At 38.4% G+C, this 121,896-nt stretch overlaps 1 protein-coding gene across 1 annotated transcript; it reads right to left on the bottom strand.

Annotated features, from left to right (window-relative positions):
- Window positions 1-2,534: 2,534 nt before the first annotated feature.
- TMEM131 (transmembrane protein 131) lies at window positions 2,535-95,823 on the bottom strand. Its single transcript, XM_059493781.1, has 41 exons — window positions 95,625-95,823; window positions 76,227-76,288; window positions 65,026-65,066; window positions 58,426-58,494; window positions 48,942-49,065; window positions 47,927-48,043; window positions 46,923-47,045; window positions 46,356-46,436; window positions 43,599-43,749; window positions 43,407-43,463; window positions 42,432-42,493; window positions 37,395-37,503; window positions 35,479-35,587; window positions 34,588-34,741; window positions 34,316-34,486; window positions 33,933-34,043; window positions 33,712-33,846; window positions 33,189-33,293; window positions 31,804-31,890; window positions 28,556-28,708; window positions 28,327-28,402; window positions 28,108-28,225; window positions 26,473-26,611; window positions 26,273-26,382; window positions 25,817-25,883; window positions 24,734-24,885; window positions 23,319-23,461; window positions 22,044-22,230; window positions 20,789-20,974; window positions 18,702-18,860; window positions 17,514-18,109; window positions 14,216-14,391; window positions 12,908-13,035; window positions 11,556-11,680; window positions 11,252-11,410; window positions 10,411-10,585; window positions 9,638-9,759; window positions 9,435-9,531; window positions 8,254-8,351; window positions 6,899-7,062; window positions 2,535-3,547 (listed from the first exon to the last, which is right to left on the bottom strand). Exons 1-41 carry the CDS (start codon window positions 95,788-95,790, stop codon window positions 3,251-3,253), a joined length of 5,661 nt encoding a protein of 1,886 aa, XP_059349764.1. The 5' UTR covers window positions 95,791-95,823; the 3' UTR covers window positions 2,535-3,250.
- Between the last annotated feature and the right edge of the window lie 26,073 nt (window positions 95,824-121,896).

The following is a 121,896-nucleotide window of genomic DNA, read 5'->3' as shown; positions in this document are numbered from 1 at the left end:
TCCCTCCTTGCCTGGAGGTAGGAACCCCCCAGTTCTGTGTTTCCCTCCCAGGCCAGGGCTGGCCCAGTGTCTGCACCTGTGAAATAACCACTCTGTGTCCCTGGAACAGCACATCCTGTCCTGGTACAGCCTTACACTTTAATAAAGTATCTAATGCCTTTCAAGGGCTTTTGGAAATAGAGCTCATGATAATTAAACTGATTTCACATGTTAGGGCCATACTTCCTACCTCGGACTTTCTGATTTCAGTAACAGATCAGGAACCTTTTAGACTTTTAGTCTATTTCTTAGCACTGGCAGAACAGACCTGCCCTTTAGGAGCACCAAACTAATTGCCAAAATTAACAGTAATTGTTCCTCTTGTTTCTTTTCCTTGCTGGGAACTTTGCAGTCCTGGTAGTTTCCAGTTTCCATGTTCAGAAGCTTGGCCCTGATTCTACTCCAAAGAAATGTTTCAAATTATCCAAAGGGCTGTGAGCTCCATGGTTTCCAGGACAGCCTGTCTTCTGAGCACTTTAAGATGTTTTTTCCTCTGGTCTTTTTCCTCCAGACAGAACTTCCCATGTGTCTGAGCTTCAGTCTTTTCCATGCTGCCTTTGCAAACACCCTTGCTGCCCAGCTTTTGCCCTTACATTTCCCCACACTCAGTTTGTCCTCCCAGCATGTTGCAATGTTTTCAATCCCATCCAGACTTTTATGCAAGACTGCACGTGCTTTGTCAAAATCTCATTCCTTTTTATTTTTACCTCATCATAAGATCATAAGAGGTCTGTCCTCTCCACAATTCTGTGATGGTGGATGCTTCTGTCTCATTCCCACTTCACCCTCTGCTTAAGAGATTTTTCAGTGCGTGCCAAGAGTGGCTGCACCACAGAAGCTGCAGAGCAGGTACCTCAGGAAGAGGCAGCAAAACCCATCTTGTGCGTGTACTTACCATACACAGAGGTTTCTTTAGTTATACCAAACTTTTGCCTAGATTTTATTTCACCCAAATTCCTGTCAATTGCAATTATGGCTTCTCTTTAAGGCAGCTCTTTTGCTTTAAGTAGGCAAAACAAAGTGAAGGTGCTCTCCAAAATACCCTGGAGCAGCAAGATAAGACACTCAGGGAGTGTTTAGGCTTTGGCTATTTCCCTTGGGAGAAAGACATGATTTTTCCCCTCTTAGCAAACTTAAAACTGTGTCAAAGATCTTCATAGTTCAGGTGGTTTCACTGGAACTGGTGCTCAAGGGGAAGCTCTTCCAAAACAAGAACTAAGAATATGTTAATAGTGGCCAAGGTTATTTGCATTATCACAAGGGAATGGCTCACACATTTGGGGGGAAGCAGGGGTGGGTCAGAGAACGGCATCTAAATTACTTGTGTTTTGCCTTGTCTTGTTCAAAAGGAAATGTTCTTAAACCAGAAGTTTTTTATTCCTACCCTCACTGATTAAACCACTGCAGACTATTATCATCTCAGAATTAATTTCTCCTTCTTTCTTCCATGGAATCAATTCCAATGTAAACAGCTGCTGGGTAAAAGAGGTGGCATATGACCTTAAGCAGCTCCCTTCACCTTGAAGTTACTGCTGGTTATCTTCCCAAGCTCCATTTGCAGAGAAGCATGCCCTGGCATGTCAGGAGCTTAACTGCTTATTCTTTATTTTCATGCAGTAAGAGACTTGTTTGCTCAGTTACTCAGAGGGAAATTGCACACAAATCCAAGTTGAACATTTCATGACCTGGCGTGGCTCTAGAAGTACTCAAAATTTTAAGAACAAAGGAGTTACAGCAGGTTCCAATTCAGGAGATCTGTATCTCTGGCACCAGGAAGGCAGCAGCCTGACACCTGGAGGGTTTGTTCACTTAAAGCAAGCTGGGAAAGGGCTCCCTTGGTTAAATAAATGGGAGATATATTATGTTGCATACATAACCTTTATGCTAGAAGGAATATTAACTAAAATATACAGTTCTTACTCTTTTACTGGATGGATTCTGATAAACACCTGCTGCTGTAAATTGGTAGCAGTGCCGCTGAGATTTACAGTGCTAATGTCTGTTAATGGTTTCTGGCAATGGAAGGGTTCATTTTTACTTGGCTTCAGCTCAGATGAATATATGTAGTCACTGGGGCTTGCCTTACTGCTAATGAATGGAAATAGGCACCTTACAGGGACAGATAAATCATATCTAAGAATAGTAACATTCTTGTTCAGACCCATGCAAGAACACTGTTACAAAGGGATGGGTGCAGCATAAACAGCAGCTGCTCTTACACCTGATACCTGGTAACTCAAGAATGTAGACACTTTTCCAACTTTTTGCTATCCAGTGAATTTTCAAGTGGGTTGCACTGCATAACCCTGAAAACAGTTTCTATTCCCTGCTCCAATACAAACCCACGCTGCTGAGAAGCCAGGTTTCACCTGCAGTGAAGTTTCTGGTAACACAGGCTCTGCGTGCAGTAGATTTTGGCACAAAGACTGTGCCAAGTGGAGTCATGAACACACAAGTGCAGAAAATACAAGGGGAACAGAACTACAGCAGACAAATCTTGAAAAAAGCGTATTTATTTTAAAGTACAACCCAAAGTTGTATCTGTAAGAAATGCACATGGTATCTTGTTTCTTGCACAAGTCTTGGCTGTGTGCATTTCACTTCAACTTAAAAATGCATTCAGGTTTACAAATGTACAAACAGCATAAAGTGTATTACAGTCTCAACAGAATGCTCTTACATTCAGCCACTTTGCTCTTAAGGTTTTGTGTTGGTTTTGTTGGTATTTTTTGTTGATTTTTTTCCTTTTTTACATTCTCACAACCTGTGTTAACAAAGACAGCCTTATTTTAAAAAAATACTCTGCATTTTAGCACAAAGTGCCTTTTGATTTTAAATTAGAACTTGGAGGATAACAGTGGAAAAAATTTAAAAACCCAAACTTTTCATGAAAGTATTGCATGCCAGGATCATTTTAGAGTTCAAATTGTTTCCTAAATAAAGATCGCAGATGGTAAAATATGAAACCAGTGAAACTGTTCATATTTACAGGCTATAGCTGTAGTTGGGATTTGTGACCACACCCAGACATTTCCAAGCTTATCTGCAAACTCACACTACCATACTGCAGGACAGACTTTGAAAAGGAGCAAGTGATGAAAGCATGACTGATGGGGAGTGGGGCTGGGGAAGCAATGGCCTGAAAACGACGTTTCAAAAATTTGCATTCAGAATTGAGTCATGACCTGGGTAAGAGTTCTTTCTTTTTGCTTTAGTTTTCATGAGGATAGTGTGAATTTGACCAGGGATCTGAACTTCTTCTTCCAATCGTTGGGCTCCAAATTCTCCAAGGATTGTAGGTCTGTCCCATGTCTTCAGCAGGATTGGCAGCGGCGGCGGCAGCGGGCGGCGGCGGAGCAGCGGCGGAGTTCTCACTGCCCATGAGATCAATGCCTGACAAGGCGTTTGTTGGAGTGGTGAAGGGAAGGCCACTGTTGAGATTACTTGACCAAATGGAACTGCTGAATGGAGTGGTGGACCACAGGCCACTGGGGTTGCCCAGGATTGACTGCAGTAAAGACAGAGCAAGGAAAGTGGCGGTTTGGTAAGCCTCAATTTCCACCTTCCAGCCCCCCAAAAGAAAAGTATCTGAGCAGCACCATCAAGAAGCCTGCTCTGGAACCCCTTCCATCCTCACTGCAACACAGAGCTCTGAGCTGCCTTTACTACAGCTTGCCCAGAGAAGCCACACTGCTGCTGCAGCTGAGTGCTCTGGGAGCTGCACAGGCTTCAGGGCGCAGTCACATTGCAGCTGTCGAGCTGTTTTCATTCAGTGAGACATCCCCATACCAGAGCTAATTTAAGCACTAGGAGTGTTCAACACACAAGGGCCAGAACACTTATGCTTAAACAAACTAGTTAGAATGAGGTAGATAAACATGGTTCAAGATCCAAAAAAATTAAAAAAAAAATCAAGTTGCAATGAAAGATAACAGCAAAGTCCTTTTTTCATCTTTTCGGCTGTTTGCAGATTTATCAGCCTGTAGTCAGACCTTGTCTGTTTTGGATGAATCTACTCGTGTTCAGTCCCACTGTACCTACTCCATATTCTCAGTATGTGCTTTTTCCCCACCCAGAATTTCTCCAGATGAAGGGAGAGGGGACAGGAGAACTGGCCAATTATCACTCAATTCCATAAAGTCTGTCCTGGCTCCAAGACACTTGGAAGTCTCTGACAAATGGTCATGGTGCAGATGCAAAGTTCCAGCACATCACAAATGCATCTGAGATATACAGGACAGGTACAGCAAGCCTAGAGAATATATGCAGGAACACAGGCCCAGGTTCTCTCAACTGTATTTTACTAAAGCCCAAACAGTAGCACACAGCAAGCAGAGGAACATGACCTGTGGTGGTGTGGTGGAAAGTGATACCAGGAAGCAGACAAAGATGGAGATGAGAAAGGTTAGCATAACTTACTGCTAATATTAGCACAGAACCTGCTACATGTAGGCTTCTGGCACTACATAACCCAGTGTCAACAGATTTAATGTACATAAGCTGTAAATTCAATTTGCAAATACACTGGAAACTTGATACACCCAAAAGGCAGCAGACTTGTTGAGTAAGTGCTGTTAGGTACAAGCATCCTTATGTTTGGATTTAGTGGCTGGAGATAGGGCACCCCTTCCCAAGATCTCTGCCCTTGGATAACACACACTAAAGGTTAATCAGTATCAGTGTACCCTGAATCTGAAGATTTAAACAAAAATCCCTTTAGGAAGGAAAACAAGTTAGAATCTGAAAATTTCTCACTTTTATATTTTTATTCTCTGCTCTGGAATGAAGAAGACAGGCTCAGTCTAATCATACCTGAAGCTGGCTGGATGCTAACATACCACAAAATTTGCTATACCAAGAGCTGGACAGGAGTTCTGAGCATTTCTTGGGGGCTAACCAGGCCAATGGAACCAGAACTCTACGATGCCACTGAGAAACTGGGCCAGACCAGGTCACAGTGTATTACTGTCACATAAATAAAGGGTTATATTTAAGCTATGCCAGCATTTAGACTACTAAGCCTACAGCATGAAACACTCGCTCTGCTGCTCAGAACCTCCCCTAACACACTAAAAGTCCACCCTATTTCCTGCTGCAGGCAAGAGGCAGGAACTATTTGCTCCTACTTGTCCCAAAAGTGTTTGGGAGATCATGATAGAAAGGTTTTCTCATAAATCAGAAGCAACCAGGAAAGGAGCAGCAGAGAAAAGCACCTACTAATGCCTTTCAAGGCTGGTGGAAGGAGGTACAAAATGGCTGGCAGGCAGAACTACACACAGAGAAACACAGGAATGGGGAGTAGGAGAATGTGGTTGGAAAGAAACCTGGGGAGGAGTACCAGCAAGGCAGCCAGGCTGAGGGGAAAAGCACAGAAGCAGAGTTGTTGTGCACACAAGGAGAAAGCAAGAGGAATAAGGAAGGAGAACAACCAAAATCAACTCTCCAGAAACCTTCCTAGAAAAAGGGTAACACAGGAGCCACTGCCTAAGTGCTGTTTGCAACAATGGCTTTGGCTCTTGTCCCAGAACAGAGGAAGGGGCAGGGCCCTGGCCTGGTACCTGCTCTCTTATCAGGCACCTAGAGCAAGGAGGCTCAGTAACAGGAAAAGCCAAGCTTTCCTGTTCTGGCTTGCCATACCTACTTGAAAATACTCCTGTAATTTATAACAGCCTTGAGTATTTCAGCCAGTTTGCTGCTTGCTTCTTGTTTATTATGTGATCTTCTCCTTGAGTAAACTCCTAAAATTTCTCCTCCCAAATCAAAGTACTTAAATGGAGTACCCGACACTTCTTCTATATCATTTGTCAGGCTTCCTTCTTGATGCTTCTTGAAGCACACTTCTAAATATTTTTCAGAAGCAGCTGGGAAATATGAGTTGAGAGCTAGAGAGCTTGTTCTGGTTGTCCTCAAGCTCTCCCTCTACCAAATGCTGAGAAACCTGCCCTCCATGTGGCCAAAATCCAAACATCTTTCCTTACATAGTTTCAGTGAGGTTCCAGCTCTGCCTGTAGCCACATGACAAGGATAGGATCTGCAAGCCTGTGTCCATAAGAAGCTGTGTGACCTTCTTTGGCTTCCCCTGTCCCTGCCTTCCCCCACTCCATCTGAGCTGCTCCCAGGTGAAGTAAACATTGCCTCTTACTCACTACAAAAACATTTTCAGAAGTCAACATGAAGAAGAATTTCAGCTGGCAGTGAAGACAGCTGTTGCAGCATAAGTTCTAGTCTGACACAAGGATGACAGTGCAGCACTACAATCAGTAAAGTTGGGGTTTTTCTCCTTTTGCTATACTCAAAATCTTCATCAAAATAAGTAGTCAGTTTAAAGACTTCACTTTGTCTTCAGTCCTTTAGTGTTTTTTCCTAAACTGAAAAGAATATATTTACGGTCTTTTAGATAGTTTTTTCTGGGACCTTTGGTTAATTTACAAACAGGTGCAATACTGCATTCAGAAAGCAGAATCAAAGTGTGGAAGTTGTCATATTTCCTATTTTCCAACTGTCCATCAAACATATGAAGTAACATATGCAGTGTCCAGCCATGGCACAGGAGCAAACCTGAAGGATGTGGGAGCAGAATACACTTTTGTAAGTGCTGCAAGGTGCTCTTGTGACAGATATTTTTATGGGAAGCAGTGTCCATGGATTCATCATTTGCAAGTGAGGAGACTAATAACTCTTTGTACAACAGCCATATCAACTTAAATACACCAAGATGAATATATGTAAATTCCTTCTTCTTTTATTCTTCAGTTAATTTCTTTTAATCCCCAATTCCTCTGGATTAAATTATATGTCACATACAGAACAGGCTGGTAACAGTAATAAACTATTGTATTTGGATGGACTGAGTACTTACTGCAGTTGTATGAGTTGGGGAACTTGAGCTTGTTGGCCAGGAGGGTACAGAATCTGTAGCTGAAGGATCCCAGATGGATGATGGAACATTATTGAATTCATTCCAGTTTCTCTGAACATCCTGCCCATAAGCAGATCGAGCTAAACCAAGCTTGCTAAAAACCTCTAAAAATAAAATGAAGTTAAAATAAGTACATTACTCTCCCTCTTTTTCAAAGAACAATACTTTTCACCATTATTTCCCATATTTTTCTAGCAGGTCCTGCTGCAGTGATATTAGAATGCAATACAAATATCATCTCATGTGACCAGCATCAGACAGGGACACAAAATTTGTCATTGCTATAGTGGGAAAAGAGCTGAACCCTTGCTGTGAGTAATTCAGTGCAGCCTAAGCACAGCAGCAGCACTTAGAGTCCTGGCAGTTCTCAGTGCCCCAGCCCTGACTCCATCTCTGCTATGAGAAGGAAAAGGGAGCACCAGCAGTCATGGCTTGCCTGCTTCTCACACACAGAACTGATCCCAGGCCTTTTACTGGTGCCCTCAGAGCCACAGGTGCCAAGTGTTACTGATGAAGAAAGAACCCCACAGCAGCAGCAGCTGCCATTGTTTGCATTTCCAGCAGACAACAAGCTGTGGCAGTAAATAGCATTTTATCAGTAGACACTGATGCCACATCCAAAGTTTACTTTGCTTATCATCTTTTCGGCCACCTCAAAACACAGCACACGTGCCCAAGTACACAGAGCAACCACACCCTGCAATCTCAATGCCTGGCCACCTCCATTACACTTATGGAAATGTACCCAAATACTTAAGTACATTAATTAATTAATTGCTGGGTTTAGTATGCACCAGTTCATTGTGCAGCTAGATAAAAATACTGCAGGAAAATGCAAGAGAAAAGCAATATGAGGGCTGGGCCACTGCCTCAATTAAGAGAGCCATGGTTTTAAGTATATGTTTATTAAACATTAACATTTTTAAGTATATGTTTATGCTCAGGAAACCATAGGCCTATTGGCACATTTGTGGGACCTACAGTAAAGTTTTGGCGGAGGGATGGAGAGGAAGAAGACTGAGGAAATAACCCCCAAAACCCAGAAATTTTACTGCAGCAGAGAAACTCCAAACAAACCCAAGCATTCTCAGTCCATCAAACACTCTGTGAGATTTCATGAACTTTCTCTGAAGTGAAACTCAGAATATAACACCAAATTTTTAAGAAATGTTCCTACATAGTCTTCCCTTTTAGGAGTGAGGATGGAAACACTGTATTTAGACCAGTGGAATGAAGGCACAACATTTCTCTACCTGTATTTGAATATAGAAAAATATTTGAACAGGAGAACTCACCTCCAGTTAAGTTAAAAGAGTGCCCAAATGCAGAGAAGGAGTTAAGAGGTGTGAAATCAGGACTGCTGGGATTGCTGATAGGACTCCACAAACCCGAACTACATTTTATGGAGGAACAGGAAGGTAATACACAGCTTATTAACACAGTACTATTGACAATATGAACTTACTGATCTATATACAAAAGTATGTGTGTAAATATATTTAGCTATTATATTTATATATATCTATATAAAATATATAGTTAAACATAATAAATATTTAATGGTGATCAAGAGTTAGGAAATCGGTTTGGTTTTGTTTTAACAATAGATTTTGGTGATATACATTTTCCTGTGTATACACCCATCTTGGAGTAACACAATAATACAGACAGTGCTCTTTAATCTGTAGAATGAGTATCAAACAAACATGAGAGTAGCTCTTTTGATCAGTTGTTCAGAAAACTCAGGGAGCCCAAGGTTTTTTTCTCAAGCAGATAAAATTTACAGTGACTTGGAAGGGATACAAATACACCCATGAACAAGCTTCTTAAAAGCAACAGCTGAGTTAACTGAAACCAGTGCTAAACATCCACCAAAACAAACAAAACTCCAATGCACAAACCACACTCAAAGTAATTCCTTTACATATGGAAACTTGAATTCAAATCTCTTTCCTACTCCAGAAAGGTTAAAGGTTACTGCTTTTCACAACTAACTGCCAAAATGTCAGAAGAGACATGTGCCTCAGAGAATGTGACTGAGTGCAGCTCTGCCCTGCTCCTCCTGAAAGCACAAAGCTCACTGACAGTTCTGGTCTCTATGTTAAAGCAGAAGTGAAAGGCTTTGCTGCACAGCAAGGTACTCTGCCTGTCACACTTCAAATGACCTTGGTACACACTCCTCAGCACTGAGAGAGCCAAGCTGATTTCTCATTGTGTGGATGCCCAAGAACAGAATGTTGAGTTACTTGGAATGAGGAGGAAAAAGCTCCCATCACATCCAGAACATCTTTCTACTTTTAAGTCACTTGCAACTCCTAAACTTTTCTGCAAGGTGAGAGATGATGTGCCTAGACTTTAAAAATAGTTTAAAAAAAGCCTAACCAGAATGAATTATGTCAGTCCCTTCAAAATACCATTAATACTCAATCTTCTTTTCTAGTGGTCCAGGTATTTGCCTAGAGAATACAAAAATTACCTGTCAGAGCCATCACTGTCAGCAACTGTGTGGGAAATGCTGATATTGCTGGAAACATCTGTCTTGCTTGGAGAAACCTTTGGTAAACCACTGCCACCTGTGAGAATATATATGTAAAAAATGAGTAAAATAAACCTCAGCAAAATAACAGATTATTCATGAAATATTTGGAATTATTAAGAACTTCAAACTGGTTCTAGTACCTGGACTTTTGTCGTAACCTGCAGCTACAGCAGCAAAAGTGGGGTTTCCATTCCTGCCTGGAAGAGAAGCTGCCTTTGCCAGCTTATGTTTGGTACCATTAGGCTGCTTGTTTTTTGTTTCACTAAAATGAGAAAGAAACAAACAAAAAAGAGGGTATAAAAGAGTAAGGTTTTGGACTTCAGCAGTTTGATTTAAAAAGTAGCAATTAAGCTAGCTTTTTAAGCAATTAAGCAATTAACATTCAAGAAAATGTTTATAACAGCTGAAAAGTTTCATGTAATTCAGGGGAATTGCAGTGGAATCATATTGTTAATCCTGAGGTGGTTAGGAGAGCAGCAGCTGCTCCTAGTATGGGTCAGGGGCTAGGGTCTACTATGTGGTAAGAATGTGCTTGGTGTGCCATTGAGAGTTAGATGTTTTCTTGTAGGTAGAGGCTCAGCAGGAGCACAAAGACATAGGCTTGGAGTATCGCTACTGCTACCTCTAGGATGGTTAGTAAGAAGAGAACTAGTAGGGTTAGCAGTGAAACTGCTGGTATTGTGGAAAATAGGGCTGTTGTGGCTGTAGAGATGACTTGGATCATAAACTAGAGAACAAATTTTTCCAATTTACAATGTTTCACAGCAAGGCAAGATATGCACAGTGGTGTATCTGCAGAAAAGCAGTTTCCATGGGAAGAGGAAATGGGGAATAGGAAGATGCCCTCTGTGAAGCACAGCTCCACAAGTGCTCAGTGCCTGGGAAATCAGTAGGAGGCAGGATGTGGACTCACTTGCTGCAGCTGCTGTTGACAATGCTGCTGTAAGTGCCTCCCCGTGGCCCGAAAGCAAAGGGTGTGGCAGGAGGAGGGGGGGATGGAGAGGCGGGCGTTGGAGAGGGCTGCCGCTGCTTCAGGAAGGCGTCTGCGTTCAGGGTTTGCAGAGACAGCTTGTACAGGTTGTCTGTGGCTATAAAGAGAAACACAAAACATCTTCCTGTAGGATTTACACTACAGCAAAGGCTTCTCAAACTTCTGCTATCCCTTCTGGTCAAATGGAGGAATCATGAGAAAGGCTGTTTGCTCCCAGTGATGGAAGCAGCAGCTCCTTCTCTGTGTTCACCTATGGTTATTTAAGTCCGCTGTTTATTTTCAGAGAGACTGATTTGCAACACAAACAGCCAGGAGGAGGTGAGTTGGTTCCCACACAAGGGATTTACAATGCAACCACAAAAATTGTAACAATGTCCCAATAACCATTGCATTAAGGTGTTTTTAGTGTTCCCTCTCAAGGAAAAATAATCTAATTAGTTCCAAATTTGGCTGGAGCAGATCTGACCAAGCAAAACTTCATCTACTGTAGAAAATACTTTTTTTGAGCAGTAATTATAATTTTCTCAATTTCTCCAGCAGCTTCTGAATCCTGTTCATCACTGGAGAGCTGTAGAATGACCTGTGTTCTGCCCACGCCATTGTCAAACCTCCCAAATCATAACAGATGATACCAATATGGGGCCTATAGCAGAAAAATGGAGCTGCAGTGAAAAGGAGACAGGAAGATCTATAAACAGATCAAGCCTATCTACAGATATTAATTGCAGAACACTCATTCTGCCATTGTCTGGTGATTACTTACAGCTGCCAGCTTTGTGGAGAGGCACAGAGTCCCACTCTGGTGGTGGAGAATCCTTTTCCCCTTCTGAGCTGCTGGTGTTTCCTAGCTCCTGTGCAGAACCACTGGGGAGAAATTTTGCTAATACTGATGGCCTGTTCTCCATTAACTTACTGCTTGGACCTATTAAAACAAAAGAAAACAAGTGTGTGGATAATAAACTGGGTAGCTTTCTTCTCACACCAGACTTAGAATTAAGCACTCAAGAGGGGTTACAGACAATGATATAAAACTCTTGAGGTATTTACAAAAATCAGCTTCACATTACCTCTTGTTTTGGGAAGGTTTCTTGATTTAGAGCTACTTGACAAAAGGTGTGGTGTGGAGATCTTGGATGGAAAGGTTTTGCGCTGCTTGTTTTCCAGTGGGGGAGTATAAGACAATTCCAAGGGACTAAAAGAAAACAGAAATTATTTTATTTCAAAGCTCTGAAGTACTGAAAAGCACTTTTATATACACACACACACATATATGACCCACACTGCTCCACATGCTGTATTAGGCTCACTCACGCTCCAGAAGCAGCTTTCACCCTGGAGCTCCAGGATCACAAAACCCATTTGATTGTACAGAGGCAAGAAGAAATGGCAGCTGCCCAGTTTCTACTCTATCCCTACACACCCCTGTCAGATCCCATGCTCCTAATACACTATTAACCTAAACACACAGGATTGGTTTTTTAATCAATAATATAAATCTACTTAAATGTACCACCAAATTCAGTTGGCTGTATATTGCTCCTTTTCTCCAGGTATTTGATTCTGTCTCTCAAACCTTCTAGGGAGGAACTGTTTTCCCTGTTTCTTGCAGAAGAATTCCAAGCCAGCTGTCATTGTGGCCTTTGAAAACTGTCACACATAATGAACTTGTGAGTTATAAGATAAAGCGAAGTACATAATAGTAAGAATAAATAAGGAGTAGACTTTGCCAGGCAATGTTTTCAGAAATATTTTGAAGAACATTAATTTCTTCTAACTGTAAACTCAGTCTACTGTTAATTACAGTAGGAAAAACACAGTTGATATACCATACCCTCATTTGGTAAAGTTTACTCTTGTGGCACTTGGATACCAATCTGATTTCACAACACTATTTTGGAATGAACTAGCTATAGTAAGACTAAGATTCTTCATGTTTCCCCCTATCTGTGCTCTGCAATCAACCACATGCCAGTAAGGGACTGGCAGTGGCAGCAGCCTCCTTTAAGAAAGCATCCAAGACTGACCTTACTCTACGACATGAAAAAGGAAACTGAGGCTGCAGTGTCCCAAGGGCAGCTAAAGGCACTCACGTTAATGCTGGCTCAGTGTGCTGCCCCTAGAATCATTAACCTCACTTTTTGTATGCAATACCTGTTATAAAAACCTTAACATTGCTTTGCCTGCCTTTCATTGCTGGATTTAGCTCTCACTTATGTGCTGTGTTTCCATTAAGTAATTTATTATGTACAAGCTTCAGATGCTCCCTGACATCAAGAAGGAAAAGGAAGCTGTTTAAAGGTACCTGTTGTTGGCATTTGCCAAACTGGCAGCTACAACAGTCAAATACAGATATTTTTATCAACCCATCTTCCCTTTATACACGATACCTTCCCTACTAGACAGCCTTCATTATGCTTACCTGGTTTTCACATCTACAGGGATTTCTTTCTTGATACTTGTAAGCACTTTTTTGGTTTTCTGTTTTACTGGGACTATTTCATTTTCAGGTTTTTCTGCTGTAACTTTTCCCTTTTGTTTCTCAGGTTCCTACAAAAGATAAAATGACACATTAATAGTCATGAAAAGCAAAGTCCCTCTTGCATCATAACAAAGAGGGCAGAGGAAAGAATGCTGTTGGAAAACATAAGAATTTTTGGAGTATTAAAAGTATTTTTTCATAACTTAATGAGTTTGCCTATAAAATATAGTTTCTATTTTTTCTATTTAGAGAAGCAGAAATAGAAATAACAAATTAATGAGCTTCAAGGAGATCTGATGTTTGCAAATACACAGCTCCCCTGGCCACGGCCTACAGGTCTATTTAATATGATGCTATCTCTGTACTGAGACCTTTACTGCATCTCCTGCCTGCAGTCCAGGCCACCTAAAACACACTCTTCAACAAAGCAAATAATATGAGAAACTTCACCATTACATTTATTATTTTCTTTAATCACACTTCTAAGACTGCCTAAATACAAGTATAGTCTCAAATAGCCATCCTGAAAATATCAACAGTAACTTTCAAGTGACAACTTACTCAACTGTAACCTTTAAAATATATCCCATGGATTTCTTTTTTCCCCACAGCTATAATCCTTGTCTTTTACAAAGTTCAAATTTAAGATATTAAAATTTAGGATTGGTTTTCTTCCCTTTGGCATTGCCTCTTCTTTGTCAGAGTTTCCTTTAGGACAAAATATCTATGACAATCCAACCACTACACAAACTTTAGACATTAGTTTATTACCTTGGAGCATGTGAGCTGAATAAGTTAAGCAAAGCTAGGGGTATTGTATAAGGTAATTAAGTTAACTATGTGCTGACAAGTTACCACCATTGATCTGAGCCTTTCTAACTGGCAAAAGGCATGATTTAGCATGCACCTTAATTGCTGAATGAAATTAGCATCCACACTTTGGCATTTTATTCTGCAAATAGAAGAGGCCAGGAGATAATCACCACAATGACAGCTGCTGGCTAATTTATGCCACAGTCACCTGGGCATTTTTAGTCCTGAGACTACAGGACTCAAGCATGTTCTCTGAACTCAGAGGTGCAGATTTGATACAGTGAAGGCAAGAATAGGGAAATGTTCTTTTTAATTACCATTCTTCCTTTATTAGGTATTATATGAGGATGGTGTGGGGGAGAGAGACTGTGTTCCTACTCCAATGGGTGACACACAGGGCCATACAAGGGCCTCCTTTTCTCAGCAGTGCCATACCTCTTTGAGAAGTGGCTCTGTATCTGGGTTGGAGGTTTCTGTTGTGGTTGAAGAACTGTCATCATCTGCCAAGGAATCCTTCAACTCATCCTCCTGTTGCTTTCCTTTCCCTCTTCTGTCCTTTTCTTCCCGCTTCTTCTGTGGCTTAGCCTTGCGCTGAATCGTTTTCCCTTTTCCTAGAAAGATAAGGATGCTTCAGATGCTCAGCAGCAGTGCTCGGAGACAGGAGAGTTCCCTTCATCTCAGAGGCTGCCCCACATGATTAAGCCTCTGAATTTTGTTGCCTGTTATGACACACCAACCACTTTTGCTCCTGTGCACCAAATGTGAGCAAGAGAAGAACCCTAATGACCACCACATTTATGCTCCTGAGCTGTGTCCCTATTGCCTCTCCGTGGATGTGGGCACGTGGTTGCCTATAATTTCTTTCTGCTCTGCTCCTGGCATTCCTTTTAAACACCATAGAATCCAATTTGACAGTTTAACCACATAACATTAGATTTAAGCATAAATTTCTGAGGATGGCAAAAGCTCTATCATCCAAACAAATGAAGAACAGAAATGATCAGCATGCTTGTCAGTTGGAAAAAAACAAACAAAACACAAAGCAACTTGAAATAAGACTAGTGTGGATGAGAAAAATCACTAACAGTATTTGTCTAGCAAAGAGGTAAAAAACCCAAATGACCAAAACCTGAAAATCTCACACCCAAGTATACTTTCTCCTCCTAACATATTTTATTCCTTCAGAGTGGACTATTTTCAATACAAAGCAACTGTGCATGTGTGTGCAGTCTTCATGAGCTTACCACTGCCTGCTGCTGTACTCTCACAGGATTTGAGCTTTCACAACAGTCTTATGTCTTACCAGCTGTAGTATGTGCCTTTACTCATAGGATCCTTCTTGAGATACTGCTCTTCAAAACAAGCACTCTCATTTATGAGCCACACAGTGCCTGCATACAGCCTCCTGGATGGATTTAACTGTTCACTCAGATAAAGACTCAAGGAACCTGCGATCAATAGCTGGATTCTGCCTCTTTTGGAATTTATAGTAGCTCAAGCTAGAATTGAAACTGGAAGCACCCTGACAGCTGTTATATATCATTTGGCAAAATGGTTAAATTTGTACCAAACCAGAAATTTGCCTTCAGTATTTTGGCAAATACCAGATACATATCCTTCAAACTTTGTTTTTTAAGACATAAGTATCAGTGTTTCCAGTATCTAGGACAACAAAAATATTAGAGATAAAAATATTCTTTTTAGCTTGAATGCAAATAGATATGTAAATACAAGTAGATCTTCCTAGGAACATTTTTTCAAGGTTGGCTTCCAGCATATTGGGGGCATTTTGGCTGGGCCTCAGAAGGTCTCATTCCAAAATTTGCTTGAAATGTAGCCTACATTTAGCAGTGCTAAACAGTTTAATGTTCATAATTAGAAAATCTATGTAAAATGCTATCATGACATTAAAATGTAACATAAAGCAGCTGTATCACAAAAATATAACACAGCCTCCACTGCAGTCTGCTAGGATCCAAGTTTTAGGAAGCTGAAACAGAAGACTGTATAAGACAGCAATTCTGCACAGGGTCTTATGAGAGACAGTTTTAGTCCAGAAGCTGCTGCTTCTGCAAAAGTTTGTGATTAGCTCTAAATACTTATCTAAAGACAAATACCCATGTCTGTATGTAGGTGCAGATACATTACAGAACTCCCCCTATGGTTTTATGTTTTTACATTTTAAAGAGGACAAATGGGAATAGACACACTACATTATCTGGAGTGGGAAAAAGCTTATGAATTCAAACTTGGTGATCTCCACATACTGCATGCAGCTGCATCACAAAAAGCTCTCAAGACCAAGAGCTGCTTCCTTCTTAAGGGGAGCTAGAAATGGAAGATGCACTCCAAAGTGCTTTCAGGCATTCAGTACATGGATTGGACCAGTCCACTGCACACCCATGTTGTATGTTCATATTGTAATCCTTGAGAATGTTGCATCCTCACTACCAGACACTTTGCTTTCCAGAGCTCCTACATTCCACTGTTTGCCATTATGGACACCATCCATGAAACCTCCCTAACATCACATCACCTCCTGGAGTCCTATTTAGCCTTTATGGAATGAATATCTGACAAACTGATGGCAGTTCTCTTAATTCTCCCAACCATCTATCACTGAAAACTAAAAACATAACAGCCCAGAAACAGAGTAGTATAGTTCAGTGTGACACCAAAACCTCTCACCATTTCAGTCTCCACTTTGAAAGTCCAAATACATCCTAACATCCACTCTGAACTAATTAAGAACTTTCTACTCATTACCAGCCAACAGAGTGAAGCCTTTGTCTTTGGTGAGGCACAATCTTACAGATGTTGCAGTATTTATATGCCTTCTCATGACTAATTTTCTTAACTTTATCTCTAATAAGCAACACAGTGCCATTTCTGTACAAGTGTTGGTAGCAAAAAATGAAAAATTGTTTAGAAATAAACACATTAACACTAAATGATGACAACTCTGGGATGCAATTGAAATTGCTAATGCAAAAATCATAATTAGAAATCCTATTTCAAGAAGTGTTCATAAAAAGGCAATAACTGACATAATTTCAAAAGTCTAAACATATCTAATGTATGAAATTCAATTCATTATTTTAAGTACTACACAACTGGAAACACGGATAAACAAGTCCAACTCAACTCTAGCCTCATCCAAAAATGAATGTAATGTATAGACACAGGTGCCTTATATTAATTTGCTGACCACCTGACATCAAGGATTTTCTACAACTACAAGTCTGGACATGAAGAATTCCATTCCCAAACAATACCACAGGGGCTATTTACCCATCTCTCCCTCTCTTCCCCTCCTCCCTTTCTCCCTGCCTCACTTTTCATAATACACTAGGACAACTTCCTTTTCCCTTCCTCAACCCTGAGCTCCAAGCCCACATGATGGAGGTAGGAGGGACAGATGCCAACCCAAAGGTAAAAGAGTAGCACCAAAAAACATTTTTCTTTTTCAGAGAATCAGGTGTCTAGATATTCACACCTGCTTTCATCAAAACATGCCACCATTTTTACAGGAAGAATGACAAGCCAGCACTGCACAGTGAACTTCACTGCCATAAGGTAACAGAAGTGTTCAAGACACAGGCACACAGCACAGGCAGGGAACCACAGAGAAGCACTCCCTTCCCACACCAGGAAAACAAGACCTTTACAATTGTTTAAATCTTGTCCTGTAGTTTACACAGGGAGTCATCCCATTAAAACAGAATTGCATTACCTTTGCTTTTTGCTAGTGGAGATGGGGGCTGTTCTGTAAACACATCAGGGGAAGGGGATTCTGGGTGGTCAAAGTCTTTTTCCATAGTTTCTATGAGCCCAGTGAGATCTGAATCCTCCGAGCTGTGCCTCCTGCTGCTGGCACACTCGCCCTGAGGCGCGCTGAGGAGCGGGAGCTGCGGCAAAGCACTTTCAGTCTGCTGCTCTTGCTGCTGGGGCCCGGCTGCTGGGGGCTGCTGGAGGGGCTGCTCTGCCAAGGCTGGTGCCTGCTGCTGCATCAGCTGCTGGTTCTGCCTCGTCCCCTTGGCTCTTTTGCCCGCGGCATGAGTCTGAGCTGTGGCACCTGAATCCAAGGTAAAGGGGCCCGTTCTGTTTACTGACTGCATGGAAGCTGCTTGTGCTGAAGTCCTGTTAGGTATACTTGAATTGGTTTTGGATTTGATGTTTTCAACATCAGGTGCACTTCTATTGCTGTGAAGGTGTGCTGTTGCATTGCATTGCTTATGATTCCCTGCACCGGATCGCGAAGACGAACTGCCTGCTCCATAAATTCCTCTGGACGAACTGTGATTAGAATCCGATCCAAGTGTATTCAAGCTGGAAGAGTAACACATGTTTAAACATACTTTGCACTGTTTCCATTCTTCACCAAGAAAAGTGAATCACTATATCCAAAAGAAGCCTTGAACTAATACTATTCTTGGCATATAACCAGCAAAAATGCCTAAAACTGGTTTGGCTAGTCAGTTAGCTTTACCATTTCCCATCCACTCGCCTGCTGTACACAGGAACAAAACCACAGCAAAATGAATGTTGATATATATGATGGAGGCAACACTGAAAGGAGATGATCTTGACTTAAGACACCTAAGGTAGGAACTTCTTGCCTGCAATTTCTTTGCAGTCTATACAGGTCATTTTTGAGAATATTAACAGGAAACTTGGAAGGGTTTGGTTTTTGATGGATTTATTTTTTTCCTTCCCTTTTTTTCCCCCAAAAGAAGAATATTCCTCACAATCACAAAGTTCATCTTTTCATCCAAGCCATCTTTTTACAAGCAACTGTGGGGATATCTTTTATTCATTCACCTGTTCTACAGAGCAGTATTACTTTCTAACTGACCTGGTAACGAAAGAAGCAAAAAAATAAATGGCAAAAGCACCATAAGAAGCCCAAACATTTACTTACTTTCCATCAGATGAAATTCCAACTATTCTCCTGAGATCAAGTGGCCTTCCCATATCAAAGGGAGGATTTGAGGCCTCAAAGGACAAGCGTCTTCTAAATGGCTCCCAAATTCCTTGAGCTTCTAGATAGGCTGTTCCAATTACCAAGAGAAAGAGTACACTGCAGAGAAGAAAGGTATTTAAGGATTTATTTCTTAGTTTTGAGCACTTCAAAACTAATGACTAATCACACAGGACAAAAAGTTTGTATCCTGTACTGAAAATACTGCAAAATTTATCCAAACCACAATTTTTTTTCTGATAGAAACATAACATACACAAGACTGGCATGATAAGCAAATCACCAGCACTGAGAATGGGAGCTAGATGCAAGCCTGACATCCAGTTGCCAAGTGCATTAATCCAAAAGAAAAAAAGCTGGACTTCAAAACCTGGAGCCACAAGCATGTAACTATTCAAAGTAACAGTGATTTAGGGAAAGCAAAAATAAACATCACCTTATCAAATTAAAAAACATGGACTATATAAACTCCTAGTGTTCACTGCTAGAAATTAAGGACAGCTTTGCAGTGACATGGAAGAGTTATTTTAGTGGCAACTAGCAAACACATACACGATGGCATCCTAAAAGTTAAAGGCAGTTTATGCACAGGAATTTTAGAATATTATAAAATATATTAGGACTCTTGTCTAGTTTGCTGCTAAGAAGGATTTTTGTATTTTTAGGAAAAAGACATAGTAAGGAAGAGATTAGTATTCTCTCTTCTTTGTAAAGTCTAATTAACAAATACAGCACATATAAAATTATCCAAGCAAACTACACTTATGAGCTGACAAACATTACTCTGTCAAAGTATTAAAACCAAACTAAAATTCAATTAAAACCAAATTCAGCCTATACAATTCTAGCACATATACAGAAGAAAACCACATAAGTACTCACTCAGCACTTTTAAGTAATGCAGTGTTAGTGATGACACAAAATTTCCTAAGTAACAGAAAATTTCCTCTTACTTTGGAAAATGCAATTTCCTCACTAAACACTGCATTACTTAGCAAAGTGCTGAAGAGTCAAAAAAGAAAATGAAGTGGGTTGTAACTTTATCTTCTCTATTTTTTTGTCAATCCCTACAATGAAAGACAGCCTAAGTGAACATTCACAAAATGGAAGGGCCAGTAACTTACTGTGGGGAAAAAAAAGGAATATGACATGTATGTGATAATGCTTTGGATTTGCAGCATACAGAAAGACCACTTTTTCTGCACAGGCATCTACAGCACCAATACATTTCACACTAAGATATAAAAACTCCTACTGATAAGTTTCCATGCTAGGGTTTTCTCTGCACAAAAGCAGTGGGGTAAAGTGTTTCACATCCAAGAGCTGAGCAGGGACACAAGGTTTATAACTCTTGATTTCAAATAAAGATAGGTACAGGTTAGACTGTGAAAATGATGGCATTTTCAACTCATATTTCAACAAAGTATAATTAGCACATGTCTGTTTGCTGAGGAAAAACGTGCATTAATATCCTACTATGTAACCTGTGAGTGTGCAGTGTTGCAAACAATGTCCTTCAGGTTCTCAGAAATCCCATTATTAGTATCACCAGTTGTCTGTCACATTACAAATGGCAGCAAAGTTAAATTCATCCAAGGCATCTGCTAAGCTTATTACAGTCACTGCCTTATATCTCTCTAAAGCACAATACTCCAGAGAAGGATGCTTACATTTCTACAGGAATTCACTGCTATCAGTGCTTTAATACCTAAATATGTCTCAAGTTTGGCTTACTTATCAAAACTCCTACAGATTATCAGGGCTAAGAGGAGTACATATTTCACCCAAGGAAATAGGTTCAAACAAGAAGTGTATTATTTTATCCTTGGTTTGAAAGTCAGTACTCCTTTGCCTTAAACAGTTCACACTAAATCTATAGGAGTGTTTATGAATTTGATCTCCTTTTACCTTATTTTAGTGTACCACAATTAGAGCATGTGCTGAATACCCATGTGTTTCTGTGTAACCCATATTGGAGCAGTGGCAGCTTGTGCCCATACATCAGTAAGAACAAACACACACACAACCTCATTATTCCTGAGATGATTATGTACAGTGCCAGTTCCCAGTTGGGCCTGGGCAGTGCTTCAGCACATGTTGCCAACATGTGATATGGAAGCGATGCATTCAAGATAAATACAAATTCAGAGCCTCCCGCAGTGATGAATTTTAATTCACGTATAACTCTGGAAGCAGTGAAATCTGGTGTAAACCTGGAAACAACATAAAGCACATCAGAACTTTTCATAGGAACGGCACAAAAGTTTGAGGCAATTTTTACAACTCATAAATTATAAACTAAAAAACCTGTAATTCAGCTCCATTGATTAGCCTAAAAATACTTGTGTACCTTTCAAATACCTCAAGATGTGTTTGACTATGTTCATTAACACCTATGCTTAACACATCTGATTCTAGATTACTCCTGAGGTGCCATATGAAGTTATAATACCTGACAATAAGGTTTTACCACACCTGTTAATAAAAGCTATGAATGCAGTCAAAATGTAACAGCAGGTCTTAGTAAGTAATGGAGCCAACTACTGTGTGAGCTATAAATTCTTTAAACACTTCACCTCTGAGTCACAAATCTGACTTTTCAAAAACACTCTATCACCACTATATCACAGTCTCATCACAACCTAAGATTGTGCAGAAATACTAGTGAAATACTATTCCACTGCAGCAATATTTCATATATCCACTTGCAGACCAGAAGAAACTTCTGAACTTTTTAGATACCATTTTATGAATAATTAACTTTACAACAAAACACTGTTAAAAGATCAATGTTTGGTGCAGAGACTTTTTACAATTGAAAATGACAGAACTACACAATCATTGTCATTAAGGCAAGAGAAGAAATATTCAAGACTAAAATGCTGTGCATTACAATTAAAATCCTTGGACTGAAGGCTCCCTTCAACATACTGCAATGCACCAAATCCATATGTAGGTCTAGGTCCCATGTGGATTCACAAGTTAAATGAGGGAAATTTATATAACCTCAAATAATAACATCATTCCAACACAGCAAGTTATACTTAATGGACAGTAATAGAAGTAATACTAGTCAGTCACAAAAACATGGTGAAATGAAAAATCAAATAGTGTTTACAAGAAGAGAAAAAAAAGTCATAGTTGTATAACACTGCATAAAACCCATATACACTCAAAACTTCAGAAAAATGCCCTCAGAATTTAACCAAGAGAGTTTTCCTCTGAAACAAAATTAAAATTCCAAATGTAACGCTCCATTTAGATGTAAGAAAAACCACTTACAATATGACAATGTCTTTAGAGGCATTGGCACTTAGTGCAAATTCCTGACAGTTAACTACTTTAAATCCATATCCTTCACATGTGTAGCCACTGATTTCCATCGTTTTCACATTAATCTGCAGCTGCCCTGTATTTTCCACTTTAAATGTTCTTCTGAGTGTGAAATTCGGTTCTTTATATTTCATTTCTAGAAACAAACAGCAGTGGTTAGTGTTATGCTAAGCAGATATCCTTCACTATATTCATATTTTACAGCAGAAGAGAGACTAGCAAGGTCCATGGAAATTAACTTGTAGGAACATATCTCTGCAGCCAGATTCCCATCACTGTCAAGGTAGGGCACTTGTACAATTCCAGAGCCCTCTAACTCATCACAGAAAAAAACACAAACCCCCTAACCTCTGACAGCACTGCTGTCCCACAAAGAAATCACCCCAGCTGCAAAGCTCTTTGATGTTCTGCCTAATGTTGTGGTATTCTGTGAACAGTCCCAGCAAGAGAAGAATTAAAATGGGTTTTTTTGTTTCTTTTTGGTGTGTCTTAAAAAAAAAATACACGGCTTAACTACATGTATCTTATTAGCAAAAAAAATCCCTAACCACAGCAGGCAAAGGGCAATGACTAAGCTTTACTTCAGGTTCTCTTACTCATGCCTCACAAAAAGCAGAATAATCTCAGATAATAATTAACATGGCACTTAGAAATGTCTGGAAAACTGCAAAGTAGCAAAGCAGATTTTAATACCAGATATAACTAAAACTCTTTTACCAGTTTCTTAGGTAATATAGGTACTCTTAGCTCTCCTCTCAGAAGCAAGCCTGAGGCTACAGAGCAGAAACCTCTCTCTGATCTCAGAGTAGAATCTGACTGGGATTTAATTTTCATCAAGGAACATGCCCAACCATTTTTTCCCAATGGTTATGTGCTTAAAGATTATGAAGGTATGAAGAAAAGAAGTACACAGGAAGTTACTCTCATGATCCAATTTGTATTGAATTTAGAGATTTTGCTAGTAAATACGCAAAGGTCTTTACCTCCTCTGTCTTGAATTTAAGAGGACAAACAGCTTCTGTTTTATTTCCTAGTTCTCATGTTAAAACCAAAACCATAATATATTTTGTATTCTGCCTAAATGAAGTAGCAATTTTAATGAATTTAAATGAGTTAAATTTCTAGGTCACTAGAAGAGGGAAAAAATATTTCTACACATGTCAAGTTTTACAAATAAAATACGACTTCTTTTCTGTTCAGCATATTAGCTCAAGAAGTACTCACTTTCTGAACAGTCTTTTAATAATGCTTCTGTGATTTTAAAGCGTAAAGAACTTCCTGGACCAGGAGGTTTGCCTGCAACCTTCAAGCTCTCAGTTGTTCCTTGTCCTTGTACCATTATGGCATCTACTACAGTCAAATTATTTCTGTGGAAAAAGAAAATGGGTGAGGGGAAACATTCATAAAAGCTTCTCCATAGACTATGAGTCTATATCCCAAATCTGGAGAACAAATATCCTATTCAAATAGCTGCTCCACAGCTAATTCCCCACATTATGGAAGTAACAGCAGGGGTCTCAGATGTAGTGTTTGCAAGACAAAACCCTACGAAATTACAGCATAACATACAAATACAAACCCCAGTGAAATACTAGTTAAAATCTGTATCTCTTAGTAAGGCATCATATCTGACACAAAAGTGAACTCAATGCTCTTTATTAGAAAGACTGAACTTGCACTGTAGCTTTATCTTGCAATGGGCATCTCTAACCAGAGACCCTTCTTTGAAGACAGTGTAGAATGTATTTCAGAAATGAAGTATCCATGTGTTGGTGGGTGAGAGGCTGAACATGACCCAGCAATGAGCACTCACAGCCCAGAAAGCCAATCACACCCTGGGCTGCATCCAAAGCAGCGTGGGCAGCAGGGTGAGAAAGGGGGTTCTGCCCCCCTATTCTCTGGTGAGACCCCACCAAGGGTGCTGTGTCCAGCTCTGGGGTCCCAGCACAGGAAGGACATGGACCTGTTGGAACAAGTATAGACAAGAGGCACCAGGATGATCAGAGGGATGGAGCACTTCTGCTATGAGGAGAGGCTGAGAGAACTGGCATTATTCAGCCTGGAGAAGAGAAAGTTTCCTGGTGACCACACAGGAACTCCTGTACTTAAAGGGAGCCTGTGAGAAAGATGGGGACAACCTTTTTATAATAGGCCCTGTAGTGACAAGAAAAGGAGTGATGGTTTTAAAACTAAAACGGTAGATTCAGATTAGATATAGGGGGAAAAACTTTTTACAGTGAGGGTACTGAAACACTGGAACAGATTGCCCAGAGAGGTTGTAGATGCCCCATCTCTGGAAACATTCAAGATCAGACAGACCTTTGAGAGACCTGAAGATGTCCCTGGTATTGCAGGCGGGATTGGGTTAATGTCTTTCAAAGGTCCCTTCCAAACCAAGCCCTTATGTGATTCTGTGGTAAGTATAACAGTGGCTTATATATTTACATCACTGAATATATATGAATACAGTTAAAATACTCTAAGACATGTCACAACTACATTAAACCTCTCTGCAGATACATAGGATTCTACAATTATTCTTGTAAAAGCAATAGTTTCTTGTCAGCTGATTGCAAGTATGATACATATAAACAGAAAAACAGAGAAAAACTCACACTTATTTCTGAAATATCTCTTACCTGATTACAATCAATGATGAAACAGTTTTATTAAGAGCTGGAGTGAACTTTACTTTGACAGACTTTCTCTCACCAGGTTTTAATATTAGACTTAAAATGGAATGACGAGCCAAGCCCTTTGCAAGTCCCACAGTGGTCTGTAGTGGTTGGACCTTAAGGAAGGGGGGGGAGCAAACAAAGCAAGGCTTTAAAAAATAGGACATTTTTACATGTATTTGATAGAAATGGTATTATTTTAGCTAGAAAATTGGTCTTGTTCTAAAAAAGGATACTACTCTATGACATAGTCTGTTTTTTTAATCCAGAAACTCTGATAGCACAAGAATTTCCCTACTTATTAGTAAACTGCTTGCGTTAATGGAGAAGCAGAACAATACAAAAAAACAGAACTGAGCTAAACTTCACCCATGTAGATTCATAAAGTTCTAGTGGAAGAAAAAGATCAGAAGTTCTTACAATATATATTTTGAACACTAAATTAGTATCAAACCATTATGGAATATTTTTTCTCCTGGGAATTTTCAATTGTTAAGCAAACAAAATAGAAGAACTATTCAATGAAGTCTATTTTGGAGAAGTTTGCCATTTGTCTTGAGACACTGAATAAGCATCAAATGGTAATCTAAAACAAACTGCAAATGGAGGGGAAAAGTCAGATAAAAAAGGTAGTGCTTAGGATGTGGGTGGCATGTTCTATATGAAAATGCACACACTTAAAAGTAGACCACAATACTCAAATCACTTAAAAGAATCAACAAAGCAATGGAATAATCAATTCTTTGCTCATTGCTCATTCTAGAACTAGTAATCACTATGCTGAAGAAAATAATCCTGCCAGAAAGAGAAAATGCAGTTTTCCTGTAACTTCCACAGTTGTATTATAATGTAAGCATATAGAAAAAGTGACACTTTATTAGTTACATTTGAAGGAATATTTCTTTTCCAGATTTCCTGATATCCAACAGATATTATATTTACATTAGATTTTCCACACTAATACCTGAAGACATGTCTGACTGAACTCTTATTAAAACAATAACAAACCTGAATTTAAAATTACCAAGAATATATTGAAATACTTACACAATTTCTGAAGACCTGGAACTCTAGAGTCCTCTGATTGAAATTAGCTGGCTTACTCAAATTAAACCTGAAATGAAATTGCAATTTTTTCTTTCTCACCGATCAGGGAAGGTAATGACATACTTGCATTTATGGATTTTAGCACAAATCAAGTATCTATGGTAGCCCAACATGCATCTGAAAGAATCATTTGATTTTATTTTTTCTTATTTCCCCCCTGTTGTACGTCAAGTTAAGGAAGAAATGTAAACACCTTTCAGCTCAGTAAAAAATACAGATGTGTGTTCAATGGCAATAGATTCAGCTCTCAACTGGTCTAATGATTCAAATTCTAGAGCCAATATTCTAGGCCAATATGAATTACCAACACAACTGCCATATCATGCATTCATTCCTTGTAAAATGCATTTTCTCTGCCCAGTGAGTACACCCCAAGGGTTGCACAACAACACTTACCGTTCCAACAGCTTATCAACAAAAGTGGATGGGTTAGAATACAGAGCTACTGGAAGAAACTGAACATACACAGGAGCATCAGCTGGATTTTCTAGAAAAATTTCTTCTTCCTGTTCAGAAAGAATTTTAAATAAGTTTACATTACCATTAATGCAATTAGTAATAGCTGTTTAAATGATACTATCACTAAAATAACTTACTGATGAGCTGTTTGTGTTGGTAAGAGGGAAGTTTAGATGGCGTGGTGAACTAAGGATGGAGGGCCAGGACATTTCTGCTGTAATTTTCAACCTAACATTCTTCTGAAGATCTGTGTCCACTTCAAATACAGCATTCAGTCTGGAGAAACAGTTATAAAACTCACTTTTATGTTTTGCAGAAACAAATATCACTAAGATTCAGATCAGTAAGAAAAATAGCCTAAAAAATCTATTTGATGATTTGCAAAGGTACAAACAGTAGAAAGGAAAAGCTCCAATATAGCATCTACAATCCAGAAAATTAATTTTGCCTGCATAGGTACAGCAAATCAGTACATCTACTCTAAATGCAATGGATGCACAGACTGTATGCCTGCACCTCTGTCTAATAAACCTAAAGCAAATCTGAACAAGTCATACTTGGTGCTAGCTGTTACTTCCATCAGTGAATGAAGTTCTTTGCTATTAAACAACCTCCACAACAGACTTGGGTTCCCTTCTCCCACAAGTTCTCCAGCATGATTTGAAACTAAATTAAAAGTACTGAGCTCTCCAGTCAGCAAAAGAAACAAAATACTAGGCTTCAAACCCAGAGAAATATTTTGGAGAAATTCCAAATGTCCAAGTCACAATACCTCTCTTTTCAGTTCCCTTTCCTTTCCCTGAATGTTCCTTTGGACAGCTGGGTAACTTTAAATCTCTTTAAAAGTAATAAATACTTTAAAATATAATAAATAATAAAAAAATAAATAATATTAAATCATTGTATATTCAAGTTAGAACTACTCCTTATTCAGAACTAATCTTTATCATTCTCCTTTACTGCTCTCTTCCTGAAGGGAATAGAACATTCTTGGAAGTTACTGGTGCAGCTAAATAGAGGATTCTGTTTAGATCAGATTTTCTCAGGATATCACCACTATAACACAGAAGTGATAAGGGAGGAATGCTTTTGTTATTCTATTTAGTTGCATACAGACATTTTGTTTCTTCACATGCCTTTTTTGAAAGGGTAATCTGGATGCTATCAACACAAAAGACACACACACTCTTGCTGTTTATGTTAACTCGTGTCCCTTTCACATTAAATCAACTTTACGTATGAGAAGGCAGATATTTAAAAGGTATGTAGCAGTCTACAGAGTTAAACTTTTCTAAATATTAATTAGCAACCATTAATCTTTCTCAAGGTAAAATAGCAGAAAATTTTGTAATTCACTGAAATGCAAAAATCCTGGTATGGTAATGACAGAAAACCTTATGAAATCTTAAAAGGGATACTGAGGATATTATTTTAAAACTGTTTAAGCAGGGATACTGAACAACCAGTATAATCTGGTTTTGGAAATTTTTGCAGAATAGAAACTGCCTTGATGTTACAATCTTGTAAAGAACCCCAGCAATTCAGTGAACAGTAACTGTCAATGCTTTCTTTAATTTGGGGAAAATTATTACTGTTTTCTAACTTTTTAAATGCTCTCTTTAAAGATTTTGCAGAGAAGGCCAAGCAATTCCTTTTTGGCACCTTCTCAAAGAGCACAGCAATATTAAGAAGCCTTTTATTCTATAAGAGCACACATATCACAGAATTAGTACTGACAAGGCCTGAGCAAATAACAGGAATATAACACTTACCTATGGCTTGAGTTCTCTTTTATTTCTGTCCATTCTTTGAATAAATTCTCATGCAAATCCCAGTCAGAATCCCATGCATCTTCTTGCATTGCTATGCTGTGCTGAACTTTAGATTCCGCTGCAGGAAATAATGTGGTTTTATAAATCTTCAAGTAAAATCATTACTTGAGGAGAAACTTATTTGAAATTATTTTCATTATAAAGTTGAACTTTACTTACATTTAGATAGAAAAGGCAATCCTACATAACAGTAATCTCCACACTGTAAACCAGGATCAAAATAAATATTTGCAATCTGCAAAACATGTAAGAGCTGATCAATTAAACAGCACAGTAAATCTAACGACCAAAGAAAAAAGAGGGAAGATTTCTGTTGAACACAGAAACTTAACATATGCTATATAGAAAAGAGAACTTATAAATGTTTAGAAATAAGACATAAACAAACCTTTGATTTTTTTCCTGGCTCTAAATCTTCTTTATTACTTCTTAGCCTCTTATAATAAAACCTTACATCTTCTGAGAGGGACCGTATGTGCTGTATTTTCACTTTCTGAGAAAAGGAGTTCATAATGTTCAGACTCTGGTGAACTACTTTCCCCTAAGGAAAATAAAAGGAAAGAAGTCTGTAGGATATGCATTTTTGCCTAGCATATGTATCTATTTATGCAGGCTGGCAAAGACCACAGCACTGCTGAAATGTTAAACTGCAATTTTAACTACACTACCTTAAAGAAATGCCATTTGCAACACTTCAAGATAGTAAGTTTCTATGAAGTTGTATTTTTTACTCCATCTGCTTCCAAGCACAGTTCACCCTTCTTGGAAAATTAAGAACACCTGAAGTATCTTGGAAGGGCACAGATAACAGCTCTCTTTAATCAAATCACAATAAAAAATATCAGAAGAGGAAAGGCAAGAGAAAACTTCAGTTTGCTGAGCCTCCTATTACTAAAGGGAAACAGGCTTTTTGTAAAAGATCACTGCTGGCAATTAGAAATAGTAATTAGTCATTAAGAATTAAAAATAATCTGAAAGGAAGAGTAAAGGGAAGATACAATCACAAAATCTACAGGTGACAGAGAGCTTTTAAAACCCTCTTCCTGCTCCCAAATGCAATTAAGACACAACACACCAAAACTACATTTAAGAAAAAAACCAGGAAGTTTTTTCCCCACACCTCTACAGCCTGCCTGCTTTTCTGAGTCAAACATTATTTCACCTTTTAAGCACAGAAAATTTAGTTTAATTGTCATTATCAAAATCCTTAGAATGCTCAAGCTCTACCCTGCCTCAGTTGTAAATCAATGATTCCATGGTCATATTTTACACCTTAACTCAACACTCAACCCTGGTATGTAGAGAGGAAACAATAACAGAAACAAAAGCAGATAGAAGTGCAACTCAGGACTACTGGGGAGACTCCAGATTTATGTTAAAAAAAAAAAATCAGTTTGAGCAAATATAAATACCCAAGGCTATCTTTTAATGAACATGTTTTTCTTGTTCCCCTTAAATCAATACTTCAAACTTTAAAAAAAAATAAATCTAAGTTTAAGTAGAGACATGGGAGAGGTCTTTGTCAGGTTCAAAATTTGCCTGTGGCCTCAGAAACAGTCACATATTGCAACAGTCTCAACAGAAGTAATTGCAGAGGTAAAGAAAGTACAAGAATAAATCCTTAACAGTACAGTCCTGCTAAACTGAATTAGGAGGTATATCTGAGCTTCATCTGTGAATTCCTATGAGTAACAAACTGTCATCAATGGGACAAGATACAGGTTTGTTAAAGTGTCTAGAACAAATAAATAGTATTTTACTAAGACTTTTACACAGCATTTAGACATGAAACAACAGACAAGGGAAAACAATTGTTCAGCAGTAATAAGAAAAACAGAACAACGCCATTTAGCATAGAGGTCCTCAAAGATGAGCTTTGATCAGGGGAGAGTTGAGAGGTGGCACTGTGAGGCAAAGATGACTCTATGAAGCAGAAGTCAACAGAGCTAAGATTGGTTTAAATCAAGACACTGACCTTTACAAGACCTGTACACACTGCCAGTGTATTGCTGACAAACTTCAACAGAATACCAGAAATCACACCTAGGTACAAATACACTAAAACTATAAACAGACAGACAGCTCTGGGAACCAGGCAGCTGCAGGGGAATTACATCCTAAGTATGAACTGAAAAGCATGTGTTACTAAAATAGTAGCACCTAGTTATTCCTGGCTGGTGTAGCTGTCAAGTTTCTCCACCAAACACTGAAACAAAAAGATGCTATTTTAGGCTTATTTTCATAAGTAATAGAGGCATTACAGACGAACTAAATGTTAGAGTAGCATGAAGTAAGTGAGCATAAGTTTAGTTTGAAATTATTCCAAGAAAAGTAAAAGTAAAACTAAGTATTTTATGTTCTCAAATATAAAGAGCTAAGTGATCAACTAATGGAAGTAGAATGTGAAGCTGACTGCTCTGAAAAGCTTGGGGCTTGAATACAGTAAACAGTATATAATCTTGTCAAAAGTGATAATTATATCCGAATCTATACTCCCAAACAAAATGCAGGAGGCCAAAGATCCCCTGAAAGAATAATTGTCTGAAAACGTTACTAGAAAAGAAGTATGAAGACAATAAAAATCACAGTAATCTAGGGAAGAGAAAGAATAATGACAGCAACAAAGCTATGTCTGAGAAACACAGGTGCTATAAGAAGTATTATCTGCCAAAAGAAAATAAAGCAAAAGGAAATAAACAAAACAAACAAAACTCCCCCAAATAAAAACAAAGAACCCTCTCCCCCAAAAAATTGCACAGCCAAAGCAAAAAAGCTCACAAACAATAATCAAACAAAAAAACCAGAGGCCCTCCCCCAAAAATCAAACTGACAAGACTGTGAGCATATTAGTATAAAATACTGAGAAGCTCTTCAGCCATTTCAGCTAGAACAAACTCAAAGGAGACTAAAAAAATATTACTTCTTTATGGTCCAACATAGGACAAAATATTTTTATGTGGCACTCAAAAGGGATATTCTTCACATGAATTCTTCTTCATAATCATAACAATCATTTCAAGTAATTCTAGTAGATTCAGATAGAGAATATAGAAACTGCTTTATGTCCAGTGAATGAAAGGGAACTGAATCTTTAAGCAATTTTAACTTATCAAAAGCTTATGAAGTAGGTAAAAATGAAGTTTTAGATGTGGCACTCAGTGTAATAAGTACCCATATAATTGTGAGTCTATATAGTAAAAAACCAAAATAGATCTTAAAGATAAGAAACAACTAGTGATCTTTGCAACTGTAGGCATGACTGTTTGACCTCAAGAGTAGCAAAAGACTTCAGAAGAATTTGTGACACAGGAGATCAGAAGGAAGATGGGATATGTGGCAATTGCAGCAAACATTCAGTCCTGAAGTCCTGCTGACTGACCTATCTTCCTCTGATGAGATCTATCCCATTACATGTGTATTCCAAGATCCCATTCAAGTGGGCTGTTGAGGAGAACTCATGCTTGGAACACGTAGCAGAAAAATCCCAAACAACCCCCAAAATAATGACAAACTGATCCTAACAGTTCAGTAGCACAATCTCCCCAGCAATTTGTAGAATTCAGGACAGTGGTCTCCCTTGAAAAGGGCATACAAAGACAAACACAGAAGGTAAAAATTTAATCCTAACTCTCTTACCGGAAAAGAAGGTGGAAGAAAAACATGTTTTGGGGAGCAGGTCAATGAGCCTACAGCAATCACAGCCTTCACTGGTATAGTTAAAATCTGGACCAAAAAAAAAACCAAGAAAAAATTAGAAAAAAACTCCTTACATTTCCAGCTTTTAAATCCTCTTCCACTTTTAAATTGCATAGAATAACAAAACCCTGAAATTCTACAATTAATATAGTCTAGGATTATACAGACATTTAAAACATGAAGACATGAATTAAGATTTCAACCCATCATCATATTCTGAACAGTCACTGCATAGTGTCAGGAAGCACTCCTCACTTCCTTTCTACATGGAACAGAAAAGCATACTGAAAACATAAGCTGCCCAATAGGATATTATATAGGCCTCATTTGAATGGGGCTTACTTTGCTGGAAAACAGGAGAGCAACATCTTTAAAGCAACTGAGGGAAGAAAATACACCCAGCTTCTCAAAACATGGTGTTATTGTAATACCTTGAGACCACATTGAAAAAGTAGCTGGAAGGGATGGCAATGAGATTCAAGTACCAATACAAGTAGACTAACTTGTAACAAGCAAGAAAATAAAATGCTTCAGAATCTGTAGCTGAAAGGTCACATACATGCGTGGATATAATACAAGAAAGCTTAAAATCTCCAATAACTGGCAGAATTTGGGAATTTCTCATTTTCTGTAGCACCATCAGAACTACACAATCAGTGATATAATTTCCTGACCTCATAAGCACAGAGTCACATTTGGGGGTTTTTTCCATATGTCACAAAAAGATATTAAATACAGATTGCATTATTCATTAGACTCTGTCTCCTGCAAAAACAAGGCACATGAAGTTGAGGCAACCAGTTGTTCTCTTCCATAATAATCAGTGCAAGGATTCTGTTTTATCAACTGCCAGCAAACTGTGGCAAGCTGCAGTATGGTCTAGTGGGCATGGGGGTATCCAGTCTTTTTAAACCTTAATGATTCTATGACTCTCCAAAACAGTTTTCACATTGCATTTTGACAAAAAATGGTTGATATTACAGCTTTGTTTCAGTAACTGATAATGTGGAGAAGCACATTGTCAGTGCATGACATGCCCCAAGATCCATGCATTGATGCTTTGAGGATGTGTCATGTCACTGAAGAACCCAAATGCAAAGCATTAGGTCAGATTTAAATGTATATTTCTGAAAGCCAGACAAAAATCATAATAAAAGCATAAGTAACCCTTCTGTTGTATGATGCAGGGTTAACTTGCAAAGATAACCTGACCTCTGGAGTTCCCTTCCAACCTCAACTCATGCAACAGTCTGTCCACTAAAACAACACTTAAAGAACTAAACAGATCTTCTGGGCAATACCCATTTATTATACAGTAAATATACCTCATAATCTGTTGAGATTTGTACAGCTCCATCATGAATTCCTTCCAGTTCCTTCGCTATTAGATTTACTCTGAACACTGCATAATAGCCTGATGCAAGTATCACCTGTAAATGGTAGAAAAAGTCACCAATGTATTCCATTAAACAAAAAGAAAGTTCACTAAAACCAGACTCAAAATCCATTTAAAACTACTGTCAGTGATAAACAACGAGTTCATATACATAAATGACTAACACAAAAATTATATATTCCCTTGTGGTGATAAATTTCCACTTATCCCAGATTAACAACAAGCATCATAAGGGTATTGAGATTGATTAGGTTTGGAAAGGGTAAATATAATGCTGCTCCTTAAAATAAATTTAGGAAGCCTACATGCTTTATCATACTCAAGTTCAGACAAAAATTAAGAATTCTTATCTCTCCTCTGCTAAAATGAAACTGAAAGAACTTGCAGAGGTTTGTCTCTTTTCTCCCCTCCTATATCTAGCTTTAAAGCAATGGATTCAAAGGTTTACTTACTGAAGACTGATCAGATGCAGTAGCATTTTGTAGTTCGTGGTGGTTTGCAATTATTGTTGTTCTGTTTCCCTTTTCAGTTGTTAGAAGTTCTACGGCCAAACCATCCCCTATAATATGCCAACTTTTTACAGCCAGCTTAAAAAGAACAAAAGGTATTGTTTTCAGTAACAACACTGATGTAAATTTTTTAAAAGATAAACTAAAAATAAATGCATCCTCACCTCTATTGGATTGCTGTTGATGACTGCAAATAAGATGCTGGTAGCTTCTGTTGCACTCAATATGCCAAAATCTATAAATCGCTCCTCATTTTTTGGTGACAGTACAAAGTACTAGAAAGATTGATAAAAGTATTTTAGCATAAGTGAAATATAAAGTGTGCTCAAACTGTAAGCTCATTAAAAATCACATTAATAATTTTAATACAACACTATCATGACAATCTCAAAATTCTAAATGAATAAACTCCCTATGTAAAACTAAAGACTTTAAGGGAACAAAAACAAATTTTTCAGCAGACACCGACGTAGAATAAAGAATTAAAGAGTCTATGAAGTCTGCCTCTAATTACACAGAAGTTGCCAAAAAAAGGGAAAATACTTACATCAAGAAATCCCGTGTATGCTCGGACAGGTAGGTGAAATTTAGAAGCATTGGTGATAAGTAGGATATTATTGTCAACGTGAACAGATGATGTGGAAGGCATAAAATTAAGTGTAAAAATATATCTGGATTCATTGGGTGGAATTAAGACTGGTTTACTGAAGTTCTGGACCTAGATCAGTGAACAATGAAGACCAAGGTTACAACTGAACAAAGTGTACCACATTTAAGCATTTACTAACAGGTAAAAGCATTCACTTAAATGGGACTTACTTTAAACATTGGCTTTGCTTCTTCTGGTAACACAACATCATGTATAAGGATTGCAAAACTGAATGTGTTTGTTAAATAGATCAGTCTTTCCACAGAATCAGCAGCACTGTCACGGATGTGAAAGAGTGTGGCAGCATGATCAAATCCTAAATAACTACCCAAAGAAAACAGAGTAAAGAAAATAAAGATTTTCCTCAAAGTGTTTTCCTTACACAAAGAAAAGAATTCATTATTTCAAACAGCTAAAAAGGTACATACCCCACTGCATGGTGAAACTATATTATCACTAGCACTATATTAGCACTATGGGGACATCAATAACTAAGTAATTCAAATAAGATAAGAAAACATGTAACTGAGAATAATAGAGGGACTAAAAGGAAGTGTTGAAGTATTAAGAAAATTTGCAGATCATGTGTACTTTTTATTAGCTAAATCATGTGTCTGCAGCACAAAGTTGTGACAAGGTAAGGTTTAGTTTGTTGGCCATTAAAATAGTCTGCCAGTTCTGTTGATAAAATAGCACCTCATTCAAAATGTTTTTAAAGTCAACTTAGTCATACTTAGTAAATAAGTAACAAAACCCACGGAAACACAGCATTCTTCCAAAATTTTGCTTAAAATGAAAAGCACCTTCTCTACCCTTACTTCATATGGCAATAGAACAGTGAATGCAAAAGCAGAAGTTTTCAATGCTGCATTTTTAAAATGTCTCATCTGCAGTCTTCAGCTGCTCTGAAAAACAACTCACTAAGATCAATTCTAACTCAAGCCTTGAAACCAACTTACTAATGGCTAAGACTACTTCATCCACTTGTTTACAAACAGGAATAATCCCCTCTAATTTAGAGCATTTAGTTTTTGAACTATGTTCAGTTACTGGAAGCTTACCCATCCAACACTTCTGCTTGATACGGTATTTCAAGTTTGGAATAGCTCTTCTCTTTTGCTTTAACAGTTATTTTCCCAGAAGACTGTGATGCTCTTTTTGCTTTTGATGCTGCACACACAAGAATGTAAGTTTTTTAAAGCTGACAAAAATTGATCCATTAAGTTATACTAGAATGAGTGGAAGAATAAAACCACAGAGCTAGCCCAGAAATTAATAACCATGGAAGGAAAAAAGTGGAGCTTAAGGGAATTTCAATAACCAAACTGACATGGTGTAAAGTCTATGAAACAAGAGATCCCAATTCTGAAATCTTCCCATTTAACACCAGTTAGATGACCTGCCCAATTTACTAAGCTTTTCTACAATAGGGAAGCCTGATTGCTGCTGTCATATAAATAACCTGAACATGTCCAGAGGATCATTTGTATCCAGATGAATTGAAGTCTCCACTAAGAACACGCAATAAAACTATCCCTCTCCTAACAGAACAGAAGCTTGAGACTGCTGGGCCCCTCAATTAGAATCAGCAGTAGAGAGGATCTTAATAATGAAGAAATGAAAGACAAACTAAATGTTGCAAAAAGATAAGTAGAATCCATGTAAGAACTTAAACTACACAAGCACCAAGAGTGATGCTCACAGATCTGCTCCAAGATCACAGAACAAGTAATGGCAGCCTGGTAGAGGTAGTGCAAAAAAAAAAAAAAGTCAAGGTATTCAAATACTAATTAAGAGAAGGCACCAAGCCCCTAAAGCCCCTGCATGTAATTAGGACAGCTGAAATTGCATACATTTAGGGCTGGCTGCTTCACTGATAAGAATTCATCAAGTCAATTCCTTAAACACATTAAGCAGCTTAACTGGGTATTTTTCCCAGGAACCACCATTCCTTCTGAGATGCACCATATGTTAGCCAGTAGGCCCTCATATAACAATTCCCACCAGCTTCAAAATCTGAATGTATTATCACCTTAGGTTGACAGAATTCATCTCTTTCAGAAGTTATAAGCTAAAATGTACTTCACTTGTTTTAGAAACCATGAGCTATTAAATTTCTAAAGTGCTAATCCATAAATGGTAATAAAAATCAATTCTTTCCTCTTTTTCTATGCAACTTCTAAAATTATGTTTACCACAACTATTTCATGTGTAAGATTCCATTTTTAAGCAATCCAGGCAGAAAGACTTACAGCACCAACTAGTATCTTAAAGCAGTAACATCTGAGTAGTCACCACCATTTTAACAGTTGATTAAAATCTCTATAAAAACAGAGGTGCCTTTCTACAAAGTGTCAGCATAGTATTTAAAGTCACAGTATGTAGGAGAAAAATCACAGAATTCCAGGTTGAAGGAGACCTCAAGGACCCCTTGGTCCAACCTTTCCTGGCAGAAGTACAGTTTAAACAGGATGTCTCAGCACCCTGGCCAGATTGATTATAAGTGCCCAACACTGCAGAATCCACCCAATCTTGGGGAGATTATTTCAATGGCTGATTGTTTTCATTGTGAAAAATTTTCTTCTTGTGTCTAATTGAAATTTCCCCAGGAGTAACTTGTACTTGTTACCTTGTTTGTTAGGATTTCTCAAAAACAAATGTCTGCTTAAAACAAACATACATTTAGATAACAAGGGCCTTAACATAAGAATACAGTTATGTTTATTAGAAAAATTAAGAATATCTTCTCATCTGTATTTACCAGTTGATAAGATACTTGTTCATCATAAACAAAGACAATCCTTTCAGAAATAACTGAAGTTCAGAAGAACTGTAGGCCTTTTCCAGGTAGGAAAATTCCATTTTCTTCTCAAAATTATGAACGTTTTTTTGTTTAGATAGTGAAAATAATCGATGAAACTTCAGTAAGTTTTCAGAAGCACTTGACAAGTTCTAAGAAGAGAGGAGCAGTACTTACCATCAAAGCTAATGCTTGCAACTTTGGTATATTTACTTTCAGAGGCTTTTAACGTAACGGGCTTGAAATATACTGTTATCGCTTCGTTCTGTGGTGTAGGTCTAACACTCTGCAAACAAAATATGAAGCATCTGTAAATGATCATTGATAACACGCTGTGAAACCTTTCACAGTGATAAAACTGCAACTACTTTTGGTTAAGCTCTTGCAGGTCTGTCTTTCCTGTAAGAAAGCAGCATTACAAGTGGTTTTAGAATTTTTTTCAGGTCCTACAAATTACTCAGTCAATATACAGGAAAGTAGGAAACAGTGAGTTCTCCTTGGGGATGTTGAATTAAGTGGCAGTATGGTCAGAAGCATATTAATAAAACAGAAACCAAACCTTATTTAAATTAGGATTTAATTTTTTGTTCTTAATGCTGCAGGGCTGCAATAGCAAGGATAAAGTCTGCAGAGAAAAAAAAAAACTAACTGTACAGAGAAACATTTTGTAGATCTGTGATGACACTCGTTCTACACTAACACCTTACAAGGTCACCCTTTACATCTGAGGATTTACTGTTTTAAACTAAAGAGAAAAGGTAAATGGCCATCACTGGAAGAGCTATTGCGTCAGTCAATAGCCAGAGCTGATTTGTAGAGGTACTCATTGCTGTGCAGCAGGATAAGGGATTCCATGTCATCTGAAGACTCTACAGAGATTGCCAGCAAACCATCTAGATTCCATGGAGAAGCGAGGCATGAAGCATTTAAATGCTCTTATTCTTGTTTTGCTTAAAATTAGGATGGCTGCCATGATTCTTCCTCCCCAGCTGTCTCCTCCTGCTTTAAGAACAGATCAGCTGCTCACATAGCAGCTGTTAAGCCACAGCAAATCACAGGATGCTGCATTAAGAAAACTGAAATGAGCGCTGCCTTACCTTCTGCTGGGCTGCAGAGGTTTAGCACCTGTTTAATAAGCAGCTGAGCCTTTCTTGGTCAGGGAGGAAGGCAGACAGCTAGTGGCACAAACCAATTACAGCTCTTCCAAGCCAAGCTGTCCTTGATTGTAAATTAAAGCCATAAAAGTGTGCATAAATAACTTAGTTCTGCAGACCACATGATCTTTAGTGGGAACAAGCAGCACTACTCCTGCAGCTAATGAATAATCTCTGTTAACTCAAGCAGAGGTTTTGTATTTTGGATTTATAGCACTGACCTTTGTCCACCACCATATCTGCATACATGGGGTGCAGATATTTGGTATTTCTTTTCATAAGTCAATTAATAATTATCTCAATTTTCTTCTAACGAGATCCACACTACAAAACTAAAATCTTGGCAGATCTTTAAAAAAAAAAACCCTCCTAAGGTAGATGAAATCAAAGCTGTGATAAAGTTCACAACTTCTGGATGACAGAGACAATAAATATTTTCAGAAGCTCTTTTCATGCAAAATGTTTTCTTTAATAACTGGTTTGAAATAATGCTGATTTTCATCTAGTAAATCAAACTGGAAGTATTCAAAAGGACAGCCTGTTACAAAAAAAAAAAGGCAGGTTTCAGAGGTGCATCTCTCAAACTACAAGTGAAACAAACCTAGATGTATTTACTCAGAATGTCTACAGCTGGTGAATTTAGTTAAGGAGGGAATTTACACTGTTTTGTTGAAAATTTCTGAACTACATAATGCACATTTCCCATTTGTTGCTTGATTAAATGTTATAAAAGGAAATACAAAATTAAGACAACTAGGGAAAAACAAACATCCTTTGGGTATCCTTTCAAATTTCCTCAAATTTCAACCTATTTCAAATAAAGCTCAAGTAGAGTCTGTCCTGAAATATGCATTAAAAGCCATCATCAAAACAAGTTCCATCAAGAATGTAATACCACCAATTTTCTCAGAAAAATTCCTAACAGCAACTTTTGTAGGGAAGAATAATTTTAAATAGACATACTTCAGTAACACATGGCTCTCCCACAGAATGACCCACTCAAGACTCCTGACCCTGCTAAGACACATTCAATATTTAGCATAACTGCAGAAAATTAAGATCTTAAATGTGCTAAAGGACACAACAAGGGGCTAAAACTTTCTGCTTTTGCAGGAGTTCTTGAGAAAGACTTTGAAGGTTTAAGAACACTTGGGATACATGTATTCTAATAAACTGAAGAGTATGGGCTGGAAGACTGGCTCATGTTCATCTATAATGTTTACCAGTCAGAAGGCTCCTAAGCCTAGTTTTGTCTTGCCCACCTAGCATGGACAAAAAAGCCCTGTGGCTACAGGTAGCAGATTAAGGCTGGTTCCATTAGTGTCAGAACCATGTCTGAACTGTTTTATTCTCTTTTACAGACACAACTGTCAGAAATTTCTTGGCCTTGTGTTTAAACAGAGAAACACCTAACTAATTAAAGTTCACCTTCTCCATAAAGAATCATCCAGTACATGGAACAAGCTACTGTATTCCTTGATAATTTTGAGATGCATACACCTAAATGTGAAAACACAACACAGAAGCAAACTACTTCTTGCTGATTGCTAAGAGAAATTAACCCCTATTCTTAAGTTGGGACAGAACATAATACTTTCTTACACAAACACTTTTGTTTTCAAACTGATACAATTCAGCTTCACTAAGGCTGTCCTGAAGTTCCTGGCTCTCAGGCATCAAACATGATCAGGACCTCAAATTTTGAAGTATCCCTTTGCTTTCAGCAGTCAAACAGGCTTAAAGTGCCATAAGGAAACACCAAATTTACATTATAGAGAAGGGATAAAACAAGTGTTCAACAATCTACATTTACCAGATTTTTGACAGAATGGGTTAATTGTTGCAGCATGACTAGTTTATCCAGTCATGAAATAAGCATTACTATCCTTAATAATGGAACAAATCCTACAAAATGAGGGAGGTATTATAAGTAGTTTTAAAACTTGAAAATTATTTGCTTGCTCTTATCATCCTCAACCAGTTTGCTGGACCACAGCATGAGTAAGTGCTTGAAGGCAGAACAACCACAAGTCTGGCAACAGTACTAGCAGTCTCTCACACACTGATGACCTGAAGATATTTAGCTCCTCCAGCACCCAGCTTAAATATATGCTAAATATAGCCTTGGCCTTTTCTTCTGACATTAAGATGAAATTTGTCACACAGTCTGTCTCACTACTTTTAAACTAGCTCTAAAGGGTCAGAAGTCTATTTGTCAAGCTTTCCTAGAAAAAAGTTATTCACCAAGCCCGTTCTTGGTGAAATTCTTTATTCTTGCTTTCCACTTTGAAATTCATTGATTGGCACAGCAGTAGAAATTCACCAAGTGTTTCAAAAGCTAGAAAGTTTACAAACTTCCCAACAAAGCTGTCCCTTAATGAAAAGAACAACTGACTTGTGATTGTCAGTTGATGTGTTTTTCAGTGTGCCATGTGATACACTGAAAAACACATCATGTCTGGACCTGTGTGGTAGCTTTCTCCTTGCAAAAGTGAGTCCCAAAGGCTTTAAAAATACCAAATCAACTGCTTTGACACACAGTAAAAAAATTATTTCTCTGGAAAAGTTTTGTCATTATATGTATAAAGGTTATCAAGTAATAGCCTTCCATTAGATTGGTATTTATGGTTTACAGCCCATAGTCCAAAGACACTAGCTTAAAAAAAAATGGATGGGCTTGGGTCTTTTTTTAAATGGAGGAGTATGAATTAGGCACCACACAACCAGGTAGGTATTAGAAATTATACTGATGGTCTGAAAATGTGGTTATTTGCATTGTACACAGCAAGCATATTACACGCTTTAAAAAAAATAATAAACCCAACCAACAAGTAAACTGTCAAATCTAAAACAAACTTGCAAATACAGCTGGAAAAATAATTTATTGGATTTACCAACCCTCTCAATGCAAAAATCATGTACCTACACAGGTCTTTTTGGTTTTTAAAACTCTCTATGGAAGTTGTGCCATAGCTTAGAAAGCCATGATTCTTATAGGATCACCTGACCTCATTGTTGTAATAAGCATCAGGACCTCAATGAAAAAGAATCTTTTTGCAGTATACTGTAAGAGTCTCTTGTCTTGAAAATTATTAGTTAATAACACCTTAGCAAGCACTGCAATGGTCTATTGTCACTATGAAAACTTATCTTCCAGTATCTTAAGATTTTGCTAGATCTCTACTATTAAAACACTCTTCCTCATAGTTGCAGCTTCAAGCTTTATAAACACAGAGATGCTCTCCAAAATCTGAGTAAGGAACCTTTGCCAATCCTTCAGTCATTCTTTTGGCTCCTCTGGTTCCTTTTCAACACTTCAAAACTTTTTGAAGTGCACTGGGACAAGGTATAGCTAGCTACACAACTAAATCTGGAAAAGAAGGAAGACAGGAAGGGAAGAAGGAGGAAGTGAGAAAAATAGTGGGCAATGAGAAAAATCACACAGGAAGAAGGTATGAATGAACAAAGGCGGACTACCAGACTAGGACTGAATTTCTGAAGTAAAAACAGGAAGTAGAAAATCCACATTTCTATAATTCTGAAGCTGGCTGCACTTCACTTTCAGCTCCAGTGGTCTGACTGTAAAGGGCCCTAGAGTCTTTGGCTTCTTTTGTTATTTCAAGCAACAAAGCAGATAAACTCAAGAAAAAAAGGGTAATTTTACAGGCAGCTCCTGAAAGCTACTCTTGGCTTATCTTAAAAAATTATGTTGGGGAACCACTTTATATACTGATGTGTAAATGTGATGAGGACAAAGAATCTTACAGAGACTGTATTAATCTCACCCACTGAACATGAATTACTGTTCTCAAGTTTCCAAAGGTTCAGATATTGCAGGTACAGCCTAAAACTGCTGTTCAGAGCATTCAAAGGAGACTATGATGCAAATTAATTTTAACATGCATAAAAATTATCCGCTCTGCTATTAAGTTACATTTTCAGTCACACATCACCTAGCTTCTAATTCTGACCACTACATGGTAAACCTGTGAATCATCAATTTTTATGAGAAAAAGTAAATCCATGTAGAAAGTTTCAAACTGAAAGAAATCATACTTACTGTAATTGGCACATCTTTTGTTCCTGAATTTAATAAATGCAGATTTAAAATTTTTGGCAGATCTGTTAAAGAACAAAAAACACACCTGTCTATTAGGCTATTTTAACATGTGAATCTTATATAAAGTCATTTACACTAGCTGGTTTCTTATATACCTCCACTGTTCAGTGTTAAAAAGTTATACTAACACGACAGAATAGCCAGTCAAAATCGCTAGTCCCAACAAAACCGCCTTTTTGTGCATTAGTAGGCATTACATACTTCAGCTTACCACTCATATTTCTAACACATTAAGAAGTGAACAGACTAAAAATACTATAATCAATGACTTTTTCAGATGCACCATGTTCAGAAGAAATTACTCTTACTTGAAAATCTTTACATGTTTCAGAAGTAGCATGGAAAAGTTCTTCAGAAGCTATCTTTTTTTAATTGAACAGAAGATAAATACTGCCTTTTGTCAGCAATAAATCCCTCTTACAGTTTCAAAAAATATCTCTAGTTTTACTACTTTCTGATCACTAGTATTTTTACTGCTTTTTAACACTAAACAACATTAATGTTAAATGTTAAGCCCAAATATGTTAGAGGCAATTAAAAAAAGATCCTATCATAAAACATTTGATCAAGTTTGCCCACCTTCACTTCCCCCCTGTCTGAAAATTATTAAGACTTAGAAGTGAAGCAGTTTTCACAAGTACACAAACTAATTCAACTGAAATGCTTTTCAGACTAACCCATGTGCAACTGTGTAACATTAACCTTACTACTGAACTTACAACCTGGTGTGCAAACTACTGCTTGCTTGTACACACCCCAAGTACTCTTGCATCTATGCACTATTGTGACCCACTGTTGTAATCTGTCTTTTTAAAAGCATCATTCCACAAGCAACCTGAACAGGACAAAGGTACTGGGCTTTCCCCTCCCCACCCTATTCCTGATCAATACTTTGAGAACTGAAGACTGGTTTACCTTGTGTTCGTAGTGTACCAAAATCTAGCATTTCTGTTGATGAATAGATTCCTGGTGCTTAAAAGAAAAAATAAAATTACAATTTTCTTATTATATTAAGAGTTAATTAATTTGAATAATTGAAAAAAAACCCCAACCAAAACACTAAACAAACCCAAAAATCAACCAAACCCCAACCACTCTTTCACGAACCTGTTGTAACTTCTACTTCAACAGGCAGAATAATAACTTCTGTGTTGTCTGAGGCATTTGTTTTTATTCTAATGAAGGCTGTATGATTATCTGCTTCTCTTGAAGAAAAGCTGGCTCTCATCACTCCTTTTGTTTCATAGGGAGGTATTTCCTGATAAATAACCAAAGCACATCTATGAGAGTGCAGTAATTACAAAAAAAGCTGTCACACCAAATAATTACAATAGAAGCATTGAATATAATTGTGTTAAGAGAAAAAGCTACAATAGCAGGAAGAGATAGGCTTCATATAACTAAAATTCCCATTAAATTTATAAAGGATAGTTGTAATCATCTAATATGACACTGATTAAAATTAGGTATATGCAAGAGAACTTTCATGTCCCATTTGATTAAGTTAACAATTCTAGGATTCTAAGTTTTATGTATTCAAATTGTGGTAAAAAAGACTACATTAGCAGAATCTGGCAATAAACAAAAGATAGTCAGAAAAAATGTTGACAGTAATATCAAATACTGAATTTGCACACTGCTTTTTCTCCAAAGCAGACACAGGCCATGCAGCTTCAGTGCTAAACACAAACTAAACCAGTGCACAACTCCATTCAGCTAGAAGCTTGTAGAGCTTCATGTTTATTAGTCACCATGTAATTTACAAGAGAAAGTAATAAACTAATTTCAGTTCCTGTACCATGCCTATTCTGCCAGTTCTAATCTGCATTCAGGGTTTGAAAGACATCTCTTTCTGTATTTTCTGAACACATTTGCAGCACAAGACTAACTTCAGCACTACAGCTGAAATACTAACATCAGATTGTCTTCCTCATCACATTACAGAAGGTCTGAGGATTGGATTTTTCATTTGTTGCTTGGCGTTTGTTTTTAAATAGAAGATGAAAACCTTGACTGGAAATTTTCTAAGGCACAATGATTGCAGATGTATATTTTGAAAGCTGTTGAATATCAAAGTAAGAAGATTTCAAGTTCTGTTTTTACAGACCCAACATAATGCAGCCATTCATTAATGTATCAAAGGATGTGATCTGACTCTTCCATATGTGTAACTAGGGATCCAAAGCTGGTCAGATCAAAAAATACTCCTGCATGTGCAGACTGCTCCATCCAATCATTCAAACATTTGGCATCAGAACAATTTTATACAATTATGTATATCCATATGTCAAAGTATCATCACCATATCTCAAGTAATTTCTGCTGCTTTGAAGCTTTTCTAACTGCAGTACTGCTCTTCACATAACCAATACAATGATGTATCTGTGTGTTTCCTCCTACTGGTTTGATTTCTTAAAGCTGCCTTATTGTTTTGAAATACCAATGGTTATATGAAAATGCATACCAATGGGTATGAAAATGGATGGATAGAGGAAACAAGAGGATCAGTCCTTGCCAGACACTGGAAGCTTTCACATGTGAGTCATCACTGCTTTAACTGGCAACCTGGCCAAGGGAAGCCAAAAAGCTTCATGCTCTGAAAAACATCCCCCCTGAGTTCTCCTGACAACCAGTAAGGGGCTATCTTTAGAAGCAATGCAATTTAACCAAAGCAGTGTAAAAACATTAGGACAATAATGTTTTAAAATCCATTTTCATGTGAACATCTAACCCTCGGTATCTGTTTCCACTGCCTTTTTTAAAATGTTGTGATCTGTGTTAATACGTATTTCCTTGCAACTTTTGTACCTAAAACTAAAATACTGCCATTCTAATGGACTTTCTCCAGAAAATAGAAGAATTAAGAATTGTGATTGTCCTTTGTAACTCACTTGGAAATACTCTCCTAAAACAAATATAACTGTCACATTACTGTAATGATGCACTTGAACAAGAGACAAACTTAGGAGCCCAATGGCTCTGAAGTCTCTCCTAGACCAGAAACCAGTCATCAAAAAATCAAGTAATTCTAACTGAAAAGGAAAATAGGTTTTGTATCTAGCTGGACAATACCAATGGTGTGACATACAGCATTCAGCCAAAAACTGTACCTTCAGGATGCTTCTAAATTTTATTTCACTTAAAGATATCAGTATGTGTTACTTCAAACCAGATTTAATGAGCCAGACCACAAGTCCATCCAATCCACTATCTTGTCTCTAGCAGCAGACATGATGAGGAGGGAGTAGCTGCAGGGTATGCATGTAGGAGTATTTCCCATAACAGTTTCTAGCCACTCTCAACACATGATCTAGGGATTTACTTCAGCTACACACACTGCTGTTTTATTTAGTAGTCCATAATAGATTTTTCTTCCTAAGTTTGTTTAGCTTAATTTTTGACCCATGTGTGCATTCATAGTAATTTGCAGGAAGGACTTTCTAAGTTAAAAAATCCCAGCGCCACCAAAAAAGCCAAGACAAATTAAAAAAAAAAACCTAACCAGCAAACCAAACAGAAAAAGATGTATATTATTTTACTGTGGGTTAGATCCAGCTCACAGGTCTCCAGGACAGAAAGCTCAGGTAGGTGTAATTCATTCTAATGGGAATCATTTTATTCTTCACATTTCAAAACAGCACAGCTCAATGCATATGGCTTATCTTAATTAAACCTTTCATTCAACTCCTACTACCATAATATTAACAGACCCTGCTACTGTTTCCATTTTTATGGGGTATTTTAAATGATTATATGACAAGACACAACATTAGTAAAAAAAAACCAAAACCCAAAGCCTAAGCTCACATCAAAATAAAACCTCCCAAACAAATACCATGAATGCTGCAAGACATGACTACTCACCCACAGCTTTCTTGTACCTCCCTGCTGACCCGTTGGAAGCTCTAAATGGAGATCACCTCCACTGGAATACATTTCTACCACCTGAGGCAGACAACAGGAAAATGTCAGCACTCAACCTTAAAGGGATCCTGTTTACTTATCAGGTATTATCATGGGCAATGGCATAGGTTAGTGACTACTTGATCACTGGAATAACTTACAAATTCACTTTAATGCTGATGTAGCCACTTGCTAGTGATACACGTTATGTGATTTCTAGAGCATTGCTTCAGTGTTTCTCCTAAATACTAGTGAAGTTTAAATCTTTATTTTTCAGTAATAACAAGCCTTTTAAAAATTGAAATTTCTCTGGAAAATCTCAATTTAGGAAATTAAGAGATCTGCAACTATAATCTAAAATGTCTAGAACTGATTTGCATTTGAGCAGAAAAAAAAAATCTTGTAATATGAAATACATGATCTCAAATAGCTCTAAAGTTCAAACAGAATTTTAAGTAGTACCAAAATAAACAAAATTTCAGTTTAATACCATAAACAAGCATTTAATGATTTTTCTCTTATGCTCACCTGCAAAGGTTCACTGTGAGGGTTATGGATATTTATTATAGGAGAGAAACTGCTATTTACAGGAACTCGTGCCCCAATAAATGGGCGCAATCGATAGGGGTTCGGAACTCCAATGCCAAACACCTGGTTCAGAAAAAGAAACACAAACTTAAATAGCTGTATGTAATTGTTACAGAGCCTAACATGCCCACCCATTTCAGCAATCCACCATAAAGTCTTTTTGATTATAGAATACTTATGATTAATTCTTTAAAACCAGTATCATACTAAAGCTCTGAAATAAAGAAACTGGTTTAGTTTGCAGCTAAAGGCTATTCCTCATTTCTGCTAATTACTCCTATATACACATACACTGAAAAACAGACAATCAAAAAGCCATCTTTTTTTCTGACCCTCTAGAATAGAGTGCCATAGATAGATACCAGCTAAAGGCTAAAGAAATAGGAAAGGTGCCTTTAATCATATCATTATTAAAACTATCTATACTGGGAAGCATTTTTGTTGGTTTTGTTTGCAAAACATTGTCATGGTAAGAGCTATATTCTTTCAACAAGAGGATTTCTCTCATTTTTCACTTATTGGTCTCTCTCACCTGTCTGAATTATCTTTCTGAATCTCCAGTGAGTAATTTTTTACCAGCTTAATGAATAACATTGTCTTGCCACCAGATCAGATAAGTAAAAGGCTAAAAGATGAGCTAGATCCCTACAATGAGCCACTAAAATAACACATGCAATAAAGGTATTGGAAGGATTTTAAATCCTATGTAATTTCATTGATCTGGCTTACAGTACTGCCTTACTGATCCTTACAATGGTGTATCTGCATTACAACAAACAACAGGGATGGAAACTTCTTCAACTGGGTTGATGGAAAAAAAATCCCTTAAAACCAACAACCCACTACTACAATGCAAGTATCCTTGGACGGTTATGCATCTCATAATAGACACTACTTTCTCTGAGTCACACTTCACTTTTCTGAAAAGCCTATAATTCTCTTACCTGATAAGTAAATACCCCATGATTAGAAGTGTTAATAAATAAAGTGTTCTCTACATTTCCCACTACTCTTGCGAGGAAAACTACATCGAAGGACGTATTTCCTCCTGGAAGAATTTTCTGGAAAAAACAAAAGCAAGCAAGCAGAGGGATAAGTAAAACTGTTTACTGAATAAATTGCATCATGCAGATGAACAATAGTTTTTGTGATGCAGAAATCCTCATGTGTCCTTTGTGGAATACTGACATTAGAAAGCCAACAGCAGATTTGGAAAGAAAAAAGTAGAACTTCCAAATAAATGGAATGCATAAACTACTAAAAATAGCAATAATTTCGAACTGTTATCTATTGTAGGATCACATTTAATTGAGTTTTTGTACTGAATTCTGAATTTAGAGTTCAGCTTATCACAAAAATATTTTAGACTGACAGTTCAAAGGTCACTGGAGAAATGCAACTGCTACAAGACTTCCATAAATGCAACAGGTTGCTTATCGCAGACAGGATCTCTGAATTCTTTCACATTTACATGGCTCTTGCTAAGCCACAGGCCAGGCAAACAAAACTGAAACTAGAGGACTCTAGTTTCACAGCAGTGTGGTTAGCAGTTAACCCTGCTGACAACACGCTTTTGAACGTGCAAGTTCCTGTATCATAATTACTTACAGCTCTAAGTACACTGGAGTAACTACTGCACACTAACACTACTTCACATGACTCAGAATATTCAGAAAATTTATAGGAAGAGTCTGTTTCTGTAAGTGCTCTGAGGAAATGTACTCACTTCAGCAACAAAGGAGATCTGCTGTTAAATCATCAATTATATATTTCCAACATAGTCAGGACTCCTTGTGTTTCTGTGCTCAGTTCAAATTTGCTCTAATATGAGATGAAGAACTGCAGTATTTAATACTTCTAGATATGTAATTATTGCAGTAAGTCACTCTTTTAGAGAAGTTTCCATTCAGATTTGAGAGAAAGAAGAAAAGCTAATTTTGAGAAAGTAAAATAACTTACCCTATTTTGGAAAAATGATGCATGAAAATGTGATGTTGTAGCAGATATTGATACTAATGTAATTGTTTCTTCTGAGCTAGGGTTATGTAGGTAAACTTTTTCCATTTTTGGCATTCCAACTGGCCTGTCAAAAAAAGAGAGAGAAAATATTTACAAAGTGTCAGAAATCTAGACAATAAAGCATTGGACTTTTTTTGCATTACACCAGATAGGAGAAAAAGTGATGAGCACTGATAAGTTGTCTTACCCAGAACTTTTCTGGTACTATATTTTATAATACATTCTACAGAATTAAGTATGCAGACATGTACAGCAACCACTATTTTATTTCTATATTTATTTGAATTAATACCTTAAGTAAAAAAAAAAAAAGGCTTAAGAAAAATTCTAGAATTTAGGAACCCTGAAAGATGGAAGTCCACAGTCAACCACCCAAGTTTTCAGTAACAAGACATGCTAACAAATTCATTTGACACAAGCTTTTGGCTAGTTTCATTTTGCTTACAACAGCTGAGGTGACAATAGATGTTCCTGTTTCAGCAATTATTTTTCAGACTTTACTGTCTCTTCAGAATTTTTTTCATGCCTTTTAACCCATACATCTTAAGTATCAGCACCAAAGCACTAATAAAGCATGCAGTTTACAGATTAAAAACTGCTGCATTTTGAATTCTGGAATTCAAAACAGCTAACTCTTAACCTTCAGGCTACATGTAGTCCCTGTAGCACTCTCTCCCATGTCACTTGCTCCAAACACTGCAAGGACACCCAAACTACTGATAAGAATTACTACCTGTAGTAGCTGCAGTGATGATGACCAGAAACAGGCAGCTGTTCAGCCATCCTCAATTAACCTTAGCAGACCACATTAATATGTGCTACTGCAGTTTTTCAGCTTAGAGTGGGGTGTGGAATATATCACAACAGATAAAGCAATGTAACTTTATTGTAAATTAAAGGCTCTATTGAATGGAGAATTCAGTGACAATAAACACACTATGCCACAATTTATGAAGTGATCGTGGTTACAGAACCTCCTATGCATGAAGCAGATGCTAAAAACCATGTTATTAATTCAAAAACACAATTAACCATCAATAAACGACATCATCACTAACAAAAATATATCTACAGTCTGCCACTCTAAAACTCTTTGCTTGCTGAGTTCACCTAATTTCATATTGCTGTCAGCAAACCCTTCTTTCACTGTCAAAAAATCACATTTTGACTCTTCTAACTTTACCAGTGACAGAGACCAGAATTCCTCTCACCTTTCAAAACCTGTACAAAACCAAATGTCCAGGTTAAGTCCTAACAGAAAATACTTCCATCTCTTGCTAGCATACATGGGGACATCAGAAAAGGAAATAGTTTATCAGCTCTGACCTTTTGCATAAACTACTGTAACTGCTATACTGTTGATCAATGGAATTAAACAGCAAACCTATGCACCTGTTTTTTTGCTAGGAAAAAGCTTCCCAGATCAGAGGAATGCAAATGAAAGCCAGCCCTCCAAATTTCCTCATCTCTGCCCTCACTTCCACCAAAAATCCCACCATAAAAACAAACATGCAAATTCACAACCAAGAAAAGTGTCTGCTGATAGGGAGTTACCCAGTACTCCCTGAATTACAAACACACTGCTTCAAACACTCTTTTACTGACATCACTACAGATAGCCTTGAGTATTTTATCTGTTGGGTAACTAAGAAAAGCAGAAGCTTCTATACCAGTCAACATTTTTGCAGCAAATTCCTTGTTTAGACAAAGTGGTCAGCCTTAAAGCACTACCCAGATTCTACCAACACCAAAATTTTTTAAAAATACGGAAGAAATAAAACAGTCAATCTCCTCCAACACTGATCTCTTGTAGCCTGAAGATCAGCTGTCTGTTCTGTAGTTCCCACTACAATTTTTCACTCTCCTTAGTGGAAGACATGCTCCCAGTGCCTTAGTGCAACTCCTTTGCTTGCAACTGTGCAGTTGTTGGGTACTTCTCCCCACAAAACGTTTAGCAGCTTGTCAAGAAGGGGAAATAATCTTCCTACTCTATAACAAAGCACTCACTCTTCATATGAGGACTTGACACCAAAAACGAGACTCAAACTGAACAGTTCCTTCCAATCACAACAGCAAGAAGAAAGAGATGAGTAGATTTTAATCAGTATATTACATATGAGTAAATGATGCAACTAGTGTATCATCTGTGGTCTCTAAAGAGAAACAGCTATGTACTGAAAACTGAACATCAGAGTTGCTTCAGTGACACTTATGATGCACACTTAAGTGTGTGAAACATCACAAAGCCAAGAAAATGATGTTGAATGAAGTCGCAACAGCAAACCACCAGTCTGCTTTTGTCAGAAAGGCAGTTTGCAAATAAAACTCGTTAGCCAGGAAATCTTTCAAATATTAACAACCTTTAAGACCTTCATGTTTTTCCAGTTGTGAAAAGAAGGGACTATACATCTGTTTGAGAGGCTCAAATCTATAAAAACAAACTGGTTGGGGAACAGCCATGACCACCACCATAGCTCACTAATTTCATATTCCAAACTCAACTACCACAGTATAATTATAGGTAATAAAGTCAGAAGGCACTAAAAAGGAATTCTGATGTTAGGACTTTGTTTTACTTTACTCTTTTGCTGATAATTCCGATTTTGAAACAGTGAGTCTGGTATTACAGTATTACATTTGGCTGAGATACAGCTTTCCTTATATTCTTTAAGTGTGATCTTACACAAATATAAAGAAATAGGACCTCATAAACCTCACCTGTTTTTTCTGCAATTAGACATGGTAAAATCCAGGTAGGGCAATGCGCACCAGACACCTCTAATGAGCCTGCATACCAAGCAATAATCTCATAAGGGATGCCCTCCAAACTGCAGATTATCAAACCACAATGATCAGCACAAGTGTGGTTGTAGCTGATGCCAAATTTTACAGCAGAATTTCCCAGAGCAGTCACAGCTAGTATTTTTCATTGTGAGAAGCTGGTATAGACACAGACCTTCAGGCAAACATGAACTATCAAAGCATGTAAGATTTTGCTCCTGATTCTTTGTCCCTGCATAAAAAGGTTAATCTACACTGATAAAAAAAACCCTGATACCACAACCTAGACGAGAAGATGCTAATTAACAAGGGTGAGGCACCTGGTCAAATGGATAAAGAAGCCTGTGTTAATGTTTTTACTGCTGCAACTCAACTCTTTTCAAAGTCTGAGTTAGCACCTGCAGTGTACTGTAAGCATGTCCTTGTACTGGAATTCACTGCTCTTCCAGTGATCAAAGGGTAGGTTATTTTGACAATGGAAATAAGCTCTTGCAAATTTTGGGGAGATGAGTCCTTGAGTTACTGGCCCAAAACTGACTGGCAAAAATATGTAGCTACTCATTGGGAAGCAAATACAAATTTTATAAATGCCCTTTTGAAAGAGCAATTAATTTTTTTTCTTACTGCACACAGCTTAAGCTCACTTGATTTATGAAAACTGATACAGATCTATTACTGAAAAGAAAAATATATGAATACAGCAGATATATTCTTCCTCTCCCATCCCTTACTCTTTCTAATGAGACTGGAGAGAGAGATGAAGTCAATCAAAAGCTTCCTAGATACATTTTTAAATGCTGGGAATATAGGTAAATATAGTCAATAGTCAATTCTGGTAAATTCCTCATACACTTGAGAATTTGACATGTTTTCCTCCATGGATTTTTTTCATTTAGCATCTTTGGCAAGTGCAGAGGCAATTGTAAAACTTGTTGTCACACAACATATCAGAAGTGTCACAAGGGTTAAATCAGTATCCTGTCACACAGTATCCTATCAGACAGGGGTGAATAACAGATGCCTAGAAGGCAGAAGAGTAATGTGGAAAGCCTACAAAGTCATGTGCCCTGGACACTCTCCCAGGCTCTGGAACTTCCTGAACCAATGAAGATCGTTCTCCAGCCAGAAGATCAGACTGAGCAAGCTCCAACAATAAGAACTTGGGTGTTGACTTTGTAACGTATCCAACTACTTTTAATTAAAAGAAACAAACGAGCTGGTCTTACAAGGTTACCTCCAGAGACTGAAAGAGAATGCCTTTTGTGCCTCCTTCTGAAGAAAATGCTAGTTTCCTTACAGAAAGGAAGCCTGCATCACGTACAAAACCAGAGAAATAGTGAGTACAGCATTCTTCCTGCTTCACACAAAACCGGTTGAGTGACACAGGCAAGTGGCTTCTTTACCTGAAGTTAAGAGTAGCTGAAGCACATACATTTGCATTCTCAAACATGTCTCCAACTCAGAAAAGCAGAAGAAAACAGAAGGGTTTTGGTTTTGTATACCTACTAACCTATACATTGGTTGTTTCTTAGTTTCCAGATTTCACTGACTTTTAACATAGAAAGTTCTTTGACATAAGACTTGACAAGAAGTTGGTGTCAATGTAACATACTAAATAGAGCAAGTGCTCCATTTTAAGTTAGGAATCTAATGTAGATTCCATGCAACAAAATCACACCTTTTCCAAACAGTTATCAAAACCACATACACAAGTAGTAGAGTTTATCCAACCATGTCACCAAGTGTGATTGGAATGAATCAAGAGTGCAATGAACTTTCAGCAGCATTGTGCAGTCTAGCATGATATGTGAACAAAACCTGAGGCAGATCTGGATGAAATGTCAATTTACTGTCAACAATTTCTCACATTCAGCAAATTCCAAGGGAAATGAAATTTCCTTTAGCAACATTTCTTTAAAATTTCAACAATCTCAAACTCACACATTACAAGTGTATCAAATGTACTGTGTAAACATTTGGATGCACATTGTAGGCAACTTACTTAAAATGTAGGAAAAATAGTCATCTGAGTAAATTCTCTACTTGCTAAAATTCTTCACTATTTTTTATACAAGGGATTAGAGTTCATGAAGAAAACAGACCATTTTGCTAAACTTATATCAATCCTATGATACTTCAAGTAACTCCTGTGGCTTTAAGGATGTAAATATCTACTGTATATCCAGCAGATGCAAACATTTCATCCATAGCCCAGGAAAATTTCCAATAGCTAAATTGTTAACAATATTTCTCCATTCCCATGCTAGTCCTCCCCTAATTTTTACACCAATCAAGCCTTACAAGGATATAAATCCGTTTACACTGCAGTACAGCATTCATGATATGCCTTCACTTTCTAAATGCCCCCTTTTAATTTGTCTTCTTGTTCTTAGTTCATGTAATTAGAAGAATAACTGTAGGCAGTGCAGTCTAGATTCAAAGGGAGGTATATTAAGATAGGTTTAAGACAGGCTATATTGTCCAGATTTTTACCCATTCTGACACAATCCTGTCCTTAAAGTAAAGCATGTCTCTTATGTTTCTTAGAGAAATATAAGGTCTCCACACCTGCAAGGTCTCAGTATTTGAACATTGCCAAGCAATTGCTTTCAAGCCCAGCTTAAGCCTGCACAGAATATCTTGCCAAATACTAGAGTTCACAAACAAGAAATACAAAAACATTACAAAAATCCCCTAACCAAAATACTTCAAAGGAAATTCAGAATGAGATAATAATATAAAACTAAAATAAAGAACTTCGGAATAATGCCCTACCAATGAGAAAATTTTGTCTGAGAATGAGACCTCGCTCAAATTGAGTGAAGCAAGAACCTCCATTCACCACAGAAGAATATGTTAATCAAGGATTAAAATATTACTGCAACCAGAAGTGTAATTTCATATATTACCAATCATTTCTAGGAAACAGGGGCAGGATATCAACTTCTTCTAAAGTATCTCCAGATTTTTAAAAAAATTTGATAAGTTCTAGCTTGTATTGTGGTAGAATTCTAAAATACTCAATACACAAGTGCTCCAGTATCATAAGGTACCTCTATAAAAAAAATTAGTTAAAGAACTTAAACTTCACTTATGATACTGTCAGAGTTGAATTAACAAAGATGAAGGCAATGTATTGAGATCTGTGAAGATCCACATACTCCCACAAATGGGTGCAAGAACTGAATGGAAACTGCCCTGTAAAAGTATTCTTGAGCCTTCACCCCAGGTGGCAATCTATAAGATCTCTAATATGAAGAACTGTTTTAAACAGAGAATGTCATATAGATAATGACTGTTCTGTCAAAATAACTTCTGAGCAAGCAACTCCCAAAGCTACAGAGAACAACATGATGATTACTGTTTGTAGAACACCTCAGTTATTCCCATTTAACAACAGGGGAGAGTAAGAGTTTAGAAGAGAATACAAGGAACAGAATGCTGGTAAAAAAAGCCAGCTAGTTGTGGAGCTGCCTTTAGGTGTAAGGTTTTTTTCTTGTTTTCTTTAAAGCTCTAAATCTCCGACACTGAAAATGTTGCAGAATTTGTTTCAGAAAAATATTGGTGTTGCTTCAGAAACACAAGAAAGAGGCTTACACATTAAATACCCAAATGAGTATTCCACACTTAGATCAAGTAGTCCCCTGGCACAGTAATATGGGAGAACCTGCCTCAGTTCTATCCCATTCCCAGAGGCTTAATGTATACAGAGAACATTTGGGATCTCTTCAAGTGAGCTAAAGATTTGCATATCCTAACATACAGCATGCATTTCTTTTGATAAATGTGAGATTACCTGGACTACCTTCAAAGTGATAGAATATGGTTTGCTTTATATTAAAACAGCATTAAAAAAACTCCAACTGTTATAAACCAGAAGTAAAAGGCCATTATTGTAATCTCATCTCCAGGTGGAATACAGGAAGTGTGTCTACAACACATATTTATCAACTTAATGCTGGTTTTGATTTTCTGAGATAAAGTAACTTTTATTAACTATTCTTTCTGTTTAAGTTGACATGTTTTTGAAACAACTGATTAAACCCACACACTTGTAGCACACCAAAATGTCACAGGAAGAATGGTTTGACTTACAACTGAAAATAAATATTAGATCTTTCTTTAGCCTAGGTATGATACATGTTGACAGCTCAGCATAAACATGAACTTGGAACAAGTTTGCTCTACTATATGCTACATGCTACCTATTAACAAAACACCCCTTGGGTATAGTACTTATTCAGAAACTAAACACACATTTTATGCCTTTTATAAAATGCATTAATAACAAAGACAGAAAAAACAATTTGAATGTGAAAACCCTGTCTGATTTAAAAGGCAAAAACTCAAAAGCTTAAATCTGCATTATTTGACTTCGAGGTGCTTGGCACCTGCAGCTTGTTCCCACCATAAGGCTGAGTTACTCAGCATTTCTCAGAGTTGGTTCACAGATTTTAAAATAAACTTTGGGGCTCCACATCTAAACTTTTTTGAAAATTGCTTTTGGCAACTCCTTTAAGTTTTAATAAATCACAAGAGGATTGCTGCCTGAGACTATAAGCTAAATGACAAAAGATTATTAATTATATACCAAAAAATGAGCTACCAAAAAAAAGCCACCCAAACCAATGAAGGAACACACAGTGAATCAAGATCTAACACACAGGTTCCTTATTTTAACTGACAGAAGGCAGCAATCCCTCAGTGCAATTAGCATGTATCATACAGAGCCATTCCCAAGTTAGAGATCTGTGCTGCTTTTAACACTGTATTAGATTTATACTATTTCTTTAGTAGCTTTAGCTTTGACCAGAACAGCTTATGTAAAAGGCCAAAATATGATGTAGAAGGACTTAAAGTATTTATGGTACTGTCTTAGATCTACTTGTAGTAAGGGAGAAAAAAATCATCTTTGGAAGTCCACAAAACAAAAAAGCACGTGCAGCTTTCTTCAAAGCATAAGCGTGCAAATACTAGATAACCTTTAAAAGATATCTCAGAGAACATCAAATTTATTCATAGAAAAAGGTGTATAAAATACATTCCCAAAACCAAAGTCTAGAATTACTATGAACTGAAAATTTCTACAGTTTTTAAAATAAACTAACCTAAACTCAAATCAATTGGTGAGTTTACAATAGCTCTAACAAAAAGCACACTGCTCTGTAAGTTTGAATTCATACTGCACTCACTAAAATAATTTATTAACTATAGCCTACTTTTCTTGTAGCAGAGAAGCAGTAGAGTAGGGCTTACCACGAGATATTTTGCTATTCAGTTCAGAAACTGAATATTCTCCTACCTAGGACTGGTTACTGACATCAGGAAGAAAAACAACAAAATCACACATCAAAAGCTAAAAGAAATTTTGAAGGAAAATGAGGGGGCAGAGCAACTTACTCTATCTTTAATCGTAAGTAAAGCCACAATTTTGTTAGACTGAGTACAAGTAAGTTCTGTAAAAGGAGGCATTTTCATACAGCTTTGTTATTTAGTGACATTTACACTAGGTTTTTTTGTATAGAGGTGATTTCTGGAAAGCTACTCTGTGCAACCAGAACACAGTTATGGCTTCTCCTCTTTCAGATAGACACAAGTATGCACCATGTCAGTACCCAGCAGCTTCCTTGCACAAATCCATAGTCACCACACTGCACAACAGTCTTTCCAAAAGAAAGAGGTACTACATTTTTATTAATAATCTGCGGCTTATCTGTAAATGAAACAGCCTTTCATCCAGCAGCAGCACACTGGCTGAGGATGGAGGAGGGAATGCTGTGCTAAGGCACACCTGGGCTGTTGTCATTCTTCCAGGCTGAACTGGTAACAAATGTTTGAAATGCCTTCACTACAGTTTGCATTGCTCTAGCATCAATCATGCAGAGAAGCTCCATGAACATCTACTCCAGAACCACTTTTGACTGTTGGGAAGAAAAGGGATTGGAGCTACCTATAACCAGTAACCAGGTCATGGTAAGTAAAGTTAAGACTGAAGTAGTTCTCAGAACTAACAGGTACATCGGTGAAACATCTGGTTTCCTTCCTTCTTTTCTTTAATGGAAACAGCAACCAGTCGCAAGGTAGAGAACACAGAGCTAAGTTCCTGGAGGCTATTTGCTCTGCTTGAGGCTGTATTTTCACAACTCAACATTAGTGTTCTAATAATTGCAGATCCACAGCCAGTTTTTTTGCCACCAAAGCCCTAGTAAAACTGATGTGCTAGAGTACATGCTCACTGACACAGGTTATATTCAAGCAGAGGGGTAATCTCACCTCAGAACATTACATTCAAGACTTAAAACTGTCCACTCTGCAGAGCAGCTGTACAAGTACCTAAATCATCAAAAACACAGCAGCTGACAGGTCACTTAATACTACGTGATAATGAGTACAGCAGCCCTGTGTAGGTCAATTACCCCTACAATCTAATAATGCAATCTTTGTATACAACCTTTTCCAGCTTTAGATGCTGTTCCTATTAATTTTCTGGGTTTTTGTTTGTTACTTGTTGTTTGCTTTTTGCAGTGGATGGAGGGTTTTTTGGGTTTGTTTGTTTGTTTGTTTGGGGGCTTTTTTGTTTGGTTGGTTTTTTATTTTGTTTTGATTTGCATAACCAAATAGATCAAAAGACTTTTCATCTTACTGTTCATGGAAGTCCAGCATTGGTGGCTCAAACCGGAGAGGTCGGCAATTTCCCCGATACAGGGATACACTGCAAAAAAAAAATTGAAATGCTGTAAAACATATTATTAAATGACACATTTTTGCTCCCTTCCCATCTCAAATAGCCCTCTCTTAGCAAAATTCATTAATTCTAATAAAGCAATTAATTCAAAAGAAGAAACAAACAAAAACTTGTCCAGTCAAAATATCGCAATTTTACAACATGATTATGCAGTGTCTCCAAGAAAGATTATGTGAGAGCACACATCTTGAAAATGGACATAATTGAAGTGTAAACCTCTCCTTTATATCATGATGGCTGAGTGAAACAACACACTAAAAAGGTTTACGTCATCTTTCATAGCAATGTCCAAACATTGCAATGAAAGATGTTTTGGATATTGTCCAATGTGTAACAATAATTTACATACACATCCTGAGTTTCTCCAGCTACTTCTGCACTAGTACATAAACAATCTTGAATGTACTCGAAGTTACTGAGGCCACATGTGAGAAAACACCCAATACGGTTCAAAACTTGCAATATCCAGAAGACAACGTCTCTGCTCTGGAAATACTCCTTAGCTTTGCTTACACTGACCTTCCCCTGGATACTATTTAGGAGAATTCTAGTAGATGAAGGCCAAAACTTAAACAGCACTCAAACAATCCAGCAGTGAAGTCAACATCATACCTGGAAGCATTCTCTACTACTGCTTATTTTATCAGTATAGTTATATAGAGCACAATAGTTAACCCACAACAAAAAGAAAAGTAAAATATACAAGGTGGTTTCATTGACCGAAACATTTTTTTATTATTCAGAATGATGTGACTGTGACCACAGTTAAGCATCTCTGTAACTGTAATTGAGCTGAGTAAAAACCCTATTCATACAAAAACCAAAACAGGGAGACAACAAAATAAAAAAAAAAAAAAAATAAAGGGGAAGACTAAAGAATAATATGAAGAAGATCAATGGCTCCTCAATGGCAAGACCAACAGCTTTTTTTTTTTCAAATGCTTTTTTTTCTGTTATCAAAACAGCCTTATTGGTTTAGATCCTTTTTTCAGGACTTTGTATCAATCCTAGATATTCAAAGGCAGAGCTGCAGCCACTTGTCTTGGGTAAGGAAAGCTACTTCCCAAACCCAGTTCTATGCAGAACTACACAGCCCTGCCTCAGCATGGAGGAGCAGTCAGGAAATGGAGCACACACATGTGGCTTGTCTTATGAAAGCTGAGGCCTTGAGCAAAGATCAATCCAATTCCATCCAGTGCAATTCCAGGAAAACTAATTATTGATCAAATTCCGATGCCTTACCATACTTCAGAACCACTTCAACAAGGAAGCTATTTACAGGAGTAAAAGTTTAAGAATAGGCTAGGAAATCTTAATTGTATCTTTTAATCAAAATCAAATCAAAAGCATTTAAATTAAAATTACATTATCTCAATGACTCACTCAAACTCAGACTGAATCTTCACACTCCAAGTATAATACACAGCATGCCAATCAATTTCCAGCGCTCTATGTCTGGATGTCAAAGCATCTCCAATGCTACAGAGCCTAGTCCCTAAAAACAGCTTTGTCCACATAAAAGTAATAAAACACTACCAGGACAAGAGTGGGCTTAGTACATCCAGTCAGCCTTAGTATATACTTAAATATGTGTGTGTGCACATATGCCATGTGTTTGCAGATCACAGTACAACAGAAGTGAAAATACAAGAAGACACAAATAGGAAAAACTGTATTCAGATCTAAAAAAAAAAAAAAAAAAAAATTCTTGCTACTATTAAGTGTGGCTGTGAGACATTACAGTTGTCAAATAAGAGAGTGCTTGGGTACACCTTATAAGGCTAAAGTCAAATCTCAAACTGAAGAACAAATACTCAACAGAATGAGGTTTACAGAGACACTGGACGTAGGAGAATACAACTGGAAAACTATACTAGCAGTTAGGTTTCATAAGGATAAAACAAGTGACTAGTATGTCTTCAGAGTTTACAGTCTAATTTTAAAAACAATTTAGAGGACATTTCTAAATGAAAAAGGTCAAAAAGCTCCTGTACCTCCATTGTCAAGGTAATGCTAAACAGAAACCACTCATTTTAGAGCAATCCTAAAAATAATTCTGTCCCTTTCTTCCAAAATTAAAACTTTGAACAGTTAGACAGCACCTCTTTTGTGTTGATAATTATTGGCAGAATAATATAACAATTCCTTTTATGGAAAAATATTAAAAATATTTACAATAGTGATAATTAATATAGTTATTTCAAATGTATTGAAAACGCTGTCAAGTGTTTGTAACTTGGCCTAACTTGAACAATAATTAATTCTTGTCCAGAATTAATTATTTAATTATTACATACTTAATTCTCCACATACACATAAAAGTTCAGGCAACATTTTCTCAGGACACAGCTATATTATCCTGGAAAGCCAGCTGGCCAACACAGATTTTTTAAATTTGTTACATTTGGTTAAAGTTTGGTAAAGGCAGCAACATCATAATGAATGCCAATTATTACAATATAAGTAAGAACTGTAATAAGATTCAAACAGGAGCAAGCAATATAGGGATCCACCAACTTTGTCTTCTGAAGGGCCCAACATGAGTCAACTTGCAGCAGACAAGGAAATGATGATAATGTCTCTGCTCTGCTGGGCACTTGCTCACCGAAGGCTGGATACACCCATGGGTAGGGCAACTTTACAGCATAATGACATGAAGTTAATTACTGCTGTATGCATGTAGAAATATGGCTCCCGGTCTTATATCACAATTTAAACATTTTTCCTTCCCTACGCCTCCAAGCTTTCTAACTTTTAAAGACAAGAAGAATAACATGAAAAAGAAAAGATGCATCTGGAAGAGAGGACTGCAGATATCTGCCAGCAGTCGAAGAACTGGCCAGGAATCATATGGACCCATAATTTAAATGTTCTCAACATCTTTTTCCTTCTGCAAGAATTTTGATTTTAAAACTGAGACTTGAGAGTGAGCTACACATAGTCCCCAGCAGGATCATTATCCTCCCTGTTCCATCCATGCTGTATCTGAGTGGATATTTACCTCAACTACTAACTAAGATGCTGCTGCTACCCACATGCAACTCACTGAAGTGCATCTTCATGTCTCAATAGTAATTGTCACACATGCTGTCATAAACATGGTCAAAATAGCAACGCCTGCAAACACTGTAGCTGATATGGGCGTCCATCTGTGCTGAGCCACAATATTCTTCTAGCTTAAGGACATTCTTCAGCACTTCCATAATGCTTTGCTGTTTATCAGAGTATTAGGCACTCAATTGGTAGATAATCAATGCACATCTTTGCATTTGGAGATGAAAAAAAATCTTGTCACATATAGTATTTAAAGATCTCTGCAAAGCTGGGCAGCAACTGTGTCTCTGTATCCTCACTTTACCTTTCTAGCTGTTCTGGGATTTCTGTAGGAGTTGTGTGCTCTGTGGAATCTTATCTGTAACATCTTTAATTGCTTCTGCAGAAAATTCAAATCTAAGCATACTCCACATGTAATTTTTCTCACATTACGTCAGCAGTTGTTTAAAAGGTTTTATTTCCTCTCTTGTGCCATAAATTGTAAAGAAATAAAGACAGAAGAATTAAGCTGTGAAACAACTTAATTCTCATGATTTTATTTAGCAACAAGAACTCTTAGAAAGCTGCTACTTTATTTCCATTACCACAAAATCAAATAAAAGCATCTCTAAAAATAACTCTGTGGACCTTAAAATGACAAATTGGCAAATGCTTCACAGTGGGTACTTTTTGTGCCAGAATCCTCGAAAGAGCCGTTGCAGACTTCTTGAGCTAAAAATGTTCTGTAAGTAACCTGAGTGCATCCACAACTTGTTAATATTTAAAAATAAGGCTGAGCTGCATATATCAGAAAAGATATTTCAATTTTTAAAACTAGATTTTTTTTAGAAATATGGGTATTAATCACAGGTTCAGTGAGAAAGTGAACTCCCACAAAACAATTGACCACTTCAGTATCTGGCAGAAGCTGCTGCTAAAAGATGAATAAAGAGATTAGCAAGAATTTTTTTTATAAACTATGCAGATAGTAGCTGGCTCAGATATATCAATATTAACCATGTATCAGGAAAACACACTCGTAACAGGCAAAGTTCAAAGCCAGCAATTCCCAAGGGGGAGTGTCTGGGGAAAGAACAGGGAGAAGCTTGAATAGATGCACTGTAACCTGACCATGGGCATGAACAAAACAAATTAAATTGCTAGCTCATTTCCCTCCTCCCACTTAGTCCTAAAAAGTATATCAGAGAACTGAATAAACTGCCTAAATAAGGAAAAAATATTGGCAAGCTATACAAGAAGAAGAAGAAATAATCTCTAATAAGGACAAGGGAAGACAAGTAATCTAGAGAAGTTATGTATTGTTTCTAGCAACGCCATTGAAAAAATCACCAAGAAAAAGACTTAAAGGAAAGATTCATGCAAAACCAGTAACAGCAGTGAGAGAGAAAAACAGAAAACAAATTTGGTATTTGCTATGTAACAGGTATCAAAGACCTTGCAATGCAAACCTTCATCATTGTGACTGAACTTCAAATAGGCTAGCACACTTAAGTGGAACAGACTATTTATTTTCAGGTATCTAAACCAGTGTTTTAACAGAATACAGTCTAGAACACTGAAGTCTGCCAATACAGAAAGCAATCTTCTTAACTGAGAAATTAAAATTAAAAAAATCCTGTAAGCAATCTAGTCCATGGCCTCAATCACAAGAACCACCAAATTCAGTTGTTTTCTGGGAAACAATACTGCACCAAATCTACCGATGCCAATATAGGCACTTTCTTTCTGCCACTGAGCTTTCATGATTTAAATAAGATACTATTCCATTTAAAGAATCTCCATAAGGACTGGCTATATCCAAAACACAGAAATACACTAATCATTGTTCTCTTTTGTTCAAATTCATGTTCTCATACTTACAATCAGACTGACATACTGCAGCACATAACTACAGCTGTTTGCATTCCTGTCCACAGCTGGAGATTTCACAGGTTTTTCAAAACTTGCAAAAAGAAGGCTCTTAAGCCCACAATTAAGCAACTATACACAGCGTAAAATAGGAACTCATTCAAAATGGAAAATTCTTTTACTAGATTTCCTGAAAAGGAACAGAAAACAGGCTGTGGAAAAAACATAACTCTATTTACTGAAAATGCACTATGACAGCTTGCTGAATGCTACTGTCCAAGAAACAAGCTTGATTATTACTGTTCAATGCACTCATTCAAAAAAAAAAAAATCTGATGATTCTTCAGAGAAAAATTAGAGACCAGAGAAAAAAGAGGCCACTTATTTTCCTTGTCAGGTATCATACATGGCAAACTCTTCAGTAATAAATTATGTCTTCAAGACAGGAGAGGACAGCACAGGGTCATGGGTTGTCTAGTCTGGAGAAAAGGAGGCTCAGAGGTGACCTCACTGCTCTCCACAACCACCTGACAGGAGATTGCAGCCATGTAGGGGTCAGACTCCTCCCAGGCAACCAGAGACAGAACAGGAGGAAATGGCCTCAAGCTGTGCCAGGGAGATTCAGGTTGGATATTCAGAAAAAAATCATCATGTGGTTAAGTACTGTAACAGCCTCCCTAGGGAAGTGGTGACATCACCATCACAAATTGAGTAGATGACAAACTCTGTGATATGGCTTAGTGGGCATGGTGGCACATGGCTGAAGGTAGGAGTTGGTGATCTTGGAGGTCTCTTCCAACCTTAATGACTTTATGATGGCACAAAGGAATGCAGGGAAGAATCTATCAAATAACATCAAGTTTTTCTCCAAAGAGTACATCAACAATTTCTGAAGTAGGCAAACTTTCTCATCAATAAAATAAACTGCAGAAAAATTATTTTAAAAAAATCTACAAGCAGACTTTCAGTTTAATTACACATAATTACTCTGTGTAATTGTAATCCATTGCAAAGTGAATCAAAGAATTCTTCAGTTTTTAATTCCACACGTGAAGCTTCTTCCTCAAGAAGGGCCATAAAGATGATCAGAAGGACAAAGCACCTCTCCTACAAAGACAGTTGGGAGAGTTGGGGCTGCTCAGCCTGACGAAGAGAAGGCTCTGAGGTGACCTTAGAGCACCTTCCAGTACCCAAAACAGGCTACAATAGAGGTGGAGTGGGACTTTTTACAAGGTCATTTAGTACTAGGATGAGAAAGAAAGGGCTTTAAACTGAAACAGGGAATGTTTAGATAAGAAATTAGGAAGGAATTCTTTATTGATAGGATAGTGAGGGACAGGAACCCAGCTCATGGCAGAGGGATGGAACCACCTTATCTTCAAGGTCCCTGCCAATCCAAACCATTCTATGACTGAGCTGTTCAATATTAAAAACTATCTCATTTTAGTTTCATTTCCTCTATATGAGAAAAATAATTGGAAAAAAATATCATGGTTTTTATTTGATCTTTTTTACATTAAAATGTTACTATTCTTATGAAAAGTACCACAAATCTTATTATTAAAGTCTGTATTAAACTTTTAGAAAGATGCTTACCTTTTCTGTTGATATGAACTGAGGCCTAAAGTTGTCTCAGTCTGTAAAAGAAAAAAAAAAATTAAGTTTAAGAGGCCAGCAGCATTATACCACCAGCAAGGAAAAAACCCCAACTTAACAACCTGGCAACTGCAACAAGTGAGTAAATCAGAGCTTGAAAACAAAAGGAGAAGCTCTGAACTGGAGTAGAAAATGTAAATTGGCTTTTTCCAGTTAGAGAAATTAAGTTTGGCCTTGGACAAGAATTGTAGTAGTAATGCCCAGAAACTACAAAACAAGCAGCAACTTAACAACCTAAAAACTGAGAGAAGAAAAAAGTCCAGGAAATGATAACACTGTGTGGAGCAAAAGAAAAACCTAGCATAGATAGATGTATGAAACAATCTACAAGGAAAAGCACATAAAACAAGAAATAGCCCGCCAATTACCTCATTGATGTAATTTAACACCTAGAAAACAAAGAAGGCTATAATCTCCATTTAACTAGGAAACCCCATCTCCTCCTTCTCTGCTAATGATCTTCTAGCCTCTGTTATTCATACCCTTCCTTCCACTCTGCTGGACATTTCAGTTAATTACCTGCAAACAAGGAGGTTAGGTTGTCTAGGGACTCCCATTAGTTTACTCTTGCCTAAGAAGCACCAACTGGATTAGAAGCCTGAGCATGCAGCGTCCTTCTGATACCGCTAATGTTAAAGCATACCAGACTTGGAAACTTCTGTCTTCCCACAGGATTTGGAGCTCAAACTGAGGATTTTAGTTGTCCTCTTAAAGACATTTCATGGCCAACCAGAATACTTATCTCCTGAGAGTGGGGGAAAAAAGCTCACAGGTCTGATGAAGTCCACAGTGCACCTTGACCAGTTCGCCTCTAGTACAACGATGTCACTTGTTTGCAAGGGGAATGCAAACTTGTATCTCATTTCAGAACTAAAAATCAACTCCCTTTTGCTGGACAACTCCCTTTTGCTGTAATTTTCATCTAAAAATTACACTTTGTATCTTTCTTTTTTTCTAAGCTAAAAGTATTTTTAAAAATAGTTCCTTCAAAATTGTCTTTACTTAAAATACAGGTTCTTTTATTAGAGGAATTTGATTTTGCTATTTGGAGACACTTTTTGGAAATTTTATAATTACTCCTATTAAATCACTGAGTCTACAAACATTAATGTTTGATTTGTGTCAAGGATCAATTCTGGATTGTAAATTTAGGTAGTGTTCCAGATTTAAAATGAAGTTATTTTGTTTACTCACCCTCCAGTTCACATCAAACTAAAGAAAGCTGGAAGTGAATTATTTACCATTGTAAAACAAAGCTAATCTGTTTGTAACTTGAGGATTTATTTGCAATTTTGAAAGGCAATACAGAGCATTCTTTAGATTTTTTTTGTTTGTTCACAACCTCTGATATAGGGAGCCAGACTGCCTTGCTGAAGGAAAGGGTTCACATGAAATTACATTCTATAGTACACAATAATCAGTGCAGTTTCTCCTCAGTGAAGCAAAGACTAAAAAACAAGCAAAGTTGTTTTATGCTATGTTAGTGTAATTTGAAAGTCAGCAAGCTTTCCTTTAAATATACCTTCTATGTTAGTACTGTAATTAGGAAACCAGTCCATTTCTTAATCTTCATTTAAACCATTAATTTACTGAATAGAAAAAAAAGCTTACACATCTTTCCATGTTCTCCTAGCTAAGGTATACTACCCATATACTGATAAGCTTTTAGTTCAGCTTCTTAAGTTCTGATGCCACACTCCTTTTTCTATTTCCTGTAAGATATAGGTAAATACTTACTACTCTAAAACAATTTACAACAGGCTGTAAGAGAAATTAAATTAAAATGAAGAAGGAAGAAATTTAAAATCAGTTTTAGTTAAGTCATGAATGCAAAATACAAAATGTTTTCTATCTAACACTTTCTAGGAAGTACTGCTAATTAACAAGTTAATTAGCTATGAAATCTAAAGAACTTCAACACAAAAAGGCAGATCTTTTCCTTCCATACTTTATATTTTCCTCAGACTGGAAAGACAAAGGCAAACCTTCCAGTTTCAAACTGACACACATTATTTTCTAAATTCAACCATGAGAACACTCATGGCTTGAGATAGGATGGTGGGTATATGACTTCTGTGACAGCATGTGTCTGGGAAATTTAGGTTCAATATTAGGAAAAGGTTCTTCACCCAGAGGGTGGTTTAGCACAGAAATAGGCATTTAAGACGTGTTTGGACAATGCTCTCAAGCACATGGTGTGAATCTTGGGGATGTCCTGTGCAGGGCCAAGAGTTTGACTTGTTGATCCTTGTGGTCCCTTCCAACTCAGAATATTCTGAGATTATAATTCTGTGATTTCTTTATTTTGGTTTACCTCCTAAAGTGTCTTTATCTTATTCCACAAGTTTTCTCACTTTTACACCTCAGATTCCCTTCCCCCATCCCCTCCCATGGGGGAAACAGAGCAAGCAGCTGTGTGAGGCTGAGCTTCCAGCTGTAGTTAAACCACAACAACTGGACTTACTCTGTGAAATTAACAGATATACAAAACTGTATATAAAACCTTGTAATCCTTACCAATGTCCTTTAAAGCACATTAATCACAAAAATTAAATAAAACATTTCTTTCAACAAGGAAGGGTTTTCTCTTTCAAAACATAACTAAAGCACATAATTAAGTTACCAGCAGCTACCTGACAGTCAGATGATGGAACTAACAGATTCAGATCCTATGACAAGGCAAGTAAAATAGATATTACCAGCCCTGTCCTATCCTTGACAACTAGCTTTGGCTCTAACAAGACAGCACGTTCTATTAAGTATTTAATAATTACATACAGAAAGTTGTTAGTTATATGTACTCTTAAGCATCATAATTGGCTGTCAATACCACTAATATTAGACTCAATCTAAGATTCCACCCAGGCCAACTTTTAGACAGAGGGCAGTGGAGATCAAATTTAATTCCAGAAAGCAATGGAAATACTCATAACTGAAAAATGTGCAAGTACTACATTGCCATGGCTGTAGTTAACTGCTGGGAGTTGAATTATCTGACTGCACATGCAAGGTTTTCCCCTATGTTCTGCAATTAGTGATTTGCTATGAAAATATTAAGTCGAATATCTGTAGATCGGGTTTAAAATCATAAATCGCTCTGCTAAGATTGGTATTTCTGAGATATATTTAAGAGCAAAAATCCATCAAAGATTCATGTTTACAAGAAAAAGGCTGGTTTTAGCTCTCAGATGTCCATTAAACACAAGCAATATTATAAATTCATTTTAATTACACTTCTGTTTTTTTGAGCAGGAGCTGCTTGCTTTTTACTCTGTTTGATTGTTTTTGTGTGTATTTTGTTGTGTGGACTTGGTCGGGGTTTTTAAAGTTCATTTTTTGGATCAGTGTCAATCAAGAGCAAAGAAATAGCATACCAACTTCAGCAACTATAGCATCATGGAACTAAACCAAAAATAAATCTCATGTGGCAGTTTCTATAATTACCTCTCTTTTTATTACAGGTCAATCTTTCAAGTCATGCAGTAAACAAAAACATACAACTATGTTCAGTTACAAGTCCTAAACACTTTTTTAAAAAAAAAAAATTTGATCTCCAGGTGTAATTGTGGACCTATTGTACTGCAGTCTGGCCTGCTATTTTTCCTCTGTGACTGCACAAAACTGTCAGGAACTAAAGCCATGTACCTGATCAATCCACTATTTAGTGTATAGGCTTTGCTTAATAACAGAGAAATATAACTATGCTTTTTAAAAAATACAGCTTCATCTTTTCTTCTAAAGGGTACATTCTGAAAGAGCAGAATGAGCAAAATATGATTTATATGAAACATTTATTAAATCTTATCTGTACTGAAGAAGCATTAGAAATAAAAAAAATATTGACACGTACAGATCAGGAAGTACAATGCATGTGTACACCATTAATATTTCAAGACAGATAATAAGATAAGTTACAGGAAAAAAACCCCTTCAATTGGATTAATTTCCCAATCCAAATCCCTAACAACAAAACCTAACTTCAGCACAAAAGGAACAGCAGAAATATACAACTGAGCGGGGGAAAAGAGAGAAAAGGAAAAATCATCCCTTTTACCAGTACTGGGCATTTATGATCCTTTCACCCAAAAGGCTGTGTTCAAGACTTGAAGACAGACGATTCTTTTTTAATGTTTTTTTTTTTAATTTAAAGACAGCAGATAACATTTAGGCTGTTGCTCCTAACAGTATCATTTAATTTCTTATATAACCCTAGTAGGATTAAACTATAAAACAAGGGACTTCAGTATAAAGATCTTGAGAAAACTTGCACACAGTGAGCTAGAAAATTATAAGGCAGTCAGCCAACACCATGGTTTCAAGACTTAGGAATAGTTTCTCTCCACAGGGTTATATTCTCAAGACAGATTTCATGGAGAATCTGTACCTCAAAGTACACTTTAAAGACTCAGTATAATTGTGGAAGACACCAGACAATAATCTTGCATACACGGAGAATCAAAATCCATATCTCACAGCCTGAAGGCCGTCTCGAATTAAATACTCATGGCTGTTAGCCCCAGCCAGAACATAAAAACAAAAGATCCCACTAAACAAACAAACAGTCACAACCACCAAGTTAATTTTAATGTCTCACTATTTGTTATAATAGCTATTCTTCACTTCTTGATAAGAGGTCATATTACCTAGCACTACATTCAGTCATCTAAACATAAGCATCTGCTGCCACTTGAGATAAACGTCCTAGGGCAGCCTGCCTGCTCCCAGACTGACATCCAGAAGGACACAGTTTCTCCTACACCCTGTGCCACATCTGCCAGGTCCATGTAGATGCCCAGGACATCTCAAATAGCACTGGTTATCTATGTTTAAGCAACTAAACTAGAGCTCAGAAGTCTTCAACAAGGACATTTGGGGCAATGCAAGGAGGCAGACCCTCTTGGGGTTCAAGACCAGGGACTTCCAACACCAAATATATTTCCTTAATATTAACAAAATTCTCAACAACCAAAGTTTTCTATATTCCTACACAAGAGATTAGCCACACCAATTTAAAGACTGTTGCAGTCCTAAAGACTCAGAACATTTTACATCCCACTACTCTACAAGTAGTTCCTTTTTGTAGAGGAGGTATGTGCTGCTTGCAACTGTATGTTGAGAGATAGCTACAAAAGTGATACATAAATGGCAGCTTAAATCTTCATTGTTCTTAAATCTTCATGAGCTCTATGCTAATAATTATTATAATTAAAATAAACTTAATTAATGAGCTATATCTCGCTTAAGGTAATGAAAAAACTAATGCTGTAATCTGAAAGGTAGCTGAAAGTGGACTGAAGCCATTCTTGCCCTGGTTTTTCATGACACAAACTCACATAAGGAAATAAAACCTCATCACCTGACTGTAGCTGATGTAACACATGCTGTTGACACTGGCTTTACAACAGTCACTCCTGGGCACCAATTATTTTTAATCTAAAGCCTGGGGATGGCAGCTCTTCCAGTACAAGAAGCAGAAGAACTTCAGCTGCTCACAGGCCACAGCAATGAACTAGGATGGCTCTTACTCCGTTATAAAGTCACACACATGGGAAAGAAAGCTCCAGAGGCCATCTAATCAGCTGTTGCTGAGTGGAGGTCTCCTAAGTGCAGGTGAGCTTTAGGGCACCATGTTTTGGGGATCTCAAAAGACAGAAATTCAACTTCTTTTAATAAATTGGTCCAGTGTTTGAACATCCTCAAGTTTAAAAGTTTTTTTTTTCTTGCATGGGAGTCTGTGTCCAAAGCTTCTCATCCTTCCATGGCATACAGGAAAAATCTGGTTTGTGTTAATTCAAAAATCAGTTTTCCTCTTGGTCTTTTCTCCTAATAGCTGAAAAAACTATATCCTAACATGAGAAGCCTTCAAGGCCCTGACCATCCTGTATTACTCTGCTGTGTCTGCTGCAGTATGTCAGTGCCTTCGTCACACTGGGTAGCCCAGACTGGACACAATACTCAGCTGCAGTCCCACAGGAGGGGGCAAAATCACACCCTTTATCTTCTGGGTCCATGTTTGTTACAATTCAGAAGGCTGGCAGTCGTCTTCGCTACAACAGCACATGGACAACTTATGTTCAACCTGTTCTCTTCCAGAACCCCCCTATGTCTTTTCTGCAGTGCTGCTGCCACGGCCCAGCCCATCCTGTTGTTCCCTCTCAGGTGCAGGCCTTGCATTTGTCTGAGCTGAAGGTCACGAGGTTGCTGTCAGCCTGCTGAAAGCCCTCTGAACAGCAGCCTTGCCTTCCAGTGTAACAGCTCCCTTGGCCAATTGGGTATCATCTCTAAACTCCCTGAGAGTACTCTCCGTGCCACCAACCAGGCTGCTAAAGACAACACTGAGCAATGCTGTCCTCAGTTCCAAGCTCCATCACAGGTGACAAACTGCCAGCTGAACTCTGTCCTGTAGCATACACCCATCAAGGTCAATGGTCCAGCCATTTTACTGCACACCTACGAGCCTGTATTCTTAACACTTTGGCTACAGAAATAACAATGGAGAGCACATCAAATCCCTTCAAAAAATGATTTTTATACAATATCAAAATTAATGAATGAATTAATGAATATAAAATATGAAAAAATGGATTTACATACAATATGAAAAATTTGAGTTAATTAAAAAATACACCTAGACTTCACTCCCTGAAAACACTATTGCTGATACACCAGAACTGAAAGCTTGCCACTTATGTTAAGAGAATTCTTTGCTGCACCACTGAGAATGAAGTAGAGATCATGCAGAAAATACTAAACTTCCACCAGTAAGAAACCAACACAGCTGAGTCCTACAAAGGTAATTCGGTTCCATGTCTTCAGAAGCCACTGCAAGTCATATTAAGATCCTGTCTCTTTGTCATGTAGGACCATTGCAATTCTCACTATCAGTCTCTGTAACAAGCAGTTTACAGCAATTTATGAACAAATATGTAATAAATATATATAAGCACACAGGCTTTCTTTATTCCCAGTATTTCAGCTATTCTGCAAACCCGTAATTATCAGTAAAATAATTTCTAGGAATTTACCTGTAAAAAATGGTTGCAAACACTTATGATTATTGCGGCAGATTCACAGTAAGGTAATTTGAAAAGTCTTACCACTTTCCTTTCTCATTTTAGCAATACACTACTTTAAAAATACTACTACATAAAGAGAAGTACTTTCCAAACAGTCTGAATTAAAAAAAAAATAAAATTTAATCACTCTAAAAAACAGTGGTCTCAACTACACTGTCCAGAAGAACATTAGATACCCAAGGCAAAAGCTCTAATGACAAATAGAAGGACCAGGGAAAGTCATTTATTACCTAAAAAAAAAAAAAAAAGAAAACTTTGCTCCGAAAAATAAATTTTCCTTTACCATTCATTTTTCAAAGTAAAGTCCTCAAAAAGTGAGCTAGTATGTTGGCTTAACATGAAAGGACAAATTATTAAAAGTAACAGTTGTAGTTTATTTCAGCTCTCCTAATAGTTGCAGATGACATCACTGTCAGAGACGTGAAGCATCTGTCAGGTCTGGACAAGGGTTCAAATAATCAGGACAACACATGGATGGGACGGCCTGACACTGACGTAGCTAAGTTCAGCTGAAGGAGACTTAAATGTAAAACTGGGAAGGGAATAACTGATAGCACACTAAAGAAAACAATGTGCTAGGAAAGCACAGTGAAATACAAACTATATGAGCAAACAAAATGCTCTCAAAAACTTACTAGTCATTTTGGCATTACTAAAACAAGCGTTACTAGACAGGGAAAGAACTACTCTGTCCTCTCTCTCAGCACAATGTCTCAAATAAATGCTACACTTCCAGTAGTGACAAATAAAAACCCAGTAAATTGAGTGTTGTAAAAAACTTGCATGAAGAAGCTACAGGTAGATTTCAGCACAAAATTATCATGATGAAGAGGTAAAACAACCTAACAAAAAATCCAAGTACACATGCCCTTGAGAAAAAAGCATCAGTAAAACCAGCTTAGGCATGAAACTTACATATTTCTCTACATCTTTTAAGAACAGAAGAGTCAAGCACCTGCCAGGCATAGCCCATCTACACACAACACCACCTGAAAAATGAATACATGATCTCCCAAGGTCCTTTAAAATCAACCAAGTCTATGACTCTGAAGTGACAAACAACTATACAGACATCTGCAAACCACCTGCTATTGAAAAAAAACCAAACCCTACATTGCATTTACATTAATACTATTCTTACCCTATATTCAGAATCTAAATGAATTATTTGAAGAGTTCAAAAAGTTGAGCTCTTAAAGGGACCAATTCATGTGAATAGACAGAATTAAGAAATTCCCTCATTATTTTAATTTAATCCAAAGGCAGAACTAGCATAAATTTATTTAGATATAGACCTTTAATCTGAACACATATGCTAAAGAACAGAAGCTTTTCTCACTTTTCTCAGAAGGTTGAACTACACAGTATAGCACTTTCTAAACCACAAACTCTAAGTCCACACCCACAGAGTACAGTCTCTACTTTTGCTAGTTATCCAGTAGCATGAGCTCATGAAATTTCCATTGTCAGTTTATTTTTACCAATGAAAAGCTTTCTACTTAAATATCTAAAGATTTATTCTCTTTCAATAAATAGAGGTTTTCAGTAAGACTGGTCAAGCCAAACTTTTTAACACATTCATTTTTTACAATGGAATTCCTAAAGTGTGATTGAAAGACATAAGAAATATTTTACCAACAGTACATATTCCAAATTAGTACCAAAAACCAGTATCAAGAGGGTTCACACTAACTGGAAGGAAGTGGAGGAATCCCTAAAAATATAATTATTCAAGGCTTGGCATTTGATTTACTTAACTTGTAAAGCAACTTTCTAACAAGAAAAAGCTTGTTTCTGCTCTAAAGATATCAGATTCTTGGGGGAAGTGGAGATAAACCAAGAGTGGAGATGGCTTTGATACCACAATGATTATTAATCACTTTGTGTACTGAATTGGTTATTTTTCATATTTAAAAAAGCCCAAACCATTTGTTTGAAGGTGACATAACATTAGACAATACTGATTAACCACTACATCATAGTATTTGTAACAAACAACAGCCATTTGTGAAAGCTTATGGAAAGGTGAAAAGAGAAACAGTCAGTGACGTCACAGTAGGTTTAAAACTTTAGTAGACTGCTGTTCACAAGACCTAAGTCTAGTTTCACAACAGTGTAATTGCCTTTTTTTTAATTCCAGGAAGGAGTCACAAGATGTCACCATATTAATATCTACATGAAAATACCCAAATAATTTGTAAGCTAGAGAAAACAATATATGCTATCCTTTGCATTAAAAGGAAGTGGTTTCACTTATGTAGGTATGTTTGGCTTAAGAGCCACAATCATAACATAAAACATACAAACCACTTATCAGAAGTTTTGTCTCATTTTCTTTTAAATAAAACATTCAGCAGCATATTAAGTGGCAGCCCAATGCAGAATTGCTTGAATTTGTTCCACCATAATAATATTTCTACATCTTGCAATGGTTAGTATAATTAGCAATTCTTTTACTTTCCCATCTTGATATGACTTATTGAGTGGCTCACAGCAGTACCATTACTTTCTAGTCTAAGAACTTGTGGTTAATATAGTGCTAAAATAAGTAAGATAATTACAGATGTTAATGATTAATTTGAACTAGCTTTAAAAAATAATCCTGGTGATAAAGGAACACTTAAACTACAGATGAGTGAATGCAACTACCCATCATCTATCATCTTTACCTTAATCACTGGGCCAATGATATACGTTGATTTTATTAAACGACATGTGTTCTAGTAGAGTATGTAAAAGAAAATAAACGGAGTCTTGTGGGTTTTTTTCCTTCTATTTGTAGTCATATGTGGTATCTTCAAGCAAGTTAAAGAAATATTCACAGTTGAAAGCTTTAATAATTGAAACTGTAACCACTATATGGAAAACTTCTACCACTCTACTCTACACATCCAAATATAAACCTATACACAGATATCTACTATGAGAATATGTTTAGCACATGACAGCTGAACAACTGGCTAATGAAGAACCTGAGGCCTTTTTGTTTGCTTGTTTGGTAGGGTGTTTGGGTTTGGGAGAGTTTTTTGAGGGGTTTGTAGTGGGGGTTTCTTATTTGTTTTTAACGGCAATGTTTCCTGTAACCAGCTTACATAATTTTGGAGTATCTTACTTTTGGACATTACAGTCTTAACATCTACAGTAAGATATTCCTGAGTTACATTAAGGACCAAGGACTGAAGAAAGAAAAAAAAACGAACCTAAACAACATAGTAGGCAGGGAAAAAACAAAAAAGGCAACATCATAAATCTGAAACGTGCAATATGTTGATGCATATACTGACTTTTCTCAACTACACAGGAGATAGAAATTATAAATCAAGAACTGCTCTGGTAACTCCTCTGCTCCCTTTCAAGTAGTAGACTATTACCATCAAGGAATTTTAAGAAAAATATTCTCATCATACATGCAATCCACAAAATAAATGCATATGAAATCCTAGTCAATAGAACTTCACACCTATGCAGCTCTAGTATCGAGCCATGTTGCTATGTATGTCATCCTAGCTACTAGCACCGTCTCAAAATTTCAGCATATATTCTTTAAAATTAACTTTTTTCCTGTTTTGACTAAGACCAAAAGAGAACTGACACGAATGGCAACATCATACATGAAAAACAACTATTTTCAACAGTAATTGCTTCACTGCAGTAATTAGAATTTCTTTAAACCCAATGGTAACTTGGTCTGAAGAACTGCCTTTAGGTTTGGGAATCTTGCAACACTTGCAGCTCCGGCAGATGAGTTAGCCAATTGCATCTCAACTCTAGCTCAAGATGAGCCTTAAACACAAAGTATCCCCCAATTTTTCTGAGAAAGAAAGAACTACCTGTGAGAGAACCTGCGGTAAAACCCACGAGTTTTCCCAACACAAAACATCAAGGAACCAGAACCTCTGGCCGCACTGAACCATACTGTTGAAAGCAACTAGAAAGTTCAAAGGTTCTGTGGACTTGAGCTTAATGCTTGCTTGTTTTCAGAACTCCACAAACCCATGAGTTCAAAAAGCAGTTATCAAAAAGATGCAACATTGCTGGATCAGATGATTTACTGTGACTACGTACCTGCAATAGGTCTCCTTCATCAAAACGTAGCATTTCTATTATGCCATCCGACTGGATGAAAGCTGCAAAGAAAAACAAAAAACTAAGTAATGTAACAAAAACCCATTTTGTTACTAAATCAGAAACAAAAAATTAAACATGTTATTTTTGTAGACAAACCAAAGCTATGACAAACCAAAATAATAATGCATAATCTACCAAAATAACAAGTCTGTGTCACTAACTTTGCTTGAGAAGCACCACACTTAGCAAATTAGTCTTTTACCTTAAAAATGCTAAACTCCAAAGGGAACAACTTCTAAGGTCTCAAAAAAGAGTGACCGTACCAAGCCAACCCCATACTTGAATAAATATGACAGGCTGGGTACCTGAACAAATGAGTTTAATACATCTAAGCCCACAAAGAGTTCAGACACAAACAGAATTTCTGTTTTATTTACACACCAATAATCTTTACTGTACATCTGGAAAGCCTCCTTCACACTGCAGCCTAATCCTTGGCATGGCAACAATCCTCTCCAGCTTGACAGGAACATATTAAAATTTGAAACAGTTTAGAAGTGTTTGTACCATAAGACTAAACTCCATGACAAGTTCATGCCTCAGTCAAATATAGGATCCTCAAACACCCCACTCATTTCCTCTACATGTTTGGTCAGGCAATTGTTTTTCAATTCCTCTTAAAATGTAGGGAATGCAACTTTCTTCTAAAGACAAAGAATAACAGCATTGCCCTTCCGGTAAAATATAATAAACTGTACAAGAATGAGTATGTTTTAAAGAGGAAAGAAAGGTTCAAAGAGTTCTACATTTTTCCCAAAAAATCTACTCACCTACACACACACACAAAGGAGGTCTTTAGAATGAAATGCAGCAGCAATCTCAAAGGAGAAAATTGTATTAAAAAAAAAAGTTCTGCAAATAACTCCTATGTCCTTTATGCATGACTGTCTTTACCATGTACCATTCGTACTAGATGAAGTAGAGAGTGACAACATTCTTCTTTCCACAAAGAGGAGCAACTTCTACAGGAAGAAATTAAAGATTTCCCAGTACACAGAAGTACACTATTTGCTTCTGGAAGATGGATTTTGAATCCCAGTTTGAAAAAGGAGACTTAGACCTTTATCTCCCACTTTGAAGCTTTGTTTATTATGACATCACCAACAACGCCATTCTATGATGCTTTAAATAAAAAAAAAGTCAGTACTTTTAGAAAACAAAAAGCACTCTTGGTAAAGGCACCTACCACATGGAGAAACATTAGCTTTGACATTTATTTGTCCCAAACATTTCCTCACTGGCTGCTTTGGTGACACCTGACTCAGTATCCAAAACTCACTATGCTACTTAACACATCACTGTTTGCAAACCCCATTCTGCATCCCTGACTTCCCCACACATTTCAATACCTTCACCTTAAAAGCACAAACTCCACAACCTTGCTTTCATATGACCCAAAGTAAAAGTTAATATAACACAAAGATTGCTGCTGTCATCTCCAAAAGTCTTTTAGCATGCAAAAACCCTGAAACAAATTTAAAAGATCCCCAAACAACCAAGTTTTCTACAATTACTTTTCAAGCTACCATACCGCACAACTCTAATGTGCACAGGCTGAGAAAGCCCAGCTCAGGTGGAGTGTGAGAATCACCACAGAGAAGGGGGGAGCTCATAAACAACACGTCCTGCAATATTTACACTGACACTGCAATATGTACAGTGCCATGAGAACTCCTAGCAGTAGTGTCAGCAATAAGTTAGTACTTTTTTGTGTGTGCTTATTGCTATTACCTTAATGTTACTCAAAACAAACAAAAATCGATCCTTGATCCAAGAATCAGAAGTTTGGTCAATCATTTATACCGAATCATTATACAGAACATAGGGCAAGAGATTTAAAAAAAAAAAACCCAAAAAAAACCAAACAAACCAAAACACGATTTGAAGAACTGTTAGAAAATCAAGTCCTACAGTTTATGAAATTCTGGGCTTTTAAAAATTAAATTACTGGAATATGTCTGCCAGTTTAAAGTTTAATGCCAGACCAAAGAAAAAGTGAATTCTTCTTAATTTAACTGGCAATACATATGATGCAAGACATTCATTTAATGGTTGCATTTTGGTTTTAAAATCACTAAAATAAAGGCTAAGTGTATTGCAGTGCAAGATGTATGAAAATGAAACTTTGACACATTAGGTTAAAATGCAGAGTATGACAGTTAATTGTGATTTCACAGAAGTGTCATGCTTATCCTCTGCACAAGAACACCAAATTATAGATTACCTAGAACAGAGGGAAAATTCTCAGTTTTTAACTCGGGGAGAAATACAGAATGAAATTATGTTTTCTCATGTATTTGATAAATTGGAAGTTGAGCAATCACAATTTTAAAAATTATAGATACAAGCAAACCTTCCTATTAATCAAAAGGAGTTGCACCTCTGAAGTTGGACTTTGTGGCATTCTATTGCTATCTAGATCTCTAGTTTGGAAACAGAGAGTACACAGCATTTGATTGTAGCATTAGGCACAAACAAAAAAAAGTCATTAGAAAACAACTTTTTATATAAATGATCTATTAACAACCCGCAAAGCATAAAAGGCTATTTCATCTAATCACAAATTCTTAGTATTTCTGAGGCTTTTTCCCCCCGATTTAAATGCAATGCACCATCAGTACAAAGACCAGAAAGCAGCAACAATTCTTTCACAAGGATAATATGCACTGAAGCCCCTAGAAATTAGCCCAAGCTTTCTACCCAAGCATCTTGAAGTCAGGCAGACCTTCTGTAAACTACAAACACTTTTTCAGCCACTCTTTAATTATTCCATCTTTACAACAAGTTATGAACAAAGCAACAGATGTTACAGAACATTTTGAGTGGAAAACACTGTTAAATAGAAGTGTTATTCATCACTATATCATTTAAGAAGTGTTTTCAGAGAGCAGATGACAGTGCCAGGTGAAGTCAGATGCACTGCAAAGTCTGGCTGCTGTCCATTTTACAGCAGACACATCTCAACCGAGGTGGTGATGAAGTTGCTGTGGTTATACCTTTCATTTTGGTTTAGACTAACTATCAAGCCTTTCAAGCATTTCTCTTTATTGGTTATTTCATCAAAGCAAGGAAATGGCAAGTAAATACATATACCTTCATGAGATGAAAGCTTGTTTTTGCAACTGGCTTCTCAGACTCTCAATTCGGGATGAAACAACAAGCCACCTCATTCAAATGAGGCAAAACTAATTACATTTTAAAAAACCTCCACTGACGAGTCATAAAGAGTCACCTGAATCCCTTTAAGAGCAGCTCTCAAACCATCCAACATGGACCACAGAGAGGACAAAGTTTTCTTCAAAGTGAAATGCTGACAGTGCCCTTGTGGGTCCTTTTTTACCCGTTCCAGAATTAGAAGCAGTTGCTCATCTTTTGCATTTGTGCTACCTGACCTAAGCAAGTTCACAAACTTTGCAATGCAAGCCCAAAACCAGCTTTTAGTGTCCTTTTACACAAAATACCTATGTCACCAATAGACAATAGGTTATTACCAATGTGCAAAGTCACTGTAAGTAATTAAGCATGAGATCACTTGGGCATGCTTTATTAGGTGAACCATTCCCCATGCTACAGAGGAAGATGACAGTGTTCTGCTAAGTCCCTAACAATTTCCCTTGGGAAAACTTCTTCCCAAAGCTTAAGCTGATACCATCATGGTCCATTACCAGTCTAACACTGTAGCCAATACTTTAACACTCTGGAATAGTAAAATGCAGCAAATTACCAACTCTTGCCTGTGCTATTTCAGTCATCCCTGCCACATGACTGGCGACTGCTACAAGAGGGGCACAACATAATATCTGGGGTAGCAAGCATTTCAACTGTCACAGCATGATCTGCCACTGCACAAATCAGCAGCCAAGAAGCCACATTACACATATGGATAATAATTTCTTCCTGAGCCTATAGGCAACTGAAGCCCTGAGGGCTTATTATAATAGCTATTAGTCAAACTTTAAATGTTCATGGACCAAAGAAGGAAAAGGATACATATTCATATCCGCAGATTTCAAGGCCAGAAGAATCTTAGTCTCATTTCCTCTTCACCTATGCTGAAGAGAATACTTTCTTCTGAGAGGTATACACAAATTCCTCTCAAGAGAAGACCTCTATCCTTTCAAACTTCTGCAAAAAGCAAATATAACAGATTGATGAGAATCAGTAACAATTTCAGTCACTCTAGCTACTAGGATATTATATGATTTCAGGGTCAAATTTTTTCAGCTTCTGGCTTGTGTATTCTTGGTTTCCTCTTTTCAGACAGTAGGTCACTACTAACAGAATACATAGAAGCTTACACTAAGAATATTCTAAGTTTCATATTCTGTTTTCAATCTCTAACCTTTAAAATGCAACTTCTTTAAGTCAGCTTTACTGTGAAAAGCCCATAAAAGTTATCAGAAAAAGACCATGAACCTAGGCTTTCCACTTGCTCCAAACAGCTTGTTCCACTATCAGCACTTTCCAAGCATCCCAAACTCTTCAAAAAATGGCAAAAGCAAACCCACCACCACAACCATGGACCCCAGTCCCCAAAGCACGGCTTTCTGGAACAGTGAAAGCACTATCCAGTCATTATTACCAGAAGATTCCTAAATGCTTTCCCCTGCCCTTTCCAACAACATCACAGTGCTTGATAGAAAATTAAACCAACAGTAGCTGAATTAACTTAAGTAGCATATTTTCTAAAGTTTATACACCTAATATAGAGAAATCTTGCTCAAACACATCCCTATTTTGATTGTCTCTTGTCCAAGCCTTTGATATTTGGGGCTAAAACAAGAAAAATACAGACCTATAAACCATCAAATAACAAGAAAATTTTAAAATCCCACACATCTCCAAAGCAAACCAGAACTTAATATTAAAATCACTTTAGCCAACACCAGTCTTTAGCTGTGACTGAATTACACAAAACAGAATAAATTTGCATGTAATGTGAGCAGTGAATACGCCAAGGCTCTTGGTGCATAACAAAAAAAAAAAATAATCTCTGTGGGTCACAGTTTATGAGGCCAACTCTGACTGAGATCCAATTTTTAAGGTGGCTTTGCACACTTATCCTTCCTTTAGCCACTGTTAATTTCTTCATTTTAATAGCGAAGTACATTCTGACATATATACATTTATAAAAACACTATTCTGAAATATAACAGCTCTGGAACAGCTACTCAATAGCCCTGCATTGATTTATTTTTATGCTAATGATCTTTATGTATTCTCTTACATGCTTGCAAGAACTGTTTTCTTTCCGAAGTCTTGTCTAAACCAGTTTTCTTTCTTATAAACTGGATTTATACAAACCTCTATCATCTAGTCCACAAACTTTCTCCCAATTCTAAGAATAGTGTCCTATCTTACCAAAATAGGGAAAGGTCAATTATTTAAATAATTTCTAATTTACATTAAGTTTTTTTTTTAAAGTCCAGTTTCTAACCCTTTGTCTTAATGACTAAGCTCACTTCAAGGTAACTATAACCACATGAGCCAATTACAATGTGCTAAATGCCATTCACTTCTGTCTATGTAATTGTAATTGCTACATTTGTATCACTATTGGCTGAAGTGCAGAACTAAACTTAGACGAGTTATTTTTAAAGCTCCTACTATGAATTAACTGCTTATGCACAGTCACACAATTTCAATCATCCTGAACAGTGAAAAACTGAGCAGCATGGGGAATACAGGTAGGTGGATAAAGAATGAAAAAATAAAATTATTATGGATGGAAAATTCCATTGTAAAAAATAAAATCCCATACACATAAGGAAAAGCACTATTACACTGTAAAGCAACTGACCATTTTAATCAGCTTCAGGACTACAGAAGGCTGGTGAGCCTCAAGAAATACGTCCCAGTTCAGTGTCCAACACACCAAATCTCTTTAAAAAAGGCCTGTTCTCCAAGACAGACAAGTCAGTGTGGCTATCAGCCTGGATTTCTGCCTATGTCCCAACAGGTGACTGTTCACTGAAAATGTAAAAGGTCATTCTCTCATGAGACAGTGAATGCCAGGCAAGGGAGAATCACCAGCCAGCAGGCTTGCTTTCCAGCTAAATCCCCTTGCACTTACCTAGGCAATTTACTCATTTTCCAGTACTCCATAACACAAGGAAATCAGTAATTTTTCCAGCAGACCTCAGGAAGAGCCATCACAACAAAGAAAATACACACAATGCAGTAAAGATCACACATGTACAAACATCACACCTCAAAGTCTTTTTACACAGAAACGTATTTATTCTTTCTTCAGTATTAAAATCTCTAATGACCTTCCCTCAAAAAGCCAACTGGCCAAATTTTTATTTTTCTGTTTATATATATATATATATATATATATATGTATATATAAGATTTGAAATAGAACCATCCCTTGATAATGCACTTTAATCATCATGTGAAATGAGAAAGCAATATATTAAGCTAAATAACAAAAAGACAATCTTCATCAAAATCCTCATTTTATACTCCTCATTAAAAAAAAAATTCTGACTTGACACAGTACATACTCAAGTAAGAGTTCACATACACCAAACTATGCCCAAATTAATACAAGCTAAACAGAGACAGTGGATCACTTGCAATACCTGAGCATGCTACTCACTATTTCACAGAGAGGGGGAAAAAGTCAAATGATTTCTACTTTACTGCACACAACAGCACAAACTGAGCATATCACTGACAACCAAGTAAGTCTGCATGTAATCTTTCACTAACTCACTTTTCTGTCATTTCTGCCTTCAGATAAAAGACAAGTTTCTTTGCTCAGCAAGGCCCTTCCCTAGTAAGAAGAGTTGTCACATTGCGCTCATTCACTCATCTCTTTTCCCCTCAGTCAAGACTGATGCAGATTTTTAGCAATTCAGTCACCAATTCAGGTTTTAAAGCTAGCCATGAAACAGAAAGTGGCAGCATGATTCTGATTCAGAACACAGGCTCCAGACAGACAACGCAGCGACTGCTTGGACTGAGAAAGGAAGAAAGTGAGTCTCCACCCTGAAGCCACTGCTCACACATCTGGCTCACAACATGTGTTTCACGCTTCAGAAGACAGTGCAACTGCATCAAGGTTTCTTTTACAGCTAACACTAATTAGATGTGTTTTGTGATAGATATATTCTTGCAAAAAACTATACAAGCACACATAGAAACAGAAAAGCTCACTGAAAGTAACATGTACTCTACCTAAAAATCTGCTTTTATTTATATTCCTAACAAAATTACATTAGATGATTTCAGATTGACACACAAAAAGATTACATTTTATTTATACACCTTTTTTCTCAGATGCTTATTCTGTTTTCAGCCTGTATTTCTGCCTTACAGAAATGTGCATTTCCATCCACTTTGACTAAAGCAATTTTAATTTTCATCTAGTTTTTTTTAATGAGTGTAAAAAACTATCTGCTATTGGCCAAAATGGCAGATTTCAGGTGGCAGCAATAAAGGCCATAAAACTTCACTGGAAAAAAACTACCAAAATACTACTTTGAAAGCTGCCAGATGCTCAAAGTTGATGCTTTACTTTTAAACTTTTCAAAAATTTCATTAGCTCTGCCAAAGATATATATTTCCTGGCTCCAAAATGCTTCTCAAGAAACAATACTCAATTCCATTCATAGGGGGTATGAACAAGAAAATTCATTTTAAAATAATTTCTTTTTAAATTAAATAAAAAGGAGAAATAATTCTCTAAGCAGGAGAAAAACTTTCATGCATGCTATTTTTAAGCCAAAGAGAACAATACTCCTGACACTCATGGAAACTTCTCAGAAATCGCTTAAAGAGAGTAAAAAAATTAAAAGGGAGCTAGAGAGAAAACAAACATCTGCAAATAGCATCCTTTTTTTTTTTGCTTTGAGCCATACCAAATGTGGCTATTCTTTCTAATGATGGCCATTTAAAAATTTCAATATTTAAATTAAATTATACTCCTATACACGTATTGTTATTGAATCTGTACAGACATAAAATTACTTGGAACTACCCTCAAAAACAAGGTAAGTAGTGCTGCAATGAGATGGGGGAAAACAACAGTCCCTCCAAACTACTCTTAAGGATTTATCTCAATTTCTGAAGTTTTAGATCAGAAACTTTTCACTGTGGCAGTTTTACTGCTCATGTAGCACTGAAACCTGTTGTGCAAAAAGATAATGTACACTTAATGGAATTCTAATCTTTTTAGCATATAGAAACAATTATAGCCTATAGCAACATCCAAAATGTAGCTTGCCAGAAACAGCAGTCAGTTCATGGCTTCTGGAGCCTCAGGAGAACAATGCATTAAATGACAATAATTTCAGCTATTGCCATTAACATCAGTCTTCCAAACTCATACTTCTATAAAATGAACCAGTGAACAGACTCCCACTTAGTCAAAAAAAAGGATTGTATCGACACAATGGAAAGACCCACCTAAAAGATACATCCAGGATGATTAATGACCCTAATAAAAACCAACCAAGATCAAGCATTGTTCTCCACATCACAGAAAATAGGAAGGAAGATGCAATTTTTAGAGTTTCTAAAAAACCCTCCACAGAACAGGAAGGTGACAGAGCCAGGCAGACACCTCCTGACATCTCAATGTCTTGCTGGCAAGGTGAATGCAATCAGGTGAGAGCTAAGGCTTATGCTCTGTGGACGCTGCTCAGTTCTCCATCCTTACTCCTACCTTGCTACTACAGAGAACTCTTTCTGTCGCTCATCTTATGGCACAGAAACAGCAGTCTGCTATGTGAGAGTTCTGCTCTTGCCTCCCTTTTTTCTTGGTCAGTTACCAATGTGGAGCTGCAAGAATTTTCAGAACAAGGGTACACCAACAACACAATTGTCTGGATTTTGTTGTGTAACAGTTGCGACTTGGTTAATACCAAGTTACTGAGAGAAGTATCATTGGCAGGGAGGAGCACAGATCTCCGCCCCTCCCACGCTCACTGGGCAACACTCGAGTGTCCACTGGAAACAGCTATTAAGGCTGACGACGAGTGAAAAGAGTGGCAAGATAATGCTGGTTCAGCTACCATATAAAGTTTATAAATACAACAATCAAAGGCCAGGGAAAGGTAGCAAAGGCCTGACGTTAAAGCCAGAGTGCTAATGATGTGGCAGTAACACTACTTATTGATCGCTGAGCACAGCACTCTGTTGACTTGCCATGAGGGAACACAGACCACCAGCAGGAGAAAGCTGGCTGCAAGGTCTGATAAAACCAGAGGAGAAAAGGGTGGAGAAGAACAACTGAAAGTTTTGAAAGAAGATAAAACACAGAGCAAAAACAATTAAACAAAACAGGTGAATTTCAGTTTGGGGGAACACTCCAAAAACATTTATAAGAAATTAAAGGTGCAAGTGGGCATAGAGAAATTAAATGCTTGCAGAAATGCAATTTAGCTACCTACAATACCCTGGAAGCAGTCACCCCTCAGAAGTAAATAAACAATGTCTTCTGGTCAGACTCTTTTACAAACAGCTGTGATGATCTAAGTTGACACCCGGTGCAACACAGATCATGATTTCACCCAATAATTTCAAACCCTTAGGCTTAGTGACAGAATATGTTATGGAGAGATGTCTTATTCACTCATCACTAAGCTGCCCTCTAAGATAAGCCTTCACTCAGAAATAGCTCTCATTTCTACTTCGATATGCCTAGCACTCATTCTCAACCTAAATAGGCACACCTTTGCTAAATTCAACATTAGAGGGGTTTTTTTTCACAAAACAGGTATTTTTAAACGATAATTAATTAAATAAAGCTAAATAAATAAATGTTTTATTCAATCTCTGAAGGCCTTAGTCTAGTCTTTTTCCCTAGAGAAATCTCATTTAATCAAAGGAAGAATTCACAGCACTCATCAAGTACTAAAACTCTGATCAAATTTCCCCTGATGAACTGGAAGTTCATTTCAATCTTTTTCTCCATCAGATAATGATATTCAGTAGTACTGATTGGCAGAGTGACTTCACCTGTGAAGATAGACTCTGTCAATGACAACCATCTCTCCTTCAATATCAAATGTTTGGGACGTTTCTCCCAAAACAAGGAATTTATTAATCTTTTGAATATTTTGGATTATGCAGGTCAGCCAAAGGTATATGGGCACATTATAACCTAGCTAAGCTACACAAAAGACAACTGACAAGGTATATGATAATATAAAAGTAGCTGTATCACAATATAAAAGTTACACACACACACACATCCCTTTCTTATCTTCTTATACTTAGGAGAGAATTCAGAGGGCAAGAGTGGCCTCAGTGCTTCCTAGTACACACTAAATAATGGTCATCTCTGGTATCTCTAAACTGCCTGTTGCTGGCTCCACACATTGAAGTTACACACAGTTCAGAATACCAAAGCAAACAAGAAGGGAATGGTTTCTAGTAAGGACCAAGTACTCCATGTCCTCCACTGCAAGAAAGGAATAGTCAAAAACTTCACAACATTAACTGTCCAAATCTCTCAGTATTTCCTCAGACATATTAGCTGCACAGATTGTTAACTTTAATACATCTCATATATTAACATGTAAACCACAATTGAATGTATTGCTATATTGCCAGCAGCTGGCAAAAGCAAAAACTAATAGCTGTATTATGCATCACATGAAAGATAGGATACAAATACTCCTGTTGAATCAAATTTTAAAGAGAAAGAACAAAAGCATGGGGACAAAAAAGTGTGTGATTCACAATTACAGAAATAAGAAATGGTTGAAAAGGTCTTGTTTTTATCTTGATCACCCTTTTTTAGTGATGCAGCAACCCATGAAGCTTCCTGGCACAATTACAACTCTGCTTCTACCAAAATTGAATCTGTATTATTATTACCATAACACTGGCTTCACCACAGAGTTACATGAAAAGTCAGACTTCTGTCTTACAGATATTCCCATCAGCTGCAAAAAAGTATTGCAAGCTCCAACTAAGTTTTAAGATCACAGGGGAGACACGAAATATTGAGACAGGGAAACAGAGGGTGGAATGGACATTAAGACTGTCATCCAGCTCAACCTTCTGCAGAAGTACAGTGAATGCTGAATTTGGATGATGTTGCTTTAGGCTGTCATTTATCTGCGACTTGCAAACGTCCAAAGGCAGAGATCCCATAACCTCCCTAGAGAACCTGTTTCAATGCCTGACCAGCCTCATGGTGAAATACAGACTCATCATGTCACAGCAGAAGGTGCCAGCCATGCTGACCGGAAGCCCATGACAGATGGGAGTCAGTGATCCAAGCAGGAGCCAAGCCCAGCAGACCCACCCTGTGCCGGGCTGCGTGTCTGGGCTGGCCGGGCTGCACGTACTCCGTGGCTGCAGGGGGAGCCCAGAGAAGCTGCAATCAACACCACCAGCAATTATGCCACCTGGGTGGCCTTGCTTTATCTGAAAGTGCAGATGGAAGTTCCCATGTGAACATCCTTTCTACCTGACAGCAAAAATTATGAATAGAGCTGTCTTCTTACAAGGAAGGAAATCCAGCAAAAGAGCAAAATAGGGTAATCTTTCTATGGATGGTGTCTGCACAGTGTGTTGCACATGGGGGTCCATTCAAAGGTCTGTTTGGTGCTACACAATTCAGGGCTCTCAGCATCAAAAGAGATCCAAGATTATCTGTACTACTCTCTCTTTATGTGGTTAGCTTTAATAAATGGAATTTTCAATGCTATTCCATAGTGCCCAAGTGCCTCTCTTACTCAGATCATCAGAGAGCATCATCTCCTGGCACAAAACAAACTTTCCTGTTTAACTTTATGGCCGATGTCTCAGGCTCCATCCATGAACCTCTGTGAGGAGTCGGGCTCCATTTTGCTCCATAAACTACTTTGATTTTGGCACACTGCCACAAGATCCCTCAGCCTCCATTCATAGGCCATGCACATATTGACCATCCTTGCAGACTTCCAGTGGGATGGCAGAGAACAGAAATAGACACAGTGGTTTAGGTGTGTTCTATTAAGTGCTGACTAAACAGGAATAATCACGTTGTTCAGCCCAGTGGCTACACTCCTATATGTTGCCAGGGTACATTGCTGACTCATGAGTAGCATTTCCAGGTTGTATTCCCTGCAGGTGGTTATTCTGTCCCATATAAATGGCTTTCCATTTGTCCTTTTTCCATTTCATGAAGGTCCTGTCAGCTCACTGTTCTGTCCTGTTTAGGTCTCTCCCAAATGCAACTCGCCCTTGAGTATTGGTACATTCCAACTCCAGATCAGTGACAAAGATCTAAAGCAGGACAGGTTCCAGAATAGAGCCAGGAAGAGCTCCTTGTAGCCAGCCTCTGAGGCAGAACATGAACCACTGCTGGAAATAAACCAAAACCATATACCTTGCAGTTTATCTATCTGCCCAGATAGTTTTTATCATTATCTACATTATCTACAAAATCCACCTGTAAATATTTGTATAGTATTTTGGTGCAAATCACTGATCCACTTAGACGACTTCTGTGTTTCTAGATTATTTTCTATTTACTTACAAGCTTCAGATAACAGGTCTTTAAATTCATTCAACATATTTATTAGGAAATATTCCAAACTACTTAAATTGGTACCATGCTTGTTTACAACTTTGTCTCCTATCATCACTCCTTCAAGTGGTGATTTAATCTGTTTAACACCATACTAGCTGTGCTTCCTCACTTAAACAACTTTTTAAAAACCTAACCCTTTAACCAAGGGTTGGCCGGGATTTTTCTAGTTTAAGTAACTTTAGAATGTCCATGTACATCCTATTACACCAAATCCATACAGTCCAACACAGATCTAAGTGTTCAACTGAAAAAAACCCTCAGATAACGTTTAAGACATTGTGAAGACAAACTGCTTCATGAAGAACAGGTAATGGATCCATTTCTAAAATTACTTAAAAAAACTAAGTGCATTGCATTAGTCAGCCACACAGTTCTATTACATAACATTTTGTAGCTTCACAGAGTACACAGACAGAAGGAGTTGTAGTTTCATTTCCTGTACAGTTCCTTCCACTAAATTTCACTCAGATACCTCTAAAACCAGTTTGATAAGGACAGCAGAACTCCTGTTGTCAGATGATTCTCTGTTGCAAGCTATGCCAGGCAGTAGAAGAGGTACTAAAAACACATCTATGACAGTCTTAGTGAGATGACTAATCTGGTAACTGTAGCAGGAAAATCTCAAACTAGTGAAACACCTCAATTTTTTCCTCATTTTCAGGGACTGGAACTGCATGGCAATCCTTCAGCTCTCTGCTATTTCCCCATTACATCCAAAGTTTTCTAACAGACAGACAGACATGATCCTGGTTTAATCCCTTTCATATTCCAAAGCAAAAGTTATCCAAGGCTGCTTATGAGAAAATGTTAGAACTGTATTTCAAAAATGTTAAATGCAAATGCTGCACTATATCTTTGCTGCAGTCAGTAAATCACTAACTATTCTATAAGGATAGTTGTGAAAACAGAAATACACATCAATCTTGCATCCCATTAAAATTTTAACAGCTGCCTCTAACAAATCCATATCTGACACAAGTTTATTCTTTGATTGTATTTATGACTAGAAAGATAACCTGGAAGTATTTAGAGCTAATGGTCACTGGTTCCTTTGGTTTCCCCCAATGCAAGAAGAAATTCTGCAACCTCTGTCTTGGTATAAATAATTAAAATGCTGAAACACTAACATAAATTTTTTGAAAAACAGGAATTATTTTAAAAATAACTTTAGTTCAAACTCAAGTTTGCTAACACCCACAGTGTGAATGGACCAAATCAGCTGCTTCCATTGCAAGGACCTACTGTGCTCAACTTTTGGAACTACAGCATAATGCAGGCTGGATGTGACCTCAGAGGCTCCACCCAGTCACCTGATCAGAGAACATTAGAGTTCTAGTTAGAGGAGGCTGCTCAAGGAATTACTCAGTCCTGTTCCAAGTACCCCCACTTATTACTATGAAGAGTAGAAGTTTAATTCAACTGCTGTCTTTTAGAGGAAAAAAACAAAACACTTCTTGAATGCCTGTTGTACCCAGGTAATTTCATGCTGTAGACTGACAAAGTCAGGGGTGCTACACTGGACAGAAGGTACAAGCATGAGAAATAAAAGAGATTATAGACTTCTATTCTTGCCGAACCCACAAACACAGGAACAAACCAAACTGGTTCCACCCTGTGCTTCAGTCACATAACTTTTACTGCTCGTTATGCATGAACCACAGCATCCACCATTCACTGTCAGACTCTCAGGTAATTTACCAAGTTTACTGTTTGAAAGGATTATTTGAACTTCCAGGCTCAGTAAATCACACTATGGAGGCATAACACATATCACTTTAAGCAGTGTAAAACTGGGTAGGCTTTGAAACAAAATGACTCACAGCAAATGTCCAAGCAAACAGCTGAAAATTTTAAAATGCACAAATACATCCAGATGACTCAGAGCAATCCATATTGCAATCATTCACAAAAAAATCACAACTGAAAGCTTTAAATAATGCAAAGCCTATTGACTTCCGCACACTCTGGTGGAATTTCATCATATTAGACACTACACAAATCCACAGCAAGTTCCTTCAAGAGATGACAATCCAAGGCCCTGTACTGAGCACACTATCCTTCAATGGACCTCTGCAGGTGAGGGGACCCCCGTCTGCTTCACACATGCAACATAACTGAACTCCAGTGAGGGAGAAAGAGGTGCAGGGAGAGAATAGCACCCACTTTGAGATGACATTGAAGGTCACAGAGAATATGGGCTCTCAACTTCCTGTCCACTGTAGTAAAACCTTTCCTTTATTTTAGTCCAAAGATTTCACTAGCAAGTAAGCACATTCAATCCAAGCACATGGTCAATATTTTTCATTCACAAGCGCACAGACACAGTGCAGACCTAATCAGCTGTCCCACACTTAAGTTTCAAAACCACAGTGAGATAGCATGGTCAATTTTTACCCACTTTGTTTTCCTCACACTCTTCATGATTCTAATGTGCTACTTCAACTGCTGGAGTGTTTTCAGTTTGATTGAGGCCATTCTTTCTGAATGAAATTTGATTTAGCCAGGGTCAAAACACCAGCATAAAAGTAAAAGCTGGCATGCTGTAGATTTGTTCTGACAGCAGGATATGACAAACAGGCAGTATATGTGAAGAGACTTTTTATAATATTAAACATATAAGCTTTCTCTCAATCATCTTCCAATATTAATCTCATTTTGATACTCCTGTGAAGTACCCTGGTTTGCTATTTTAGGTATCAGTAAAAAACTAAAAGCAAAAGTTATTTGTTTGAGATTAGAAAGAATGCCAAAAATAGAACCAGAATTCCAACATATCAGTGTACTGCTCTGATGACAATATCCCACTTACACTCAGTAACTAACTTGGTTCCTAGGAAGCTAGAAGAGAATACATCAAGCATTAAGAAAAAAAAAAAGAGCTATTTTCATTGATCTGTCTGGTTTCATAATGTTGATGTTTAAATAGAATTTTTTCCCAGATCCAGCACCAAGATGTAACTTCAAAAATTACAGTCAGCGATTGAACATAGCCTAAATATCAACCTTGCTCTATCTGCATCTATGTTGTGAGCAGATGGGTAGGTAAGACAACTATCAAAGTAGTCTCAACAGGCTTTCAGTCAGCTGGCCAAATAAAATGGGATTTAAAAAAATTAGTTGTATAAAGCAAAGACTTTCTAAAAATATATAAATGTATATAAATAAGGGAACCAACACAAAACAGTTCAGGTAAAAAAGCATCCTCATGTCAGACCTTTATCTTCAAAACACTTAACTTACTATGGGGTTGTGGCATTACTATGGCTTCCAGCTAGCTAAAACCCAGAAAGCTATTCTGTGTATGTTGTGTGTCCTCCCTGACCAAAAAAAACAAAACAAAACAAATCTCAAAACAAAACAAACAAAACACCAAACAAAAAGCACAGCAATATAAACTGATAGCGGTCCTCAATCTATGTGGCAATATAGAATGTGATAGTTACAGCAGGAAAGGATAAACCTTACAAAAATCCTGAAAATCATACATATTTGCCAAAGAAACTATAAAGTTATTTTTCGCCCCTCCTAAATAGCAAGAGGCTCTTTGAGACTGAAATTTTTTCCTGCCATGTCATTCTTTTGCAACGGTTCACAGATTTCCTAACTGAAAAAAAAACAAACATAAAATTTTACAACCTTCTCAGTCTTACTCATTCCTCAGCAATACATGGGCACCCATGAGGACCCAGCTAGGCCCAAAAAAAGAAAAGCCACATATCAGTGTTTAGTCTGAAATTGATGTTTAAGGTTCTCTGCTGCTTCAATCACAGTTTACTCTGCTATCTGCTAAGATACGAGATAAATTCCAGAAGTTCTATTTTTCTAGCACAGAGAGAGTGTACAGCAATGTCACAGTTCCTCAAGACTTTGATTTACAGCTAGAACACACAATTTCAGTTTTGCTTCTTGCTTTTAGGCAAAGATGTTTACATTTGCCCCCTCAAACTCGTTAACTAAGACTGGGCACAAGAAATAGTCATGTCTATCTAGCATACTCCAGCATCAATCTTGTTTCTATGTGTGACAGCTCCATCCATAAAGAATTGCTTGCTGGTTCTACTCCACATGAAGCCAGCATAATTTTCTCTCCATCAGCTCCATCATTCCCCCAGTTTCTCCTCATGTATATGCAAGGTAAGAGGAAAAGAATGTCCCCCACATTCATTTTTCATTTTCTTTGGTCATATTCTGATCTATTCTTCTCACACTGTTCACTTGGCAGTTGCTTCTATCAAGTGTTTTCTGTACCAACTTCTCTGGAGCACATACTGCCCTGTGTCTTACTACAGCCACCTTCAGCTCAGCAGTGCTCAGGAACAACAATGCACAACCTCAGCCCTAATCCCCCTCCACAGCTTCCTTCCTGCAGCTGTAGTGAAAAATGTATGCCCACATTTGGGAGACGGAAAGGATATTCCTAGCTACTTCCCTGCTTCCTGACTATTATTTTTAAACTGTCTTACTACGTTTAAGTTGACACAACCTGGTAAAAACTAAGGTACTTAAGGACAGAGCCTGAACACCATCCCCTCCTTTCCTCTCAACTACTGTTTCCAGGTCTCACCTTGAGCTGTCTCAAGACCAAGTGTCCAAAGTGGTCCTTCCTCTCCTGAGGAAGTCACTACCTCTTGCAGATTGGCACTTACATTGTAGCTTAAAATCAGTGGGACTAGATCTCACAAGTTCCCTTAATCTTTGTTTTGCTTTAAAACTATTGTTTGGTTTATGTTTTGTTTTACTTTTTTTTTTTTAAATCCAGGGTTTAAACAGTCATTGCACTCAGTAAATAGAAGCAAGACAACACTTCCTAACATGTGACCCACAAATGCAGATTGCCAGTGAATTCTGCTCAGGAGTTTATAAAAGATGAACAACAGAAAAAAACAAACAAACACCAAAGAAACACTTATTTTATGACCTTAGATGTACCACTCATAGACTACCCTAAGCAGCAGAACACTTGGCAGGAAATGTCAGAAATCTGAAGACTAAAAGAAATCCATGTTCTAGTTGAGAAACAAATTCACCCTCTGAAAATGACAGATGTGTTGCTGGGATAAGTTTTAAGTAATAGACTGTATAAACAGAAGTAAATGTTATCAGTACAACTATTGCATTGTCTTGAGGGGCTTCAATCGTATCTGTTCAAAGTGCGAATCTAAAACTGCCCTTGTTTATTTAGGAATGCCAAGAAAACCCATAGAGAAAAAAAAAAACCAGTATCTTCTTCACAAATGAACCAACCAGATCATGACCCTAGCTGTCACAACTTTTAGGGTATGAATCAATTCTGTCATACCACTATATGACATCACTGACAAAGCTTAGAAACACATATACCTTATTACCTGTGAAGGAATGCAATCACAATAAGAGTTAAAAACAGAAATTTCTCAAGCATTTGAACTCTTAGTACCTCAAGACACTACAGGCCACACTGACAAACTTACACATTCTAATCTCTCTAAGGATATGGGATAATACTCATGCTGTTTTCTGAATGTTTACATTTCCTGTAGACGAAGTCAAGTGAACAAGAGTGGTTGTGCAACAACTGATTTGGGTTTTCAATCACCTTAATATCAACATCCCCATATTTGTAAAAAGAAGCTACTAGGAAATTACTGGAATTAAGCCCTTCTTTAGAACGGTATACCTACTATTTTTTTAATAATACATGCCTTATTAGGATGCATTTCTTCCCTCAAGTCTGGTCTCGGCATACAACTAGACCCTCCTTGCTAAGCTCCTATTCCATACACTTCTTATTCTTACTCTTTTTTATTCTTACTCCCTTTCTTCCTGTCAGACCTCAATCTCCTCCCTACTCTGGTGCAGCAACTTGCCTGAAAAGCAAATTGTCCTGTCCAGCCAAAGTAAATCTGTTTCACCTACTTTAGTAATACATTACATTTACCTGCTGCTTTTTCATGCTGCCACACAGCCATGCTTTCAAGCAGACTAAGAGTCTGCACCTTGGAAATGCTTGAAAGCTGTTCTCAGCAATGCTACAGATTATGCTTAGGTGTTTCGCTCGGGGCTTTTCTTCCTTGCTAAACCACAATGAAAAGACTCCACGCCAAAATCACAGACACTACGAGTTAGGGAAAGTCAGACAGGGACTTTAAAAAGTTTGGAGAAAACACCATCGACTCCACAAAGGCTCCGGAAATCTGTCAAAAGTTTGGGGAGGAAGAGGGGTGTCCCACCGTCACTTGGTGAGGGATAAAAATCCAATCCATGCAAAAGCGTGCATTTCTGCCCTTTCTCATGCTGCTTCGCCAGTCTGTTTGGCTTGGCTTCGTCTCCTACTGAAAGCCTGCCGCAGGGAAACCAGCTCAACGCGAGCAAGCCTCCTATTTTATTTATTTATTAATTTATTTCCCTTTCCCTTATTTAAAGGACAGCTCCAGCTCCATCCCTGTCCCCGCCGCTGTCAGGGAGGAGAAACCCCCGCGAAACGTCAGCGACACAGGGACACAGCCACACAGGGACACAGCCACACACCCGCACTCCGGCAGCCGCGGCGGCGGGGCGGGGGAGGCAGCGCCGCGACTGCCCGCACAGCCGGGGCAGCGGAGCGGCGGGATGCGGAGCCGGCGGGAGAGCAGAGCCGGCGGGATGCGGGATGCGGGACAAGGGACGGCGACCCCGGGCTCCTCCCCAGCCGCCCCCCCACCCCGCCGCCGGGGAGCGGGCGCGGGCCGCGGCCGCCAACGGCCCCACCGCCGGCGGAGGAAGAAGAGGAGGAGCGGGGGGAAGGAGGACAAGAAAGGGAAGGGAAATCTGGGTCTCACCTTCCTTCTCGGCCCGGGCCGTGTGGAGGAGCAGCGCCAGCGCGAAGCGCAGCGCCGCGCCCCGCCAGGCGGCTGCCCAGCCGCCGGCGCGGGGGAAGGGGCAGCTGCCGGGGGAGCAGCGGGGGCAGCGGGGGGAGCAGCGGGGGCAGCCGGGCGCCGCCGTCATCGCGCTGCTGCTGCCGCCGCCGCCGCGGGTCCGCCGAGTGTCCGCGTCTGTCTCCGGCCGGGCCGCGGCGCGCGCGCGGAGGAGCTCGGGGAGGGGCGGGGCGGACACCCCCGCGAGCGCGCGCTGCGGCTCCTGACGCGCGTGTCACGGGCCGCCACGCCCCCTGGCCAGGCCACGCCCCTACCGGGCTGGGGCGGAGAGCAGGTGCCATTTTAACTGCGGGCAGCGCGCCCCTCCGCTGGCCCCGCCTGCTCTGGCCACAGGGTTGCCGACTAGGTCGCTTTGGTTTAATTGTTTTGGGTTTTTTTTTCTTTATTATTTATTTCTTTTTGGTTTTTTTTAGCTTTTTCAAATGCTATTTTAGATCTGCTGTAAGCGCCGGCTCTTCGCGGTGCGGTCACTCCGCCTCCGTAGCGCTCTCCTCTGCCGGTCTGTGGGCGGGCCGGGGGCGCTGTTGTTTCCCTGCCGAGGCCGCCGGGGCTTCTCCCAGCCGCCTCCAAGATGGCGGCGGGCGGGCAGCTCCTTCTATCCGCGGCCTCGCTGGAGAGGGGGGCGTTTCTCTCCGGGGCTGCTGTCCTTTTCCCGTGTCTTATATTCCCAGCTGGAGGTCCGGAGCGATGTGCAGCAGGGGTTTCGATAGCTTCACTCTGAGGGAATTCTCCCTGCCTCAGCTGCCGGGCTGGGCCGGTCCCACGGCACAGCAGCCTGGGCCGCAGCGGAAGCGGAGGGCTGCGAGGTTTGCATGCCTCAGAGGCGCTGTGAGAGCCCGTGCTGGACCTAGGGCGTGACACCACCCGTCAGCCACTCTGGAGGGAAGACGTGTACCTATCGCTGTCTGTTTGGGTGACACGCGGGGCTGTAAGGCCTTTGGGAAGGCATGTAGTGAATTTGCAGTGGGGGAATAGGCACATTGTTATACACGTGAGGTTGGGGACTGTCAAGTGGAGGTTACACTGGGAAATGGGTGCGTGGAACCAGTGCTGACAGAAGCTGTGGTACCAGAAGTGCCATGTGGCAATGCTCCCAGTAAGAGATGTGGTCTGGGTGTCATCTGTACACGACTGATAGTCTCAAAGTCATCTTGGATAAAGTGTCAGGAGCAAAAGTCTGTAGTATAGTTTGTTCAGAAGAACTGCCTTACCTTTTTAGAATAAAAACCTGTATGAACCCACGTGCCATCTCAACTGCTCATTTCATCACCTGATCAACACGTCACACTGGATTTAAAGTGGTTGAACACATCACTGAGTTTCATCTGTCACAACAGTATAACCGATCTTGGTAGTGTAATAGAGCCAGAGTCTCTAAGGGACTGACTAACAGCCTAACTAAAAATAGTAACGTTTGTTATGGCTCTTACACAGTCATAACATACACTGTTCTTTATTGTTAAAACTCCCTAAAGACACCTTGAAAGTCTGGAGGTGGTTGTTTTGCTGAACTATGGCTACAGCATCAACTAGGTTTATTTTCAAGGGAGAAATGGAATTTTAGAAGTACTGGGTTGAAACCTTTCCCAGCAATGGTGATTGTTTCCAGAAGACACGTAAGGAGAAACCTAAGGCTTCTGTGTAATTACTAATCCTTCAAACTTGCATAGACTTTTGACTAGTACATTGAAAATGGATTTATACAAATCAGTGATTTATGAGCATGAGTCTCTGTTCATATTTCTCAGAACCACCCAAACCACAGTAAATATAAAGCTTGATCCCTGCTGTGAGCAAAACCCACATGTTGACTTCTGTGGGGGTTAGGTATGTACATCAAAGAGCACAATCAAACCTAAGAACTCAGAAAGATAAACAGCAGTTAGTGATGCTCTCTTATTACGGTGGACCCTGTAGGATTTTGATTTTACCTTCCTTACTGGGCTTCTGCTGTACATGCATTACTCTTCTGGGAAAAAAAGTCAGCTAATTTCTATTTCTCGTATTTCAAATTCCCTATTGCACAACCAAGCAGAAAGACTTTCTCATAATTCATGCTCTAGAGTGTCCTACCCACTAAAATGAATGGGAACTCTAAAAAAGCTAATATGTAAGCATAGCAAAATCTGCCAGGATATAAATGAGAAAAGAACTATGAGTCCTACTGTTATGGTATCTATGAGTCTTCAACCTTTCAACATTAAAATATAGGCAGTTTTTATTTGTTCTAAATACAGAATGTCTTTTGAAAAAGATATTATGAGTAGAAAACAAACAGCTCACAGTACATATTCTCCCTTTCATCTTTGTCCAGAACTCCCACTGTTTTCTGTGCAGGAAAAACCAATACAATATGGTCCAATGTCTGTAAATGATAAAGCAAAAAAGCATTCCATTAATTTATTTCTGCTTTAATCTGGGTTATATTATTTCATACTCATTTGAGGTTCTTCAAGTAGTTTCATTTATACATGCAGTGCATATAAATACCAACATTTGGATACTGTAGTGTTGCTTGAGCATGCTGAACAGTTTAGAAAACAATTTCTATACTAGAAAAAAGCTTCTTATAATAAACTATGACAAGACCTAGAATATATTTCTTATGGAAGTGTATTTGTGTTAATAAACAGAAATGACAGAAATACTTAGGCACTAAAGTTCAACAGCTGACTCATCAGATGAAGGAATGCCCTGTTCTACAGGAGAACACATCAGAAAGACTTTGAGACAGAGAGCTGTACTCTGATTCCTGCAGCCACTGTCAGCTTTGTTAGCACAGAGAACAGGGTACAGTTAACACCAGAAGAGTGTGGTGGTCCATTCACCATGAGTGAAAAATTGTGTACCTAAAGACTGCTGCATTTACTGAGCTGTGGTAGTTTGAAATATTCCTCTAAGCAACCAAAATGCTTTCATTCAATTGTCATGTAAGATACCTTTGTTGATAGTTTATAGTAATTTTGTTTTGCTTCCTGTGCAAGGAACCAGAAATGCTAAAATACAGATCTGTGGTTTCTGCCACCCTGATATGGAAGCAGAAATTTCTGGGAGAGTGTCAGTCTGGTTAGTTAGAAGCTGTAACCTTTTCAACTGCTGGTACTCACTAGAGATTATCTGCTTGACAGATAACAAAGGCAGTAATCCATTGTTTGGACCACCTTGTCTCTCCTGCAGGGAATTACTTCTTTTGTGGGACATGGATCAAATCCAAGTGATGTTGCACTCAAGTAAATGAGAAATTTTTGTGGGGTCAATTTCTCAGGATCCAGGAGCACATAAACTCTTAAATCAGCATTGAGATTTCTGTCATGAATGTGCTTCAAGTTGCTTCTTTTTGCTTTTACCAAATGTTGTACATTGTCAATTGGTAGAAGATAAACCAAGCAAAGGAAGAAATGGGGATAGAGGAGGCTGTTGTGTAATCCAATCAACTCTTCTGTTAGTAGAGACTTACTCCTAGTAGCTTGTTTATTCATAATTTTCAAATTAAAAAATCCCCCTGAAAATTTTGCACAGCCTTTGCTCTTCACTGCCAACAAGGTTTTCTGATATTCAGTATATCCCCACCTCTTTTCATTTATTCCTACTTGTTCCCATATGTATAAGCCCAAGTATTTCCTTTCCATCTTTAAGGTTTGCATTACTTAAGCATTTGCTGGCTGGAGACATGCCTCCATCTACCTCTGCTTTAACAAAACTGGGTGATTAAGCTCTTTTGACCTTTCCCTATAAAACCACTCTTCCAGATAATGCTTGTTGCCATTCCTTCATTTGCCTTGATGGATGACAGAGAAACAATGCTCATACCACTATTGAGTCTGCTAGGGGAAAGTTGTCCTTTTGGAAATGTTTCAATAAGCTTGAGCTGCCAAAATGACTTTGCATCAATTTGATGCTCCCCATCACTTGGCCATGTTTTTGAGCACCCTAAAGCAGGGTTTACTAGCCAGTGGATCTGTGCTGTGTCTTTCACTTGCCAATACTGGACCTGTGTGCTGAAGGCAGCCCTGCATTCAGGACCAGTGGCTCAGGACTCCCCCACTGCTTCATTTTCCATGCCAGCTTCAAGTCATTGGAGGGCTTTGTTTCCAACACTTTGTTTCCAACATTGGTGGCATTGTGAAACTTGTGCATGATGAAAACAGAGGAGATACAGTATATTGAGATTTTAATATCCAGTATTGTCTACAAGATTTATTTTCAGTGAACCCTCCTTACTTTTTACTTAATGATTTTATTTTCTAGAGTGGTAAATTGGGGGGGGGGGGGGTATTATTTGTTCTACTTTGATTTTCTGTTTGCTTAATCACTCATATGATCATGTACCTAAATGAAAATCCAAGATATGTCATATGATTTTTATTAACCCCATAAGAAAAAAAAAAATTTCCCTAATTTCCTTAAGAATTTTGCATTTTAGGAATTAAATATAATGATCCAGAAGTTTCTTTTTTGGAGAAAAGGATGATGACCTTCTGATTGGGCTCATAATCTGATACACACTTGCCCGATGAGAGCCCACTTTCAGTTTTGCCTTGACAAAAGCCATGACTCTAACTTTGGTTTGCCACATCTTTCTAATAAAAGAACAGGAAATAAAAGATGCAGTATTTTTGTGGTAATATCCCTGTTGTGAACTGGGATGTGAACTGTTGCTGTGGATATGCACCTGGAAAGATGCATGAAATAAGCATTAGCCTCATTTATTTGACCACCAATTCAGGTTTCCCCACTGGTACACCGGTGTCTTTCAAATGCTCCGTTCTTGTCCCTCTTTCCTGTAGTGATCCTAGCACCAGACAGAGTGGGCTGGGCTGATCTGGGATGACCTAAGGAGTTGTGTCCAGCATGTGGGTTTGATATAGAAAAAGGTGAAGGCATGGAGGAGGCTGGCTAGAAAGGGATGTTGTGTGGCTGTAGTACAGTGGCTGTTACTTGACCTCATGCATTTGCAGTGTCCTCACAGCCTATCCCATGCTCTGCTGTGCACTGGGTCATAGTGAGTTTGGGAGATAGAACACAAAAGACCATCCCACCTCAAAACCTGTCATGGCAGAAGACTTCAGCACCAGGTTAGCTTTGTGCATACGAGTACTGTCAGTGAAGGGAACTGCTCCTGTTTGGCTGTGTGTTTGTTAGATGCCTTGCTAGTATGAGCCAGACTTTCCAGATTCGCTCCCCAAGGGTGCAGCAATACAGCCCTATTTGCTGTCAGCACAGTATTATTGCCTCTCCCAATGTTTGGCAGCTTGGCACAACTTCAGGTGTGGTGGATAGGTTTTTTGGTGTGACAGCAAGGTGTGTGATATTTATTCCACCCATACTCCACACTGATTCTGCAAAGCTGGAACTTTCTAACACAGTCCAAGTCTTTATCATAGTCTGGTAGAAATCCAAGACTGCTGACATGGCACCATAGTGTGGTACCCACAAAATCATGCTAGATAGATGCTAATTGTATGGTGAATCCTGTGTATTGAATTTTCTGCCAGATAGATGCTAATTGTATGGTGAATCCTGTGTATTGAATTTTCTGCCATAAGAGCAGGCATCTTGTGCTAAAACATCCATGACTGCAGAAGTAATCCACCGATGCAATAGAAAAACAGAGAAAGGAGAAAGGAAAAGAAAATATAAATGGGCCTGAACAGAATACTGATAAACAAATATCTTGTTCAGCCCAAAGATACACAGAAATGCATCCTTAAGTTCCTAAAATTTTTCTGGGTGTTGAAACTTCACTGGAAACCTGTTCTTTCAGTAAAATTGGATTCTACCATAATAGTGATAAACTCAATTGTGTGCTATATTTTCTGATGAGCACATCCAACAGCACTGCAATGATGTGCCAGTGCCAAAGTTTTTCTGTACTTGGGTGAAAAGATGTTAGTTAATGCTCAGACTGAAGTGCAACTCATTTTCATGGAGAATTTAAAATCACCAACACATCTGATCATTTATCCAGTTGTCTCCATGCAGATGCAGAAGCTCAGCCACAGATACCTCCATCTGAAATTTATGGCCAGACTTTATCAGTCCCAGATTACCTACCCATGCTCGTGGAACCTATATCATAGGAGGACATTTCTTATGAGGACTGTTGATTTCAGTTTAAAAGCTGAACAGAACAATAAATGAAGCATGCAAAGAGGGCACACATCAAATGCTGTGGATTCCGGTTTCTGCCTGGGCCCCTCATCCTCAAAGGGGCCAAAGTCAGAGACATCTGTTCATGAAGATTACCTTGCAGGATGAGGTAGGATGAAATTCTGATGATGGAATTTGATTAAATGCCTTAAAAATTGAAAATGGTTCGATCTGTTTTTTACGGCTTTCTGTGTATGCGTTGTGTCTTTTGCTCTGTGTTTTTAAAGTCTCACTTGTGGAGGAGCTTGAGGAGTTTGATGATTGCCTCATTCTCATTGCCCTCTAGACAACACTAAATATTTTCTCCATCCTAACTGAGTCATACGCTCTATGATATGAAGTATAAGTAAGGGGATGTCTGGACTTTCCTGTCCTTTCAGGTAGCCTAAGTTGTCATTAGTACTGGCATTCTGTGTACAGCCTCTCAGATATGTACTTCTCTTTTGCTCTGCTGTTGTCTCATTTGTGTTTCTGGGTTGGATTGTATAAATGATGGCTTTTTGCTCGTCTGACTTCCCCTCTGCTGTTGTGGGTAAGCATCTCTTTCACTTCTGCATGTTATAATAGAAAAGACCAAAGAAGACCAAGTGCTAGGGTAGACTCTCATGGTACAACCTTGTATGTTTGGAAAGATCGTCCCTGATATTCTGCTGCTGTGAACTGATTGACATCACTTTAACATGTCTCCAAGTGCTTATTATCTCATCTCTCACTGGCAAATAAAGGCTGCCAAAAGAACTACAGAGATATTTATGGGTGAAGGTTAGCCCCAATACAGACTGTACCAGTATGAACATTCAAGGCTCTGTTCCCTCAGCCTCCGTGTTTGTTTGTGATCTCTTCACCTCCTTTTAAAGTATGCTGTGCCGTTCTTTTTGTGATATAAGGCTCCAGGGGAAGGAGTGAGGACCTCCAGAGTGAGGTCTGAGGAGACGAGATGTAGAGCTCATGGGTGTTGTCTCCTCCCTTTCACCCTTCAGAGGAGACACCAGGCAGGGCAGAAAAAAAAAAGGGCAGAAAAGGAGAGAAGTGGCACCAGCTGAACAGGACAGGACCAACACAGCTCCTGCATGACACTTAAGTAACAGCATGGGGCTGAGCAAATGGGATATGGCCAGGAATTTGCTGCAGTTCCCAGTCCCACCTCATCCTAACAGGACTAGCATATTTTAGTCTCCTGCAAAATTTTATCTAGTGCCTATCAAACCCCAGTCTGCATAAGATGAAAGTATAAGACATCCCAGTCTTTTGTTATACCACAGAGTAGAAAAAGATTCAAAAGACAAAGTGCTGCCTTGAATGAGGAGCTGTGGTTGGTTGGAGTGCCAAGGAAGCCTAAGTTGAGGCTCCCACATAACAAGTTAATTTTTTTTTAAAGAAATTTATTTTTAATAAGAACCTGCTGCTCTTCTTCCAGGTGCTGCTTTCCCATCAAGCACCACAAGAGCTGTCAGCCTTGCCTGTCCAAACTGAGGCACAGACGTCTGGGCACGCATCAGGGTGGAGGTGGAATTTCATCTAACAGAGAGAACTGAGAACCCAGAGAAAACAGAGCATTTTGGAACTGACGTTCTCTCTGGAATATTAAAAGACCTCATGCATACCTCAGGGATTACATCTGTATGGATGGGTGTGAGAGCTGCTTGCCTGCTCTTATACTTTGAGCTACCAGGCTGCAGGCCAGCTCTGATATGAAAACTGAAACCGTGACAGTGTGACACTGTGTGTGCATTTACCATAACTGTTCTCTCTGCAGGACTTATCAACACAGCTGTGAGCTCTTGGTTAGTGCAGCTACCTGATACCCAGACCAGCCTGGATAACCTCCAGCTGGCTCAGACCAGGCAACTGCATGCACCACCCTGCACTTCTGCTTAGTTGCAGAAGTCAGTTCCCACAATGGCTGCTGCAGCACTTGTACACAGACACAGAGAGAATTGCTAGGCACTGCAGTGGAAACAAACTTCCTGTGACAACGACACTCTTAGTATATAATTTCATATTTCATAGTACATAATCCTTTTGGATTGTTCAAGTAAAATGTAAAAATGGCATTATATTGAAACCAAAGGGAAAAAAAAATTAAAACCAGAGCAGCTCTAAACTGACATATTTTAAATTACTTTGAAATGAAATTAAGCTTTTCAAAGACAGATGGGTTTCTCGTGGCTCCAAGTGAAACAGTAAGCAATAAAATCCAGGCTTACTTGTGTGTAAATGATTTAGGTGGCAAATTGAGAGGAGACGGTCATGGAGGGCTGAGCTGAAGAAAGTACATTTACAAGTTCATGAAAAGCCCACATAGGAGAGAGTTCTGCAAAAAATCTGAATAGTATGACTCAACTTGATCCAGATAAGGTTTTCCTAGGGGAATAAAAGACAAAACCTTTGATCTTGGTTGCTGTGATAGAAAATTGAGTAATAAATAATGGTTCTGCTAATGTCTTAATCATAGCTTATACAGGATGTTCTCTTGCCAACATTCCTTTGCTTCTCATTGTACTTTGACACAGCGTGATTGCATGAGTGTATCAAGTAAACTCAGGAGCTCTTCCAGAGGAGGCCTGTCTCCTATAGCCCACCAAAACTGGATGTGTCAGAAGAAAGAGACTAGATGAAAAGCAGCCAAGGGGACTTCCTCGCTGGGGATTGTGGTGCCAGCCATCAGCCTGCTTTCCTGGAAATACGAGCAAGGGAAGCATCCCCAGGGAACCTGACAGATGGATCTGGGGAGTCAAACTTCTTGCTTAAGCAACATCGGCTGGTGTTGGAACTATCCAGAAAGCCACACCACACTTAAAAAGAAGACAAATTAATCTGCAAGAAGAAGAAGAGCAAATCAAGATGAATTAGCTGCAATAACCTACATTTTAACCAGCCCTACATGAAAAAGTTGCACAGCAGAAGTTGTGCCACGTAGAAAGCAAAGATCATTCAGTATCATTATCAAGCCTAAGCCAAATAAGGGCTGGTCATATCCTGAACTTCCAGGCATTAAACTCTCAATCCTGCACAAAACATGGTTATTTCTAATGCCTTCTAGTTTATCTACACATTGCTCCTAAAGTATGGGGAAAGTAAAACACTTGAGAATTTTGGTAGGTGAAGCTTTGTTAGATTCTTGTGTGGTTTGTGAGTCTTGTGATCTTTTTAAAGCCAGACAACTGAGATACAGAATGGTTACCCTGATTGAAAAGCAGGAAGAGAGAACACCAAGGGTTTGAATGGAAAATATATAAATTCATAAGAAAAGATATGAGGAAGTATATTTTTTAAACTATTATCCCTAATAAAAAAACAACAAAACCTAGTGCTACAGTGATATTCTTTGAAATTCTCACACCTTTTACTACATTTCACTTAGTGTATTGATCTAATGACTGAGCAGGCTGTAGATTTTGCTCAAAGATAATAGAGACACAGTACCCTGCTCCAAGATGAAAAAGGTCTGTGTCTGCATGTAACAGATTAAGGCTGGTTCCATTAGTGTCAGAACCACCTCTGTACTGTTTTATTCGCTTTTACAGACACAACTGTCAATAATTATTTGGCCTTTTCTTTAAACAGGGAAACATCTGGGCATTGATAAATGAGTTGGTATCTTAGTGGTGACATGTATAGGAAGCTGTGTAAGTTTCTGGAGGACAAGTGAAAACCAAGTTATTTATAGTTTAACCTTTCATTTCTTTTACTGCTTCATATCTTTGAAATCAGTGTCATTTTTAGCTCATCAAAATACAGAGGTACCAGTTTCATTTTTGAAAACCTACATATTTAACAGTGCTGGCAACTTTGTATTTCTTAATGTTAGTGTTCTGGTTTTCATCTAAATAAAGGAAGCAGGATTTGGAGTTGAAGTATAAATTTGTAAGCACAAATTTTACAGTTGGGAAAATATGTGGAGGAAAAAAGATGTCAATTAAAAATATCTGTGTTAAAATTGGACTGTAATGACTGCTGCAATATTGCTGTTACCGATGCAGTCGCCGTAAAAAGCAGAGTACCAGGGCCAAGTACAGAAGCAAGAGGAATTAACTTTTAGCTACTCCAGCAGGGCAGAGCCCTGTGAATCACACTAGGAAGCCTAGATCAAATCCTCTTATGTAAACATCATACGGAGCTGGCTCAAATCCTCTGCACACCCTAGGAGGAGTGCTGATGTGGCATTCTCCAAACACACACTTGCTTTGCATAATTGTGGGCAGTTGCTCTTGGGTGCAGGAGGCCTAAGTGTGAGCCTTTATATCATCTGCTCAGGGAGAGCAAAAGCAAGTGGGGGAAGGCAAACTCTGAACAGGGCTGTGGGCTTCCAGGGCCACCTCATACACTTCTTGTTGTCACTGACCTCCCCAGAGATGGGGTATCCTCCCCCCAGCACACCAATATCTCATGCCTGGGTCCAAGCCCTTGTAGAGCCAGGTGGCCTGTCTCAGTCCCAGGTCCTCCTGGACCTCCAAGCGTGTCAGTGGTGTCCCCCTGCTTTTCCCAGCAGTTGTCCGCTTCAGTGAGGAATGCTGAGGGCCCATCTCCTGTTTCACACCAGTGTTTAACTTGCTGAATCAGGACTCCATGTTCCATGTAATGATTCAGACCTTGTTTCTGGTGACTAATGCTGGGCACTCCCTTCCTCCTAGGCAGCAGTAGGTCCTTAGTGCTCCCAAACTGTTCAGCCAGGCAGCTACAGAACTGGAGGCCAGATGTTCTGCTTACTCCCGCTGAACAAGTGGTGGCTGCTTTTTATTTATACAGCAGTATCAGTTTTTAGTCTCAACTTAAGTTTTCCTTTTCAGTCTGTGCAGTTATATGATCAAAAGTTATAATCCCTGCAGACACAGGTCCTGTAGTTTACAGAACTGATTTTCTTAAAGGAAGTCTGGGTGGGGTACTGTGCAATTTCTGCTGGTGTTCTTCTCACTCAGCTGGGATCAAATAAAATAAAGCAAATACCTTAGGATGAACACCTTGTTATAGGCATTTTTTTATCTATGTGAAGCTTTCTTCTTCCAGGTTATTTTATCATTCACACATAGAAGTTTAAGACTTAGAGAAGCACTCTGAGTATAAGCTCTGGCACAACTTTCATTTTCCTCTCCTCACCCATCAAATGCAAAAAGTGTGATATAATATAAACACAGCAATTTCCCACAGGGACAAACATACAGTATCACAGCCAGGTGCTCTTGAGAACTTTTCCCTATTTTGTTCAGCAAGAATTTGAAAGCATTACCAGTTTGATCACTGCTGGGATTTCTCTGCTGGAAGGAAGCTCACCAGTCCTCACAGGCTCCAGTGTGAGAATGCCTGCTCAGGTTGGGGGGATACCCTGAATTCCTGATTCTATATTATTGGTGAGACAAAAATGTTTGTTCTATCATCCAGGCTCATCCATCCTGTGCAATTTGTCTCTTCAAAGTTTTAGTGCAGAATCCAGTGGCATCCCCCAAGAGATAAACCTTCTTAACTAATCTTCTAAAAAGCTTCAGAGATATTTTGGCTTGGTCTGGATCTTCCTCCTATGGGTTTTCCTGAATGTGTTCAGTTTTCATCTCTTATATTGGATAATTTCTCATCCTCTGGAATATCTCTGGTGTATGCAGGAATATGAAAGGTACTCTGCAGACCTTGCTGTGGTTTGTACTCTGTCTTAATTTGTCAATGTCAGTGTAACTAGATGATGCAGACTCCCAGTCAAAACCAATAACACATTCAGCTCTTGACTGCAGGAACGTTTGCTGCTATTTTGAATTACCTTTATTATAGTTATTGCAAAGCTTTGACTCAGTTGTTGGTGAAGTGGCTGAGTAGGGTTTTTTTTTTAATAGTTCCAATATAGGAAGTTCAAGATGATGTGGATGTGGTCAGGCCATTTTCCACCACCCAATACCTCACAGATATCCACTACAGCAAGAAAAAAAAAAAAGAGAAAAAGCAAAGACACATTGTGGTATATCACCTGATACTACACCCAGTTATATGCTCAAATCCTTGCAAATTTAAGATAAATAGGTTGTATTAGAGCAATGGCTTCTATTCTTTGTCCTCTGTGAATATTTCCCTAATAATTAGACAAAGTGGGATGTTTCACAATTCTTTGCCATGATATGCTGTGAAATGTTTGGCTGTTGTCCTTAGAATCTGGTAATGTCAATCGCATTTTTGTTCTTACTTAGAGCTCAATTTTTGATGCCACATGAGGCACCATCCTGACAAGGAGAAAACCTGATGGCACAGCTGTAGTTTCAAATACTCCAACAGGTTCCCTTAGGCATACTATTACACAATGACCTAGTTTAGAGCTGTCATGGGGTGGCAATTAATCTTTGTCACTCCATACTCATTCTAGAAGCACCTGAAGCCTAAAGAACTCCCTGGAACCACATCTCTCCCTGACAGCTTTCTGTGGAGGGGTTCAGTTCTGCTCCAGAACACATTCACTTGCTTCAGTAGCCCAGAACACCTTCAGGGTCCCTAGATGGAGGCAAGTCTCAGTACAAGAGCGATAGAAATACTGATCACAAAACATAATCCACTGAGTTTACACACCCCCAAAGTTGATGGAGATTAATTTCTTTTGAAATCTGCATCAGCCAGTCATTAGTAGCTCCCAGTGTTATTCAGGCAGTACATTTCCTTCCCCTTCAGCTCATAAGTATTTTCCATGGGTCGTATTTTCACCAAATCACAATTCTTTTCAGCTGTTGATTTCTGCTTGGAGCAGCAGGTGCCTGGACAGCTCTTCACACGTTACTCTTATTTTTGGGTGCTGACATCTCTGCAGCTTCTACTTTTCTGGATGATTTGGCCTCTCCATGGCCAACTCCACCTTCTTTGGCTTTGTCTCTGCATCATTTACAAATACCATCTAGCCCAGGAGGCCCCTGAAACAGCTTCTTTCACCTGACCCATGGGATGCCTATGAATGCATTGCAGTTGGGCCTCCTCCAACTCTTTAGTCACTTCACTAGAAATGTTTGCTTGAAATGCTGCATCTGGTTTAAATGACTCACCCCGAGGCTGGGAATTCACAGCTGATACCTTTAAAAAAACACCCTAAATTTCTGGCTCAGTGTTTATAGCTCTGTTGCTAACCTGTCCATGGAGTTACCTTGTGCAGCAAACAAACGATGAGTTGCCTTTGTGCAAACTATTTTCAAAGTAAATGTTAACACAAAAGTCTCTATTAGTCTCCCACTGGGCACACAGTCTCTGTGTATTACTCACTCTAAATTCAATACACGAAGTTCTGCCTGGTTAGAAATATCTAATATTCTGACCAGGAGAGGGGAACCCCCAGCAAAGCTTCCTCAATGCAGGTAACCACCCTGTGGAGGCTGCCCTTTTGCTGCCCTTTTGCTGTTTAGTCTGAATTTCCGAGACACATTTCTGCATTTTTCCTTCCTGAACATCAAGAAAAGATATATAAGACTTTGCTTTGCAAGATGCACAGCCTACACATGAAAAATTTTGACACTGTCAAGATGCAGTCCTGCTTTCCCTTTCCCTTCAGCTCAGTGACTGGAAGACCCTCCTACTCAAGGCCAACAAATTTCTCTTTAGAAGTGCTTTTCCTGTTTTGAGCCCACTTCACAAGTCCAAAGTACACAACAGCTACCAGGGGAAGGCCCAGCACAGAGAGCAGCAGTGCCCTCCTTTACTGCCCCTGGCTCAGAGGCAGCAATTACAGTATAAAGCTGCATAGCATGTTATTAATAAAATACTGTACCATCTTTTGGAGGAAGTTCTGTCTGGCCTAATATTTTTTAAACTACTTATTCCCTCACCTGTCTAGCAGAGAGCAGGCAGTGGGTGTTGCAACCTGGAGGCAAATGAGTTGCTAGAAAGGTAATGGCTGAGTTAAAGACCTGCTCAGGTTTTTGCAGAAGAATGCTTAAGTCAAGTCAGGGCAACAATGGGAGACTTACAAGAGTCTTCTAAACCTGAATCTGGCCCTTGAGCTGTGAGTACCCTGCAGAGTCCTGTTTTAGGTGACCAGGCTTGCTGCTAATGTGCTTTTCTAGGTAGACAAACAGTACCCAAGGCAGATTGCCAAACTGCCTTGTCCTCTTTATTAGAATGAAAGAATATTGACTCATGCATCTGCCAGTTTGTTTGCTGTGTGGTCAAAGATCCGTAGGGTGATCTAAGGCACTGATCCAGGTGGGTTACCAATACCTTTGGTATTGGCAATAAAATATTTGTTTAAGTCTTTTTCTCAAGTAAAATAGATGTTCTTATGAAGATTAAGATTAGAATTGTGCTTAATGCTGATTTTGCTATCTTTTTCTTATTTCTTCACAGGAAAAAAAGGCCTAGAATAATTTCTTATTGTGGTAGTAAAATTTCATTTAACTTTTTCAGCTCTTTATTGTGGAATGACTTAGCACTACAGCTGACATGTAAAGGTAAACAGCATTATTTTATTTTTTCAGTGACTCACTGAACATAAGTCCACATTTATTCAGACTTTGTGGAGCACAATGATGTGTAGGAAAATTACAGTTACCAGGCAAATGAATATTATAGTTCATTTAATTTATATTGTGTATCTACCTTTAAAATAAAATGCAGACATTTGGGGCAAAAGTCTTGTCTGAGGCCCATGGCTTGTGATCTAAGATTCGCAGGCAGCAGACAGACTTTTTATTCCTTTGTGTCTATGGGAGAACTAGAGTTGTTAATGCTGGTAAAATAACAGCTGCTGAATGTTATTTCCATATGACCTAGCAATTATAGCACATGCCATCCCCTAATAACTTAGTTGTTCTCTTTTACAGTCCTCACTGTGATGGTTTCAGATATTCAAATTCTTTATCCTTCTCCCAGTGTATCAGATGACTCTAAACAGTCAGTGTGGTCCAGTAGGCCCTTTGCAGAAGGCTCTGCTTTTTTTATTTTCCTAATGGGGAAATTGCTTAGTAAGCAGGACCTTCTGGGCTCATAAATAGAAATACTGGATGCATGTCCTGTCTCTGTGCCTGTCTCCTTGCTGAAGGAAGGCCATTTAATTTTTTTTCCCCATAATTCTGACAGTGAGAGTTTTTGAATCCCCATTGCCAAAGATATCTGAGATCTGCCCAGCCATCTGCTGTACCTCTGAGACTAGGATGCTGCACCTCCTATCCCTGTGGTGTGACTTCAGTGCTTTCCTTTTTCAGAGGAGGGAGAAGGGCCTTTGGAAGCCTCTGGTCACATCACACCTGGTAATCCTTCTACTTACCAAGCATACTGTAAATTTTTAATAACAGTAAAGGTGCTGACGAAAGAGGAACACAGGAGGCTATACAACAAAAAAATTACCCATCTATAAAACCATTTATTTTCCAAGTTGATCAAGAGATCAGTCGTAGACTGTTCCTCTTACTCCTTCTACCAGCTACTAGACACTCATGCAAATACTATAAAAAACCAATAAGTAATTAAATGCTGTACATTGCTAAAGAATTGATATATCATGCATGTTTCAGTTTGGCAATCTGTTACTTTCCTATGAATCCAGGCATGGTGAACAAAATCATATTTATTAAAAATTTTGCTATATTTTAAAAATTTGAAAATAAATCACTTAAATACAACTATTTGAAGTGGAGCAAAGGATACTAGTTACAACAGGGAGACTGACTTTTTCTGGGTGTTCATGAAGTTATGCTTTCTGCTGGTCTTTGTTAATTTTCCTTAACTCAATTGTCCCACTAATTTTTGTGCTTGACTGCTGAACAGCTTTTGGTCATGAGCTTCTTTTGACTAAACAGATACAGCTGAAGTTTTCCCACTGCCTGAATTCTTTAATTGGAAAAGACTCAAGACAAATATGAGAGGCCACCAGATGCCTTCCTGTCATCTGTAAGTAATTTTCAAAGACTACAGAGAATATTGTAGACATGTCAAGTTCTCAGTAATTTCAGGAGGAGAGGGAATATCCCAAAGTAAATACCAGGTAGTATATGTTACCTGTCCTGGGAGGCCAGCATGCCAATTGAACCAAAAATATGCTCTTCATAGAAAAACTACCTGCAGCTTTAATCAGCTTTAGCTGATTTTTTTTTTTTTGCAGAGTACCATATTTGCCAAGGTGTAGGGCACCACTGAATGGAACGTGGCCTCTCACTGTCTGTTTTAGCAGGCAAAAAAATCAAATATCATTGTGTGCTGAAAATTCCCTTAATTATCATTGCAATGCCTAATGATCCCACCTCTGACAAGCCATCTCTAATGCCTGATGGAGACAGAAGAATTAATGTGGAGCAGGAAGAAGAATGCTGGTTGTAAGGGCTGGGCTTGTTCTCAGATGAGACAGTTGGTGGTTCTATGTGAAAACAAGAAAAAGTTATCAAATAAAAGTAACTCTTTAAATTTTGGAGGGTATGTACAGGAGAATTTCTGGAGAGAAGTGTACAGAAATGACAGTAAAGACTTCTTCAGTAAAGAGCACGTGGTTTTGTGCCTATGATACATGGATGATGACATGGATAATGACCTGTAGGGCAATAATGTAGTTTATGGGTTTCTACAACATAACCCATGCATTGGTGGATATAATTATATCAGCAATTAAAGTATACCTTACAAGTAGTTCCCAGCATCAACAACTGTGGGAAACCACAGCAGATTCCATATTTAGTTTGGTAACCAAATTGGAAAAGAAGGAGCCATGAGCTGCAGATACTCCTTGTTAGCAGCATTGCCTTCAGCTGGCATTTCAGGATGCTGTTATAAGCATTGCTACCCTTAGATACCGTTTGAAATGTTCTATAAAATCACAAAAGTAATTAATTTTTGTCCAATCTTACCCAGGAAATAAGGAGACAGTCATGCCTTTTCTATACACAGCCAGACAGGTCCCATCCAGAAGAGCTGCCTTCTGTCTTGGAGCGCTACTTTAATATCTGGGCAACTTGTGATTGCAACATGAATTCCAGAGGTTGGCTAAAAGTCCTAAACATGACACATTCCTGTCAAACTCTACACATAGTGAATATTTCAGTACTGGAATGTGTTATGCAAATGACTTATTTCATTTAGCTGATTTATGATGTGGGCTACAGTTTCTTTGGGAGTCACATGAAAAAAAAATCCAAATGTCCAAGTTTCCAAGGCAAAATTCTCTCTCTTCCTCTTTCCCTCATGCCTGGTTCCAAAATTTGGAAGAAAAGCCCCCAAGTCATTAAAGGTATAGAGAATCATAGAATCATTACAGTTAGGAAAGACCTCTAAGATCATTGACTCGAACCATGTTTAGCTAGCAACAGTATTACTCTATGTAATAACAGGTCTGGACAGAAAGACTACTCAATTTTTTAAAATTTTGCAATTCTTCTGACAGATCCTAACTTCCTGGAAAAGTCTGAAGACATCCTGCAGATGTAAGGTCCTGATTGCACACATAACCATGTGATTGCCTGAATTTAGCTGTAGCATTTAGACTTCCAGCTTACAAGAAATTTGTTGGGGGCCATTCCCAATATTTCTGTTCACTCAGCCAAACAGAACATAAGCTGTCCTCTATAAATAGGGAAGCTGATGTAAAATAGTTTTGTTTGGACCTGTATCCCAATATTGCACATAGTTAAAGTGCTCAGAGCCACATGAAAACACAGCTTAGAACCACGGGAGAAAACTCATGGCTCAAGGATGTATTACATATGTGAGGACTACGTGGATGACTTGACAGCTTACAGATGCTTGGGAGGAATACGTTTCAGGAAGGCCAGGGCTGTAGATCATTGCCTGGCATCTCTTCAGCTCTGTGAACTGCTCAGGATCAGGTTTCAGAAAGGAATGCCGTCACGGGAGATTTTACCCAATGACTAAAACCTCTGACTTTCCAGTGCGATGTTTAACACCCATTCCACGCTCCACGCTTGCTTTATTTACTAATCCAGCCTGGAGCTGTGATATGGTGGAAGAATGGGGATAAACTATGCCTTGAGAGCATATGTATGAGTGGAGAAAGTACCACCATCTCCTCAGACACTGTACTTGTAGATGCCCAGAGAACTTTACTTTCTGTAAAATTCTGATTGTGGTATGGTTTTTCACAGTACCCTCTCTTCTGAAACAGCAGGAAAAGCCTCATCTGCAGTCAGGGAGAGAGCATGAACAGGAACTGGACCTCACTCTCAGCTGAAAAAATAGCTATGGAGTAGAGCATCTCAAGCTGCAATAGATCTTCTGTTTACATTCTCCGTGAGGGAGGGAGGATCTGGACAGGGTCCACTGCAAAGGCAACAGCTGCAGGGAAGTTTTATAGCCACATGGTTCAACTAGACATGGCTTTCTGGTGTCAGGAAATTGATTTAAGACACTTTCTACAAAATATATTTTTTGGTGTATTTCAACAAACCACCAGTCAAGGGTAAAACTTCTAACTGCTCAGAAAAATCAATAATACTTAAAGGATAACATTTTCTTAATGTCACAGAAATACCAAATTTCTTAGTACCTGCTTATTTGTAGCAGCAAAACTATACCTCAAGATAGAAAAGTTCAAAATGGGAAACCATGTAAGTATTGCTAACTTGTGCTGTAGACTTGGTTCACTTGCTGTCCATGTTCACATGCTCTTTATGAGTGACAAGGTTTTATCCTGAATTCCAGCTAAGTCATGTGAATCCCAGCTAAGCCATGTAATTTTATGAGATTCTTCCTTCTTGTCCTTCACCTCCTATCAGAGGTTGATGTTGGCAGCCATCATGGGAGAATTTGAAACTGTATGTTTCTTGAAGCCTGAAAAAAGAGAAAGCACAGGTCTATGTGTAGATGGTGTGTGTGGGTGTGCCCTTGTGTATCTGTCTGCCTGTGTGGAGGGAGAGTAGGAGAGACAAATTTCACCATCTTTGTGAAGGCAAGGATCATTCACATCATGTTTGGCAAGGCAGTTCCTGGCAACATGAATCCTCTAAAAAACCCCATTAATGAAGGATTGCAGATACACAGCCAGTTTGGACAAGACTCAGCCTGTTGCCAGACCAGGCCCTTTAGGAGTCAGAAAACTTATGGCTGGATCTTGAAAGGATTTGATCCACTCGAGCTGTTTTTCACATGGCTAGAGGTGGTAGTCAGTAGAGAGCAGGAGCTACCCAGGAGGGAGCACAAAAGCTCCTTCTCTTCCAGCAAGATTCCAGCACCCTGATACTGCACGTAGTTTTCTCACTCGTGGTGGTGGTTTGCATCATACTTTGTGAGGTCAGATCCTAAGGATCCAAAAATTACACTCTTCCTCATGAGTAAGCTTTAGCATGATCTGGAATGACTCATCAGGTTAAAGGGTTGTAAGGTCAAGCCATTTATGAAAATACTCTTTTAAGTGTTGGCTGAGTTTTCTGAGAATTATATTTTGTGTGAAAAGCATGAAGAATTTCATCTACTGGATATTTAATATTTAAGGGTTTTTTTTTTGGTCAAGATTTGTAGTTCCATAAGCTGTAGACTATCTTATTTGTTTCTTATTTTTTCTACGTGTAAATATGGTGTAAAGCAAAAAACAAAACAAACAAACAAAAAAAAACCCACAAAAAACAACCCAACATAGATGCTGGCAAACACTCAAACTATTCAGTATATTCAGACTTATTTAATTAACTTGTCAGGCTTGGTTTTTACCAAGCTAATTCTGTGGCTATGACAAATTGTATCTTCCAGATCTGATTATTCATGAAACATCTACTGTGAACTTCAGGTTTCCTCATGCTTAAAATACAGTACATGTATAATGGGATTAAGAATTAAAATATGTTTCTTGATTTTATTTAATTTATGACTTTCAATTACAGAATTTAAATTCTGAGGATGCTGCAGAACACATCAGTTAACTATACTAAGCTAATTAACACTTATAATAAGGTTTTTTTGTCTGCGGCACATATATTTTCAGACCTGAAAGAAATTACTGGATTGCTTATTACTGATACTAGCTTAAAAGCTTTGGGTTTTTTTCAGTGGTGGGCACATTTTAATTCACTTTTGGACTAAATAATGAATGACTGAATCATCAATACATTTATCAGAAAGATTAAATTATAAAATTAAACATTTTTTTAGAGTATTGTTTTGCAGTGTTTCTTGAGTCGCATAGTGAGGTCTTGAAATGAGCATTTCGTCGCTGTACTATAGGACAAGAACTTTGCTGTCCTGTGGTTGGAGAGCAGGATTACACTTGAGGTTCTTGGTAGCTGCTGCTCAGAAACCCCAGCCTGGCCCAGCTCACACAGATAGCTACAGGGAGCTCCCCTCAGGTTCCTAGAGATTCTGGCTTCTGTTGGTAAGATCTGTGTTCCAGTTCCAACATTATTATTTTCATATGTCTGTTTCTCTGGAAAAAGTGATTTCATGCTTTCTAACATGTAAATGACATATCATTTACACAATATATTTTTTTAAGGGGGTTTATTTTTTTAGGGTTTTTTTGTTTCTTTTTTTAAAATAATGAACTATTTTCCCTGTGTGGCTGATTTTATTTTCTCCATTCAGAGTTATAAGAGAACTGTCAGTACAATCTTAGGTAAAATTTGCATGAGAAATTATTAGCAGCAAGCAGCCAACCACCACTTCATTATACTCACAGGAACCCCCCCTCCCCTCTCAACAAGTTATAAGAGAACTGTCAGTACAATCTTAGGTAAAATTTGCATGAGAAATTATTAGCAGCAAGCAGCCAACCACCACTTCATTATACTCACAGGAACCCCCCCTCCCCTCTCAACAAAGCAAAAGTTTAAAAATGAGACTCTGTATGCAAAGCCTGACATTATCACTGCTGACTTCAGCTGTGCTCCTGTCATTTCTGACAGTTGTGTAGTTTGCACAGGTCTTCACAGGATGAGAATATGCACAGAGAAATGCAACAGTTTTGAAAATGCCATTAAAGTAATAAGCAAGAAGGAGGATGCAATGTTATAAGTTTAAAAAAAGCACTAGCTTCTCAGTGTCATTCTGACAGATCTTTTAATCTGGGAAGGAAAATAACACCTGGACAAGTTGCCAGAGGTTGATTTTCCTTTGCAAGTAACTTCAAAATACAAATGGAAGACTTTTCCAAGAGATATTTTCTGCTCCAACTACTGCTACTGGGCTGGGAAATGCATTAATTCAAGCAAGTGCAACAGCTTGTGTTAAGAAGGCCTCATCAACTCTAAAATGAGCTGAAAATCAACAAATTTTTGTATCTTACCAGCCTATCAGGAGGATTAAGGTTTGATGTCAATAAGTTACACTTCTCACAGTCCTTTTATATGTGATATCTATGATGATACCTTATTATCTCTTGTCCCTCCATGGCATCCCCTTGTGCATGGAGGAAGCTCCCTGAGGCCATCTTATCTACTTGTAATATGTTTTCAAGTCTCTTTTCTGCTGGGTTCCTGTAAGAAAACAGCTGCTGTTTAACAGTTTGAGTGAGGTAGCTGTAAAACAGGAGCTGAAATAAAAGCAAAGAAACTGTGATACAGAGGGTTTTTTCACATTTGTCAGTCTCCCCCTCTCCTGAACAGTTATGATGCTGTTCTCCTTGAGTCTGATCTACCAAGGGCAACTTAAGTGCACCACAGAGCACTTAGAAGCTGTGGGAGGTTTTTATAAACATTAATTAAATATTTTAAACTAATTATATGAACACCCAGACCCAGTTAACTAAGGCTGATTACATAAGCAGACGTTTTGCTGCTGCTGGTGTTTCCTCCCTGCTTGGCAAAAATAGCTGGAAAAGAGTTTTTTTCTCATTTGTAAAAGTACTTTGTGCCACTGCCAGTTTCAGAGTAATATGAATCTAGTTTCACAGACTGAGATGGAAAGCCTGGTTGAAGCCATAGCAGGCAACAAGCCCTGACTAGAAGTAAAATAATCCTTAAATGCTAGGTGTTCCTCAGTGACAGATTGAAGGGACTGCACTTAGGGTGCTGGCTGGTATTCATGATGATTTTTGCCTTTTGGTTTTTGAGGAAAGAAACAATTTCTGCAGTTAGGGATGGTTCCAATAGAGAAAGATTCAAAAAAATCTTTCTGTGTTCTCTGCCTGACTCTGCTCTAGTGACTCCATGTGTGCAGCTGCCCAAGTCATTTGACTTTGGGCAGAAGATAACACCTGCCTCCTCGTGCTGCCACGAGATTAGCCTCACGTTTGTAAAGCACTTTGGCAAGATTAGACGCTAAGTATTATTTGGGAGCCCTATGCTTCTGTTTCTGACACCAGCCCAATAGCCAGGACTTGAGACATGTCTTCTGCTAGCCCATGACAGAGGATGCAAACAGCCTCCACCATAGCCACTCTCTTGAGGAAACCACCTTTGGGAGGCTATGCTGTGCTTTAAAATTATGGCTTAATTTGCTCAGCTTGTCTTTGTTAATATGTAGCTGTATATATTCTGTTGTCTTCCATTCTCTGGTTATATTGAGCAAGTTTTTCTTTTGAGCAGCAGCTCTGATCAATGGGAAAAAAATACAAACCAGAAGGGGAGAATTGTTTTAGACTTAGTGTCATTTTTCAGATGTTTTACTGACCTGCCTCTGCTGCTTTGGGAAATGGGAAGTGTCCTTCCTCTCTTTTTCTAAGCATCCATACATTTTCCTGTGCTTGTGGGAAAAAGCAGCAGGGCAATGACCTAATTCAATGCAAATGAAAGGGATTTCCTTGCAAAGGATGGTAATTGGCACAGTACTGCAGGTGTGTGAAAGCACTGAATGGTAACCTGGGACTACTGAGAGAGGAAGACCTCTGCCGTAACAGAGCTGCAATCACCTCGCACTTTCACTAATTGCTCAGAGCTGGAGCTCTAAAGTGCCGTGCTATTTTTTATATAAAATTCATTAAATTGCTACATCTAAGCCATTTTCTCCAGCTGTTTCTATCAGCCCTCATTATCACTGTCCCTCAGTAGCCAGTTCCAGAAATGAATGCAATTCCTGCAGCCTTCCATTCATGAAACTCCAGTGTTAGAGGATACTGTAAGAAATAAAAAGGAGACAATAGCTCAGCACAATATAATGAAATGGGCTGTAGTCCTGGCTTCCCCTCTCAAAATTAAAGGAATGATCTTCCAAACACAATGCCTTGCCTCACAGCAGCCTCTTACATACCTCTCACTGACATTCTGTGTCAGAGGGATGCTGATAGTCACTCCTGCTTATATTTTCTCATTTCTTTCAGGAGAGTCATCGACTGTGCTGGTTTTCAGGAATAGATAATATACATTGTGGTTTTGTAATAGTTCTTCATTCTCAGATGTGAACATCTTCTAAACATTTCTTTTATCTCTTACTAATTATATCAATCTCTTCCTTTCCCAAAAAGTTCTGATGATACAGTTGTGTGTTCCAAGTATGAATTTCTTTGGAGTGATAGAAATCACAGGACAAAATAAACCAAATAATTGAAACAGAAGATTTTGTTGAAGCATTGAAAAATAATTCTATTTTTCTTGCTACATGTGCAGATCTATCCAAGCACAGAAGGGGTGAAATATGTTTTTATCTTGCTCACGGATCCTCATTCAACCCATCAGTTATGACCCCTCAGTTCTATATGTTAAGTCAAAGCTAAAAACTGGCTCATCCTGGATTCTGGTTTCCAGGATGCTGATAATGTTTTCCAAACCAGGTATGTTTTGGCAACATTTTGGTGCTGCTTGTTCATAGTTTGTGTCCAAAGGTGGAACAGAAACTGTGTACAGCAGTGAGATTTGTTCTGTTTCTTTGAGACTGCTCTGGGAAGACCTGAAAGGGGAAGACTGATGGGGTCTCTGAGAGGACACTTGAATGAGAAGTCAAAAGAGGAAGAGCCAGACTTTCTGTAGCAGCTTACTGAAGAGCTCCTTGTTTGCTTTTGGAGGCAAGAGAATTTTTTATGCTTACCATTGTGACACTGTGATGATGCCAGAAAAAGAAAAGTACTCAACAGTTGGGTGTACCTGTCATATGCTTATTTAAATTGTTGTCAAAACAAATGCTTTCACAAAAAGAATATGAACTGTAAGGGCCAACACCCTTTTGCTAGTTACCTACATCTTAGAATGTATTTGTGCTCACTTTTATGGCTGAATTCAAAGCCTTCTTTGGCATTGAGACCCTTTATTTTGCTGACAGAGACCACAAACTGTGGACATAGTGTGCAATCACAGCTTAATATAAATATTCATTGCAAGATTGCTTCAAGACAGACAGAATTTAAGTGCATCTGAAAGGCAATGAAATACAGGAAATTGAGTCTGATATGGTTATTGCTTGCAAGCGTCCTGGGCACACTGGGGACCACTTGATGGCACAGATTTTCTTATTGAAGTGGATTTTTATATGGGATTCACAGCTTTTAGGTGCAAAGTGGTGAAAGGGCTTGTTACAGTATTTTCTTAAGTAGAATAAAAAAAGTAGAAGAAAAGAAGCCCCAGTATCTCTCTGCATATAAATATTCCAGGCTTCAATATAGTCTTTCAGATAGGCTGTCTCCTTATTTCCCTCCTGAATAATGCTTTGGATAGTATTTGAGAAATGATGAAGAAAGGTAATGATAAATTGATGATAAACTTCTAAGAATTCAGAAACAGGACATAAAGTTATTCATTTTATGGATGAGTAACAGCTGAATCACAACAGAGGCTTGAATTGGCAGACCCTTTGAATATCTACTCCAAGTGAAATTCCAAAATAAGAAGTCATTTCAAAACAAAAAACAAACTTGAGGTTGCCCATGGAAGTAGATTTTTTGATATTTTTTTTCCCCCAGGACAACATTCTGAATGATATATTTGTCTGTCCTTTACAAATTTTTCCTCAACTTCTTTGAACAGCCAGTAGTCTTGGCTCTTTACCATGCAGTGACGTGGGAAGCTGAAGGGGAGGAAACTAAAAAAGCCTGATTTCCTCAGATTTTTGGACTGTTGAGAAGCCAGGGCTTGGAAGTCCTGGAAAAACCTTCACGTAAGCATCTGTTTTGGAACCTGGAGCTGAGGTATTGTGGGATAATTCATACAACAACACAGACTAATCACAAGGGCCTTGTCATTTAAATGCTCCAAGTACTTTTTTTCTGCAATAGCTTCTGCTCTTCTCCACATCCCACAGTGCATTCCAAGGCTACTATGATAATTGGAAGTATATTCCTGTGTGTGAAGTGGACTTTAATTAGCGCCTAAGGGGCACATTCTGGTGCTGTGACTCATGTGGCATGGATGTCCTCCTGAGTGGCTCCATCACAGCCCGTGGGACTGCTCATGAAGAAAGGTACTTCCTGGCCCAGACAAAGGCTGGCTTGGGAGCTCTGAGCCACCCAGATGGGACAAGAGGCTCCACTGAATCTCCAGCATGCAATGCCATAGCCCGGGGCCCTATAAAACAATAGTTGCACTAACACTTCCAGTTATTTTGCTCAACTAATAAGCTATGTGAGTGGCTCCAGATTTTAAGTCTGTGAGCAATGCAGAAGCACTGTAAAAATTGGGATTGCAGGCAGCTTTGTAACAAACTAATAACTTTGACTATTACGTGAGTCATCTGTAAAATGGGCCCTGAGTTACGAAGACACACACCAACTGTGGGGGATATAATGGAAAATTAAAATTAATGTGACATGAAACTATTTCATTTACAATAAAAGTACTGCAGATGTAAGTGATGGGAAAAGTGGGAGGGGCAAAAATCCACGATTAGCATAATTATACCCATGCATCTGCTTCCCAAAGGCAGGTTGCAATTTCAGCTCAGTATCAACAACTCCTGCCAGCCATGCAGCAAGACAGCTGTGAGCAGACATCCCAGCTCCTGCTCTGTGGAATGAAGCTGGCAGCTACAGTGAAAAGGAATAAAAGGCACTGATTAAAACAACAAGCCTAGTCGGCAGGTTCTTCAATCATGATGTAATCAATCTCTCCTTTTTTTTTTTTTTTTTTTTTTTCCTTTTTTTTGGTCTTGATTCTATTAATTGCCTTTCAAAGCCTTTGCAAAATGCACTTTCCTGATGATAGTGAAACATTCCCTCCAGAATCCGTTCTCTGGTTCTTTCCTTATTCTAAACCCACATGCATTGAAAATGCTTACCTGGAGG

The sequence above is a fragment of the Ammospiza nelsoni genome, chromosome 2, assembly GCF_027579445.1.
Source record: "Ammospiza nelsoni isolate bAmmNel1 chromosome 2, bAmmNel1.pri, whole genome shotgun sequence".
Classification (NCBI taxonomy): domain Eukaryota; kingdom Metazoa; phylum Chordata; class Aves; order Passeriformes; family Passerellidae; genus Ammospiza; species Ammospiza nelsoni.
Note: the sequence above shows the minus strand (reverse complement) of the source record. Positions and strands in the feature narration are given on the sequence as shown.

What these genes read in the sequence shown, in the direction of transcription:
- TMEM131 (XM_059493781.1), bottom strand. Translation starts at nt 95,790, where the DNA reads ATGACGGCGGCGCCCGGCTGCCCCCGCTGCTCCCCCCGCTGCCCCCGC. An exon ending in TGAAGTAGAAGTTACAACAG is followed by an intron (nt 43,464 to 43,598) that starts GTTCGTGAAAGA and finishes TTTTCTTTTAAG; the next exon opens with CACCAGGAATCTATTCATCA. An exon ending in ATTGCCTTTTCTATCTAAAT is followed by an intron (nt 28,226 to 28,326) that starts GTAAGTAAAGTT and finishes TATTTCCTGCAG; the next exon opens with CGGAATCTAAAGTTCAGCAC.